At 34.2% G+C, this 144179-nt stretch overlaps 3 protein-coding genes and 1 long non-coding RNA gene across 8 annotated transcripts; 3 read left to right on the top strand and 1 right to left on the bottom strand.

The window, feature by feature from the left end:
- The first annotated feature begins 37991 nt into the window (after nucleotides 1-37991).
- On the top strand, nucleotides 37992-41691 carry LOC128212252 (uncharacterized). 2 transcript variants are annotated; one of them, XR_008257412.1, is made up of 4 exons: nucleotides 37992-38087; nucleotides 39430-39508; nucleotides 39831-39865; nucleotides 40232-41691. It is a non-coding gene; the product is annotated as an uncharacterized LOC128212252 (long non-coding RNA). The 2 variants fall into 2 exon arrangements; XR_008257411.1 differs by lacking the exon at nucleotides 37992-38087 and adding an exon at nucleotides 38399-38463.
- Nucleotides 41692-87119: 45428 nt separating this feature from the next.
- LOC128212541 (uncharacterized protein DDB_G0280205-like) lies at nucleotides 87120-104702 on the bottom strand. Of its 4 annotated transcripts, none has more exons than XM_052918029.1 (13): nucleotides 104552-104702; nucleotides 100798-101546; nucleotides 100019-100308; nucleotides 99353-99473; nucleotides 98950-99079; nucleotides 97535-97564; nucleotides 96969-97060; nucleotides 96276-96399; nucleotides 95065-95187; nucleotides 94345-94475; nucleotides 93232-93308; nucleotides 91088-91215; nucleotides 87120-90565 (listed from the first exon to the last, which is right to left on the bottom strand). In XM_052918029.1, exons 2-13 carry the CDS (start codon nucleotides 101530-101532, stop codon nucleotides 90426-90428), a joined length of 2121 nt encoding a protein of 706 aa, XP_052773989.1. In that variant the 5' UTR covers nucleotides 101533-101546; nucleotides 104552-104702; the 3' UTR covers nucleotides 87120-90425. The 4 variants fall into 4 exon arrangements, with proteins under 4 accessions (XP_052773989.1, XP_052773990.1, XP_052773991.1 ...); XM_052918030.1 differs by having other exon boundaries at nucleotides 104568-104701; XM_052918031.1 differs by having other exon boundaries at nucleotides 104656-104701.
- Nucleotides 104703-109033: 4331 nt separating this feature from the next.
- On the top strand, nucleotides 109034-120388 carry LOC128210744 (PC-esterase domain-containing protein 1A-like). The gene is made up of 9 exons (XM_052915097.1): nucleotides 109034-109171; nucleotides 109655-109734; nucleotides 110390-110505; nucleotides 111689-111805; nucleotides 114671-114884; nucleotides 115488-115560; nucleotides 115986-116104; nucleotides 119114-119632; nucleotides 120233-120388. Exons 1-9 carry the CDS (start codon nucleotides 109096-109098, stop codon nucleotides 120386-120388), a joined length of 1470 nt encoding a protein of 489 aa, XP_052771057.1. The 5' UTR covers nucleotides 109034-109095.
- Nucleotides 120389-132361: 11973 nt separating this feature from the next.
- Nucleotides 132362-142467, top strand: LOC128212501 (uncharacterized). Its single transcript, XM_052917985.1, has 4 exons — nucleotides 132362-132500; nucleotides 136792-137634; nucleotides 137770-138855; nucleotides 139786-142467. Exons 1-4 carry the CDS (start codon nucleotides 132491-132493, stop codon nucleotides 139956-139958), a joined length of 2112 nt encoding a protein of 703 aa, XP_052773945.1. The 5' UTR covers nucleotides 132362-132490; the 3' UTR covers nucleotides 139959-142467.
- The last annotated feature ends 1712 nt before the right edge of the window (nucleotides 142468-144179 follow it).

Raw genomic sequence — 144179 nt, 5'->3', positions numbered from 1 at the left:
TGGGCTTCTAACTTTTGTTATTTTGATCATGTATAACATTTTTTAAGCGTTTGTTATTCGAAATGAAGATATGCGTGCCCAAGAGATGTCATAGATTTCATCCCATCTTGAAAATGAATAATGGTCGCTCGCTTAATTATTTGTGTAATTTTGTTCCTTAGACAGTAGGTTAAGCATCACTTAGAAAGTCGTCCAATATTTTTAATGTTCGAATCCGTACATCATTGTACATATATATATATATATATATATATATATATATATATATATATATATATATATATATATATTCATTCGTACCTTCTATAATATCAGATAAACTGAAAATTAATTAACTTTTCTGCTATGGAAAACTTTAACAAATACAGCCGCAAATGAAATGTATTGTCAGTAAATGACATTTTAAATTTCAAAACTGCTAGAAAACCAGGGGACTGAGCGAACAACATATTTGTTTAACAATGCAATAATATAAACAATCAAACTTATCCCACCATTCATTTAAAAAGCGTTCAAAAACTATGTTTCAATTAATATTTTGTGATTGTTGATTGTTTGTGTTATGGTAGGGTTTTTCTCCAAAAGTGAATACTAAATAACTGAATTAACCGTCAATGGGTTCCGCATTCGGAACTCCTCGGCCATTTTATCGAAAACAACCTCGGATGTATGCCGGTACATCTGTTGAAGTAGTTCGTAAAATTTTGAATTATATCATTAGTTAAATGTAATGTTTTAGAGTTGTATTTTTTGATCTAAGTTTAAATTTATTGTCATTGAATTGTATTATAGCAAACATAATGAAGAATCCCAAGAGTTAAGTCACAAAGTTTAACTGCTAAATAAAATTACTACGCGATCTACTTGCAGCGGACTTAAACGTACCACTTTTTGAGTGTGTAAACCATCCAAATACATCCAATGTTGTTTTCGATAAAATGGCCGAGGAGTTCCGAATGTGGGTTCCGATGATCAGTCAGTTGTGCGAACTTACCTAGACTTATAAATGTTAGGGCCAGTGTGAGATTGAGCCCTCGTAAACTGGCCTAACCCTTAGATTTACTAAGAATCCCTTCTAAGTTTTCACTATCTCTGTCAAGGCAGTTACCCCCGATATGTACTATAAAGATACTTAAATTTGCTTGTAATGTGTCTTTTTTTCTGATGACGTTTTATTGTCTCCTATAGTGCTTGTGAAACACATTTATGAAACAGCCCAGTAGGGCATTAAAATCAAGAACTCTTGAGTACCAACGAACACCAAAATTCTTCTACATTTTATTTTTCATACATACGTCAATATCTATTCTGTAACATTTGAACAAAAATCATAATACAGATACACACATTTTACGATACACACACGTGACTTTAAAAGTAAAAATGTATTTAGGAAAAACTGATGTTTTCAAATCCTGTGAGGTCTTTTCCCCTTACAATAGCATTATCTTCCTGAATGTGTGCACTACACAACACAAAGAAATCGGGGTTTTAGAGAATTAAATCCAGGAAGTCTGTAATTAATATATGCTTGATAGTTAGCATCAATTAAACCATATGATATTCTGGGTAGAAGGACCTTTATAATTTTAATGCATTTGTCTTGATACTTGACCGACAAGCTTGTTTACATTTAGATTTTGTAATTTTTCTGATAATCACCTTTGAACATTTTCCCTAATATTGTGCATTTTTTTTGGGTTTTATAGTATTGGTCTGATTCTACACAATATTTCAAAAAAACTACAGAAACAAGCTCAGTAGCCAAAAGTTTAAACATAAACCCCGTTTAATGGCACTGGGTAAACGCCAAACACATAGAACACAATAACAAAAAATCACAAACAAGACACATGGAACAACAGCATAAAACTTCACAAACAGCACAAGTGTAATATATGTCTGAGAAGTTTAACAGGAACAAACAGTCTAAATGATTCTCAAATACCTGCTTCATTTAATAAGTAGTTAGCCGGACGAAACTATGACTATAGCGCCATCAAACAAATCCGTAAGTAAAGTTCTTGATTAACAATCATAATCTGCATTTAACAGTTTTGCGTAAACGACTCCTTAAGCCTACCACTCACATTCTCCAAAAGGCTCTAAGCTCACCCCCCCCCCCCCCACCAGGAACTCCGTTAGAAAGATCGCAACAGTTTTTATACCCAAGTTGCCATTATTTTTACTTCTTTGGAGAATGTACATTACTTCCATGCTAATTATTTATGATTAACACAGGTTCAGTAGCCATGTTAGTGCTAACAGTATTAAAAACCCCGTTTAAAATACATATATACATGTATATCTCTAACACCAATAATTTTAAGGAGAGGTTCATATGTGCATACAATACTAATTACAATCATTTACACTTCATACCGTCACGTATATTGTTTTATGGCTCGGATTTTAACATTTAAGACTTGGATTACTTATGTAGATGAGAATGCTTAGAACGGGTTGTGAAAGTTGGAATAATTTGGATAATTAAAGTTTGTAATAAATGATTCCTGCATTTTTGCTTATCTATTTAATGTCCGTTGTATTATGAACGTATACAGACATGTGAACGTGTATAGATATCGTGTCCATGACATGAATTTATGACAAGTCTAGTATACATAAAACAAACATATAATATATTGTACACAGGTACTATAATTAATATGATATGACGTAAAGATGCACTCTTACTCCCCAAAAAGATTTACCACATTTAATACTATTGATTTAATATTCCAAAAAAGGATGAATAAATGTCGAAAACAATGGTTCGTATGAATGATACTTAGTTTAATTTGAAAAAGAATGAGCATAAAACACGGAATTTCCACCTCATGAGACTATAGTAGAACACAGTAAATATTTTATCATTTAGCAATCATTTATTTTTTTGCACTTTCTGCTATTAAATACACGGTTACAATCTTATCATCAGTAATTAATATTTTCCATAAATGTATTATTTAGTAAGAAGTTGAAGATTTATCAGTCAAAATTGATGTTTGTTATACTATTGCAAATGTATAAAATATGATGGCAAAGACATAATAACGTAACATGCATATTATACTTACACACACACAGAACAAAGCATACTGCAAATATAATATGGTATCCATCAACTTATTTCAGGAACCAATTTCTCGAAACTTCTGAAGTCCCTTATTACAGGATTAAGCTCACTATTTCTATTTTTCAATAATTTGTGTAATATTTTCTTCTTAAATAGTTTTTATACTTAAGATGTCTTCATGAAAATTATAAAAGTCCATATTTCATTTATCAAAATTCAATTTCAGTATGTATTTTGGCTAATTGAAATAAGCTACTTAAGCCTGTTATTCTTAAGAGGTATCCAGAAATTGGGACCAGTTCTAATTTATAAATAACAAGGTTGTTTAAAAAGCAGATAATATATTGTTGTTTTTTCTCTCTCTTTTGTAAAGTGACCTTATTTTATGATAACATAGTAAATAAATATTCAGATTTATATACTTTTCGATTACAAAGTTAACATGTACAATAATGCCAAGCAGTCATATTTTATCTTACATTAATCAAAAGTAAAAAAAAATAGGCTAAAGTAAATATCAGTAAAATGTAGGGCGTATCAGTAAATGGTGTATTTGACAAGTCGGCTTCGTAAATCAATTTTTGTATTCAAAGGAACGTTTTCCTTAATACTGGCTGGCTTTGAAAAGTTTTTCTTTTATAACATCTTGTTGAGGAGTACAAAAACGCGTGTTTACTGATACATTTTGCCTTTGTGTGAAAACCCGGCCTGGGTGGATATGATTTTTGTTTATGATCAGCGAACCGGACAAATAGGTTTGTTGCGGGTAATCCGGCTTCCCCCACAGCACAAGAACACACTCTCGCGTAACATAAAGCTAACGAAAAAGATTAATATAATGTTGCAATAAATTCTTTCACAATCGTTGTAAATAAATAAGTTTAAACTAAGTGAAAACTGAAGTAGAAAATCACATCGGCGTTAATCCGCCTACTTGATCTTATCTCCCACTTATCCCAGTGCGTTGTCGAAAAGTACATAGAGAAATATATTAAATGTTGTGTGTTTAATTCAACAAAAATAATTTTGATTTTTGAATGAGAAGCAAAATAACATATTTTTCTGCTAGATTTTATTCCAAGCAAACGTATCGGGCTTTACGGAAATCGCCGAAATGTTTGGATTGAACTAGCATAACTACAACTACATGTGCCTTATATTTTAAATGCCCACCTGTAACAGAGCGATTAATAAGCAAATTGAGTTTTGAATGTCAGGGTATTTGTTCTTAAATATCAATATTTATATGAAAAACTACAGAAACAAGCTCAGTAGCCAACGGTTTAAACAAAAACACCGTTTAATGGCACAGGGCAAAGACATAGAACACAAAAAAATCACAAACAAAAAGCTGATTACGTACAGAATATATTAGAAAATTATCAGCTTTGTCAAACGTAAACAAATAGACAAATGTGCAAGTCAATATGAGAGAAAAGGTAGTGCGTATCCACATAGGTTACAATTTAAAATCATTTATGTTTTTTTCGTTCAAAAAAGCGATATGCACATGCTATATTTCTGTCCAGACAGAAAGAAAACGCAATTATTTTGAAATTAACAGTACATTGCTGTTATTGTGTTAACTTAACTATTTCTTATCAGCCGCATAAACAAACATTTCAAACTGTAGTCCCGTTTAACCGGACTGCATCTATTTCGATATATTCTTGTGCCGAATTCAGAGCTGTAAAGACATGGATCCGAAGCCGGTTGGAAACACATGGAGCTGTCTGAAAAAGAAATATTATTTAACAATATCACACGATTCTTAATCTTTATCAAACAAACTCTAACAATATCGCAGATGTACACATATGTAAGAGTTCATATTGGCGATTGACATAAAAAAATAAAGCTCGCACAGCGATACCGCAGACCGAGAAAGCTCGCACCATTTTTATGTAGATCGCCAAAATGAACTCTTACTTATGAACTTATTTGGTGTTCGCTACGTTGACCCACTAGCTCCGCCCTTTGTGTAGTGACGTGGTATTATGGCTCGAAAATTACCCCCATCCCCCAAGCGCGTTAGTTTTATTAAATGAGTGTCGCACAATGGTAAAATTGGCTCAACTTTGTGAATATGTTATAAAAGCAAGTAAAAATGATTGGCGTTTGTAAAAAAATGGAAAAGCACCGACACAAAAACGATAATAAAACTTTTCGTTTAAAATTCAACAAATTGTTGATATTAAGATTATTAGAATTACCTAGATATGTTTGCATAGTACAGAACTTTACTGGGATTACCTCGTTAACTTTTTAATTAATAATGATCAATTAAAGATTGCACATTGTCTTACTAAATTTGTTTGATTGGTTTTATATTATAAAGAGCTTTTAAAGGAAGAAACGTAAATGAGTACATGCACAGATGTCAATACGATTTGACAGCTGAATACACATCTATTTTCACATTCGGGTTCTGCATTCAGAAAACTGCACCCTTCACTGTCCATTAAAGTTACTTCGCGCATGCGCAGAGGGCAGTGTGATCTATGAAAAATAGACGACTTTACCAAATCATGTAGATCGACAAAATACTCTCTACGAAAATAAGTGTTTGTTTTTAACCGTCACATCTGTTCTCCATGATATGGAGCCGCAGTAAATAGCGTAAATCTTCGATTGGCATTTGCCCACAAATATGTGCGAATACCAAATATTGTTATTGCCTACTTATGGAATTAGAGCGATTGGTACCTTTCGCTTTCCAGCGCATGTACCGCTCTAAACTTAAGCTGTTGAAAAGCTGAAAGTGTGTGAAAGCCGCCGATAAAAAATAACTGGTTGTATTTATACGAAGTATCGCTCCAAACCTTAACTGTTGAAAAGCTGGAAATGTGTGAAAGCCGCAGATATAAAAATATGACTGGTTGTACTCATAAGTAAATATGTTATCTTGAGGTAGGCAAAGCGATTGAAGTGTGTAAACATTCCCATTTTTTATCTGACTGGTTTCATTTGCATATATCCAATCAACCTATGCATTACACCAGTGCTGGTAAAATATTGCAGTGTGTGAACAACTGGGTGTAATTATTCGCATATACATAAACAAAGAGCTGGCATAATGTGAAAGTTGCTGTTTTCGAACAACATGTTCATATGCTTGTATGTCATACCAAGGCTGATCGAAAATTGAAGTCGTCGTGTGTGTAATCAGTGGACTGTTAGATTTTTTGCTGTATGAGTACGCATGCATACCAAACCAAGCTGGATGTTTATAAAAGCTGTCGGTTCATGATTCATACGTATATTCAATACCAATATTGGTGAGAAGATCTGTGCCATTTCTATTGGAGTAGCTACGCCGCTAACGTAAAGCGAGTTATACGTCCCATCTTGAAAGCATTCAATTCCGGTTACTACTCCTCCTGCCCATGTTTCGTAGATTTCAACCGAAGCCACTGTGACAGTGCTCGCAAAGCCTACCTTAAATTTAAAATGATACTCTTATTTAAAATCAATACATATACATGTTATAAACATACATTTTGACTAATAAACCTTTAACTTCTTACTTAATAATGCATTTATAGAAAATATTAATTACTGATAACAAGATTGTACCCGTGTACTTTATAGCTGAAAACTCAAAAATATTAGATGATTGGTGAATGCTAAAATATTTATTGTGATCAACTATCGTCTCATAGGGTAGAAATACCGTGTTTTATAGACATTTCTTTCAAACTTATCACGGTAACCATTGTTTCGACATTTATTCACCCTTTTTGGTATATTAAAACAATTGTATTGATTGTGGTAAATCTTATATTGGAGTAATAGTGCATCTTTAAATTAGACGTAAATAGACAAATGCTCATGAAGGAATGGATACAATTATGTAATGCAGCTGTGCCCATAAACATTGCAGTTTTTAAATATTAATGACTCCTTCAATGGTATCTATTGGTACAGAATACTAAAATGTCTATATATAAAAATAGTACATGCACTGTAAGTGTTTTATCATAGGCCGAAGAAACGACACGCATCACATAAATATAAAACTAGAATATACATGTTGCTATATGTGGACAGACCGAATAATTTGAACAATTGTCATCGATGGAGGGTCTTAAAGTATTAAAATCTATTTTAATTCGAAATGGCGCAACTAAGTCAATGTGAGATATATTTGATCATCCAGAACCTGTAGGAGTTGAAATACGCATGCATCTTAGTATCGTATAGGTTATGTGAAGAGGTGGTCTTCTAACTTCTATTTTAGTCATGGTTTGTCATGTGTGCTAGCTTTTGTTAATGATAATGAATATATGCATGACCAATATATCTATATGTGGAAATTTACGTCTTAAATGACATGATATTAATTATGTTGTATCGTTTGTATGATATGCATTTTCAATGAATTGACTTACTACTACTTTTGTGTACTTCTTAGATAACATAATCATTTTTTTTTTATATTTTAGAATAAGTACGAGAACGCGGAGTTTGCTCAGTGATGAAATTGCTCTGTATAAAAAAGACATAGTTTTAGTCCAAGGATCAATGCCCATATGGATGAGGTCAAATAAACATTACCTCAATAAACTCATAGCTGCCGGAATTAGCTGGACTCCAAGCATCATCGTTGGACTCGTATGTCGGATATACATCTGGTTCTCCCACTGTATTTCCTGCGGACCAGCAATGGAACAAATCATACAGAGGACTAGAGGTCAGGCCCCAATATCACGAAAATACTTAAGTCAAATCTCAAACTCAGTCTTAACTCATTTCACCATATAAAAGCATAATATTCTTCAAAATCTTGCATGTTTTATACTTTTAGAATGCATATTTTTGTATAGAATGTGTTGATAAAAATATTTTGTCGATATTTCAAAGAAAACTAATTCTAGAGCAAAAATATACTTGAGTATTTTATAAAGAATACATAACTGTACTCAAAAACCTTTTTGGCTGTAGAATATATTCACCTTGGAATTCGACCAAAGGCTTTTTTTAGCATATTCTATGATAGAATGCGCTTATAAAACTGTGAAAAATGTGTTTTTAATAAAAGTTGATGCTATGTGGTAAAATGTGTTGAGACTTAGTTTGAGATTTGACTTAAGTATTTTTGTGATATTGGGGCCAGGGCGTGCTAAACCACAAAATCAATGTTTTATATTAGAAACTAAATGGAACTAAATGAAAAAAAAAACAACGTAAAAAACAGCAACATTACAATACACATGGTAGGAAAAACGAGAGACTCTCTATGATGAGAAAACTATGCCAAATCAAATATCCCAAAACTATTACTGAATCATGAACATCAAACTTACAATGTAGAGGTCCATTCCGAGGAAAAAGCAACTACACTTTCAACCCATTGTGAAATAAACCGTCCTGAAAATAAAGAACATCTTTTTAAAAGATAAAATAATAATTATTGTTTTAATGAAAGAAATACAAATGCGTCAAATGGTATGAAGGCAACCCTTATTGTTCTTCAAAGTTCTAAACGTAAATGGATTGAATTATGCTTATTTAATGCGCTACTCCTTAGAACACCGGCGCGATGCAGTCCCGGACGCTACTTCCCCATTTCTTTCATTAGACCAGTCTTGGTGTATACCGATGCTGGAACAATTATATATATTTAAAAACAAATTAACTGGATAAAATATCAGGCGAAGCTTATCGGCACTGGTGGTTGTTTCGTCTGGTCTCTCTGCTTAAGCTTCAAATTGAAATTGGATGTTTAAAAAATAGACGAGAAAAACCACAAACATCACCCCTTCTTCAACATAAAATGGTTTCTCGCTTGAATACTTATCTAATTTGGTTCCTAAGAAAGAATGGCAAGCATCAACAAGATCACTAGAAAACTCTTCCGACATGTCCAATGTTCGAATTCGTACTCTATTGAATATATATATATATTCCTTACTACCTTCTATAATATCGGAACGGAAATCTCTTCCAAGTAAAGCCAAAAAAATGCTCTGTTATTGGTTTAAAATCCTAATTTGGTGGTTCATCATGAAATAAATTTGACTATTCAAGCTTTCATGGTGATCACCCACATGAGGAAATTGACACATACATTATTGATTGCATAAGAAATGAATCAACTATGGAAGTGATGATGCCTTCATGTGCATTACGCCTGTGTAACTTGGTTGGTTGATCGGACCATCGACTTTGATCTGGACATAATGGCCACACCAACTGTAACCAAGTTTAATGAGAATTGAATAATAAATACAAAACTGATTGTCTATATACATGTATATACATTTAGGGTGACGCCGCGCCAACACCAACACCCTCAATTTAAACAACGACGGTGTCGTTAAATCTATTTTAATATATGAGAACCAGTTTTACTTTAAAATGAAAACTCAACTTACCCTGAAGATTAACTACACGGTATGACGGATCAGACACCGAAATGATATCATAACTCATGTCTGTACTAATAAAACATGTCCTGGTCGGTTTGTGATATCCAATCATGTTGCAGGTACCTAACATGCATTTGCGAACACATTCAATGATGGACAAGCCCTGTAGTGTATCTGATACGCTAGAAACATTTGCTCCCTTTTCTATTGTCAAAATTCTTTCTTCCAAAGTCAATGAAGACACGTCAGAAGGTCTTACGAATACTAGACATAGTGCGAACAACCTTGTCATCATGATGATGTATAACTTGTAGACTACAGTAAATATCGCGAAACATTCCTCTTAAGTAGCCTCTTTCACCATTCTACATTCATGGGACGTTCATAATTTAAGCGAAATATTACTGAACTAATGTATTGCTAAATCCTAAAGGCCAACGTTTAGTGCACAGGTTAGGTGCGCCATAAGCTTGTTTAGATTTCCAAGGGCATGGCTGGAAGGTTCACATTTCCCATTCACTATTTAAGGGAAAAACGTCGATGATTTGGTTGGCAGAAATGGTTACAAGATACAAGAATCTTTATTTAAAGTCGGGTATGTGTTAACAAGAAACATTAGCTCAATGGGCTATTTCCGACATGAATAAGAGACATACATAGCATATCAAATAAAAATAACAATGAGTTTGTGACCTGGAAATAAAAGTATATATGTTAAATTGAACACATATTGGAGCATGCATACAAATACAATTAGGAACATTGGATTAAGCATCGAGAACAGTGATAACACCAACAAATTTTCCCGGCTGTACGGCCAGTCCACACGCGCACGATTCCACTAGTTGGTATATATCACTGTAAAATGGTTAGTTGTTTCAAAAATATAACTTAAAGGGTAATCATATACATTGAAGTAGCAAAATTGTAAGTAGCAAAATATACAAGGGAATAACAGCTTTGTACATCGATGTGTAGTTAGTATTTTTTTATAATTAATCTAACATGATAGGAAAAATCCTTTGAAAGTATTGCTTAGAGGAGGTATGATATGTATCATGTTATTTTGATATTACACCTATCACTGTAAATTGGTTGTCATTTGCTTTATTGTTGTAATCTATACATCCCTACGGGCACAATACACACCAAAACCTTAGATATCTGAAACAAATTACCAAGATCTACGAGACACTGAATAATTTTCATATTAGAAATATAACTTCAAAATTGTCATTTAATATTATACTTACGTTATATCCGATCTCTTTCGGAATATAACGAACGATATTATAAAGAAAAACAACAAAAAAAGCAATGTTAACCGAACTATAAATACTATGTTATACGAAACGCTACACGGTACATTTCATGAGTTTATTGTTTTTAGGTTCACTTGCCGCGCCATCCCAATGACGTTATCTTATGAAACATGGGCGCATGGTTTTAGTTATCTTTCCTGTTTGAAGTCTACATGATGACACTGTTTTGCGATCGTGACAAAAAAAGTCAAACAGGATATTTGTTATCGTTTGGAATTGGAAATTCATGGAATATGCAACGACGCTCGATACGCTTAAAATACGAACAATAACTTATATATAAAGAGAGCTGGAAGATAATATGTATCACTCTTGAGCCCGATTAGTACATTTGTTATTCATAGAGGCCTATAAAACGTGATACAGCCGGGGATCTAACCAAAGGCCACTTGGGTGAATAACGGGCACATATATAACTAGACAACTCTTTCTGAAACAGTTGGTGATGAGTTGCAGCTTAGACCAATAACAAAATCATTCATCGATTGAATCAGTCTTATCAGTGATCAAACCTTAAAACGACAACATGTTCAGACTGACTTATGATCTATTGCTTTGTTTCTTGTCCCTTTAAACTAACTCACAGGTGACAGTAAATGATTTGATATATGTGTTATGTTGAATGCTCCCTGTACCAGATATACTCCACGATACATCGATTTGTCTTATATCAATTACAAATCCAAAGTTTGTGAATATATTTGACATCCAAAAATATTGCAATATCAATTGGTAAAAATATAATGTTTCCGTATGTAAAGTGTTTGAATAATAAGTTGTTTCCGACATCGAAACCGATTAGAAAGTTAAACTTAACAAAACTTAAACCTTTATTTTGTTTGACAAACAAAGCACCCTTTGTTGAATGGATTTGTTTTGTCTAAAAATATATATTTATATACATATATGGCGATGATACAAAACACATAGAATTACAAGTAGATGTCATAGTAGAAGTGGAAAGAGAGAAGAGAACACACCCACTTCCGTTTAAGTGTAAAGTAAATATAGTTGAATCACTTTGGCGTGATGTAAATATTGACATCAGATAGCGCCGCATTTGTATACACCAAATATGGAATACTTAGGAGCGAACTAGCCCAAACAAAAAGTATGCTTTAGTACGTATTGCGTTTGTTATGGATAAAAACAGAATAGGTGTTAAATGTGTTACATGATAGCTCTTTCTACGTTCTTATATTTATATGTATTCCTCCATAACATAACAAAATGTATAGAGTTTTTTCGTTAAGAAGGTTTGAGTATGTTATAAAGAATTATAAGTTATTGTCTTCATAACATATAGCTGAAGACACTTCCGACATAGACGCTGTGAATAGTAATAACTAAAGTGGTATAAATATATTTTGTATCGGAGGAACAATTTTCGTTTACATAATGATATCCTAAATCTTATCTTTACCGACAAATCATGTCTTTGTAAGGTTATGATGTCCAACCATGTTGCAAGTACCTAACATATTTTGCGCCAACACATTCAATAAAAGCCACATCCCTAAGTAGAAACATTCGCTCCCTTTCTACGGTGAACGTATTCCATTCAATTATCAATGAAGACGCTTCATGAATTCTCATGAAGCCAAAAAAACAACAATTGTTTGTTTAGGGTAACCTTCCCAAAATTTCTAGGTAGGGTAGGTAGGGATTTTTTTTTCAAAATCTGTCGTAAGTTCAGAGTGTTTTCTTGCACATGGCAGTCTTTCCTACATTACTGTCATTGCCTGACTTTGTTTTATCATATAAACAATAATTCTGATTAAAATCAGCATTTATCCGCCCTTCGCAACTATCTATTCTCTAACGAATATTTATTTTGCTCAGAAACGGAAAAAAATAGTTAGGGTCGGCGCATTTTTATAGGTAGGGTCGAGTTACCCGAAACGGACATATTTTATTTTTAGGCCTGACGAGCAAAATGATACGAACAGCCCTGTCGGCATTATTAAGTATGAATAGTAGATAACATTAAATATCGGGAAACATGCACTCAAATAGCCCTTTGTATAATGTAACATTCATATGGTGTTCTAAATACAAGAGAAATGATATTGAACAAAAGAAAATATTGAATTTTAAAGAAAAAAGCAAATGTTTCGTGCTTGGGTAAGTTTGATTATATTTTCATGGGTAAGGATACAAGGGGAACAATTCCATATTATTTATTTAAATCAGAAAAAATAGTCGGTAAGTAAGTACGACTGTCATTTTTATTTATATTTTATGGGTTTCGATCCAAACAACTGTGATAACAAAAAAAAAACACCCGCATATACAAGGCTATCTCGTAAAGTTAGAAAAGATTGAATGTTAATATAATGGTAACAATTATTATTTTAGGAGACTTTAACACTAACTCTGACCCCTTCAGATAGATGTATAAACACAGGATTAGCATCAAGGGGAAAACAATTTTTAAATATAGTAAACAGATATAATACTAAATCTTTAAATACTATGTCAAGGTTCGAAATTTTGGCATGTACCTTTTAAGATGAGAAACACTTATTGACCATATTTTTATATAAAAAAATGTCATTTGATTGCTTTACATATTGTGAACAACAAATGTTTCTACCGATGAGCCAATAATCTGTAAACAATGCATTCCAAGTAACGAGTGCTTACTTCCTACCAAATTAGGAGGCGTTATCAACTGGCACACGCAAACTAAACAAAATAGATAATTATAGAAAACAGTGAGATCCTGCGTCTTGTGCTAGAACTACCCGTTGTTTCAACATCATATATTGACAATCTCTATTCGGGTATCGCTGTGATAGTGAATCTAGCCATTGACTTGTTTATCCTTAGAGTAAAATTTAAACCGCATATAAAACCATATCGGAATGGAATCTAAAAACACAAAATGATGGAAGTTGCGCGGGCAGCTTGGCTTACCGATGAACAGCCCCGTGACGTCGTTTCCTGAAGCTACAAACTTAACAAACAGTTAAAAGCAATATTTTGTCGAGCTCGTCGTCATAAGGTTTTCGCATTAATAGAAAAATAAAAGAACGGTTTCGTTAGTGCCGCTGACCTTGATACCAATTAATTCTGGAAATAAGTTAAGAAACACAAACCAAAAACGGACTTTACACCTGGCTTTGAAATAAATTTTGATGGCAATAAAGTTTCAGACCCCGATCTTATTAACCATGGATAGAAAACATATTTCTGAGTTATACTCAGTGAACGCAGGATAAGGAACTGATTGATTAAACAGATAATACACGTAAAGGGTGCATACAGTTTCCAAGAATATTTATCGATATGATACATCAGCGTTAAATCAAGTAAAAAAAAAAGCTTGTGGATATGACATTTTGCTTTATGGAAACTACTTCCAGGGTGGGAATCTCTTAATTAAATGCATAACGAAATTGTGTAATCACATGTTTTAAGTTCTGTTCAAGGGAGGCAACAAAAAAGATCTGACCCGTTAAGTTACAGAGCTATCTCCCTTTGTTTCGAAAAACCTTTCGAAAAGGTCTTATTAAACCTTCTTGAAAAAGACGGTTCTATACAGTTAAATTCCTCTCACGGCGGCTTTCAAACGAACGTGATTTGTAAAATGACGTCATTTATTTTACGTGTCGGCATTTAACACGTCAAAGAAAATAACTCGAAGCTATATGCATTTTTTCTTGGCTCCCTTGCTTTCTTCTGAAGTTGTACGGAACCGGGGTTGATATTTCTCTATAATAAAGGGATCTAACGTAGTTTGTGTTTTTAGAAACTGAACTGATGAAAATGTTAAGAACAGACCTAAATGGCAGTTTGCGAAAGTATAGTGGTGTTTTCGGAAAAGTTCTGATCTGGTAAGTAAGTTTTTATTACCTTTATCGCAATATAAATACGCCTACCCGGAGGTCAGACGTGTAAGCATCAGAATAAGCCTGCATTAATCGAAGTGTAATTAAGACACGAGCTTATCTCATTATTAGGCAGTCGGCACTGTTTGCATATACCTTCATTGGTTTAAATTCGTCCACGGCAAAGAATGAGCATGCCTCTTTGACACCGTTAAAAGTACGACCTTTAACTCTGATACATTAAGTGATGTATAGAAAAGGTGAATTATCTCTCTTTGACATCTTTTGATAATGCTCGTACTGTCATTGTTTCCAATTCCTTTGCAAAAAGGTAGAAGCAATCCTCTATTTCTCTTAAACTTGGACTTGTTCTAACGTCATGGTCTTCTTTATATAGTTCACATCTTTCACCCCTTTGTCAAAATTTGGGTACTTGCATTTGCTCTGTTAAAGCTGCACAGATATACCGTTTTTACAACTTTATTTTTTTTTTGTCTTGGAAAGAGCAAATATTTGCGTAAATATCTGCAAACCAATGATAAAAGATGGCTGACAAAAGATCAGGTCGTACATTTTCATATTTCCGGTCGAAAATAAATGTTTTATGGCTTTAACCGTTACTAACGGTTTTAGAAAAATGCATAAAACATCAATTTGATAGACGGTTAGAATATAAAAATCTGCGATCTTATTTTTGTCAGCAGTCTTATATAACTGGTTTTCATGGATTTGCGAAAAAATGGCTTATTCAAAAACAAAAAATAAATAAAAAAAAGTTGTAAAATCATCAAATCTGTGAGAGTGCAGTTTTAAAGGCAACGCATCCCACATACTTGAATATCGTAAGTTTCAAAATACAAACCCTTGGAGACAGAAGCCATTATGTTCCATTAACGGTTCGGGAAATTCGAGTATTTTCCATCCGTCGATGTACAGATTCAAACTCAGAAAGAAGAGCAACAGTACGACAGTTGCATCTGCAACGTGATGAGATAATACAGTGTCGCCATTGTATTCATCTGTGCAAAAACACGCAATGAAAATACATTTGAATAATCTAATGTAATAATACAGGGAAACTACAGGGACGAACGCAATAGTCATTTTTTACTATGATCCTGTTTCAAGGCAAAATGATGAATGCACAACGGCACTTTACGACACAAAATACGACACATAACAACGTAACTACATTTTCTAAGATCCACCTTTAAGCTGCAACTCTCACAGATTGAACGTTTTGTCGACTTTTTTATTTTTTTGTCTTGAAACGAGCCAATTTTTAACGAAAATGCAGGGAAACCAGTATTACAAGACTGCTGACAAAAATTGATCGCAGATTTTTATTTTTAATTTCAAAATTTGAAATACTCATTCACGTTTCATATGCCATTTATGTATAAGTTTAAAACGGAACGTATGCTTATCCATAGTCGTTCTGATAAGTTACCTATGGCGGCACTATGGATTCAATAAATGAAAAAATATTTTGAACCCTTTATATATAAAGCCCTGCCATTTTAACTAATAAGTTATTTATCGATATTCGTATAAGGGTACATGAATTATGTTGCAGACAGGCCGTTGGTAGACGACTTTAGCTAGAAGGGTCTATTCGATATATAAACGTTCGTAAATAGTGTCAAATTAACGCAATCAATAAGTGTTCGTACATTTGTTTCAAAGTGTTTGTATGTTGACGTGAAAATGGTACCATAGTTACTCGCTTTTAGAACGTACAGTGCCGTGTGCAAACAATAATTTGACCCGATCTTACAGTTGAATGGTAAGAATACTTATTCTTACAGCCACTGAATCCAGTAGTCATTAATTCATATATTTGTGGACAGTCTGTATTGTTTTAGGATGTTGTGCGTGTCTAGGTTATGCAGTATCATTGTGCCTCTAAACAGAATGTCTACTACTTGGCTGGTTCTGTATTTTCAGTTATGTACCTTCGGATAACATTTAAAATTACATTTCCTACAGTTCGATTCTTAAAAGATGGTGTGTTTAGAGTAATTCTATATGGGCCATGTAAAACACCTTTAAATTGATGACCACGATGTGTCCAGGGAAACGCCTAGCCAGGGATTCAAGGGTTCAAGGGGATAAAGGCCTCCGGTAGCTCCTGGGGCTTACCTTTTATTACATATTCCAAATTCGTTGTTTACACTTATTTGGCCTTTGTTGCTCCTCATGTCGCCGTTGTTTTATAATCATGCCTTTATTTCTGCACACATGCGATTTTTTGTTGATATGTAAATTACTTTAGAGAACGTAGTATATTCGTAAATTGCGTAAGTAAATCTTTTTAATGAGAAATGAGTGCGGAATCGTTATACCGTTTTCGTGTTTTAGTATTATTTTACTCGTGTTTGCCATACGAAATGGACGTAATAAAAAAAACTGTGTAGCAAGAACCTAACGTGCATTTGTCAACATATTCAATGATTTACACTCTCGTGAAACATTTGAAACAGTTGAAATATTTGTTCCCGTTTCTTCGTTTGAATCTTCCCATTTAGTTGTCTATCCGACGCTATCCAAATTATAAAAAATCAGCAAAGACAGCACGAACAACACTGTCTGCATGTAACTATGACTTCAAACTGCGGTAATAATAACCGATACTTTATACTCAGTTCATATTATATCATCCAACGGGATGTTAAAATTTCAGTGAATTAATAATCTTTATTTTTATATTCAACTGAACGGTTTCGAATTTCCTATTTCGATGAGAATAATGAGACGCAAACTTCCTGGACTAACCTAGGTGTCAAAATCGTCTAACGGTATGAGCATATTTGAAGGCACAAACATGTGAGCGTCATAAACACTGAACGAGTCACACAATATCACAAATATAATACATCTCTCGTTGAGCATATCTTCATTAGAAATATCGTCATCAATGAATGTTGGAAATAGGCCTTGGAATATGTTGGTTACCGCATTGGAATAGACTACCGGTTAATCAGATCTCAACATCTCATTTGGTCCCAATACGACAACAGTTAATATTCTAGAATATAGACACCACACCAATCCCAACCTTTCTTTTGTTTCAACACCTCAACAGTCAATAATGTAGACTAAAGACACAACATTCATCTCAACCACTCATTTATCTCTACTAGGCAAAGAAGCAAACAAGATTGCAACAAAGTGGGTTTATTGATTAATATTTGGGCTACCGCATGGACACGGCTAACCTCCAACAGATATGAATTAGTGACTTGATCTAAGGAAAAGGTTTTTGATTTTATTAAAAGAAAGATATTGTATATTAAAAGAGAAACATATTATATTGTTCAGGGTAATATTCGAAGCAAGCGTCTCGGTCTGAAATGAAATTGCAGAACAATATATGGGATTACAATTACCCTTGCAGTATGGCTTTAATTATTTAAAATGAAAAAGAAATGTATAAAGGCTTTTACATTTAATTAAAAATATTAATTACCACATGTCGTGCTACAGACGTCAAAAAGTTAAAGTTTAAATAGGACATATTCTTGGCTAATCTGCAAGTGCAACGTGTCATAGTAAATACAGATCTCCAACCCATTACTAACTCTGTATAGATTGAACATACCAAGTACCCGAATACTATCGTTTGCTCCATAGTCAAATATAATATGCTTTAAATTTCCCATAGTGTTAGTTTTTGCTTTGCCCGTTTTATGACAATTTGATAAATGCTGTGGCAAATGTGAGGTTGAGTGAACGTAAACCGCTGCATTGCCGCAAGTGAGTTCATGCAAATTTTCATTGACGGTGACATGGCGGTCATCCTAATATTAACCAGCCATATTTTGGTATGTGTGTGTAATGTGATTTGTTTTTTTGTGACGTTGAATATCTCTAAGTCAGTGTTTTTGGCACTGATCAATGAGCCTTTAAACAGAGGACATGTTTCTTCTTTGAAATACATAGACTGAATGCCAACTTCTCGACAGTTTTCTGATTATTTCGGAAATGTACCTTATAAGTGATATCCACATTTTTATTTTGTTGTTGTTTGTTGTTGTTTTTCGCAGGGATGGGGTTTGCAAATTTAGATATACTGCCGGATGATAAACATGTTTTACTGAATTTTTCACTTGAAACACACATTTCGCATAAAAAATGATAAATCCTTATTTGTTCTGTTATACATCGTGCTTGGATATACACATATTTCAAACTTTGTTACAGGGAAATAGAGAAAATAAAACGTTGTTCAATTTTCAGCAAATTGTTGTGAATTTCGGAAATGACGTCATTGAATTTGTGTCCCTGACCTGTGCGCGCTTACGTTTTATTTGTAATTGAGAGCGGGCTAGATTTTTAAAACAGTGAGAAAAAAGAAAATGTTACTTCAATGTATAAAACAAGGAAATGTTATTTTTTATCGCTATAAACTACCGGAAAGAATATAATAAACACAATACAATTTTCTTTGTAAAAGGGAAATAAAGCACAATCAATTTTAATTTTTTAACAAGTTGTTGTAATTGTGATAGCTCAATTCTATTCTTCGACTGTAGAAAAACGTTCAAACTAACGTCCCTGTAAGTCGAACTGCGTCTATTTCGATCCAGTATCCGTTCGTATTCAACACTGTATAGACATGGATCTGTAACCGGTTGGAAACACACGGATCTGTCTGAAATTGTCATTATGGAACTATATAGCAACACATTTATTCTATTAAAATGTAGAATGATTGTTAATGTACCGTTGTATTTGTTGTTATTCCTACTAACTGAATTAGATGAATGATACTGGTCAAATTCATACGCATATACCGCTCCAAACTTAATCTGACAAAAACATAGAGATGGGTGAAAGCCACCAAATATTACGTGTTACTGGTTGTATTCATACACTTATGAGGTATACTGCCACTGGTAAAGAAATAATAATGTAATATGAACTCGCTGAGTGCATGATTGTGATAACTACTGGCTGAAGTTTTCGCACATACTCATATCTTATGTTGGTAAAGAGTGAAACCTGCTGAATGCGTGATATGTATATATGTATCATACCAAGGCTAACGGCAGATTATACTTGTAGTGTGTGAACGTTAATGATATATATTGTAACTAGTTGCACTACTTGTTGTTTTCATATGCATAAATGCCATACCAAGACTGATTGAGGATCAGTGAAGTGAGTGAAAGAAGTTGATAGTAGGTGTTACGTGTTATATTAATACGCAAACCAAAGCCGGCATTGAATAAATCTATCGACTAAGATTCATATGCATAAACCGAACCAAAATTGGTTAGAAGATACTGGCCGATCCTATAGTAGTAGGTACGCCATTGTTTATGGAGTGATAGGACCCATCTTGAAAGCAGTCAATGCATGTCACTCCTCCTGCCTCCCACGTTTTGTAAATGTCAACCGATGTGACACTAACAGTTGTCGAAAAGAGTACCTGAAAAATGAAATTTGCCAATTAGATGTAAATCGACCATTGCCTGTGAATGAAAGGGAACAGTTATGTTATGCAGATGTTCCCACAAACATTGCGATACTCAAATACTCATAAAGACTTTATGTCAATTATTATGTATGATATACATTGAATATTAATTGTTTTTTCATAACTTGTCAACACTATTGTGTAGTTTTCAGATAATTGTATATTGGACGAAATAATAACAGACTATTAAAGTGTCATCCCTCACCACCTAGAATCCGGAATACCCCTTAACGTTTGCCTGGATGCTTAATATCCCATAACTTTGACCTTAAATCCGTAGTACCATTTGGCATACATATTTAATGAAACTTCCCGAAATTGCTTTAAAATGGTACCATATTGTCGATTTGTTTGTAAATAAAAGTCACTATATTGCTATCATATATGTTTGCAATTTTGCAAATGTGCTCTATTAGTATAATACGGCATACTCAACCACGGCATTCACAATACCTGGCAATGTGGCGACAACCTCATTTTGTATAAAACGCTATACTCGTGACTTTGTTAATATCATTGGCGTTCACATTGCATGAGCCTGTACGCATAGATTACAAAATTGTCATATGTCCGGGATATTGGCTTCATGGTATCTTCACAGTACACATATCTGGATGATCTTGTTTGTAACAAGCATTTAATATAAAAAATAACATGAAGTTGCATGTCTCAAACTTGATAGTTTTCGATCAGCTAAAGCATTATACAAATTATATTAAGGGGAGCTAAATGCGTTTGTGACAGCGATTGGCAATTATTATCAGTGTGCTATATACGCTAGCGTGGGGTTTGATCACGTGATCGCGCTTCGCCATTGCTGAAATCCTACACGGAGGAAAACGATAATTTGTGTTTCGTCAGCATTAATATATTTCCGTGCATAGCATCGCACAACCGTTTTTCGTTGAGCGTAATGGTATTCCGCTCATACCATTTTCTTCCACAGAGACTTGAATGTATGATGCAGATCCCAACAGCTGCCACTGGCCTCAGCTGGGTAAAATCAGTCTTGATCCTGAAAATGAAAAAAAAGATTACATTTTATTGGCTGTTTATCACGTCATGGGACACAATCAAACTATTAATCATGATTTGTCGACGATATTTGAACATTTTATAAAATTGACAAGAGAAGAAACTCTCCCAAACACACTTAGTCATGAAACGGTAAACGTCCAGTTCAAACATGAATTGTTTACTAGCATCCTTAAATTTAATTTTGATAAATGATTTTTTTTGTGATTATCATAAGGGATATTCCTATTTAAAGGCTAAATATCTTAAAGAAGTAAAGCTAACAAAAACAACAGAAAACATAAAATGGTGAGCTTGGCTTAATCCTGTTATAAGGGATTTAATAAGTTTCGAGAGATTGGGGTCTGGTAAACAAGATCGCAAACGTTAATTTTTCCCAACAGTTGCAATAACGACAATACAAACAAGAAAACAACAAAGCTGGTATGTTTATTTATATCGAAGTTACCGCTTTGGTACAGTAAGTGAAAACTTAAATAAGTATATAAGTATTAAAAAACCGTATTCAGTTAATATTGGGGATCTCGGAAAGGTCAGTAAAAATATAATTTGATAAACATTAAGGAAACGCATTGTCACTGTTAGTGAAGCATAACTAATGAAATATCTTGGGGCGATACCAGTTTTCGAGATATTACCAGCCACTTACATAATGTGTTTAAGTAAAAAAATCAAAGAAAACAGTGTTTTCTTTTTACCCAAACAAATTATATTTTTAGCGTTACCATAGTATTTCTAGTTCTCGATTTACAATTTTATTTCAGTCATCATTATGTAGATCAAATGGGCTTAACATGCATATTCTTACAGTCCAAAGACAATGCGGGGCCAAAATACGTATGGTTTGGACAATAATGATAAGTCATTCGACTGTGTGTACTTTCCTTGCCTTGTTAAAGTGCACGGAACTGTTGCATTTTTGGCAAGTTAGACTATATGGGAAATGTGGGATATCTATTTCCATGAAAGATCATACCAGTATCAATAGTGGTGAAGGAAAATATGAACCACAGCCTAGCACAAATGCCTTTGACTTGCTCAATTTTTGTCTCTGCCGGAGAAGTACACCACATAGAAAATCTTCAAAGAAGTACATTACTTTAGCATGATTTATTGATAATGTGCTAGAAATGAAAACATCGGCCACAAGGGCTGCCTTTCAAAACAGGATTAAATATAAAAGCTGGTGTATTGTACAGATGTTTTGATCGACCGAGCCATGTTCGTGCCTTTGTGTATCGTGCTTATAAGATTGCCATTGTAACATATTACAAAGTGTTACTGATACCACATCCCAGTGGCGTATATACTTTTAAGGTGTTTGTACATAGATTGCATAACCTGTTTAGTACGGATATGCGGTGTGGTATGACTGCTAATCGAAAAGGTTTGAGTCAGGGAGTGGGCCCGATCATCTCATTGTGTTACGATCCTGTTGGAAGCATGTTGCTTTGAGTTATAAATAAAATAGTTAACTGCAGCGTGCGTTTGTTGTGGGTTATGCTATAGTGATACTTTAATGAAAACATGTTTGTATTATTAAGTATTAATGTAATCTTAAAACCAGATTCAACAATATTGGATGGCTTTAAATTGTTTTTAAATGTTTAAATGCAATTTTATTAATGGACTGAGTATATCCAATTGCTGTCAGAAAATTGTATGACGGGTTTCTTTTAGAGTATAGCATTTTATAATGTATATGTGTACTTGTAATCTGTTATTCATTGCATTTGTTGTAGGTTTCAAACGCAGCATAATCATAAAGTAATAAAGATATTATTTTCTCCCACCTCATTTCCAATAATTTTAATCACTCTGAAAATTCTTATGTTGTCCACGGGCGTAGATAAAATGCTCGTATGGAACTCTTTTTTAATGGTCATCACATTGTTATTACCTCCCTTGTTGAAGACTATCGTTAGTAGCATCGTGGCAACCTTGTCTAGTGGCAATATTACCAACGCTTATTAAATATCGCTCGCTTCAAATGTCACCACAAAACAGTTTTCACGCACCTTTTAAGAAATAATGTTTCACTCTCCTTAGAACTATTTAAAGACCGGTTTGACTATTAACATAATCGGATTCCCTGCGCTCATATCCATGACAAGAACGAATTATCGCATATCCATACGCAATTATTTTCACTAAGAACAAGAGAGTTACAGCAAAAAAATCATTTTACTTAATTTCGTTTAACTGAGGTGGGAGAAAAAGCATCTACCATAGCCACTCGTGTAAGAAAGGTTCATCTAGACCCTCGCGCAGGGTGTTTGGCGGAAACTCGGTAAACCTCGTTTCCGCAAAAAACCTTACGCTCGGGTCTGGATGAACCTATCTTACACTCTCGGCCATGGAAGATACTCATAATGTATACTCGGTGTTGTTATGTTCTATTGCGTGTCCCTCATCGAGTGTATACAAGACCTTTATTTCCTGCTTCTAAACAACAATCTCATATTAACAGTGTAATAAATCACTTAAAAATAAGTACTAGTTGATTTTGTTTGCAAAGAAGTTTTTTTTTCATTTTTATCTAACTTTTCTACCTGAAAATAATACGACTAATTTAGAATCAATGCGCTTGTTTTTGAAAACTTGCTAATAATATGGCGGGAACAAATGTGAGGCTCTCTTTGATAAGAAATTGCAAGATCAAATATCCCTAAATATAAAAGAATTACCTGCATGAAATGGTCTGTAGCCACGCTATATTCTTCGTCGTATTGTGTTCGTAGAAATTGTTTTGCAGAGCTACACAATACAAAAGTGTTAGAGAATAAATAAAAACTTCTCGGCTGTTTAAGTTTTAAGTGTTTAAACTAATACATCAGGTTCCGATAAAGCTACTTTCTCATTAACAAGAAATATTTAAGCACAGCATGTCGTCTGTCCTATCAATAAGTATATGAAAAGAAAACAGAGCACAGTAAATATGACAATTCCTACAATGCTAGGCTGACCCAATTATTAAATAAATATTTAAATAGTTTTGCCAAACCTCGGCCTAAAACACGAAACAAACTTATTTTCTTAATTCTTTCTTGATATCACAGAATATTGATTATTGCATTATCGACAGTTTATCCGATTTCATAAAAAGTAACAAATTACATAATATGTTATATTCCTCAAACAATGTACGCGTATATTCGTAACCTGTAACATGATTGTATACACACATAGAGGATCTCAAATCAGTGTTTATTTTGTATAAAATTTATTAAATGAGTTCATTTTAAAACGATAAAAACGAGGCTTTGCCGAGTTATTATCATTTTTAGATGACGTTTTTAATAATTTTGATTTTGACAAAATAATTACGTATTTAAAATTCTATTTATAACATAAGTTAATTACGGTCGAAATCTAGGTCAAAGTTTCTTCAATACACATTCTCGTGTCCTAGAGCGAAGAATTTATATTGAGTGTTATAAGGATGCATCATCCGCAGGAAAGAAAATAGTACGACATAAACACATTGTATTTACAATAAAAACATAATTTATGTCTCAAATATCAACCGATTTTCAAAGGTTTCACTTAAAAACAAAAAAAGAAGATATATATTTCAATCCATTTAAATCAAGCAAATTAATAATTAGAGCAATGTCATAACTGCGTGACGTCATTAATATCACGCGAGTGTGTAGATGTCATTTGGCGGTTTAAGTTTGAAAAGACCGTTAGTCAGCGTCACAGTCGATTTCAGTAGTGTTAATTCGCTTTGTAGCTGTTGGATTACATCATGGATTTTTGTCATTTTGATGGATACGCGCAATGAGTTTTACCTCCGTAAATTGGAGCACCAAAAATGTTGTAAAATCCAACAGAAAAAGTGAGATTTCATGTGGAATCAGTGACTATGTGAACTTGAGTGCATAGACTATGCATCGTACAGGTATTTTCACTGGAGTACAGGATGTTGGATATTTCCTTGTGTTGATTTGGATTTATGTGGCTATTGTTGTTTAAAGATGCAATGTTCTTGTGTCCTGATATTTGCATTTATAATCTGGTTCGCAGGAACATTGTTATCATTCAAGAATTTATTCCTGGACAAAGTATGTTCTAGCGCTGTGATCAGGGGGTCGTTTGTTTGGATTAAACCCAGCCTTCTTCACCATTCGTTCCATCGTGGAGCTGAGTTTGTTGACATAGACATGATTTCTTTCGAAACATTGTTTCTGATGTTTGTTTACGTTTTTTGACAGCGTGTATGCATACATTTTTCTGTGATGCGGTTACCTAATTTGCATAGTTATTACACTAGTTATAAATGAAAAATAATGCATGGGGTTATATCACTAATTATTACTTCGGACATGTGGTTTGCGATATTGGATTGCATTGGGGCGGCGATGTCATCCGATCGAGCCGGTGCTGACAACGACAAGGTTTGTCTGGTAATTTTTGTACATTGTTTTGTTTGTCTGACAAAATGTCTGACCTTTCTTCCTACATTTCCAGTGATGCAATTGCGATTGGGGAAATTACCGAACATGTAGGATAAAAAAGTAGTCCCGGTCCAGTGTGTGATACGGAAACAGAAAGCTGCAGTGTGAAATACGGGATTTTTTGTCCGATCATTTGTATTTTTCAGTTACAAAATGTAGTATTTTGACAGAATATGTATAGGTATATAAACAGACATATTTGCGTATTATGTGGCAGTTGTCTGGTGGCGTTCAATATATCTCTCTTAGTGCATGTGTTCAGAGCGGGATCGGATAAAAAAAACGAGAACACTTAAGCATCAACGAACACCAATTTGTTCTACATTTTATTTTACATACATACGTCAACATTTATTCTGCAATATTGTTACACAAATAATAATACAAATACTCATATTTAACAATAAGCCCAAGATACATTGAAAGTAGAAATGTGTAAAGAGTACAAACTGCTATCTTTTACTCAATCAAGTATTTACTTCTTAACCTCTTTAGTAAAATACACAGCTTGATTGGGTTTGCAGAGAACAAAATGCAGAAATCCTGCGATGAAATTGTTTTATTGTTAACCAGATTGTACTCTGCTTTCAGATGTTTTAAACAGCTTAAAATTGCTTGAATCCCGTAGAAGTATGCTTAAATGGTGATGGACCAGACTCTTAAAATACTTTGTTTAAATGATAAATTTCTTCTACATTTACTTTCGACAAAGTTTCACTTTTAGTTTGCAATACAAATAAAACTTTAACTAAAGCGTCAACATGATGTTTCCATAAGTGCGGTTCTTTATTAACAATCATAATCTTCATTGAACTGTTTTGCTTAAAAGACTCATAAATCTCAAAACTCATATACCCAAAAGCCCTAAAACTCCTAAACTCCAATAAGTCCCCTCAAGAACTCCAAAAACAACTCACAAAGAACTATCCGCTAAAAGTAATGCATACATGCATCATGTTAGTGCTAACAATATCAAGCATCCCCTTTTAAAATATATATCTCAAGTCAGTGTATACAACACGAATCTCAAAGACAGAAACAAGTGTGCCCTAGAACATAATATCAACCATGTTCATTTAATACCGACATGTATACTGTTTAATTTTTCGGATAATACATTTTCAGAGCGATTCAAAAGGTCTACTTGTGTATATGAGAAAACGGTTAAAACGGATTGTAAAGATGATTTGTAATATTTGTTTAAGTTTATTTTTAAAGAATATAGCAGTTTTGAGAAAAAAATATCTTATTCGGGTTAGGGCCTTAAAGCAGGATGATTGCTTATAGTCTTGTTCCTTTAGTTTCTATTATTTAATAATGAAAGAAAACGTTTATTGGCAAATCGGAATAATGAATTTGGCCATTTACAATGCAAACGTGTATTTACATGATTTCCACGGCAGGTACTCATGATATACATACTATACGTACACAAATATATATTCTAGAGAACACAGCAAACAGCTAATGTAGTGTAGTTATACATAAATATGTTTTCAATTCTAATTGATGAAAAAAGTTGTTTCTGAAAATAGACAGTATTAGATGGCAACATAAAAAAAAATACTATTCCGATTCACATAAATTTCGACGGTCCATTACCATTGCTAACGCATATAATCATGATGGCTAGAGCACGAATTTATAATAAGCATACATACGCAAACACATATGTTAGATAAACCACCTTTACTCTTAATAAATAATGTATCAATAAATATTGTTAAAATTTTAATTGATTAAAAATATGTTGCTTCAGAAGCAGGTAAATGATTTTCGAAATTGTACTTATTCTATGGCATCATAAGAAAAGGTGATAACCAGATCAACATACATTTCGGATGACTATCAACATTACAAACGAAGTTAAACATGATGAGCAATACCTGACTCATTATATGCACATTATACACATACAAACATACATTCCAGAGAGCACAGCAAGCAGCTAATATATAAATATTTAAATACGCGTACACCTCTAGTTGATTAAAAACATATAATCAAAAATTTAAATTTTATTATTATTATTTTTTTATGAAGAAGCTGAAAATATGTTTTACCTTAAATGAACCAACTTTTATTTATCGTGTTAACATATCAACTTAATATAATTGATGTGAACTTGTTTATTTGAGCACAAATTGACCTTATTTTATATTTTGACGAATGGAATTGTATATGTTTGTGTGTGTGTGTGTGTCTATCTTGTCTAGGTGTACTTAAATTTTAAACATCTCATTGAATGGCATTTGGTATATATACAACTAAGACCAATCGAAGTAATTATTAGAGAAAGATCAAAATGCAAACTAAATGGAAAACCAGCGGTTAAAATAAACCATACATATATGGATATAGACCGCGGCGTTATAGCCGCTTACCAAATCTTAAACTTTAAGTAAAATAAAGTAAATAGAGAAATATATTAAATGGTGTCTGTATAATTCAACGAATGCGACATTGTTTATTTAACGAGCACCCAAACAACATTAATATTTCAGCTAACCTTGATTCTATGCAAAGGTCTCGGACTTGACTGAAGAGGCTGAAAAGATTAGATTGAATAAGTATTACTACTAGTGCCTTAGAACGATAAGTATATTTCAATTGTTTTAAAATGAAAAAAAAAAAATGTATAAAGGTTGTATAAAGGTTTTGTACTTTTTCTAATATATATTTATACATGCCGAGCTACATATGTCAAAGTAGTCAAGATATTTCCTTGGATAGTCTGCATGTGCAGCGTGTGAATGGATGTCTCTGCTCTTTTACAATTCCTGGTTCAGTTCAATTTGAATAGAGTAAGTACAAGAACGTTTTATTTCGTACCGTAACATTTTGCTATAGCTATTTACTATTAAACTATTCACTTTTAAACTATTCACTTAAACTATTCATTAATGAATACTTACTTGGTATGCAACATAAAACTTCCTGTGGTAAACGAGCACGAGTCGAATAGAATAATCGGGATGGACATGTCTACAGTATAATGTTTCAAATTGTTGCCTATTTTTTTCTTTGAATATTGCTTGATAAAAGCACTATACTTTGCTGCGGTTAATTTATTTTTTTACGACTGTCTTACTACACTTTAAGGCCGATTACGCCGATTTGACCAATCAGATCAATGAAAGTGATTTTCCACAACCAATAACTGTAACACATTTGTTTTTTATTGTACATGCTTTGCAACGCACAGGACTTTATTGACCATTTCTGAAACATATTTTTTATAAATATTTGTTGTTGTTGTTGTTGGTGGTGGTGGTGGTGGTGGTTGGTGTGGTGGTGTTGTTGAAATTGTTGTGACTTTATTACTTGTTTTACAATTAAATAATCTTTAAACAAGTACAAATAACAACGTTTAAACTAAAGTTCCGTTCAGTCGAATTGCATCTATTATCATCCAGTCTCCATTCGAATTCATAGCTGAAAAGATATTGATCCGTACCTGGTTGGAAATACACGGAGCTGTCTGAAACAGGTTATAAAAGAACAATATAACAACGTTTTTTACAAAAACTCTAGCAAATTGCTCATCTACACTAAAGTATTGCATAATAACAGAATCACCGGACCAGAAAAATAAGGTCGCCGATATAAAACTGTAAATACAGGGGTCGTAAGTTCAATTTCCCGCCGCACCACTAAAAATAATAAAACTTCTTCCAGGAGGAGCGTTAAATTTGGGGTCCCGGGTTACAGTGCTATACACTGAAGCACGTTAAAGAACCAGGATAGCTCTAAACAAGGTTACATTCTGTCTGAGCATTATGCTCCCAAAACCTAATTTGACAAACACTCTTATCGGTGCACTCGCCGAATGGGCCTGGCCCGAGTGCGAGCATAAATAAATTCAAAGCCACCATTTAGTACGCATACGGCGTGTTCTTGTCCAAACACACTTGACTTTTAATCCTGGGAATGCAGGTTCGATTTCCCGCCGTATCACTAAAACAGTACTAATCGTCTTCCAGGAGGGACTTAAATTGGGGTTTCCGTTTTAAATTGCTGCACGTAAAAGAACCAGGGTAGCTCTAATCAGGGTAACATCATAAATGGGCACTATGCCGCCACATGGGCTGGTACACATTTGAAGTGTGTGAACAGTTTTGCGGACCGGTTTCAAACGCATATACCAAACAAACGCATGAATAATACCAATGTTAGTGAACGTATTTTAGCGTGTGAACGTCTGGCTAAAGTATTCGCAAATAATTATACTAAGAGCTGGTAAAAGGTAAAAGTAGATGATAGTAAGTGTTACTGGTTGTATTAGAATGCATGGGTAATCAAACCAAAGCTGGCATTTATGAAAAAAACTATCGACTATGGATTCGTGGGGATATATCGTACCAAGATTGGTGAGAAGATCCTGGCCACTCCTAGAATAGTAGGAACGCCATTGTATATAGAGTGATAGGACCCATCTTGAAAACATTCAATACTTGTTACTCCTCCTCCTACAAACGGTTCGTAAATCTCAACCGCAGTCACTTTTACTGTTGTTAAAAAGACTACCTGAAAAATGCAATAAGATGTAACTCAAAAATTGCCCATAAAGGAATGGGAACAATTATGAAAGTTTGCCTTCGTCATTGCGATGATCAAATGGAATGGATTCCTTTAATGGTACCAATATGTACAGAATGTTTTATAATGTTTTTTTTATCAATGGTATAACAGGTCAAACTGGTAAATGTGAGTTTTATCAGAACTGCAACATTATGTCGGAAATATTTAATCACAAGTAACCTGCGATCCTTCTCAAGGGCATTTCGTTTGTATAGATTATGTTGAAGTCATTTTTTTGTAAATTTAAAAGGCCGAAAAGATAAAGTCGATAGGTATAATAGGTTTTGCTTATTTGTTTAAAACAAAGTATTCATAATGTGGACGATGAATACCACTTTCTAGATCTTTGTTTATTGTATGATAATGTGTAATAAAAAATCATATTTATAATTAAGCTTTTCTTAAACTAAGTAGATGCATGGCCGATAGTTGCCTCTATTAAAAGAACGCAACAAAGAATACTATTGGTTGGTGCAATTTTTTTTAATTATACTGCATTATTATTTCTATCAAACTTGACCTTAATGATCAAAATAAAAAGGCATATTCTTTGGGAAGAAATAAAGAGCATTAGCGATATTTGGCGCTTTTAACTGGGGAATATGTGGACACGTAGTTATTAGTGGAGAACGTCAATTACCAAGGTTTATATTAGAATATGCATTAAAGTTGAAGAAAATGCATCATCTTATACTGCGCCCATTTAATATTACACATCGTCGTCAACCACGGGTCTTTCTCCATACAACAAATATATAGCGTAGTGTGTATCGGGGGTATCCGACGATGATATAAGTGGACGTTTTCGATGTGTTAAATGTAAAAAAGGGGTCAGTAAAGAAAGGGGTCTTCTTCAAAGGACATTACTATTTTCCTCAATTGAATTTCCGCATGGTTTCGTTTTATTAGTGTAACTAAATAAACATTACCTCAATAAACTCATTGCTGTTTATACCAAGTGGAGACCAAGCTTTCCCATCAAGCTGGTATGCCGGATATACATCTGCTATCCCCACAATCTGATCTGCTGAATACCTAATCCAAAAAATAAGTGTAATGGCCGTTGAACCTTATATTGCATTTGTCCACAGTTTCAATGTGATGGCGTAATCTTATCAATACCATATAATACAAACATCTTAAATACACTCAGGTCATACATACTTGACACGGGAGAAAAAAATAAGATTAGTGAGCAGTGTCAATAAGAGCTTAATATTACTAATAAGAAGAAGGCTGACTTTGTTTCAAGTGGCGGAAATAAACTGGCTGTATATTTTTTATATTCGTATATATATGAAATATGTCTCTTATCATGAAAAATAGGGAGATTGTTCTTTTAAATATATTTACAGAATAAAAGGGATATACAACGGAGTACCAGATTACACACAATGTGACTTGTACAAATATAACGTATAAATGAGTTACAAACGGTATGAGGGAACTCAATATAATTGCTTAAATTAAACAAAATGAAAGAAATTTACACTGTTTGACTGACGTAACATAGTAAATGTTTCACAAATAAAGCTACTTTTGTCATTAGTTTAACATTTGCGCAAGTAAACTGTTCCTTGTGTTCAATCGTTTTTGGCCTATTGACACAATAGGTTGGAAGCTATTTTCTTCTTACATTTGAAAAGGATGGTAGTGGTGTTCATCAACAAGTTCTGACCTACAAGTATGGCAGTATCTTTCTGCATAGACAACATTATTGTACCTTCCTATTTCTATCTGGAATTTGTGGTTCGCCATACGGAATTTACTTAAATAGAGTTTTAAATTAGGTGAAATATTTAAGAAGTATTTTTAAATTCGAGAGTTTCCTTGAACAGTGAGTAGTTCTTGATTTTAAACGAGTTATTCATTACAGAGCGCCAATGCTGTTTGCACTGGTCGGACTTGTTTATCACATTTGTGTAAATTATGGTTTATATTTGTAGACCCATATATTGGAAAACCCAGTATTATTTAAATTTGATTTAATGTGACCCGTTCATTTAAAAGATCTTGAATTATCATATTGCTTAGACCTATAACAAATATGTGATAATTTAGTTTGTTTACCTCGAAGAATGGATATTCAGAATATTATCATCTTACATTTTATGATAACTTCTTATGAATATCGTCCAGTTTCACCATACAGCGAATAAGCAGGTGTGCTCATTGAGTTATTGTTAATTTTCTGAGAAAACTAATGTGATCTTGTTCAATATTTTTTAGATTTTCATAGCCTCATACTTCAGCCGAGTATATTTTTATTGGCAAGATTGTATGGTCAAATAATTGAAATTGTAAGTTTGTCGGTAAATCTAGATAGTAGATACGTTCATATAGTAAGTGAATTTCTTTCTGGCCTCTTCAACTAGATGCTTTTTTTGCGTTAAGAAAACTTCCAGAGCTTGAAAAGAATAATCTTAAATAAATACATTTAGTATTTCAATTATAGTTTCTCCTATTTTGAAAGAATAGCGCGTCGGCCTATTTATACAAAAAAACAACTATCTTTGATTTATCGATATTGACCTTTAAATAAAATGTACTGCAATCGCCAGCGTAAAGTAGGGCGAGTACTTTTAGATAAGGGACCAAGTTTTGTTCGTTGCGTACACCTATTTCGACTTCTGTATTGTACAGATTGAGAAGGAAGAATGCCAAATCATTTAGAAAAAATCGAACATTACCGAAGACAAATTTTCCCCTTGCTGTACCCCCTTTTTACTCTCAAAGAATATTAATAGTATGTTATTCTCACCAGAAACACAGGATTTAATAACGCTATTCAAGTTGTATACCATACGTATATACGCCTGATATGCAATACTGGAGTAGTTTTTCCACAAATAAACTCTGTCAATATTGACAAGCTCAGAGGAAATATCGATAGAACAGCAGTATTTTTTTTTCTAGCCCGTAGTAGATATATAAGGTTATACAAAACAAAATGACTAGTCGTTTAGTATTTTGCTCTAAAACCAGCTTAATTTTCTTCAAGTATAGTATTTTCTTCCAAATATTTATTTCATCTTTTATTTAACAATAATAAGAATACTTTTCCAAGAGGATGACTTAGTTTTTCACATAAATATTAGAATTGTTATTGGTCTACAATTTTTACAATCTTGCGGACTTCCTTTAATTTCATTCATTGTCCGAATAATACAGTATTATCCGTAGTTGGCAATAACTTTAATTGTTAATAAGATTTATAAAATTTGACTCATTTAACGATTAAATAATTAAATATATCGATTTATGTTCTTCTTTTTAATTTTGAAATATTAAAACAAACACGTTTCTGAGAACTTTTTTATTTTGAAAGTGTTAAGCTTTACATGTATACATTGGTAAATCAAAGTTCACGAACATCGTTATGAACTGAACTGCAGAATTGTTATTACTGTCTTTGTTCAATTTGAACGTTTATTTTACGTGGAGCAGTCTAACAAAGCCTTATTTATATTGTATATAAAATATTTATAAGTGATATTGTGGCGACTATTGAAAGAAAATCCGATGACTATTCGTACTAGAAACACTATTTTATTTATTTATCTTTTTCGGACACATTGAATACGATTTCTCTTTTGAAATGCGGATGCGTAACACAGATGTGGAATATGGATGCGGGATGCATGCATATAGAACACCCGCCAAACACCATTCAGATACAAATTCATATTACGTCTTTAGTAACGCAGTAAAAATGCCAGTGTATTCAGTATTTTACTTTGTAAGCCACTTATTGTCATATCTTAACATCTGAAGGTTACCGATTTTAAAGAAAAATATCACTTACTCGCGGGGCTTTCCATATTGAACATATTTTAAATTTAATTAAGCTTTATTTATCAGTTTGAAAAATGTTAAAACAACTTTGAATAAATTTTTGTACAAGTTATCAAAATAAATCTTATTGATTAAATTACACTCTAAACAAACAAGTTTTATTCTTGATAATCATAACTCATAAAAATAATATCTGAATTAATTCATACACTTGCATGTTCTTTTCTATATTATCTATTTTTATCAACACCTCATTGGGCGAATTATTTAATATCTATGAATGTAACAAAAACAGTTCAAATTTAACAAAATTTATCATTATTTGTCAATATCCGAATTTCTACTTAATCAGGAAGAAGGTTTGGTTCCTTAGAAGGCACAGTGCTTGTGGATGTATTCATAAGCCTGTGCATTGTCACTATCAGGTGCATGTCAAAACCAGCAAAGTCCCAGATAAAACAGAATCCATGTTAAGCTTCAATAATAAAGTAGGGTAGATATTAGAAAGTTTTGACAGAGTGTCATTGGAGCTTTGTCACAGCACACACACTACTATATAAAGATTAGTCCCCACTCCAATTAAAGTGAAATGATCAAGTAACTTTTTCACTAATGTGTTCCACATATATGCATAAAATCAAACTTCGTTTTTCACAAAATAGCACTACAGTTTTTGACCGACACTCCAAAAAATACATATTTCGAAGAGAGCAAATGATTGAAAAAAAAAGTTTTTAAAAGTCACTTTCAAAATGGCGTCTTCATAAAAAAAAATACAATAGAAGTTTCATCCAAATCTCATCATGTGTCAAACGCTTATTAATTGAAATATTAATCTGCCTTTAAACCGAAACTTAAGAACCTAGTATTGGGTCGAAAGGAATTAACACTCAAAGACGCTGTTCTAAGAATATGTTTTGGGTTTATTTTGGCTGTAGACCGATACAACACATCCTGATTTCAAGTGAAATGAATGAGATGAACAGAATATAACTCATTTTTTCATTGGTCACTGTTAAACGAAACGAGGAATGGTTTGCATTATGAAGATTGTAAAGTGAAACCTGAAATCGTATTGGCCACCGTAAAGAAAGTCGAAAAAATAAAGGAGTATCGAATACGATATTTTTAGTTCTGTGGCTGTTTACAAATTAAAGAACAAATTATAGAACGATTTTCCAAGAATAGTCACCCTACAATGTATTAGACATAGTTTAGTCAAAGCGAAATTTTCCATTCCATATTTCATTGTGGTGAAATGAAGTTTACATAAGTGATGTCAACTACTACTGAGGAATTTAGTAAAGTAAAACTTTAAAATACATTTTTAGATTCAGTTTATGGTCTAGTGTTGTTTTTAGGCGGGCTTTCAAAGTACAAAACAACCATAAAGAGAACAATATCCGTGGATGAATACAACTGAGTCAATTTTGCGACGGTAAATACAGTTTATTACCGTTAAAAAATTAAATGTAGTAATCCAATTAAAGTGCATAAAAAACATTAAGTGCATTAGAATACAGGAGGTACCGCTAAACATGATTATGCATGTACTTCAAACTTACGTTGGAGAGGAATATTCCGAGGAAAAGGCAAAAACACTGTCGACCCATTGTGAAACACAAAGTCCTGAAAAAAATACCATTCATCTTCAAAAAAGGAGATTCTAATTAATGAAAGATACATATATGTATTAAATGGACTTTAGCCATGTCTCTAAAATGTAAAAAAGGCATAGTGATTGCGTTTCATTGGCTATACATCTTAAGTTCAAACTTGAATATTGCATGTAATAGCCGTGATCATATCTATTCAGCTTGATCGGTTTATAAACTGTGAAGTTATAGCTGTAGAAAACTTATGATTTAGACCTGAAGAGCTATCTGGTGTTACTAAGACAATCTGTCTGACTAATGAAACTGACATTTTCTGTAAGACCATAAACACTGCCATAAAGTGGGTGCTACTTGAAAAAAGAAAGACGTAAGTGAGTGTGTACATAAAAATATTGGCATCAATACCGCCGGTGAACATGTCACCACAAGAAATACCTAGGTTGTAATTTAAACGACTCTGATATATGTGGAATAATCATAGTATACAAAGAAATATCTTAATCTTACCCAAAAGGTTGACAACACGGTATGAAGGATCCGACACCGAAATGACATCATAACTCATATCTGTACTGATAAAACATGTCTTTGTCGGTTTGTGATATCCAACCATGTTGCAAGTACCTATCATGCATTCTCCAACTTATTTAATGATGGAAATGCCCCGTAGAGTATTTGATACAGTAGAAACATTTGCTCCAGTTACTTCACTGAAACTCTTCCCTTCAATTGTCAATGCAGACGCTTCAGGAATTCTTAAACTCAGTAAAACCAAACCAAACAACCCTGTCTGCATTTTGGTGTGACTACAGTAATTCTCACTGATACTTTTTCAGTAACTCCTAATAGATAACAAAACGAATGGCATTCAATGGGATGTTCAAAATTTAATTGAAATTATGATAATTGAAGTCGTTATTTTGTTGAGATACATCGTACGCAAATTACATGGACATACATTCCGCTGTCAAAATATATTAACCTGTTTACAGGCACAAAGGTGAAAGCCCAACAGACACTAAGCGAAACATACAATGGCACAAAACGGCGAATACAAAAGGCATTTATATTGAAATGTCGCCCTCCGATACTGCTTTTGTGACCGCATTGGTATGAATAGTGTATCAGGCCCCGATTTTTCGAAACTTCTTAAGGTTAACAGGCTATAGTAGCTTATTTCATGAAGTCAAAATTTATACTTAAATTTGATTTTGATAAATGAATTTTTTTTATTTTGGTGATTACCATAAGGGTTATTCCTATTTAAAGGCTAAAAATCTTAAAGAAGTAAATATAACACAATTTATAGAAAACATAAGATAGTGAGCTTGGCTTAATCCTGTTATAAGGGATTTAAGAGGTTTCGAGAAATTGGGGCCTGGTCAAAAAGATCGCAACCATTAATTTGTACAAACAGTTGATTATATGCAATACCTACAACACAAACGAAAACAACAAAGCTGATATGCTGATTTATATTGAAGTTACCGCTTTGGTACAGTAAGTGAAAACTAATATAAGAAGTCACATAAGTATTAAAAACCGTCTTCAGTTAATATTGGGGTTACCGGAATGGTCAGTGAAAAATATAATTTGATAAACATTAAGGAAACCGCATTGTCACCGCATTGTCACTGTTAGTGAAACATAAATAATGAAATCACTTGAGGGCGATACCAGTTTTCGAGAAATTACCCACCTACTTGTCCAAAAGTGTATTTGACTGGGTCAAAAGTGAAACTATTTTTTCATAATGTGTTTAATTCAATAAATCAAAAGAGACATTGAACAAATTATATTTTTCTTGTAAATTCTGATTCGAAGTAAACGTCTCCGGCATTACTAAAATGTCCGAATTACAATTACAAAAATAACACTGACTACTACCTCGTCATATTTTAAGCGACCCTTACTCGCCCAAAACCGTACGAATAGAATATTTCAATTTTAATTATTTAAAGTTATAACAAAAATATTGTATGGGGTATACATAAAATTATTAATATCAATTAACGCACGCAGAGCAACACAATACAAAGTTCTCATATTTCCGCCTGTTAAGTTTTAAGTGTTTATATAAACAAAACATTTTCCGATATAGCAACTGCATTTAAATTAACAAAAATTCTTAATCAATAAACCGCCTTCGAATCACCTAATCGCAGCATGTCGTATCTCCAATTAATAATTGTGTAAATAAAATACAGAACATAGCAAATATGAGACTTTGAACCATGCTAGGCTTCGCTGTTAAAATATTAAATTTGCTACAAATTAATGCAGTTTTGCAGAACTTTGGTCTATACCACAAGACAAACATGCCTTTAATATGAGCTTTCATCATTTGATCAATTGCCATAAAATGTAACAAATAACAAAATATTTTATAGCCGAAAATTTATGTGCATGTATATACGTTTTGACTGACAGTTTATACTTCCGATTTCGGATATTTGAAAGATTGTTTTGATTGTCAATGACTTTACAAGGATATATTGACGTCTCCTGCATCGGTGAGTATAACTTTTATGAATTATTGTGTAGTTTTTCTGCTTTTATTTTGACAAAAACTAAAACAGGGGATAAAACATGCTGATTTACAGGTCCAAATCGAAAGAGAACAACAATGCATCATCGGTTTTCTGAAAATTCATTCATTTATCTACACAGTGATACTATCCATTTCATTCAGTAATCTGTCGCATTTTTCCGCAAGGGCTATTTATAAACACATCGTTTCTGAGAGTGGCCAAAAACAAGAACAATTTGATGACTCATAAGGCATGCAACCTTAAAAGCCGAGAGTATCCGAATTAACCAGGAAGTAATTTTTGTTTACTTGAAATGCCAACCTCTGTAAATAGTAATTTATTTTGAGTAAACATTGAGGTAGGCTTATGCATATCATTATTTTATTATATTTAAAATGCTATTTATTAGGGGTTGCCAATTCTTTTGCATGAAAATTGGTCAAATGATTTATAATTTAAATAAATAAATTATAAGACTTTTACAATTATTTTTATTTTGGATATTGTGATCGGTTTTAATGAAATCAACAGACCGGGTTCTTTAGGGGTCTGGTCACTTTCGGTTTTAAAACAAGTTAATAAACTAATAGATAATTGGCGGTTATTTTTTATTAAAGCCATTCTAAATTATTAATTAAAAATCTGTCAAACTGAAGTTTGTTATTGTTTATGCGCATGTTTCTGCCAATGGCATTGCCCGACAAATTCATATTTGATAACTTAAAGCCAGGAGCTCGACAACCAAAAATCAATTAATCAAATTACAATGCCAAGTTTCCATTAAGTGTCTTATTGGTTAATAAGAAAAATGCAGGCTGGCTTATATATAGGCATTTCACAATTGAAACTAAGAAAGTAAGCATCTTCTAAACAGTTAATTGGATGCTTACCAATTTTAATTGTTTATAGATCATACATTATCACTAAGTAACTTATACTCAAATAATGATGGGAAAGTTTCAAATTTAACATATCAATGTTTTAAGGTGTAAATTCCAGGAAACATTTTTATGTTCTGTATAGTTACTTGGATTATAAAATCACTCTCTGCAAAATTTGTTTTTTAAAACATTATTAGTCTTCAAATTTATTGGAATTCCTGTTATGTAAGGATTTCAATTGCTGTCATTAATTTTCAACTCAATGTTTTGATTATTCATTTGAAATTATTTTAAACTTCACACTTCATAAATGGCTGTTCTTACTTTTTGACTAAATATTGTGAGTATTTTTACACATTAGTAAGTCTGCCAATTCATGGATGGTCAGTTTTGTCATAGATTGTTTTTTCCCCCTTTTTTATTTAATCATTATTTTCTTTCAGTGATATATAAAGCCATAGAATACATTCATGCCACTCAAATTCAGCCACTCAGAATGATGGGAAGGATTGCAGAACTGAGGTAACTTAGAACTATGATGCATATTTACCAGAGAATATCTCATAAACATGCCATTTGCTTAATTTTCTTTGGAATTATACCTTATTGTAAGTTATTGAGAACTCTTTATAAACTGTGACATTTTGTATGATGACACATTTTATTATTTGTAAAATAAATGCTTTTGACATTTTTCTGGGCTGTAAAGTTGAATTGATTCTTATATTGATTCTATTAAATACCAAACTGTGTATAGACATCAAACCTCATTACATATATATACATAGTTGTCCCTCTCTGAATAATACATAATTATCTTTAATATGTTTCTTTTTACTTTCAGTTTCACCTGACTGATGCAGATTCAGTAATCTAATTGTATGTACTTTTTGTCAAATTGCTCTATTAAAAATATAATGTTGACCTTTTTGAGGAATAATTTGGAAAGGAAAAATAAATTATTATAAGGAAAAAGTAATTTGCTATGTACAAAAAGTGGACAAAAATGTTGAACAGTATGAAGTTTTAAATTAGAAAATCCTTACTTCTCTATGTATGTATGTCAACTTAATTAAGATAATAGCTGGTAATATAATGTATTCCCTTAATTAATTGATTTGTGATAAAACCTTTTTACACTATGTATATATCTGTATATGTATATTGCCATATAAACTATATGCATGTAGTTTCTTTTGTGTACATGTGTATTGAAATCAACACATTCCTTTGTTATATTTTCAGCCCCATGATGGTTTCTGAGAAAAAATCAGCTTGGTGTAATTTGAACGTATTTTTTCCAGTATTTGACAGTGGTTCTGTCATGCAACAGTCATACCATGAAGTATCTCACAGATTCTCTCTCAATTCCTGCAATATCCAAGATTACAGTGTAGTGCAAAGAGGATTAATTTTCTTGCAATAAGAAGTATCTGCACTTCCATATACCCTGGTACAGTTCCTGCATTTTTGAGTGATTATAGAGTGAAAATGTTTCCATATAAAATGTTGTCTTTTTATGTGTAAAACTTCACATGTTATGAATGGTTACAAATAGATGCATGGCCATTTTGATTCCAAATCTATGCACATTTTGATACCAATAATTAACCACAAAAGTATTTTAAATTTGGTTTGAAACAGAAATATTGTCCTTTTGTTTGTTTCTAAACAGTATTAAAGTGGTATTATTCATGTTTATAGTCAAAAAAGTCAGTTCTTTTAAAGATGTACTCTTCCTCTCACATAAGATTTACCACAATTAATACTATTGTTTTATTATTCCAAAAGGGATGAATAAATGTCGAAAACAATGGTTCTAATAAAGGAAACCTATTTTAACTTGAAGAAAATGTGCATAAAACACAGTATTTCTACCATTTGAGATCATAGTAGATCACAGTAAATCTTTAAGCATTCACCAATCATTTAAATTTTTTGCATTGTCAGCTATTAAATACACCGTTACAATTTTGTTATCAGTACTAAATATTTTCCATAAATGAATTGTTAAGTAAGTTGTTAACAGTCAAAGTATATGTCTGTTATACATGTGTATGCATTGATATTGAATAAGTGTGCTACTTTAAACAGTTGCCATGGTAACTAGAGTCTAGTTTTCTAAGGAAACTGTGATTGTTGTCTAAAAACCTTAGTATTTTCAATGTGATACTTTTTTAGCATGTCCGCTTCAGTCAATGAAAACTTTCTGTTTTTATTTATTCATTTGGTCATACTTTGTATACAATTATATTTATAATTTAACCTTAAAAATTGCTGACAATCTCATACTTATATTAAAATATTCAGAACTGCTAGATGGTTTTAAGTTCACCTTTTTTACAATTGTCAGGCAAATCAATGCAAGATATACATAATTCTTCTTTTTAACAAAAAGCGATGTTTCTTAGTATTTTTTGTATTTTTATTTGAATGGTTACCATGGCAACTAATTTTTTGTTTGCCTTTAATCTTCCTATTTATAATACTATTAATTGTAACAATGCAACAGTCAAGCAGTGAATGGAAGAATGTAAATGTTCTTTGACTTTTACCTTATTGCTAGCTCATTCTTCAAAATATACGGCATTTTTAAAATTTCTTAAAAATAGACGTTTTTTCATCATTTTTTTAACGTGAAATAATTTGCTTAAAACATTGTTTAAGCTCTGATATTTAGGAATGTGTATTAAATTTATAGAAAATTAAAATAATGTGTTGTTTTACATTATTTATTTCATTTAAACTTAGAAGTTTTGAATTTGACCTATTTTGGCAGAAAAATTGGTGAAAATGTAAAATTAAAAGGGCCATAATTCTGTCAAAAATTGATGGATTTTAAAAAAATGTGCATATTTGAGTTTGTCATGATGTAACCTTTAAAATGATATATCACTTTACTATACCGCATGAAATTTACCCTTTCCCTGATAGATAAGTGACCATATAAGCTACCACTAGTGCATGCCCTTATCTGTAAAATGCTTATCAGTACCTAATAGGGAGCTGGCCCCTTTCAGTACCCTATCTCCATAGAGGTATTGGAAAATTCAGTAAGAAATTGATACCTGCTCTGCTAAGATCATAATTAGAAGTAGAAGGAATCATTTTATCATTTTGATGTGAGTGTATGATTTTTAGAGCATAAAATTATCTTTGTTATGATATAAATTTTATTTCTGTCAGATGTATAGTTCCATAATATCATTTGTTCAAACATATTTTTTAGCCAATTTCTATCACAAATCTGCACTTACAGGCATGTTTGGCTGTATATAACTGCATATTTGATGAATAATTCAGACTAATAAGACTGTAAATATTGCTTTTAAAACATTTTAAAAAACAACTGAGCTGTATTATTTTTGGGGTTTCTTACATAATTGACCATGGGTGAAAAAGAAGGAACAAGACTTTAAAACTATAAAAACGTTTACTACAAGTAAATTCACTGCAGATGCATATTGTCATATCACATATAAGTTTATTATTATCCGTGTATTCACAACAAAATACTAACTTTGATAAACAGACGTAAGGGGACATTTTTATTACCGGATTCACATTCCATTTTTGGAAACAGAAGTGACAAATGACATGTGTTTATTCAAGCCAGACTCTTGTTTACTACATCGTAAATCAGCCATTATGACACATTTCTAAACCATGACAGGTGACGTCATTAGCGCGTGATCAATAGGATATATTTATATGATATTAATTATTGGTAGTTTTAAATAGCTAGTGACGTGTATGGGTATTTTCCATTAAAAAAACGAGACAAGCATGCGTCAAGCATGCGCTGTGAACTTTTAAGGCGTGTTTGACCTCTGTCTCTTTTAGTCGCGATTTTCCGAAAATCTTGAATAGTAACATCATCTTTTTTCATTATTTATATGATCAATTACTGTACGTGCTAACATAAATGCATCAGATTATATCAGAATAACAAACAATTAACGGCTTTATCAAGAATAGAAGTTGCCAGCGTATTTTTTTCATTTAGGTCGCTTCTGAAACCCAAAGACACTACCTGTGTCATTATGACCTCGCCACGTGATATATGGTTTCCGCGAATTTTATTGGTCGTTATAGATACGAACAATCCCTTGTACATTATGTTGGTCAAAAATGGGTCAACCATGCGGAAAAGGCACGAGACTGAAAGAAAACATCGATGTTTTAGTGCTGTTGTATGGATTTTACTCATGTCGCGAATGGATTAATTTATTCAACAACTTTACATAATGACAAGGTTATTTTATTGCATAATTCACTTTATTCTGTATCATTAGTGATATAAGTAACATTTAATAGGCGTTTTTGATCGTTGATGATGTTTATTTTGACAATTAAAAATGAGAGTCGTAGAATCGCGTATCTATCGGGTTATCGATAGAGCGTAGAATAGCGTATGTATGAGGCTATCGATAGAGGAGTAGAAAAGCGTATCTATCAGGCTATCGATAGAGGAGTAGAATGGCGTATGTATCAGGGAAAGGGTTAATTTTTTACGTTGTTATTGCTAACTCGTACATTGTTCACAAAGCAACTGTTTACACAAATGCGAGTATCTAAATTCTGTATCTAGAGCCAAGTCAAAATCCTTCGCTAATTCCACTTGTCAGTGTTATAAGAACTCGTTGCGGGTTTATCTCTCACTTTTTATTTTCTTTTTAACGACATTTTTTTATCTGTTAATGACTGTCGGAACATTTGCTTTGGTCTTCATGTACTTTCATGATACAATATCTACTTTGGTCGTAGTGTCTCTCATGCTGGAATATTTGCTTTGTTCTTGGTGTCTTTTCATGCTACAACATTTACGTTGGTCTTAGTTTCTTTCATGCAGGAATATTTGCTTTGTTTTTAGGGTCCTTTCATGCTGAGACATTTGCTTTGGTCGTAGTGTCCTTTCAAGCTGAAACATTTGCTTTGGTCTTGGTGTCCTGTCAAGCTGGAACATTTGCTTTGTTCTTGGTGTCCTCTCATGCTGCGACATTTGCTTTGTTCGTAGTGTCCTCTCATGCTGAAACTTTTGCTTTGGTCTTAGTGTCTTCTCATGCTGAAACATTTGCTTTGGTCTTGGTGTCCTTTCATGCTGAAACATTTGCTTTGGTCTTGGTGTTCTATCATGCAGGAATATTTGCTTTGGTCTCGGTGTTTTCTCATGCTGAAACATTTGCTTTGGTCTTGGTGTCCTTTCATGCTGAAACATTTGCTTTGGTCTTGGTGTCCTTTCATGCTGAAACATTTGCTTTGGTCTTGGTGTCCTTTCATGCTGAAACATTTGCTTTGGTCTTGGTGTTCTATCATGCAGGAATATTTGCTTTGGTCTTAGTGTTTTCTCATGCTGAAACATTTGCTTTGGTCTTGGTGTCCTTTCATGCTGAAACATTTGCTTTGGTCTTGGTGTCCTATCATGCTGGAACATTTGCTTTGTTCTTTGTGTCCTCTCATGTTGCGACATTTGCTTTGTTCGTAGTGTCCTTTCAAGCTGAAACATTTGCTTTGGTCTTGGTGTCCTTTCATGCTGAAACATTTGCTTTGGTCTTGGTGTTCTATCATGCTGAAACATTTGCTTTGGTCTTGGTGTCCTATCATGCTGGAACATTTGCTTTGGTCTTGGTGTCCTCTCATGTTGCGGCATTTGCTTTGTTCGTAGTGTCCTTTCAAGCTGAAACATTTGCTTTGGTCTTGGTGTCCTTTCATGCTGAAACATTTGCTTTGGTCTTGGTGTCCTATCATGCTGGAACATTTGCTTTGTTCTTGGTGTCCTCTCATGTTGCGACATTTGCTTTGTTCGTAGTGTCCTTTCAAGCTGAAACATTTGCTTTGGTCTTGGTGTCCTTTCATGCTGAAACATTTGCTTTGGTCTTGGTGTTCTATCATGCTGAAACATTTGCTTTGGTCTTGGTGTCCTATCATGCTGGAACATTTGCTTTGTTCTTGGTGTCCTTTTATGCTGAAACATTTGCTTTGGTCTTGGTGTTCTATCATGCAGGAATATTTGCTTTGGTCTTAGTGTTTTCTCATGCTGAAACATTTGCTTTGGTCTTGGTGTCCTCTCATGCTATATCTCTTTACATTTTATACATACATTCAAATACATCAAAAAGACATCATATGCAGTTATTTTCAAATACAGTATACTTTATATTTATAGGTATATATACCACTGTTTTACTGGAGTTTCAACTTTAACAAGTTTCTAAAATGTATGGCATATATATAAATATAAATGACAGTAACTTAAAAAGTTTATAGAAGATAGCCAGATATATTTTGCTTAAGTTGAAAGCAGAACATAACAAATACATATTTTAGCATTAACATAGCATCATTTAAAACCATTTTCACCCTATAGCTTTATGATTTTTGGAACTTCCGTTTGATAAGCATTCACTGCTTAGTACACGATAACAACTAGTTTTGACCATAAAAGCGAATTGCTTTAGGTAATAACAAACAACATTTTGCACAATCTGAGCAATATGAGCATTTTCCCACATATTTATTTAGAAATAAATACGGTATGCAATCGACAACATATCTCCCTAGAACCGAATGTAGTACACACTTTTCCGGTTAGACTGCGCTTTGTTAAAATGAATATACGAATACAACAGTTACACATATTTTCCTTTTTGAATCGATCCACTTTTGCCTTAGGCGATAAACACATGTGACGTTACAAACCACGTGGTATATCCATACTGATAGCAGCATGTCCACATATTATTTGACCAGACTCGTAAAATATTAAGTTTAAACTAAACTTTTCTTTTACTTTCTTTTTTTAACCAAGTTTGACTTGAGTTTGTAATAAATGTAAAACAATGACTTAAGCGTTACCATAGTATTACTAGTTCTCGATTAACAATTTTATTTTAGTCATCATTATGTAGATCAAATGTCCAAATACAATGCGGGGCCAAAGTACGTATGCTTTGGACAATAATGATTAGTCATTCGGCTGTTTGTGCTTTCCTTGCCTTGTTAAAGTACGCAAAGCTATTGCATTTTTGGGAATTTATTATGAGGCTTTATGGGAAATGTGGTATATCTATGCCCATGAAAGATCATACCAGTATTTATAGTGGTGAAGGAAAATGTGAACCACAGCCAAGCACAAATGCCTTTGACTTGCTTAATTTTTGTCTCTGCCGGAGAGGTTCACAAAGTAGAAACTCTTCAAAGAAGTACATTACTTCCGCATGGCTCGATTATTGATAATTTGCTAGAAATGAAAACATTGGCCACAAGGGCTGCCTTTCAAAACAGGATTTAAAATGAAAGCTGGTGTATTGTACAGATGCACAACCGAACCATGCTCGTGCCTTTGTGTATCGTGCTTATAAGATGAACTTCATTGCCATTGTAACGTATTTCATAGTGTTACTGATACCACGTCCCAGGGGCGTATCGACTTATGAGATGTATGTACATAGATTGCATAACCTGTCTAGTACGCCTATGTGGTGTGGTATATATAGGTCGGTATGACTGCTAGTCGAAAGGGTTTGAGTCAGGGAGAAGGCCCGAGCATCTCATTGTGTTACGATCCTGCTGGAAGCATGTTGCTTTGAGGTGTAAATAAACAAGTTAACTGCTGCGGACGTTTGTTGTGGGTTATGCTATAGTCATACTTCAATGAAAACATGTTTGTATTATTAAGTGTTAATGTACTCTTGAAACCTGATTCAACAATATTGGATGGCTTTGAATCGTTTTTAAATGTTTAAATGCATTTTTATCGATGAACTGAGTATATCCAATTGCTGTCAGGAAGTTGTATGACGGGTTTCTTCTAGAGATAGTTAAGCCTACAGCTTAGCATTTTATAATGTATATGTGTATTTAAAATCTGTTACTCATTGCATTCGTTGTAGGTTCAAACGCAGTATTTTTATCTAGTAATAAAGATAATCTTATGTATATTCGGTGTTGTTATGTTATATTGCGTGTCTCTCGTAGTGTGTATACAGGACATTTATTTTCTGCTTCTAAACAACACTCTCATATTAACAGTGTAATAAATCACTTAAAAATAGGTACCAGTTGAATTTGTTTGCAAAGTAGTTTTCTTTTCATTTTATCTAACTTTTTTACCTGGAAGTAATACGACTGATTTAGAAAGAAGGCGCTTGTTTTTGAAAACTTTCTAATAAATATTGCGGGAACAAATGTGAGACTCTCTTTGATAAGAAATTGCAAGATCAAATATCCCTAAATATAAAAGAAATACCTCTGCATGAAATGGTCTGTAACCACGCTATATTCTTCGACGTATTGTGTTCGTAGAAGTTTGTTTTGCAGAGCTACACAATGCAAAAGTGTTAGAGAGTAAATACAAAGTTCTCGGCTGTTTAAGTTTTAAGTGTTTAAACTAATATATCAGGTTCCAATAAAGCAACTGCATTCACTTAAACAAGAAATATTTAAGCACAGCATGTCGTCTAATCAATCAATAAGTGTAATTTTCTTATTTCTTTCTTTATAGATTTCAAGATTCAAGATTCAAGATTCAAGATTCAAGATTTATTTACAGAATATCCAGAAGGCCATAGCCCATGTGGACAAATATATATACAATATAATGTTTTCAGGTGATTCCATGCATACAAATAACAAAACTAGAAAACAACAAAAAACACAAAAAAAACAACAACATAAATATCAAATACGCAAATACACCAACTTCATAAGTCCAGTAAATCAAAATATGTTATAATGCAATCTATTAATTAAATTAACGTGTCAATAACGTTATATGTTTATTCACAGATAAGTTGAAATAAATACATGTACATATATACAATATTTGTTCTATAATGAGAGTTGTGTTTGCAAAATATCTGCAACTCCCTATATCAGACAACCTATACAAAACGAAACTATAGGAAGCCTAAGGGAAATCACTTAAACTTTAAAATTCACTTTTGTAATAGTCATATCTGAATCAGGTAAGATTAGATAATGACTGTAAATGTAACAAAATTTAGAGAATCATTGTACATGGACACTGTGTGCAAATATTCAGTCTAGTAACAGTACAGACAGAGAGTGTGTGTCGAAGTGAAAAGTTATATTTAATAAATACTTATACGGATTTAAGCAATCATGCGTACTTATTTTGTTTCAGGTAGAGATACTTCACCAGAAGTATTTGCATACTTCATTTATGCAACTATCACTATCGAATTTGTTTTACTAAATAATAAAAGCTGAACACTCACTTATGTAACAGTACTTCTATGTAAAAGTATATCATACATGTTTGTTTAACTAGTAAATATTTATAACTAACTACACAATACAAAACGTTACATGATAAACGGATAGATCACAATACACGTGCAATAATTAGGACGCATACATGTCAACTGATCTAACTAAAAATGCATTGTAAACATATATACTAAGATTTCTTAATATGTCTTCTTTATCAGATGTAATTAATTGGATAAACTTTTGCATGTTTGGTCTACGTTTTTATATCACAAAGTATTAATTTTTGCATTATCGACATTTTATCCAATTTCATAAAAAGTAACAAATTACAGAATATGTATTCCTCAAATAATGTACATGTATATTTGTTACCTTTAACAACATTGTATACACAAAATAAAGGATCTCCAATGGGTGTTTATTTTGTATCAAATTTATTAAACGAGTTCATTTCAAAACGATAAAAACGAGGCTTTGCCGAGTTTTTATCGCCTTTAAATGACGAGTTTAGTTTGATACAAAATAATCATCCATATGAGATTCTATGTATAACATAACTTAATTACGGTCGAAACCTAAGTCAGAGTTTCTTCAATACTTATTCTCGTGTCCTAGAGCAAAAAATTTTCATTGAGTGTTATTAGGATGCATCATCCGCAGGAAAGAAAATAGTACGACATATAAACATTGTACTTACAATAAAAACATAATTTATGTCTCAATTATCAACCGATTTTCAAAGATTTCACTTAAAAACAAAAAAGAGGACATATTTCAATCCATTTTAATCAAGCAAATTAATAATTAGAGCAATGTCATAACTGCATGACGTCATTAATAATCACCCGAGTGTGTAGATGTCGTTTGGCGGTTTAAGTTTGAAAAGACCGTTACTCAGCGTCACAGTCGCTTTTAGTAGTTTGAATTCGCTTTGTAGCTGATGGATTACATCATGGATTTTTGTCATTTTGATGGATACGCGCAATGAACTTTACCTCCGTAAACGGGAGCAACAAAAATGTTCTAAATCCAACAGAAGAAGTGAGATTTCATGTGAAATCAGTGACTTTGTGAATTTGAGTGCATAGACTGAGCATTGTACAGGTATTTTCACTGGAGTACAGGATGTTGGATATTTCCTTGTGTTGATTTGGATTTATGTGGCTATTGTTGTTTAAAGATGCAATGTTCTTGCATTTAAAATCTGGTTCAAAGGAACATTGTTATCATTCATAATTTAATTCCTGGACGAGGTATTTTCTGGCGCTGTGATCAGAGGGTCGTTTGTTTGGATTAAACCCAGCTTTCTTCACCATTCGTTTTATCGTGAAGCTGAGTTTGTTGACATAGACATGATTTCTTTTGAAACATTGTTTCTGATGTTTGTTCGCGTTTTTTGACAGCGCGTATGCATACATTTTTCTGTGATGCGGTTACCTAATTTGCATAGTTATTACACCAGTTATATATGAAATATATTGCATGGGGTTATATCTCTCCTGCGCCGTAAGTAATGTTATAAATGTGAGTGTTAAACACAATGTTGTCTTTGTTTGTCTGGAGCCATATCGAAAGTCCCTCGCTAATTCTAAGTGCCATTTTGTGAGAGTCGTTTTGCCGTTACATAATTCCAGGAATCTCTGTATCACTTTTTGATTCAGTTTAAACTTATATCTTTTGTCTGTCGATGACTGCTGTAAAATGGTCGTAGTGTCGTTTCATTTTAATTACGGTGTGAAGAAGATCTGTATCTTAAGTTTTCTTTTTGTTTCGAAATTATTGCCCCTTATATTGCTGATTATTATTTTGGGAGGCGAAATGCTTCAAAAGAAACATCCACAGTGTATTTAGTTGAAAGTAGGTTTGTTCTCAATACTTTCATAGCATGTCGCTGATCAACACACATGCCTTGTAACATGGGACATTTTTTCGTGTTCCTGGTATGTTCTGCAAGGACAGCGTGTCGATGTAAATTAAGGGCTCTTAACCATCATGAGTTCTGACTCTTTACAGTTTACACATACATATTAAGTGCATTAATGTTATAGAATGTTCTGAAGTATTTAATATAGTATGCATTAATTTGTTGATAGCTATATACCACTGCTTATTGATGTTTAATCTTAAACAAATATTTAAGAAGCTGGCGAAACGAATGACAAAATGGCATACAGCCGCAAATGAAATGTCTTGTCAGTGAACGGTACGGTAAACTTTAAAGTCCTAAAAAACAAGGGAATGAGCGGACAAGCTCTTTTTGAAATTATTAAGAGTAAAAAGATCCCACGCATTACCATTTATTTTAAAAAAGGTGCTAGATAATTATTTAAAAAATATCATTCCCTCGCCGTGAGTATTGACCGTTTGATATGTGGTAGGGTACTTCTTGTCAAATGAATAAATTAAACTTTAAAGGTGCTGTACTCCGTATGATGAAATAGCGAGAAAAAAAGAAGATTCTCGAAAACTGACATAAACTTGGTATCGATGTGTACAATGCATTGAAACTTACTAACTAAAGTACCACATAGTTTACAATAAATCTATTTTTAGCAGTTTTTTTGTTTTTTCCATTAAAAAGATTACTAGGTATGTCTACCTAGTATAATACATTCCTTATGCGTGATTGGCTAGTCGATGTTATCACGTGATATTATCAATATATATGCAAAAAGCTACAGAAAGTCAGGTATATAGCTAAAATATTCTAACCGTTTAGGGTAAGCCTTCGTAGCACAGTGGATACACGACTGGACTGCAATTTTGGCGACACCGGTTCGAACACGATTTTTTTTTACATTTTGGTATTCTTTAACAATTATGGTATCAAAGAGTAAAACATTTATAAAATAATTGTCCTGAAATTCGTTAAAGAAAAAAACTTTTGTTGGTGCCAATCTGATGTACAGTCCCTTTAATGTACAGTCAATTGGTACAGAATTTCAGTATTTTTGTGAACAATCTACATGTTACGGAAGTGCGAGAATGAACGCACGTTAACAGGTTTAACCCTTGTGAAGCTGAATTATATTTCACTGACCCTGTCAAGGCGGTTACCCCAACATCAACTGATAAATAGGGAAATTTATGTTGATAGTAATGTTGCTGTTGAGTTGCCGAGCATTTTGAAGGATTTGTCCCGAGAAAGAGTTTGTTGATGTTACTTCGGATATGTGGTTTGCAATATTAGATTGCATTGGAGCGGCGATGTCATCCGATCGAGCCAACGACAAGGTTTGTCTGGCAATTTTTTGTACTTTGTTTTGTTTGTCTGACAGAATGTCTGACCTTTCTTTTTGCATTTCCCAGTGAAATTGCGATTAGGGGAAATTACCGAACATGTAGGATCAAAAAAGTAGTCCCGGTCCAGTGTGTAATACGGAAACAGAGAGCTGCAGTGTAAAATACGGGATTTTTGTCCGATCATTTGTATTTTTCAGTTACAAAATGTAGTATTTTTGACAGAATATTTATAGGTATATAATAAAGACATTTTGCGTCTCATGTGGCAGTTGTCTGATGGCGTTCAATATATCTCCTTTAGTGCATGTGTTCAGAGTGGTATCGGATAAAAAAAAACGAGAACACTTAAGCACCAACGAACACCAATTTGTTTCTACATTTTATTTTACATACATACGTCAACATTTATTCTGCAATATTGTATCACAAATAATAATACAAATAGTGAAAGACTTACATTTAACAATAAACTCAAGAGACATTGAAAGCAGAAATATGTAAAGAATAAAAATGATCTCTTTAACTCAGTCAGAAGTATTTACTTCTGAACTTCTTTACTGAAATGCACAGATTGATTGGGTTTGTAGAGAATAAAGTGCAGAAATCCTGTAATGAAATTGTTCTATAATAAATCAGATTGTACTCTGCTTTCAAATTGTTTTTAACGGCTTATTTTTTTAAATCCTGTTGAAGTATGCTTCAATTTTGATGGACCCGACTCTTAAAATACTTTGTTTAAATGATGAATTTCTTCTACTATTACTTTCGACAAAGTTTCACTTTTAGTTTGCAATACAAATAAAACTTTGACTAAAGCGTCAACATAATGTTGAGTGCGGTTCTTTATTAACAATCATAATCTTTATTGTACTGTTTTGCTTAAAAGACCCATATATCTCAAAACTCATATACCCAAAAGCCCTAAAACTCCTAAACTCCAATAAATCCCTCAAGAACTCCAAAACAACTCCCAAAGAACTATCCGCTAAAAATAATGCATACATATATCATGTTAGTGCTAAAAATATCAAACATCCCCTTTTAAAATATATATCTCAAGACAATGTATCATCACGAATCTCAAAGACAGAAACAAGTGTGCCTTAGAACATATTGCCAACCATGTTCATTTAATACCGACATGTATACTGTTTAATGATTCGGATAATACATTTCCAGACCGTTTCAAAAAAGGCTAATTGTGTATATGAGAAAACGGTTTAAACGGGTTGTAAAGATGATTTGTAATATTGTTTTAGTTTATAATTAATGATTTTAGCAGTTTTTAGAAATACAACTTAATCGGGTTTGGGCTTTTAAGCAGAGTGATTGCTTATAGTCTTGTCCATGTAGTTTTTATTATTTAATAATGAAAAAACGTTTACTGGCAAATCGAAATAATGCCTTTGGCCATTTACATTGCAAACGAGTATTAACATGATTTCCACGACATGAACTCATGATATACATATTACACGTACACAAACATATATTCTAGAGAACACAGCAAACAGCTAATATAATGTAGTGTAAATAAATATGCTTTAAATTATAATTGATGAAAAAAGTTGTTTTTGAAAAAATACATTATTCGGTGGCAGCATTACAAAAATGACTATTCAGATTCACATAAATTTTGATTGGCCAATAACAATGACAAAACATATAATCATGATGGCCAAGCCAAGAATTTATATTATGCATATTATACACACACAAACATGTATTCTATAGCAACACAGCAAACAGGTAATATGATAACGTATAAATAAATAGGCTTAAAAATGCTTTAAAATGTAATATATCAAATATAATGTTACTTAAAAAGCAAGTAAATGGTTTTGTTTTCTTTTTTTTGTAAATTGCCCTTATTCGATGGCAACATAACAAAACAAGTGCTATTTAGATTAACATAAAAATGTTGTTTCAGGAGACGCTAAAGGATGATTGTTTTCCGTTTTGGTAATTGAACTTATTCTATAGCCACATGATAAAAATAATAATCAGATTACGTTTCGATTGGCCATCAGTATTAGAAACAAAATTAAACATGATGACCAAGACATAATTCATAATACGCATATTATACATACACAAACACTCATTCCAGAGAACACAGCTAACGGCTAATATACGAATAGTAAAATAGACTAAAATTCTTATTCATCAATACAAGTTCTGTTTAAGAGGAAGCTAAAAATATCATTTAGCGTGTTAACATTACGACTTAGTATAATTGATGTTAAATTATTTATGTTAGCAAAGATTGACCGACATAATTAGATATTCTATATTTTTGGCGATATATACATATAGCCCCCATGTAAAAAAAAAGCGTTTTGGTCAAACATTTCCTCACTTGGTTGTAATTCATGAATGCTCGTAGAGCCAATGATTTTGAAATTTTGGGATAGCTTTATAAATAAGATTTCTTTTAGATTCTCATAACTGGCTTTATTAAGACAATAAAAGATATGTGGCATATTATAAAATTAATTATACCAATTTCATCTATAATAAATCTTAAGGTATCATTAAATATTTATACTAATATATATAGAAATACATTTAATTTACAATATTCATTTATTTCGAACAATTTTAAAATTGCATAATTTGTAAACTCAATAGTTGAACTAAATTAATTATAATGTGTTGTTTCTTTTATGTAAAGCAGTGTTGAGTGATATCACACGCAAAAAATGTATATTGAAGCAGAGAAGTTTTTTGTAGCACTTATTGTGTTGTGTGCATATACTTATTGAATTACCCCTGACATAAATAAAATTATACATATAACATCGAGTGCCATTCAAAGGGATGTTCAAAATTTATGTAAACCTAAGCCAATCGAAGTTATTATCAGATAATTATCAAACTGCAAACTACATGGACAAACAGCGGTCAAAGTATACCATACTTATACGCACATAGACGTGATCACTGCGGCGTTATACCCCCTATCCAGATCTTAACATTTTACTTATCCCAATGCGTTGTTGACTTGGTCGGAAGTAAATAGAGAAATATATTAAATGGTGTCTGTTTAATTCAAGGACTTCGACATTGTTTATTGAACGAGCACCAAGACAACATATATATTTCTGTTAAATTTGATTCGAAGCAAACGTCTCAGGCTTTACTGAAACGACCAAAAAGTTTAGATTGAATTATTATTACTACTTCTGTCTTATATTTTAAATGCCCAACAGTACTACTAGAACATTCATTCAGTATATTCCATTTGTTTTAAAATGACAAATCAAATGTATAAAGGTTTTGAATTTAATTACCATTATCTTCTAACGCATGCCGAGCTACACATGTCAAACTCAAGATATTTCCTTGGATAGTGCAGCGTGTGAATGGATGACTCTGCACCTTAACAATTCCTAATTCTATACAGTTTGAACATACCAAGTTCATGAATGTTTTATTTTATATAGTAACATTTCACTAAATTTACACACTATTAAACCATTCACTATTTAACTATTAACTTAAAATATCCATTGATAAATTCTTACATGATATGCAACATCTTACTTCCTGTGATAAACGAGCACGATTTCAGTAGAAAAGTCGGGGTCGACATACCTACAGTGTTATGTTGATTTCAAAGTGTTGCCTATTGTTTTCTTTGAATAATCTTAAATAACAGCACTATGCTTGGCTGCGGTTAATTGTGTTTCTACGAATGTCTTGCTACTCTTTAAGGCCGATCTGACCAATCAGAACAATGAAAGTGATTTTCCACAACCAATAAAAGTACCACATTTGTTTTATTGTACATGCTTTGCAACGCACATAACGATATTGACCATCTCTGAGACAGCATTTTTATATATGTTTGTTATTGTTGTTGTTGTTGTTGTTTTTGGTGGTGGTGGTGGTGGTGGATGTGGTGGTGGTTTTGCTGAGATTGTGGTAACTTCATTATTTCTAATACAATTAAATCATCTTTAAACAAGTAGAAAATAACGTTTAAACTAAAGTCCCGTTCAGTCGAATTGCATCTATTATCATCCAGTTTCCGTTCGAATTCTGGGCTGTAAAGATATTGATCCGTAACTGGTTTGATACACACGGAGCTGTCTGAAATAGGTTATACACATGTAGTTGAATAATATAGCAACGTTTTTAATATATTTATCAAAATTCGAGCAAATTACTCATGTACACATGCATAATAACAGACTCACTGGGCCATAAAAAATAAGTCGCCGATATAAAATGTTAACGGCTAAACATATATCTATATATACGGGGCAGATCCTTGGTCTTGTGATAACACACTTGGCTGTCAATCCAGGGGTCGTAGGTTCAATTTTCCGCCGCACCACTAAATATAATTAAACGTTTTCGGGGGGAGGCGTTAAATGGGGGGCCCGGGTGACAGTGCTATACACTGATGCACGTTAAAGAAGCAGCTCTAACTAGGTTACATTCTGTCTGAGTATTATGCTCAAAAAACCTAATTTGACTAACAATCTTATCAGAGCACTCGCCGTATGGGCCTGACCGAGCATAAATAAACTCAAATCCACCACTTCGTATGCATATGGCGTGGTCTTGTCCATACACACTTGACTGTCAATCCAGGGATCGCAGGTTCGATTTCCCGCCGCATCACTAAAGCAGTACTAATCGTCTACAGGGAGGGACGTAAATTGGAGTTCCCGTTTGACATTGCTGCACGTAAAAGAAACAGGGTAGCTCTTACCAGGGTAACATCCTGTCTGTGTACTATGCCGCCACATGGGCTGGTACAAAATTGTAGTGTGTGAACAGTTTTGTTGACCGGTTTCAAACGCATATACCAAAAAACGCATGAATAATACCAATATTAAAGGTAAAAGTACACGATAGCTAGTGTTACTGTTTGTATTAGTATGCATGTGTATTCAAACCAAAGCTGGCATTTACAAAAGAACTTTCGACTATGTATTCATGCGCATATATCGTACCAAGATTGGTGAGAAGATCCTGGCCACTCCTAGAATAGTAGGTACGCCATTGTATATAGAGTGATATGACCCATCTTGAAAGCATTCAATACTTGTAACTCCTCCTCCTACAAACGGTTCGTAAATTTCAACCGAAGTCACTTTTACTGTTGTCGAAAACACTACCTGAAAAATGCAATTGGATGTAAATCAAAACTTGCCCATGAAGAAACGGGAACAATTATGTAATGCAAATTTGCCCTAATCATTGCGATGATTAAATGACATGGATTCCTTAAATGGTACCAATTTGTACCTAATGTTCTAAAGTGTTCGCTTTTATCAATGGTAAAACAGACAAATGTGAGTTCTATCAGAACTACCCGAATTTGTGAGAGGTATTTGATCAACAGTAGCGTGTGGCCTGCAGAAGAGTTAATTCACATGCGTCTTTCGATTGCATGCATATATTATTTTGTTGTTCTAGTCATTGTATGATAATGTGAAACACCATATTTATAATTAAGCTTTTCTTAAACTAAGTAGATGCATGGCCGATAGTTGCCTCTATTAAAAGGACGCAATAATGATAAATGATGATGATGATGATGATGATGATGAGTTAATGATCAAAACAAAAAAGGCATATGCATTGTGAAGAAATAAAAAGTATTAATGATATTTGAGCGCTTTTTTCACTGGGGAATTTGTGATCACGTAGTTATTAAGTGAAAACGCCATTAATCAAGGCTTCTATTCAAATATACATTAAAGTTGGAGAAAATGCATCATGTTATAGTGTGAACATTTAATATTACACATCGTTGGCAAACGCAGTACTTTCTTCCGTTATACTCCACACATACATATATAGCGTAGTGTGTATCGCGGGTATCCGACGATAAGATTACAGGACGTTTTCGATTGTGTTAAATGTAAAGAAAGGGAACAGTAAAGAAAGGAGTCTTCTTCAAAGGAAATTACTATTTTTCACAATTGAATGCCCCTATAGTTTCGTTTTATTAGTGTTATTAAATAAACATTACCTCAATAAATTCATTGCTGTTACTACCAAGTGAAGACCAAGACTTTCCATCAAGCCTGTATGCCGGATATACATCTGCTATCCCCACTATCTGTCTTGCTGGGTACCTAATAAAAAAATAGTATAATGACCGGTGAACCTTATATTGGATTTGTCCACAGTTACGCGTAAATCTTATCAATAAAATACAATACAATACAAACATCTTAAATACACTCAGGTCATACATACATGACACGGGAGGACAAATAAGATTAGTCATCAGTTTCAATAGGATCTTAATAATACAAATACAAAGAAGGATGACGGAAATAAAACGGTTGTGTATTTTCAATATTCGCACATGTATGAAATATATGTCTCTTATCATGACAAAGAGGGAATTATTTATTTTAAATATATTTACAGAATAAAAGGGATATACAACCGAGTACCAGATCGCACACAATGTGCCTTGTACAAATATAACGTATAAATGAGTTACAAACGGTATGAGGGAACTCAATATAATTTTGTTTGCATTAATTAAACAAAATGAGAGGAATTTACAGTGGTTGACTGACGTAACGTAGTAAATGTTTCACGAATAAGGCTACTTTTGTCATTAGATTAACATTTGCGCAAGTTAACCGTTCCTTGTATTCAATTGTATTTGACCCAAATATGGAAGTTCTTACATTTGAAAAGGATGGTAGTGGTTTTCGTCAACAAGTTCTGACCTACAAGTATGACAGTAGCTTTCTGCGTAGACAACATTATTGTACCTTCCTATTTCTTTCGGGAATTTGTGGTTCGCCATACGGAGTTTGCTTTCAAATTAGGTGAAAGATTTAAGAAGTATTTTTCTAAATCGCGAGTTTACTTGAACAGTGAGTAATTCTTGACTTAAAAAGAGTTATTCATTACAGAGTGCCAATCCTGTTTGCACTGGTCGGTTATGACTTGTTTAACACATTGTTGTTAATTTCTGTTTATAATATTAGATTCTTATAACCATTTATTGGAAATCCCCGTATTATTTAAAATTGATTTAATGTGATCCGTTCATTTAAAAGATCTGGAATTATTTCATACACCTATAACAAATTTGTGATAATTTAGTTTGTTGACCTCGATGAATGGATATTCAGAATGTTATGGTCAAATAATTGTAATTGAAAGTTTGTCGGTAAATCTAGATTGTAGATACGTTTATACAGTAAGTGCATTTCTTTCTGGCCTCTTCAACTAGATGTTTTTTTGCGTTAAAAAACCTTCCAGGGCTTGAAAAGAATAGTCTTAAATAAATATATTTAGTATTTCCATTATATTTTCTCCTTTTTTGAAAATATATCGCGTCGGCCTATTTATACCAAAAACAACTACCTTTGCTTAATCGATATTGACCTTTAAATCAAACATCGTACTTTTAGATAAGTGACCAAGTTCGTTGCGTACACTTATGTCGACTTCTGTATTGTTCAGATTACCAGAAATCAAGAAATCAAAATTTTAATAAGGTTTATTTATCAGTTTGCAAAATGTGAAAAGTTTACAATCTGTTTTTAGTAAAAGTTATCAAAGTAAATCTTATTGATTCAATTACACTCTAAACAAACAAGTTTTATTCTTGATATAAATCATAACTCATAAAAATGATCTGAATGATTTCATACACGTATATTCTTTTCTATGTTTTCTACTTTTATCAACACCACCTGGTTGTATTCATAAGCCTGTATCATGGATGCATGTCAAAACCAGCAAAGTTCCAGAGAAAATCAGAATCAATGATAAGCTTCAATAACAAAGTATGGTAGATATTGGAATGTTTTCATAAAAATGTCGTTTGAATTGAAACACATAAATTTTGTTTCAGCACACACACTACTATTTAAAGATTACTTTCCATCCGAAGTTCACTAAATGTTTCAATTAAGTAGTTTTTCTCAACCCAGAATAATAATGATCAAATGTAATCATTTTCATTTTCCAATTAAAGTAAAATGATCAAGTAACCATTCCCTATTATGTTTGACATATATGCATAAGATCAAACTCCGTATTTCGAAAAAATAGCACTACAGTTTTTGGCCTACTTTAAAAAAATACATCTATAGAGGAAATAAGTAAAAATTTTTATTTAAATGTCACTTTCAATACGTCTTCATGAAATATTAACAATAAAAGTTCCATAAGTGATAATTTGATATCAGAATTCAGCGGGGAGCGTTAAGTCATTAATTGAATACGATATTGTAACATCCGTCTCATACGTTTAAAGTTAAATGATTATTAACTTTCGATGATATGTGGTGGATTACTGCTTACACCAAGTATTTTACCCGGTGACCCAAGTATATCTGTGGTGAATCACTGCTTACACCAGGCCTAGTGCCTGGTGAGCCAAGGTATATGTAGTTTAATAATGATCAGTGATGAATATTCGAAAACGCAAGTCCGTTTCTCAATTAAACGTTATTTATTCAAGTTAATATCAACTCCACAAAGCTAATTACAATTGCTGACATGTTCAGTGGACAGTTGACGAGTTGATCAATAGTTTAATAAAGTTAAGTTCAATGTAATTATAATGATTATTTATTCTTATATTAGTTTAAATAATATGCGAGGTTCATTTACTTAATAAATGTGCGCGTTGATTTAATTAATTGATTTAATACGTGTCAAAAGAATATACCTCGCATGTTTGTTTTCAAGATGTTGAAAATAGTTCAGAAATGTCAACCGTCCCAAGCTCGAACTTGACACTTCTTATATACCCGCAAGATGCTGCAGCAATGCTGCAAGGCTTTTGATTGGTCTGCAGGGCTGCAGCTCACATTTGCAGGTGAGAAGAAGGTGCCAAGGCTCGAGTACAATAAAACAAGTAAATATGAAAAGTCTTGCAAGACATTCATAATAATAGATACATCAATCGATCGAGAATGACAAATTGCATCCTATTCGAACACTTAATTAAACAATCTAAATATAATAAAACAAATATCTTAATGCTGCAGAAATAATATTATCATTCATCCGCGAAATAGTGTCATAGCAACAATCGAATCAAATAGTGCGCTCGCAGCATTGTAATTGTAATCTGTAACATGAGCACATTTATATAAAACATTAAAATAAAATTATGCTTGAAACAATTTAACTTTACAATTCATACAGGAAAAGTTTACTCCAATGAATAAATATCTAATAAATATTACTGCGCTGTAACCCAACAGTTAAAATGGCGGACATATTTGTGACAGTCGTGTGTACTTCAATTTTATAAACGGGTTATACAGCTTCGATTCAAGGTATACTTATGGAACTTATATCTGAATTGAAATTGTAATTATCAACATATTCATGTACTACAAGACTTCTGGAATAATCATAAAAGAAATGGAAAAACAGCGATAAGACAACAGAGTGTAAGTAAATTCGGATATCCGGACAATTGTTAAAATATAAAGGGGGTACAACATATTACAATATGTTATTAGTGATAAGAAAGTAATCATATAAATGTCTTTTATGCATATTTCTTGAATACTTGTTAATATCTTTGGAAATTTGTTAACCGTCCTTTAACTCCATCCAAATGTCATCATCTGTAAAACGCCTATGAATTGAAATTTCAATCTGCCTAAAAACCGAAAGTTACGAACCTAGTATTGGGTCGAAAGGAATTAACACTCAAAGACGGTGTTCGAGGAATATAATGTGAGTTTATTTTGGCTGAAGACCGACACAACTCACCCTGATTTCCAGAGAAATTAAAGAGATGAACTGAATTAATTCATTTTTTCATAAATGGAACGATGAGTAGTTTTTTATTGTGAAGATCGTATAGCAAAACTAGAAATCTTATTGGCCATTGTAATGAAAGTCGAACAAAATAAAGGAGTATCGAATACGATCCTTTTAGTTCTGTGGTTGTTTACAAATTAAAGAAAATAATCTAGAACGATTTTCCAAGAATGGTCACCCTACGATGTATTAGACATAATATAGTCAAAGCGAAATTTTCCGTTCCATGTTTCATTTTTGTTAAATGAATTATACGACGCGTATATAGGATGTCAACTCAGGAATTTAGTAAGGTTAAACTTTAAAATACATTTTTTTATTGAGTTTATACTCTAGTGTTTTTTTCTAGGCGGGTTTCTAAAGAACAGAGCAACAACAAAGACAACAATGTCCATTGATGAATACAACTGAGTCAATTTTGCGACGGTAAATACAGTTTATTACCGATAAAAATTAAATGAAGTAATCCAATTAAAGTGCATAAAAAACATTAAGTGCATTAGAATACAGGAGGTACCGCTAAACATGATTATGCATGTGCTTCAAACTTACGATGGAGAGGAATATTCCGAGGAAAAGGCAAAAACACTGTCGACCCATTGTGAAATACACCGTCCTGAAAAAATACCATTTATATTTAAAAAAAGGAGATTTTAATTAATGAAAGACACATAAATGTATTAAATGGACTTTAGCCATGTCTTTAAAATGTAAAAAAAGGCATAGTGATTGCGTTTCATTGGCAATTCATTTAAAGTTCAAACTTGACTATTGCATGTGTTAGCCGTGATCATATTCATTCAGCTTGATCGGATTATAAACTGTGAAGTTATAGCTGCAGAAAGCTAATGATTTAGACATGAAGGGCTTTCTGGTGTCATAAAGACAATCTATCTGACTAATTAAATTGACATTTTCTGTAAGACCGTTAACACTGCGACCAAGTGAGTGTCTACATAAAAAAGTCGGCATCAATACCGCCGGTGAAACATGTCACCACAAGTAATACCTAGGCTGTAATTTAAACTACTATGATCTATGTGGAATAATCATAGTATACAGATAAATATCGTAATCTTACCCAAAAGATTGACAACACGGTATGAAGAATCTGACACCGAAATGACATCATAACTCATATCCGTACTAATAAAACATGTCTTTGTCGGTTTGTGATATCCAACCATATTGCAGGTACCTAACATGCATTCTCCAACACATTTAATGATGGAAACGCCCCGTAGAGTATTTGATACAGTAGAAACATTTGCTCCAGTTTCTACGCTCAAACTCTTCCCTTCAATTGTCAACGTAGACGCTTCGATGGTTCTAACGACAAGCATTAACAAAGCAAACAACCCTGTCGTCATGATGGTGAATGTCCGCAGACTGAAGAAAATATCGACAAACATGAATCTAAGTAATTTTCTTCACCAAGTAACATACATGGGGCGTTCAAAATATAAGCGAAATAATACTGAACTAATGCTTTACTTCAAACAAAAGGATTTTGCTTGGCTATTAGCTTGGTGCACAACTCCCATTTCCCTTTTTCGGTCAGAAAACGTCGACGATTTGGAAAGTAAATACGACTTATTTATGGGTTATGGGAAACTGCGAGAACAAAATAAACACTAAAATTAAATTTTTCTCAACTGATTTGTACTGAACTCTAAAATATATAGCGAGCACTAGGTTTCTTGATTCACTGAATAGTTTTAATTTAAGAATACTAATTAATAATTATGTAAAAAACCTCAGAATCAAGCTAAGTAGCAAAAAGTTTAATCATAAACCCCGTTTAATGGCACTGGGTTAACGCCAAAGAAAAACAAGAAACATGGAAAAACAGCACAAAACTCCACAAACAGCACAGTGCATTCATACTATATAATAACTAGGTATGTCTATCAAGGATTGTTAGGTAGCGCCTTGGAACGGTCAGTAAAATGTAAATTTACTGCTGGTTTAAACCAGTTTATGTGCACAACCTCACTCTTATCCCAACAATCCAGAATAAAGTAAAAACGTTAATGGTAAATCTTATCAAAGTATACATTAACTTGGGGAAACATAAACTTGCCTTTCACCTAAACGGCATCCGATCACTGAGTAGACATATTGAACAAAAAGCAACAAATGACAGGGCTTTTATCAGACGTGTCATTGTGTCATGTGTCGGGATGTTCAGAATACAAGCTCTTTTTGTTGTATATATACTATATTTTTATTTTCAAATAATGGTATTCGTTGGATTTAGACTTCTTTAAACAACTAATCAAGTAAAACATACAAAACGATTACTGAAGTACTACGCTGTGACACGAGAAACCAGAGATAAAAGAGTCATTATAGAAAATACGCTCTAGAAACATGGGTCACCTCGTCCCTTTCCGCCGTTAAAGGGTTTCAGATCGCGATGTCGTGCTTCATTTGTTGAGTATCTCAACAACAAAACAGAGAATTAGTGTAAAGTATATGACAATTTTTATATCAATATAGCTGTTACATATGATTTGAATGTGGAAATCGATGCGCACTAAAAGAAGAAGTCTTATCTAATGATTTCGAACACTTTCAATGTATTCAATGCCATATATGCACGATAGTTTCGTATGTAAATCATTAAACAATTTTATCAGAATTGGTTCCGCATAAGACAATGTTTTAATTTGCTTTTCTACAAAACGCTAAAAAGTACAAGTCTCGGCGAAAGGGCGAATTACACAAACTTAATGAAAAAAGCTACACTGTCTTTAATGTGTTTTTGTGTCTTTTCATATTTATATTCGTGAGCTATCACCTGCCAATTTCAGATTATCTAGTTATCGATATATTTTGATTCGATTCTTATTGCATGTGAACAGAGTTGTTAAATAAGTAAAATCAAGCTTGTTGCGCCTACAGCCTTTCAACGCTTTCAGCGCTTTCATTCAGAAAATCAGAAAGGCCGAGTTAAGTTATGATTGGTTTATACTAATTGATTTTACCAAGATTGTGTATTCAGGCATAAGTTGATATGAAACAATCCTGAGTCTGTTTTATAGGTAGAAAGTCGAACAGATGCTCAATTGGAATGGCCAAAAGTACGAGCCACACATGTGGTTAGAACTAAAGACCTCATGGTGAGAAGCAGACACATTTACCACTGGAAATCTCGCACTCATAGAAATTGCAATGAATTTATAATGAAAGTGCTATAAGATATTTTGAATGCCCCATTTAACAGATTTGCTCTGCGATACACCGATTTGTTTAAATGTTAAATATATTTGACATACATTATGACTTTTCCGTATGCGGTGTTTAAACTGTGCTAAAATATTCAAAACTAAGTCCTGTATTCTATTAAACAAAGCAACCTTCAATGAAAAATACTTGAGTTATTGATTGTGTTTAAGCAGTATTTATTTAACTATAACGATTTCACAAAACAGATACAACTTGAAAAACGGATTGAACACTAGTTAGAACGGAGATGAGAGAGACATTCTAGAGTCGTACTTCCACTGCCGTTGAGATGTTATGTAAACAGTGTGTCAAATAGTCAAAATGATTTTTGTATTTGGCGTACATTTGTTACATAGAATTTAGAAAGCTGTATCAACATGGTTGGAAAACGGCTGCTAATCGTCCTTCTTTCGGTTCGATCTTGGCCTCATCGCCCAGATATTGACGATCATAGACCAACATCCGGAACGACTGATACCGTACCACAGAGACTTTCATAATAATGGCTGGATCGAAACTACTCATTATGGTTCGCAACCATAACAATTAAAAATGTATGGGTATTTCACTTTACATTATGTCTTTAGTAATAACAAGAAGTGCGTCAAAAACATAAAATTGGCCATTTTCACAGTTTGCTCATGTTATCTTGACAAAAATGTTACTATTTGAAAAGCTTTTTAACATTCAAGTTTTGTTGTGCGCTGTTGGTGTTTGATTTTCCTAATGTTAAATTATATATGTTGGGTTTCTTTTACGAAATTGGTATACACGTATGTTAATAAAGATGTACGTTCGTTATAAATTTTGAATTCTTGCGTGTAACTGGTAAAGGATGAACACATTCATTAAAACTATTGGATTTGTAAATAAAATGTCACTTTTGCGGATATAAGGCAAATCTCTACCAATAGAGAAATATAATAGGCCGCTGTATCTTTAACAGACTGTTTAAAATCTTGCCTTTTCTGTATCGTTCAAAGTCCAATAATTCAAAAGAATGGATAGAAAATATATGTGGCCATTGTTTAACTGAGCACATAGCTAGAGGTTGTCCCAGAAATATATTTAGCCAAGCATTCTCGTTGGCAATTACACAAGACTAGCCCTCTTAAACTACAAACTGAACTGACGTTCTAGAAACAACTGAACCATAAATTACATGCAGAAACTGCCTAGAACACATAATGCGTTAATATAATATGCATAATGTTGCTTTTCCCATTTCCAAAATGTTTAAGAAAAGGTATTTCACTCGAAGCGTGTTTTGGACGAATAGCAGTGTCATTGGAAGCACGTTTAACTTAATCAGTGTGTCATAAGAAGAGTGTTTTGGACGAATAGTAGTGTCATTGGAAGCACGTTTAACTTAATCAGAGTGTCATTAAAAGCTTGTTTTAGACGAATGGTAATGTCATTGCATGGAAGCACGTTTAACTTAATCAGAGTGGCATTAGAAGCTTGTTTTGGACAAATAGTAGTGTCATTGGATGCACGTTTAACTTAATCAGAGTGTCATTAGAAGCTTGTTTTGGACGCATAGCAGTGTCATTGCATAGCCATAATCAGAATGTCATAAGAAGCGTGTTTTGGACGAATAAAAGTGTCATTGCATGGAAGCACGTTTAACTTAATCAGAGTGTCATTAGAAGCTTGTTTTGGACGAATAGTATTGTCATTGGAAGCACGTTTAACTTAATCAGAGTGTCATTAGAAGCGTGTTTTGGACGAATAGTAGTGTCATTGCATGGAAGCACGTTTAACTTAATCAGAGTGTCATTAGAAGCTTGTTTTGGACGAATAGTATTGTCATTGGAAGCACGTTTAACTTAATCAGAGTGTCATTAGAAGCGTGTTTTGGACGAATAGTAGTGTCATTGCATGGAAGCACGTTTAACTTAATCAAAGTGTCATTGGAAGCTTTTGTATGGACGAATAGTTGGGTCATTAAAAGCGTTTTTTGGACGAATGGTACTGTTATTGGAAGCACGTTTAACGTAATCAGAGTGTCATTATAAGCGTGTTTTGGACGAATGGTAGTAATCAGAGTGTCATTCGAAGCGTGTTTTGGACGAATAGTAGTGTCATTGGAAGCACGTTTAACTTAATCAGAGTGTCATTAGAAGCGTGTTTTGGACGAATAATAGTGTCATTGCATGGAAGCACGATTAACTTAATCAAAGTGTCATTGGAAGCTTTTGTATGGACGAATAGTTGGGTCATTAAAAGCGTTTTTTGGACGAATAGTACTGTTATTGGAAGCACGTTTTTCTTAATCAGAGTGTCATTACAAGCTTGTTTTGGACAAATAGCAGTGCCATTGGAAGCACGTTAAACGTAATCAGAGTGTCATTAGAAGCGTGTTTTTGACGAATAGAAGTGTTATTGGATGCACGATTAACTTAATCAGAGTGTCATTTGAAGCGTGTTTTGGACGAATAAAAGTTTCATTGCATGGAAGCACGTTTAACTTAATCAGAGTGTCATTAGAAGTTAGTTTTGGACGAATAGTAGTGTCATTGGAAGCACGTTTAACTTAATCAGAGTGTCATTAGAAGCGTGTTTTGGACAAATAGTAGTGTCAATGGAAGCACGTTTAACTTAATCAGAGTGTCATTAGAAGCGTGTTTTGGACGAATAGTAGTGTCATTGCATGGAAGCACGTTTAATTTAATCAAAGTGTCATTGGAAGCTTTTGTATGGACGAATAGTTGGGTCATTAAAAGCGTTTTTGGACGAATAGTACTGTTATTGGAAGCACGTTTAACTTACTCAGAGTGTCATTATAAGCGTGTTTTGGACGAATGGTAGTATCATTGGAAGCACGTTTAACGTAATCAGAGTGTCATTGGATGCTTGTTTGGACGAATGGTAGTGTCATTGGAAGCGTGTTTTGGATGTATAGTATTATCATAAGAAGCTTGTTTTGGACGAATAGTAGTGTCATTAGAAGCACGTTTAACTTAATCAGAGTGTCATTAGAAGCTTGTCTGGACGAATAGCAGTGTCACTGCATGGAAGCACGTTTAACGTAATCAGAGTGTCATTAGAAGCGTGTTTTGGACGAATAGTAGTGTCATTGGAAGCACGTTTAACTTAATCAGAGTGTCATTAAAAGCGTGTTTTTGACGAATAGAAGTGTCATTGGAATCTCGTTTTACTTAATCAGAGTGTCATTACAAGCTTGTTTTGGACAAATAGCAGTGCCATTGGAAGCACGTTTAACTAAATCAGAGTGTCATTAGAAGCGTGTTTTTGACAAATATAAGTGTCATTGGATGCACGTTTAACTTAATCAGGGTGTCATTAGAAGCTTGTATTGGGACGAATAGTAGTGTCTTTGGAAGCACGTTTAACTTAATCAAAGTGTCATTAAAAGCTTTTTGGACGAATAGTCGTGTCATTGGAAGCACGTTTAACGTAATCAGAGTGTCATTAGAAGCTGATTTTGGACGAAAAGTAGTGCCATTGAAAGCACGATTAACTTAATCAAAGTGTCATTTGAAGCGTGTTTTGGACGAATAGAAGTGTCATTGGATGCACGTTTAACTTACTTAGAGTGTCATTAGAAGCTTGTTTTGGACGAATAGCAGTGTCATTGCATGGAAGCACGTTTAACGTAATCAGATTGTCATTTGAAGCGTGTTTTGGACGAATGTTAGTGTCATTGGAAGCACGTTTAACTTAATCAGAGTGTCATTAGAAGCGTGTTTTGAACAAATAGTTGTGTCAATAGAAGCACGTTTAACTTAATCAGAGTGTCATTAGAAGCGTGTTTTGGACGAATAGTAGTGTCATTGCATGGAAGCACGTTTAACTTAATCAGAGTGTCATTAGAAGCTTTTGTATGGACGAATAGTTGGGTCATTAAAAGCGTTTTTTGGACGAATAGTACTGTTATTGGAAGCACGTTTTACTTAACCAGAGTGTCATTATAAGCGTGTTTAGGACGAATGGTAGTATCATTGGAAGCACGTTTAACTTAATCAGAGTGTCATTGGATGCTTGTTTGGACGAATGGTAGTGACATTGGAAGCGTGTTTTGGATGAATAGTATTATCATTAGAAGCTTGTTTTGGACGAATAGCAATGTCATTAGAAGCACGTTTAGCTTAATCAGAGTGTCATTTTAAGCTTGTTTTGGAAGAATAGCAGTGTCATTGCATGGAAGCACGTTTAACGTAATCAGAGTGTCATTAGAAGCGTGTTTTGGACGAATAGTAGTGTCATTGGAAGCACGTTTAACTTAATCAGGGTGTCATTAAAAGCGTGTTTTTGACGAATAGAAGTGTCATTGGAAGCACGTTTTACTTAATCAGAGTGCCATTACAAGCTTGTTTTGGACAAATAGCAGTGCCATTGGAAGCACGTTTAACTTAATCAGAGTGTCATTAGAAGCTTGTTTTTGGACAAATAGTAGTGTCATTGGAAGCACGTGTAACTTAATCAAAGTGTCATTAAAAGCTTTTTGGACGAATAGTAGTGTCATTGGAAGCACGTGTAACTTAATCAAAGTTTCATTAAAAGCTTTTTGGACAAATAGCAGTGCCATTGGAAGCACGTTTAACCTAACTTTAACTTAATCAGAGTGTCATTAGAAGCGTGTTTTGGACGAAGCATAGTATGCAGTATGCAGACTTTTAAGTATCAGTGACACGAATTTGAAATATAATATATAAAAACTAATGCAATATTACGCAGGATTTGAATGTGAATATAACACTTTTTGTCGAATATTCATTTTAAGTAATATAAACAGTTTTATCCAAAATATCATAGGGTTTTAGTTTACGTATATATACATATTGTACTTTTTTAATTGATAGACAAGGTGCATTGTTTGTCGGGTTTATAATTCTCAAACAGGATTTCTATGTCGATTGTGTAAAACGGTTCATTTGATATGTAAGTGGATAAGGTGTTATGAAACAAGTTTGTATTTATCTAACCTTTAATATACTGATTATGGCCCGATTGGAGCCCTATAATATCGAAATGAAGACCCATAACAACATCTAAGACTAGGTATTATAATGGCTACCAGGACAAAGTGCAGTGTAAAAAACTGTGCGTAATAAAAGAGTTGAGTTTGCCTTCATGGTTTGTTGTCCCGGCATTCTTAGTAACATATTTCCCTTTCAATGTAGGTTTTTACACGTACACTGTGTAGTTATTCCCTGTGTGTGGTCCTTTAATAGAATATATGTTACGTAGTAAAGAATACCGCAAAAGTCGATGCTATGGAAAGTTGACAATGCCCTCTTTTTTTCCGGTTTGAATCAAACCAATTTATCATCACGTCTATCTCATTTCAATGATCGACGATTACCAGGCACATGCTATGGCAATAATGCTGGACATGGTTTCTCAGTGACCATCTGGGTTTATCTCAGAGAATATAAGACAATTATGAATATGATAGCAGTGACTATCAGACAATAATGAATGTGATAAAATTAATTTATTTACATAACTCTACGACAATAATATTTTTAATGGATATTCATGTATGGACAATAAATGTTTTTACATGAAATATATTTATAATACATAACCGATTTACTTCATTGAATAATGATAACAATTGTCACGAAGTGACATTCGGTTCGAGTCCTTTAAATGAGTATACAATTAACATGAAACAGTTTGACTAACTAGATTTAATTAAGAATACAATTATATAATGGTTCATAATATAATGACAATGTTATACAAAGAGTGTGTAAGTCCCGATATTATCTTGCCATTCACAACTCCAAATGTTCTCAACTGCGCTCCACTTTGTTTCAACTCGCCTCCTTCTTCTCTCCTATTTCGTCTCCGACTGCTTTTTTCAGGCACGTTCCCACTTCGTTTACTAATTCTCGCCGCCTTATACTCTCAGAATTCGTCCCCGACACGTTCCCAATTCATCTCCAACTATCGCCGCATTCGTACCCAAACTGGGATCAATTAAATATTCATGCATCATATATCAATGGTAAAATTGTAAATAAAATGTTACAGTACTTATTAAGACTAATGGTAATGACACAGTGCTCAAAATGTAAAATATGAGAATAAATTGTTACTTATATAATACAACTAAGAATCAAAATAAGGAATAAAGAGATTGTTGTCATTAAAGAAATAATTGCCCAAGTTATTAAATAATATTCCTCTTACAAGGCCCCTTGGGCAATAAACACACTGGCTCCTTCAGCCTCAGTTACATTCGCCAATTTGGCACACTTGCTCCTAGAGCATCGAGTCAAGACTGAAATATTAATTTACCGAACAATGCTAGCACCGTCTTTAGAAACATGATATCCACCAGGACCGGCGCTGGTATTTGCCAGGAAGATAAAGGTTGATGTGTTAATGCTCAGATACTATACAGTTTACAATAAATGTTTAAAATGAGGCAATACAAAAACAAATCTTGACAATAATATACATGTATAAAGAATAACAATATACTCTAGAACTATAATAAGTCTAATCAAATATAGCCATCAACTGATCACTAATATTATGCTAAAAAACACAAACTATGTCATTGTATGGCCGTTATATAGACCACAAATGGAAGTGAATGGACAACGAAATGGAAACAGTAACAAACCTACACTGTTGTAATTTATCTTGTTTTACAAAAATGCAGTTTTTCATGTGTTGCTTTTAAATGTGACACAAATACCATTTCATCATTAGTGATTCGTTTGTTGTACATTCTATTTAATTATGTGCTGAATAGTTTAAAATTGTTCTTTATGAATATTTTTAAAATTTAAAAAGTGGTGTTGCTGTTTCATCTTTTGTTTTCTCTACGAAATATGTATACAGAGTATATATATGCTTGGTGTGAAGTTGCTACATGTAATAACACACATATGATTCCGAAAACTGACCAAATTCATTGCTCCCCTGCAAGTCATGCTGTGCGTAATGGCAATTAGATTTCAATGTTAAACTGTTTGCAGGTACATACTGATAAAAGGTGTCTGGAGAACAAAGTTGGCCCCATAACGCATAACATCAGCATCAATAGTTTAGTCAGTAGAGCGGAGAAATTAAATTACATTACAACATACGAATCTCGACAGCGTATGTGCGAATCACACCGTCGCTTTTGTTTGTCAATTATACTTTTTAAAATAAATCATTAAAACGACATTGTCAGTCAATACTTGTATTATTTAAAAATGTGGAACGTTAGTACTGCCTAGTCTGTCAGGTGTACATTACTTATTTTGGTGCCTACACTGAAAAAAACAACAATTATCCTCCATATAATAGTGTACAACCGATATTTGTGATTGCCCTTTCTTGTAACTATGCGTCCAACAATCTCTGATAAACCTACTCTTTACTAATACTGATTTAATTGTATTGGTAATTGATGCGCAATCAAGACTTCAACAGGTATCCATAGCCTGTGCGCAAAATATTGTTACAATTTTAAAACGTGTATTTCATTCTGCTGACAAGACCATATCAATAAACGTAATATTGTCTAAACATTTAAAAACGAAACGTAGAAACAAGCCCAAGGATTAAAAACACCGACAAAGTGCAGTGTGAGTGTACCACGTGATAAATTACGTCATAAAAGCTACGTGGGAAGGCAAGATTTTACTTCGAATGAATGCTTTAAACAAAGATAACTTTACTATTTCTTCACCATTTTACATAAAACATAGCGCAGTCTACGCCGCTAACGTAGCCTCGCCTTCAATCTTTACGGGGGTTTGATTGAGAATTCATTTCTTAAAACACGTCTACTTACCGTTTCACAACACAGCCACCTGACGGAGCAATGTCAAAACATTATTTTGGAGAAAGGTTTGTCAAGTGTTTTCTGAAACTAATCACCTTATCAAACTCCAGTAATGATCGAAGGGGGGACTCTTTAAGCGGCAAAGACTGCCCTTTGTTTCATTTAAAGTGGTGACGAAAAATAACAGTTATCTTTGTTTTAACGACAAGTCTTTATTTGAAGCAAAATCCGACATTGCCTTTATGACGTTATTTGTCACGTGATATACACACACTGATGTGGGCATCGCGTGACCAAACGTGAAGTCTTCATTCCAACATTCAAAGAGACAAGAATGTTTATAAATGAAAAAAATCGTCACTATCAATCGTGTAACGGAACAAATTGCAAAACAATCTAAATTGTCAATGCAGAGCACTTTAAGTGCTAAAACTAGATATACCTGAAAGCATTTACTACTATAAGAGTAAAGCAAATAACATATTCTATTAAATTCTGCGCTCTATTTCATTAACTGAAATACAACAAGGCAAAATGTCACTTAACATTTCTTTTAAGGTGTCAGTCAAAGTATAACAGTTTACCGCAATGGGTCAAAGGTATTCGATCTCACCAACGGTGATGACTACCAGTACGACACAGCTAGCTAACCCTTGCCATCAGGAAGATCTTGATGAGTGGATGCTCTCTCGAACGCCAAGTGCCAAAAGTATATTTCCAAAAAGTGTAATTTTTGAATTTAAAAAGCGAAATCGAGTATAATTCCATAAAACATTCAGCTCAAGAAAGAAATTTTAGGGCAAATGTTCCATTAAAAATCCAGCAAATAAAAGTCATTTCAGAAACTGTAATTTTTGAATTTAAAAAGCGAAATCGAGTATAATTCCATAAAACATTCAGCTCAAGAAAGAAATTTTAAGGCAAATGTTCCATTAAAAATCCAGCAAATAAAAGTCATTTCAGAAACTGTAGATCTTAAAAAAAAAACAGAAATAAATATAAATAAATATAACTTCCATTTTTTGTTCAGGTTACTTGATTCTGATCAAAGTATTTGATACTAATGAAAAGTAACTATTGAAAATGCGTTTTTTCTGCTATTTATTACCGACAAGGGATACATTGGCAGCTTTGATATCAACATGGCTTAATGTATTTTCTTAAACCAACTGTTTTCATTTCGATGGTACATTTTACGCAATGAATATTTATGTGAAAAACTACAGAAACAAGCTCATTAGCAAATATTTAAACATAAACCCCGTTAAATGGCACAGGGAAAACGCCAAAGACATAGAACACAAAATCAAAAAATCACAAACAAGAAACATGAAACAACACAAAACTCCACAAATATCACAGTGCATATATACTATATACAAAAAATAGGTATGTTAATCAAGGATTGCTAGGTACCGCCTTGGAACGGTCAGTAAACTGTAAAATCAGTTTACGTGCACAATCTTATCAAAACATTAACTTAAGGAAACTTTATAATAAAACAAATAATAATAAACTAATAGGTAAACCCCAAGTACTTCAATGATTAGGGATATCAACTATATCTGCATACCGAGGAATACAATCAGAATACCAAACGCAAACACCTTTTCAAAGATACGAAGTTAAGTGTTTGAACCTATGCGCACCACACACAGTTTGCCTTAACAAATAAAAGGTTTAAGACTGTGTGATAATAGAGCTTCATAATAAAAAGCATCATTGAAGTTCGCTTTCATTATAAGTTTTGAATAATTTGTCAAATACTCATCATTGTTTCAGCTACAGTCAACACAGATGGAACTATCCACATACATTACGGCCAACTATGCTACAGATGGGAATATGGCCAAAAATGTATGATGCCGATTAATCGGAATTTAAAAATAGATTACGATGAGAACTTTACTGTAAAACATGATGTTGCATATGTTTCCAGTCGTTTTTACTTCTTGCATATTGTGGTACAAAAGGTTCTTGCTTTTCAAGGCCTATTCACTAGGGTGCATTTAAGTAAAGAAAAATTTACATGTATGACCGATCTTTACATGATATACCAACGGTTATATCTGTGGTTATATCAGATTTAAATATATTAAATGGACTATTTTTTGATATCTATACTGCAGTCCCAAAATCTATGTAAACATTTGAGTCTGTTTTTAATGTGGGTTGCACTCATACTAGAGAAGAAACGAATGGGGTTTAATTCCAATTTTAAGTTTCATTAAGCTAGTACATACTGCCTTTTGAGTAAAATATTGGACAAGTTGCTAAAGTTATTTGCTTTTGAGCGTTATAAACCGCCTCCTATGCAAAGGGACGGTAGTAGTGTAAGAATACATAAAAGTAATCCTTTTGAGCTATATTCCTACATGTGAGCTATATAGCTCGTGCCAAGGTTAGCTCTATGCGGGGAAAAGGTATGCTTATTCCGAATACAGTTTATTAATGTCTTAGTGTTAAGTTCGTTATAACCAAGTTCTACGGTATTATGTTAGTGAAGGAACCATAATGGCAATACAAAAATAGTAAATTAACTCGTGCACATTACAAGAACCATAACTATTTGACCCACTTTATCTGTGTATCTCGAGTGTTAGTGTTAGAGTGTTTAAGCAAATCTTTATCCCGATAAGACATCAAGACCGAAATTCATTACTTATATTTACACCCAAAGTACATTCAAGAATTGTTTAAAAATACTTCATTTTATTAAGGAAAACCTTTCAGTAATCCTTTACCCATTCTGTAAATAGAACGACCCGACTGTAACGGAAACATTTTATCGAATTTCCATGTATATTGTTATGCGATGAATTGCGATCCGAACATATCCGAAGATGATAACCACAATTGCCGATAGGCAGTTCATTCAAGGAAGTAATGTTGAGGTGTCAATATTAGAGCCTTTTGGAGGGAAATGATGCAATAGATGAGAACATGATATTGTATGTTGAACAATAATCATAATTACGGGACTTATGGTTGCGTAATTGCCTTTCCTTAATATGAGAAACTGGACTATATGTGATACAGTGCAGAGGATAGGTTTGCGTTTTTACATAGGTACATCTATATATTTGAATTCAAGTCATTAAAAAACATGAACTGCGCTCACGTAACTTTATGTTGTACTATGTTGCACTCATTGCCGACGCAACTCACTAGTTGTTTATGTTTTGTTTTACATGACAGTATAAATACGTGTCGTTAAATAAGAACCGCTCTTTAGTTTCTTTTGATTTTGTAGATATATATTTTAGGTGAATAATTATGTCCCCAGCATTTGTACCAAGACATTCCTTTCTCAACCTCCTCAGTAGCACCTCCTAGATACAATCCGTTTGGATTAGCAGACTGACAGTTTTTGTACCAATACCCTCCAGGGTACGAAACAGCACAGTTGCCAGAGTATTTGTCATTATCGTTATCAAATGTAGTGAACTGCATGTTGTTGTGATAAGCTATGCTGTTGCCACAGTCTCCCACGAATCCGTCTATCTCAAGGCGGTAGTCGGTTAAAGCATCGTTGACAAGAAACTTGCTGTACTGTGCATTGACAGAGGTAGGCGAGACATCGCCAAATGATTCAATGTAGATTTTCACCGATGTGTTGAAGAGTGTAAGCAGGTGTATACTTTCCAGGCCAAGCCAGTACTCGCCTATTATTAGTATAAACGAGGATTATCAAAACATCCGTGCAATTTGAAAATACCAAATAATTATACATCAACATTTATACAACAACTGGTTAAACATCTTTGTTCAATTAACTTAACCTTGTGATTTATACAATGTATGTTGCACAAACACGCACACTCTGAACCCAATATCGAATGACTTAACTTTGCTTGCGGATTAAACTATATATAAAGGTGCGTTTGAGCATTGAAGTGAATAACGACTCTTCGTGTAACATTTCACCCTCTCCACTTCCCGAAACATTATAATGCGTGAACCTTTTAAACAAAGAAATGAAAACGAGAAAGTGGATGTTAAAATACCTGTACATGCTCCGAATCCTGCGACATAGTGATCCCATCCGCGGTTAAAGTCCTCACTACCGTCCTGTCGCCTTAAAATGACCGTCCATCCACCGTCTTCCATGTCACACCACGCGCCCGTGACAGCCTCTTCCGGCGGCCGTATCATGTATACACCGTCAGTAATAAAGCCTTCCTCGTACGGCGATTGGCAATCTAGTCGTTCTGGCGTCACGTGACGTCGAACAAACTTGCTGTCTTCTGAGATCTAAATCGGCAACAAATGTAACAGTACCCTTTCTATATTTCTGTATAGAACCAAGAATATTTCGAAGTAAGCAGTGCAGACGTTTACAGTAATCATAAATGCGTACAGCTATTTGTAATATTTTGTCTAAATTCCATTTGAAACTCCTCGGCTATTTTTTATCGAAAACAACCTCGGATGTATGCCGGTGTATCATTAAAGTAGTTCGTAATTCTTTAATTATATCATTAATTAAATGTAGTGTTTTAGAGTTGTATTTATTGATCTAAGTTTAAATTGATTGCCAGTGAAGTGTATTATTGCAAGCATAAATAAGATTCCAAATACATCAGAGGTTTTTTTTCGATAAAAAGTGGCCGAGAAGCTCCGAATGGTCTTTATCCGTGTCTCTTTGAACAGGCTTTTGGTAAAAATTAAGACTGCTGAAAATGCCGTAATGTTTCATTGATGTTTTATTGCCGAAACAAAACAAGTTAAGGTTTTGACATATTTCCCGTTTTATAAGCATAATGTTTGCATGTAAACCCAGTAAGTAACCCCGTAACTAAGTATAAATGTGGATAAACCGATTTATAAGCTCTCAACCTAACTCTTATCCTTTCACAATGCGAGGAAACAATTCAACCCAGAGGCTCTTCGGAGCGATTGATGAAACAAGTGTAAATAAAAGAAACAAACAATTCAATTAAGTATTTACTACCTGAAGGCCATATTTCCTTTGACCGTAGTAAATTCCAGATGCATTTGACGGGTCCTCTGTAAATGCCATTGATGTTTCATTATAACATGTACAGGCGCTTGTTGACACGGAGTAAGTGAGTGAACTGGCTATGAGACCACAACACCAACTGGATCAACTTAGCAAAGAATGTGTAGTTATTGTATTTGACACATTTGTATTCCCGCCTTGCGCTAGAACAATCGATATACTAAAATTACAGAAATTTTCTTTCATAATCCAATTGCTCATAGATATTGTCTTCATAAAAGTCATGAAAATAGTTAATAATATGAATTTCGACATATCTCTTTATTAGCTGTTTGATATTTTAATACGGACATTTCTTTCTGAAACAGAATAGCGCATTGCAATCGACGAAATGTGCGGTATACATTATTTTAATTTTCAAAACACGACTTAAACATTGATAGATTAACTAAGCAACCATAACTCTTAGGATATTAGTACAAGTGGTTTATCTTTCCATTGGTGGACCATGGATTATATTATATTGTCTTTTTTACAATAGCTTCAAATGACAGGTTAGAATTCCATCTGCATTATGTTCTTCAAACCATAATTCGAAAATAAGTTATTCATCAATAATTATAAATTATTCACATTTTGTATAGAAACATTGATCCGCTCAGTTTCAATGTTTTGCAAAATATCTAGATGTCTTTACGTTTTACTACGGAGCTCCACTTGAATGTCAGTGCAAGAAAAATGAGTTTGTCATATTCAAAATCAATTCAGAAAGGTGCTGTTTATTATGGAAACTGTGAAATATATTTTTGTTAAAACATGTTTGTGCGTCATCCATTGTTCTTTTTGTACTCTAAATGGTTTATTGGACTGCGTACCATACTTTATTTCTATTAATTGTCCATTATTTGAAGAATGGACAGTCCAACATTTTAATATTGTATTGTCATTGTTCAATTATGGATAGTCAGTCCATTCCAGTAGCAATAGTAGTATTGTGTTGTAAAAGCTGCCCTCTCGAAGAATTACCGATTTTACAACTTTTCTAATTTTTTTGTTAAAAAAAATAATGATTTATTAAGCGTTACTAACGGTTTACGAAAAATATATTTAACATCAATTTTTTGAAATTTAAAACAAAAATCTGCGATCTTATTTTTGTCAGCAGTCTTATATGACTGGTTTGCATGCATTTTCGCATTAATTGGCTCGTTCCAAGACAAAAAACTTGCGATAAATTCTATGTAAGTGCAGCCTAAACATACTGTAGTATCAAGACCTGTGTTGACAAACTTGTTTTTCTTGTAAATATTATGAATATTGGGTAAATCTATGCGATATTTTGAAGAAAAATAACCTAATTTACTTTCAAAATATAGCCTGTATTGTATATTTTACATCAACATAATTAAATTTACCCCCAAATCTGTTAAAACATTAAAGATAACATATTTGGGGCATTTACTAAAATATCATTGCACTTTGTTGAAACAAAATTCAGTTAGAAATGTTTTAGAAGATTTGCTTTTGCGTGAAGGGTAATAAAAATTTAATCAGTTCGTCGTCGGAGATTTCGGAAAAGACAAATGTGCCTTATGTCCTATATTTTCATTTTCCTTATCAGCGTCAACAAAACTCCACTTTAAGTATTGTCTGTATCAAATCACAGCATTGAAAGGGCCGAGAGACTGGGGAAATGGTAAAGAAAGTGTCGAGACTGATATTGATTATGCAAAGAATTGAAGCGGTGATTAGTAGATGAGGTTAACATCATGGACGTTAACAGCAATTAAAATAACGTCAATACTGAGCATGACTTATGTACTAGGGCTGTTGAGGTTTGTTATATGCAAGAAGTGTGCCTTTAATGTAAAAAATGTGTGAAAGTGTCTAATATCGTTACGAAAGATGTTGTAAAGACGATTGGTCTTTGAATTCTGCAAATAATAAGTTATATTCACTAATCTGTTAGTTGATGTTGCAAGTATTTACCCGTGAATGATGCATGTTTTGAAAGCAATACTACAGTATTGAAGAAGTTGTTGTAACATGTATTGAATTACAAATAACCATCATACATCAGAACAGAAAAGAACAGAACTTTTATTAGGCATAAACATTATCATGTTCGTAGCCAAATGCATATGGGTGGCGGCGGAGGATTCTCCTTGTGGCGGTTTTTCCACCCAGATATGTATTTCGGGAAATGTTATTATACACATGCTATTGACACTTATGTTTTATTTTACGATATTTCGTAAAAACACTTTTATGGCATTAATAAATGCCCTATTTTCATTCAAAGCTTGTGTTACGTTTTCCCTTCATCCATACGAGTTCGACCCGGCCTGTGACTTAGTACCTTGACGTTGAGCAATACATAAATGAAATTTTATGCAAACATAAAATTATTTATGGAATTGTTCAACCATTAATTTAGTGGTATTTAACCATGTCAGCACCCTGCATAAATTATTGCCTCAGCCAATCACCTTTGAGTTTTATCTCATGTGGCTCTGAACAGCCAATCACGATACGTTGTAGCCATTACTGATATATTTTTAGCGTGGGCGAAAGCCTCGGCATTTTATTTTAGTTTTCATATAATACACCACCACCATCCCCACCACCTTCTGTTTGGATATCTGTCAGTTTACAAGGTCGAGAAATGAGCTTATCTAACTGTTCTTCATGTCACATTTAATTGTGAACACATCGTTTAATCCCATGTTTTTCTTCATATTTTCTTACCATATGTATTGTTAGTTTTTTGTTTCCCTTCACCAGTTTTGTCAGGCACATGCTATTGACACTTATGTTTTATTTTACGATATTTCGTAAAAACACTTTTATGGCATTAATAAATGCCCTATTTTCTTGGCGGTTTTTCCACCCAGATATGTATTTCGGGAAATGTTATTATACACATGCTATTGACACTTATGTTTTATTTTACGATATTTCGTAAAAACACTTTTATGGCATTAATAAATGCCCTATTTTCATTCAAAGCTTGTGTTACGTTTTCCCTTCATCCATACGAGTTCGACCCGGCCTGTGACTTAGTACCTTGACGTTGAGCAATACATATATATATATATATACGAAGTAGTTGGCCTTCCATGTTGTCTTGTCTTCCTTGACCATCTTGGTGAATCAGGGATTATATACATACATACATCAACCACTGAGACTCGTACAAACTTGCAAATATGCTATTTATGGAAATGCACTCCACCATTTCCATAGCGCAAATTGATAGTGAATATCACATACATGCATCTCACAATTACCTCATCAATGTTTTAGGTCATTAAATAACTCTCGACAACCACTTTACTCTTCCCCGAGTCTTTTGGCACTTCCAATGCTCTGAATAATGGATAACAGTCGGGAAAATGTAGACAGCATGGAGTCGGCACTGACGACATCCATTGCGGAACATGTTAATGCAACATTACATTTACAGACGATTGATCGCTTATTTACACCTTAATGCACTGAAATAATGCTTATGAAGTGCCTCTTCATATTTAAGATTAAGAGCTATATTCCGTTACACTCACAAACCAAGTGAATGTGTGCACCTTTCTGCGACACACTCCAAAAATGTGACAGTGTTTTCAACACAAAATTTTACTCATTCAGTTGCGAATTTTAACAACATAAAATGATGGATACCATATGTTCATTAAATGGACCTTTTTATTACTCACGACACCCACTTTACCATCCCTCCAGTCTTCCACCACTCTCAGTGCTTTGATCTAAGGAGAACAGTCAGGTAACCCCGTGTGACAAAACACTTTTTAATAGTCCCCAATACACAAATACACCAAAAACAAGGTCGGGTCGGGTCAATCGGGTCAATTGTCCCAGTTAAACTGTCATTCTTCCAGGTTTATGACTGAACCTGGACTCATATGGCATTTTAAGCATCAAATGGTGCGGTTCAACACATCTTTGCATTCATTTTAAGTTCTCGAAGTCACCACATTTTGACTTTGTGTGTGCCCAAAGAAATGCAAACGAGTCGATTTAAAAACACTGGCAAAATGTATTGTGATAACCAGGAAAAGGCAACTAAGACATGAAGCTGAAACGCGCTCATGGTTTGAACGTTAAACAGGGGAGCAGGTTCCTTCATCATTGCAAAATTGCTAAAAGCAACCGTATTTTCTTGTCAATATTTGTAACAGACTTTACGTTCGGAAACAATTAATCACTTCGATTCTCTCTCAACATAAATGTGAACTAAAGTGTACCTTGAGATGATAATTGTATTCAACCTTTCATGAAAGCAACCACCAAATAATATGGCAGCTGCCAACTGTCTTGAAGACTAAACCGCCTTCCAATGTCATGAAATTTGAGTCCAAGGCTAAGCCTACAGTGAATCATTGCATTTTTTAAATTGTTACAGGGCACAATTGTTTTCGCCTTTTTCAGAATTTTTTCATGTAAGCTTGTATACAAGTTGCTCAAGCCAGCACTGGGTGCTAGGTAAGAAAGGGAAATAGGTGATGTTCCATTCATACTGTGTATGTGTTGTTACTACTTTCAATACTCATATAGTTTCTGAATAACTTTGCTATTATCTTTTTATAAGAGTCAAACTTATGTATCTTTTTTTTACTTATTTCTGAAAATTGACTTGACAATATTTCAACGTTTGACAAACGAAATGCTTATTAAGATCAAGTTTCTTTTTGGTATTCCGGAACGGACATCAAGGTTGCATTTATACCTATTTGCAATAAAGCAATTACATGATATGCTATTCTTGGATTTTGTGACAATTTTATGACAAAAAACTTGTAAAAGAATAAAGATAAAGGACCGATTTTTCGATAATTTTAAGATAAGGAATACTTCTAATCTGCAATCCTATTATCTGATGTATAATCATAAACAGTAGCAATAACATCCTTATAAGTAAATGTCCGTTTAAAGGTGTTTTTTTTGGGTCAAATTTCGAACCAAAGGCAAAGCACGATGCTAGGTTTTTACATTGTCGGTTACCCCGGTACTTGGTTTCGTTAAGCATTTAATTTCGCACACGTTTAATGAATGTGTATCTCGGGAGCCGACGATGGGATAAGAAATGGGTTTCTGCGAGACCCGACGATCGGTGGTAAAATAGCTCTCCGCGGGTGCCGACCATGGGTGGTTAACTTTCATACCACGAGTACTGCAGATTTGAAGTTAAATATGTTACTGCGGGATCGGGCGATGGCTGGTAAAATAAGGCAGGAGCGGGAGCCAACGATGCGTGGTAAAGAAAATTACCGCGGGCGCCAACAATAGTTTGTAAAATAGGTTACCACGGTAGCCGACGTTGGGTGGTTAAAAAGGATACCTCGGGAGCAGACGATTGGCGGTAAAATAAATTGACGCGGGTGCCGACGAGGATAATAAAAACGCTTACAACGGAAGCCGACGATGGTTGTTAAAATTGATTACCGTGATTCCGACGAGTCTTGGTAAAACAGGTTACCACCGGCACCGACGACGGGAATGCAATAAGTCAATTTACTGCGTGTATCCACGATGTGCATTCGACAGCATCACTTTCAAAATGTAGTTTTTATTGTGCATTGTGAAACATCAATAGTTTATACATATAACTCATGAAAAACCTAACGATTAGTAAACTTCTGTTACTGCCAATTATATACATGTAACAATGCTCATTTAATCATGATTGTAATTGTGATTAAATGGTATGACTATTTACTTTGTTGATAGACTTTAACAAGGTTTTGTTCTGTTATATAATCATAACAAAATGCCACTATATATATAGTTTTTGTGTCCATGGCATTCTAGAAGTCCCTCGACACGTGTAATTGTATTGTTTAATTTTGCACTACACATTGTGACTATTTATGAGTATTGATTTTAATGGTTCCGCTCACGTATACACCTGCTAGGTCTGTCAATGACATATATTATCTCAGTTGGCTCTCATTTTGGTCGCAAAGTAGCCTGATCACCAATGAACGCTAGTAGCATTTCTGAGCATTCGTTTTGATTGAGTGCCATGAATAAAGTTATTGATTTTGGGTCTTATGGCTAGGTTTTTATCTATATAGCTTCTGTCTCCACAGTTCGACAGTATTGTTTTGATCCCTACGCGTTCCGCCTTTTACTACAACGTATTTCTTTGGCCTTAAGTAAAACATTCCCCTCTTCCTAACACCTTTTATTCCGCTGGCGTATCTCTTAAGTCTTAAATCAATAAAACTGCGACGTTAAGTTATATCTCTTAAAAGCACAAGCATTCGAGCCATTATTCTTTCGTTTAGGTGGAATGAATTTCTTTTGTGTGGCTCTCGAGTCGACAATTATATGTTTTGGACGAACCGGAGATTTAGCAGCATCACGTTTTCGACGAACCGATTTTTCCTCCGCATCACGTTTGGGACAAATATTTTTTATCCGTATAAAACTTTGGACGTAGCGCAGTTACATCAGCATTACGTTTTGGACGAACTGTGTTTCCTCCGAAACACGTTTTGGACGAAGCAGAGTTTTATCCGCATCACGTTTTGGACGAAGTGCAGTTTTATCAGTATCCCGTTTTGGACGAAGTGCAGTTTTATCGGCATCACGTTTTGGACGAAGTGCACTTTTATCGGTATCCCGTTTTGAACGAAGTGCAGTTTTATCGGCATCCCGTTTTGGACGAAGCGCAGTTTTATCAGTATCCCGTTTTTGACGAAGCGCAAATTTATCAGCATCCCGTTTTGGACGAAGCGCAGTTTTATCGGCATCCCGTTTTGGACGAAGTGCAGTTTTATCGGCATCCCGTTTTGGACGAAGTGCAGTTTTATTGGTATCCCGTTTTGGACGAAGCGCAAATTTATCAGCATCCGGTTTTGGACGAAGCGCAGTTTTATCGGCATCACGTTTTGGACGAAGCGCAGTTTTATCAGTATCACGTTTTGGACGAAGTTCAATTTTATCACCATCACGCTTTGGACGAAGCGCAGTTTTATCAGTATCCCGTTTTGGACGAAGTGCAGTTTTATCAGTATCACGTTTTGGACGAAGTGCAGTTTTATCAGTATCACGTTTTGGACGGAGTGCTTTATCGGTATGCCGTTTTGGACGAAGCGCAGATTTATCAGTATCCCGTTTTGGACGAAGTGCAGTTTTATCAGTATCACGTTTTGGACGAAGTGCAGTTTTATCAGTATCACGTTTTGGACGAAGCGCAGTTTTATCAGCATCCCGTTTTGGACAAAGTGCAGTTTTATCAGTATCACGTTTTGGACGGAGTGCTTTATCGGTATCCCGTTTTGGACGAAGCCCAGATTTATCAGTATCCCGTTTTGGACGAAGCGCAGAATTATCAGTATCCCGTTTTGGACAAAGTGCAGTTTTATCAGTAACACGTTTTGGACGGAGTGCTTTATCGGTATCCCGTTTTGGACGAAGCGCAGATTTATCAGTATCCCGTTTTGGACGAAGCGCAGTTTTATCGGCATCACGCTTTGGACGAAGCGCAGTTTTATCAGCATCCCGTTTTGACCGAAGGGCAGTTTTATTAGCATCCCGTTTTGGACGAAGCGCAGTTTTATCAGCATTCCGTTTTGGACGAAGCGCAGTTTTATCGGCATCCCGTTTTGGACGAAGTGCAGTTTTATCGGTATCCCGTTTTGACCGAAGCGCAGTTTTATTAGCATCCCGTTTTGGGCGAAGTGCAATTTTATCACCATCACGCTTTGGACGAGGCGCAGTTTTATCAGTGTCCCGTTTTGGTCGAAGTGCAGTTTTATCAGTATCCCGTTTTGGACGAAGTGCAGTTTTGTCGGTATCCCGTTTTGGACGAAGTGCAGTTTTATCAGCATCCCGTTTTGGACGAAGCGCAGTTTTATCAGCATCACGCTTTGGACGAAGCGCAGTTTTAACAGTATCCCGTTTTGGACGAAGCGCAGTTTTATCAGGACGAAGCGCATTTTTATCAGCATCACTATTTAGACGAAGCGGAATTTCATTAGCATCACGTTTTGGACGTAGCAAAGTTTCATCAGCATCCCGTTTTCGACGGTGCGTAATTTCATGAGCTTCACGTTTTGGGAGTAGCGCAGTTTCATCAGCTTTACGCTTTGGACGAAGCGCAATTTCACCAGCTTCACGTTTTGGACGCAGCGTAGTTTTACCAGTTTTACGTTTTGGTGGTAGCACAGTTTCATCAGCAAAACGTTTTGACCGAAGCGCAGTTTCATTTCTAAAACGTTTAGGACGAAGCACAAGTTCATTAGCTTCACGTTTTGGACGTAGCGCAGTATCATTAGTTTCACGTTTTGGGTGTAGCGCAGTTTCATAAGCTTCACGTTTTGGACGTAGCGCAGTATCATTAGCTTCACGTTTTGGACGTAGCGCAGTATCATTAGCTTCACGTTTTGGACGTAGCGCAGTATCATTAGCTTCACGTTTTGGACGTAGCGCAGTATCATTAGTTTCACGTTTTGGACGTAGCGCAGTTTCATTAGCTTCACGTTTTGGACGTAGCGCAGTATCATTAGCTTCACGTTTTGGACGTAGCGCAGTATCATTAGCTTCACGTTTTGGACGTAGCGCAGTATCATTAGCTTCACGTTTTGGACGTAGCGCAGTATCATTAGCTTCACGTTTTGGACGTAGCGCAGTTTCATAAGCTTCACGTTTTGGACGTAGCGCAGTATCATTAGCTTCACGTTTTGGACGTAGCGCAGTATCATTAGCTTCACGTTTTGGACGTAGCGCATTATCAATAGCTTCACGTTTTGAGCGTAGCGCAGTTTCAGAGGCTAAAAGTTTTGGACGTAAAGCATTTTCAATAGCTTCATGTTTTAGACGTACCGCAGTTTCAGCTTCATGTTTTGGTCGTAGCGCTGTTCGATCACGTTTTTGGCGAAGTTGTGTTTCATCAGCTACAAGTTTTAGACGTAGCAGCGTGTCAGTCACACGTCTTGCTCGTGCCGTAGGGTTCACACCGACAGTCAGTCCCAGTGATTGCTTGTACACTGAAAAAAAAACCGTTGTATAAAACAGGAAGATATTATCTCAGACGAAAACGATTTTTTTTCGTTTTATCGGATTAAAGATCATATAAGTGAAAAGAATGGTCATAATAAATAATAACTAATTCTATGAAATAGAACTAAAAAAAGGCCAACAAATATAAATAAACACATAAATAAATAAAGAGAACGAGTAAACGATACATACCTGGGTTGGATTTAACAGGTAATGTCAAATCAATCAAAAGAAATGCCAATACGTGCAATCCAGTTAACATGGTGTTATTTTATAAAGTATAATCAGTATATCCAAGTTTTGCTTAGGCGTTTGTGAACTAAAATTTCCCTTAAGCTGTTTTTGTACAATACAGCTGCTTTGTCAAAAATAAATGACCATTTTGTTTTTAAGTAAAGGTCTTGTATATTTATATTATACAGTTTTGCGATATTGTATTAATGGTTGATTTTATCAATTGAAAGGTTTTGACAAGGCTAATAGGTTGACTCATGACTGAATCATACCTTAATGGAGTCGTAGAAAAATATTTTGATAAAGATCTGTAATAACAAAAATAAGTTAAGCGCAGTACTAATGCTATTAATTGTGTTATACAAATGAATTAAGTGTAGCTGAATAACAAAGTGGCAAATAATGAAATAAAAAATGTATTCCTACGTCATTAGACTACGTGTTATTGACTGTCTGTAACATCTACTTAAATTATTTAAGCACCTGAAAATATTTTTACAGACCTTAAGCTAACAAACAAACTGTAGTTTGGTAAGCAAACAACATGCAACCATAGCGTGTTGTCTTTTCGGTTAGATCGTGTTTTTTAGCCTTATGATGTGTGGGTGTCAAAATTCAAGCATTTATATAAGCGTATGTGACTTGTAAAAACAACAACAATATATCAAATAGTGTTTATAGCTTATTACAACATTGTTGAAGATACACGAAGATAGACAAACAGACAAACAGCCAGACAGAACTTTATTGCCGTAAACATGTAAAAAAAAACATGCATTCAACTGTTGATAAACCATAATTTGAATAAGAAAATATAATATAGACAAAACATATTAATGATACATGGCATTTGAACAGATTAATGTCTAATACATTCAATTTTATTATGCACATATACTTCATTATAAACAGGTATAAAGTCTGTATATGTAGGCAAAATATAATTATATGAAGCTAAAACATTATTTCAAAGATAAAAAGTCATGAAAAGTAAACCCTCATTATAAAGCTAAGACTTCATTATATAAAGTCAGATCATCATTATGTTAAGTTGGAACATCATTGAATAAAGTCAAAAAATCATTATGTAAAGTCATCAATATTTTTTCGTCTTTGTATTTACAACCTTTTTCGACCTTCGACCATTCAACCTTACCGTTGCAAGATTTCCAACATGTTTCTGTCGCGTATCCCATGTGATATTTCGAAATAGATTTCGGGCATGTTGCAAATCTTGCAACGGCAACTATTGTATGGACAGAACTGATGACCTTGGTCGTATCATCGACACGGTTCACCTTTTGAAGGACAGTTTAAAAACATTGAAACTTAACAAACTTGCCTATAAATGTTATTTAAATACACAAATCATATACAAATGAATAACCAATGTTTGAATGTGAACACATTATATATATTTAAAGTTATAGAAAGTACGTGCATTTCAAAGTGATTGTGGAAAGATACACAAATATTTGATTTTGAATAGCTTAAATAAGCATTAAAGTAAAAAATGCACCGTCATGTACCGTGATCCTATACGAAATTCATAAATTACTTTATCTATTTTTTTTTGCTATCTTCGCAGAGTTCGAGTTAAAGCATCACTAATTGTCATCCAAAGTGCATGCAGTTTTTTTTTATTTAGGAGTATACATTAATTGTAAGAATAATCAAGAGCTGTCACAGAGACAGCGCGCTTGATTTTTCTGCCGCTTTTAAGGTTAAGTATGCAAAGTTTGGGTGAAGCATGCATGGATCAATATAAAATGAAATAACATACAAAACCTTAACAATAATTTCTATGTCAAATAATAAAGGGGAAAACTTTGCATTAAATGCAAGAAAAAGTTAACATGTTTGGTTGTATAAAGTTTCAATGGAATACATCAAGTAGTTATTGACTTAAATCTGCTTACATGCAAAACCTTAAACAAAGTGTGACCCTGAGGCCAATGCCAGGGTGAGTAGTCTAGATCTCCTTATTCTTTGAATGGTCGAGCCAAGTCATTTGTGTCACTTTTTTTTACTTTATTCAACAATGGACTCATATTATTTATAAGCACAATTGAAATTCTGACAAACATCTAAAAAATATAACTACGACACTTCAACACTTTCTATCTCAATAAATACAATACAAAAGTACCAAGTTGTAACACAATCTTGGAAAGGCTGAGATCACAGAAACATTAGAGAGAGATTATAGAAGTTTACATAACACAACAATACAAAAGTAGAAAAAAAAAATATTAAATAGACACTCTCTCATGGATCAAATTAAGGTTTATATTTCATTTTGAACAAACACCACTTAATATTCGTTCCAAATATTCGTTAATTCAATTTTTCTGTGAAGTTTTCAGATATTTATGAACAAAAGCTCTTATTGAGCTCCTAATGAAGATTCGTCACTGCAAGAAGCGATTGCTTACATGCCACATGAAATTAAATACAATCAGACTTATTCTGTTCAATATGAAGAACTTCGGTATCAAATATTCGCGGTCCCATTGCCATTACTAGCCAGAATATTGGGGCCGCTGTCGCGGTCCCTGCAGCCCCAGCTCCTACGTGCCTGAAAAGTCCCTTTAATTTAAACAACAAACTGGTTGACCACACTAAGGCATTCATATGTAACAGGTGTTAAGTAACACTATAAGCTCAATTAATGATTATATCAATCTCTTTTGTCCACACTTGTCAGGCAAAGTTAAGAAAATCAAAAGGCCCTGTGCAACCAGTAGTTTGTTTCTTTATCCTGAAAATAAACGTATATACTGACCATAAGCTTTGTTCTAATGAATTGTTTGGCTAGGTTGTTTTTTGCAAGATAAAGCTTTTTTTGAATTTGCAATGCATCTAAAAGAAAATTTAATTACACTTATCGTATATCAAACTGAACTCATTGGCCCAATGATATTAAGTTTCATAAATGGGCCTCCTAGATCATGGCTAAGTTAATAAAAAACACTCTAAAATCATTTTATTTTTAAATTTGGATATGGAACTAAAGACAATTGAATCAGGTTATTTCAAACATACAGAACTACCAAAGATCATTAAAGAAGGACAGCATATATAGCGATAAAGTCTTAACAAAATAATATCATTACTTAGGAGGTTCACATACTATAACCCTACAATTAACCACACAGAAACTGATTAAACATATCACAGACAACATTACACATAAAACACAATACAACTACACAAGTACTAGTATGGTGTTTTTCAAAGTCTCAAGTTACTTCTCCTTTAAGCCTGAGCAGTGGCTTATGTATGAAGGAAAACATTGAACTCTATGTAAGTGTGACCTAAACTCTAAGTCACCTTGCCAAAGAACACAAGCATTGGTACATCACTTGCTCCTGTGTGCTCAATGATAATCAGCTCAATATATCTTAAAAAAGAACTAGTTTTTGAGTAACAGTCAAGGTTTGATTTTTTGCACAACAACAGCGACAACTAAAATGACACCAAAGCTATGACATTACCTTAAAGCTGCACTCTCACAAGTTGTAAGTTTTGACACTTTTTAAAATAGTTGTCTCAGAATCGGCTGATTTGGACATGAATGCCTTCAATTCAGTCAAATTAAATAATTCACAATAGATTAAATCTCAAATGTTTGGTAAAACTGCAGCAAAGTTCATTTTCTTCAAGTGTTAGTAATGCCATAAATAATCAATTTTCAAACTTAAATATGATAAATTGCGATCTGATCTTTGTCAACAGTCTTTTATTACCATTTTCCAGACATTTACCCCAAAATTGGCCCATTCAAAGACAAAAAATAAAAATGTGGTCAAAACGATTCAAACTGGCAGCTTTAACTTTTTTCTTTGAATAACAGACTTGCTAAAAATCAATCTAGTGTTAATAAACCATGAGTTGATCAACATGATTTCGTACAATTTATGGCTCATCAAAATATTACATCCAAGTAGCTTTTGAGTATTGTTCATTCAGTCATCACAGACATTTGTAAAGTTATCTCCCCCGGCGTCTGACTGTACTTGAGGCACAACCACCGTCTTTCTGTTGAGATACTCATCAAGATGGCGGAGAATATCTCTCGGGTTCTTTTTTGCTCGTATCTCCAACTCTGTTAAAAGACATGACATTGTCATAGAAACAATAGCTATTACCTCTGTCCATTAATGTTTTATATAATAATACATGTAAACTATGATTGGCAATAAATTGAGGATTCCTTTCACACAGTTACCCGCTGTACTTTGCCCTCCGATGTCATTATATAAGTTTGATAAAAGTAAGGTTTTAAGCAATATTGTTTAATAGACTGTTCCCCCGGCCACTTTAATAACAATATGCACACAGAATGACTACATTTTAATTAAATTTTTTAGAAAATATTTATGTTGCGGTAATAAAAGAAGAGTTAAAGTGATTCAAGTTTTTTTTTACTTTTACAAATGAAGTATTGCTGATGTTAAATATTATGAATAAAAAGTAGATCGTTTAGCCCTGTATAAATGTTTTGACTTCCAAAAAGATCAAACTAATTGTAGTCATCAATCTTGGAAATCATATGACAAACACCTTTACACAAATAACTCTCTAAAGAAATGGTATCTTTCTGTTTATTTCAAATTCCAATACAAACCTTTAATAACATATCCTGAGTCTGAGATTGTCTTGCCCTGTGTCTTCCAAACCTGGTACATTTGGAAGTAGAGAGCTGCGTAGAACTCGTTGACCACGGACATAACATCACCTCGACGATTACACTCCCTGAAAAATAGTACCAACAATGAAGGTAAGGTTGTTCTCAAGTTCTTTTTGAAAGTAAAGCACTGGTTAGAACTTGTTCAGCACCGACATGTTTAGAACTCGTTCAGCACCGACATGTTTAGAACTCATTCAGCATCAACATGTTTAGAACTCGTTCAGCACCGACATGTTTAGAACTCATTCAGCACCGACATGTTTAGAACTCATTCAGCACCAACATGTTTAGAACTCATTCAGCACCGACATGTTTAGAACTCGTTCAGCACTGACATGTTTAGAACTCGTTCAGCACCGACATGTTTAGAACTCATTCAGCACCAACATGTTTAGAACTCATTCAGCACCGACATGTTTAGAACTCATTCAGCACCAACATGTTTAGAACTCGTTCAGCACCGACATGTTTAGAACTCATTCAGCACCGACATGTTTAGAACTGGTTCAGCACTGACATGTTTAGAACTCATTCAGCACCAACATGTTTAGAACTCATTCAGCACCGACATGTTTAGAACTCGTTCAGCACTGACATGTTTAGAACTCGTTCAGCACCGACATGTTTAGAACTCGATCAGCATCGACATGTTTAGAACTTGTTCAGCATCGACATAACATCACCTCTAAGATTACACTCCTTGAAATAGTAGCAAATAGTAGCAACAAATAGAGTAAGATTTTGTTTATTTTGTTCTCTCTTTAGAAGTAAAGAGGAGTGTAGAACTCCTTCACCAATGACATGACATCCCCTAGATTATATCGCTCCCTGAAAATGGTCCCAACAACCAAACAAGCATAAGATTTTGTTATCATGTACAATTTGAAAGTAAAGCGCTAGGTAGAACTTGTTCACCACAAACAATACAACGCCTGGTCAATTACACTGCCAGAAATAGTAGCAACAATAAAGGTTAGGTTTATTCTCATGTTCTATCTGAAAGCGAAGTGCTGGTTAAATCTTGTTCACCACAAACATAACAACACCTCGATTACGCATCGATTACACTCCCTGAAAAAAAATTCCAACGATAAGCATAAGAATTTGTTTATTTTGTTCACATGTTCTATTTGGAAGTAGAGCTGCTCAGAACTTGTTCACCACAGACATGACAGCCCTGTATCCAGTTTCCTATCATAGGCATTATACCAGATATTGATGTCAGATTTTAGATGGTATGCTAACCTCGACATTTTACCAGAAAGTGACTTCAGAAATTGGACGGTATCCTTAAACATTAGAATTATACCCGGTAATACCGGAAATTTGATGTTTGATTTTGGACAGTGAGATCCTAATATAGGCTTTAATATTTAATTGGAAAAGTCGGTTTTATATCAGGAATAGATGTCTGTTAGAAGGCAGCTTTTGGTCCATATCCTAACGTCAGCTTCACATATAAGGAAAATATGACAGTTAGAAGGCAGCTTTTAGTCCATATCCTAACGTCAGCTTCACATATAAGGAAAAGATGACAGTTAGAAGGCAGCTTTTAGTCCATATCCTAACGTCAGCTTCACATATAAGGAAAAGATGACAGTTAGAAGGCAGCTTTTAGTCAGTATTCTAACATTGGCCTTCATAGTCAGTTAGACATCAGATTTTTGGTCGCCAACATCACCACAGGAATCCAACTTCTATACTACATGCATGATATGCAGTGCTCTAGCTAGGCCTAAATAGCAGGGTGGGGCATCCTACCCCCCTTTTCTAGCACACTCAGCTGCCTTTTTACTACACCTTCCTGATCCCTTTTGTTTAACAAAGTAAATTTCAGAAATATGTATAAAACAACAAATATACATAATTTTAACACTAAAGTATAGATAACAGCTAAGGAAATCATAACAAACTATTAGTATTGAAAGTAGTTTCAACACATACACAATATGAATTGACCCTTGCAAGTGCCCCATTTAGGCTCATTAAATGCGCATCAAAAGTGCCCTTTCTGACCTAGCACCCTGCCCTTTTTAAATTCTGGCTGGATATGACACAGGATCACTAACTATGTTACTCACTTGTTAAGGAGATCTTCTCGGAGTGTTTGAAGTGTGATCCTAGATAGGTTAATGCCCATCACACAGAATGGGAAATTCTGAAAGCATAAAAATGGCAGATAATGAAGATTTCACTAGTCTAGTCCATGATTATGTTGATCCCTGTTATCAAGGGGTTGAGAGTGGTCTAGTGGTATAAATGTCCGCCTCTCACCCAAGAGGTTGTAGGTTTGATCCCCATCAGGGATACTTTCTCATGGTCTCTCAAAAAGGACACAGTGCTGGTTTCTGCCCAGGATACTGACTCAAGAGTGATTCTATAAGCTCATAGCTTTCGTCACAATCGAGCTAAAATAAATTTGTATATACTATCCCTGTCATCAAATATGGTGAAGTGTAACGGTTACCACCTAACTAAAATTAAATTACTGTACATAAAGCAACATAACTGCTTGAAGTGAAGAGAAAGCCAGTATTTATATCATTGGCCAGGGACATCTCTTTAGGTAAACTCCACACAGCAGTTATCTACCTCTGCTGTTCAGTAATCAAAGTCATCACACATACCATCTGATGTTGATCAAATCATGTGTCTTGATTTAAAATATCTTGAAAAATGTTCTAATTTCAAATATATTTTAACTTTGAGACATGAACCATTCATATATATTAAGGATAAAATGAAAATAATATGACAATGAGATCAAATAACTAAACCAAATGGTGGCAGACATCTTTTATGTACGTCAAAAAAGAAACTTTGCAAATAGTGTAGGGAACTGCTTTTTTTTAAATGGATGGTGGGGGGGGGGGTCTTTCGGAATGTTAAGCTGATTCCATGGATCCATTTTTACCCGCCCCATGGAAAATGTTATAGAAATTCAAGAATAATGATTTGGAAATACATTGTAAAAAAATCTGTATATGTCACTGGTCAGGGACATTTTCTTTGGGTTTTTGGGTTATGTGAATACATTTCACCAAAAGTTTATCAGAGTTTTTACCCTGCTCATGGAAACAAAAAGGTTGAAACTCAAGGAAATGAGAATGTATGATTATATCACTGGCCATGCAGGGACATCTTCATAGTTTCCTTCATAACTTACATAAGATTCATTACAACCCTACATATACCTGTGTTGGATGAATGGAGAGTCTGTATATATCACTGGCCAGAGACATCTTCTTAGGGTCCTTGAGAATATAGAGCAGGTTCATGAGACCCAGAAGTCCTGCACCTCGAAGGTCTGTAGAAGGGTCCATCCCTGGAGGAAGGTGAGAATAAGATGTTAAAGAAAAAGCTTACGATCATTCCACTATAATCAAAGTGACATGAAACAAAAGTGGTCTAGTTGTTCAGGTGTCTGCCTCCCACCCAAGAGCCACTCAAAATGGTTTCTACCCAGGAATTGACTCAAGAGGGATTCTATAAGCTATACGCATTTGTCACAATTAAGCTACAGAAATTAGTATACTCTAAACTCAAGGTGAAAACTGCCAAATGTTGAACTTGGTAACTGTTTCATTTTCAATTTGCACAATTATGTCATGATAACTTAATGCAATAGATGCCTGACTTACAATTCATAAGCTGGTGGTATCTCCCTTTAAAATAGCAACATTCAAGGGAGACCACCACTCTTCACAAAATGTTCCAAGTTGAGTGGTCTTTCATGAACTTAAGCATCAAATATGTTAGAAAACATACCAGTAAATATATTAAACATTACGGTAGTCCAATTTTGGTAATACACATGTATTTAGCATGTTAATTTTGATGATGATATATTTTGTAATTCGAGTCTGAAAATCACTGCCTTGCATGTTTCCTTAGCAATATAAGAAGTGCCTTACCTTGAAATCCAATCTCCTCCCAGTGACTGCCCATTCTAGGGCAGTCAAACTTGGACCCAGTCAGGCTCTTGTATATTGTCTGTAAAGTCCGCATATGGATGGTGTTATCATTGCTAAGTTGACCTGAAAGAGCAAGACAGTCTCCATTGTAAAATAAGATTAATATGGAATATTATGTAAGCCAGTTGAGTGGGTTTATATCCTTTTGAGTTGCTTGGTAGAGTCAATATCGCATGAGACCGCCTGTATACTCCCTTTTATCCTCTTTATTATTAAACTCATTTCATCATCACCATCTCCATCCCCTTTATCATAACAATCATTTTTAAATTATTATCAACATCATGTTGCCCTGGTAATTTTCATCACCAATAAATTATTGTATTTGTCATCATTATGATCATCATTACTCATCACCATTATCATCAAAAGTTTATCCAGCCCCTCAAGCAACCCCTACCTCTAAGACTGTCATTTTGATACTTATGTTCATGCTCCTAATAATGATAATGATCTAGACACTTTTCCATCAAATTATAAGTAAAAAATGGGAAACGACCCAAGGAAAGATTACATTATGGTAGGTAAGAGTGCACATTTTTCAAATATGCACAACACTTGTGAATGATAAATATCTGTTTTGAAATATCAATATTTATACGCATTGTTGCAGGACTTTTTTGCAGATTCTATAATGCTTAAAACCACACCTTGCCGTTCAAATTATCAGGATCAAAATAATCATAATTACTGTCAAAGATTTTAATGCTTTACAATGACAAAAACTATTAACAATTTTTTGCCCAGCACATTACTTCAAGTAACTTTTGCAAGCCTTGGTAAAATAAATCATATACAGTGCATACATAAAGCCAATGGCTTAACATCCAAAGCTGTAGTGAAGGGTTTTAGCCAGGTTATATAAAGTGCAGGGTGCTGCAGAAAAGGGACAGGGTGCTATTGCGCCTAATTGAAGTAGATAATATCTTCTTTACTGCCAATTATGTCACGTTTGTATGAATTTACCCATATTTTCAGTTTTAATCAAATAAAAGAAACTTTTAAGCATTTAATTCAATGTATGCAGGAGGGTGCACATACTGGTCACAAGGAGAGCAGAAGGATGCTACCAAAAAAAGGACAGGGTGCAGCATCCTTCCATAACTTTTTATCTAAAACACCAATAGTTAAACATCCCAATCTGTACATACTAGCAGCAATACAGAAGACCCTTTCTCTTTCAGACAGGAGATCTCGGTGAAGTTTTGGAGGCCCAAACAACAAATTAACGAACGCAGATAAGCCCCGCCTCTCTACATTGCACTTGATACCGCCCTGAAATAACAATACAAACTTAAATTAGATCATTTTAAAAAAAATCTGCAAAGCAAAGCAACAAAATAGAATCAACATATCTAATGACATTTTAGAGGCCCTAAATCACATTCTCAACTTTTTACAGCCCTGAAATTTTCAGACTAAATTGAGACTAATTAAGGAATACAGTAGTCAACATAATAACACAAATGATATGAAAAAAGCCTTTCTCTTTGGGAAAATTAATAACACCAAGGGTATGAAAATCAATTTTTTGGGGAAAACAAACCAACAGTTGACATAACTAGAGCACAACAACTAGCTGACGCCATCAATCTTCTGTGTTTCTGTCAGAAGGGGGCATAACTCAATTTTCATTACACCCAGAATTATGGACTTTGCTAGCATGTGTGTATTGTCTCTGGCAATATGTGTATAAAGTTTCATTAAAAAATATTGAAAAAAAAATTGAGTAATGGGGAAGGTTGAAGTTTTTGGAATCTGACAACAATGACACCAAGGCTGTCACAATACAATACAGATGTCAACTTCTTTTTGTCAAAATTCAGACAAGCCAGAAATGTTACCTTGACATTGGAGAAGTCTTGTGTTTTCATGGCTTCAATGAACTCGTAAGTGGACATGGGTTTAACTGTTTCTACTATGGTGGGCTCCACACCTGGGGAAAATAAAGTGTTTAATACAAAAAAAATATAACATGCAAAAACCTTTTACCACCAAAATTTATGTCTTCTATCAAGTATTTTTCTTTTTATCAATGTTGGATTGAAATGACCTTCCAAAAATACCCCCATGCAAGTTTTGCATCAGTCGATCACCAAATGTTGCATAAACAGACAAAATACCCCCACCAAGTGTTGCATAAACAGACAAAATACCCCCACAAAATGTTGCATTAACAGTCAAAATACCACCACCAAATGTTGCATAAATGACAAAATACCCCCACCAAATGTTGCATAAATAAACAAAATACCCCTGACCAATGTTTGCATCAGCAGACAAAATACCCCATTTAATTTATGAATAAGCAGTCAAAATTCTCCAACAAATTTTTGAATAAGCAGCAAAATTTTGATTGTGTCCATATTCAATACAATGCCTCAATCAGGAAAATAAGGAAGTGTTATACCTCTAGCCTCAGTGCTTGTGCCCTTGAAACCTGTGAACATGAAACAAATAGAGATCAACCACATAAACAAGGCAGTGAATAGTGTACACATTAACTGTAACAGTCGAAGGCGATGAAACCATTCAATTCCCATTCACCAGTGTAATGTGATTTTAATATGGCAAAATACTTTTCTCATGGTGGTAAACTATGAGAGCAGAATATTTTGTTTCTTTATAATAACAAACAAAGCAAACATTACTCTGAGTAGTATATCCAGTTGTGTTATAACTAAGGACTTATATTTAACAGTCAGTGAAATATTATACAATAGTATTGACTAAGGACTCTGAAAAGAAAAGAACAACCATTGTCAGAAAATTATGTTTCTTTGGAAACTGTGAAGTGCTATAAAAACAATGTGTATTGCTATGAAAACAATGTGTGTTACTATGAAATAAATGTGTTTTCTATGAAAGAAAGGTGTGTTGCTATGAAAACAATGTGTTTTTTTATGAAAACAAGGTGTGTTGCTATGAAAACAAGGTGTGTTGCTATGTTTTGCTATGAAAACAAGGTGTGTTGCTATGTTTTGCTATGAAAACAAGGTGTGTTGCTATGAAAACAAGGTGTGTTGCTATGTTTTGCTATGAAAACAAGGTGTGTTGCTATGAAAACAAGGTGTGTTGCTATGTTTTGCTATGAAAACAAGGTGTGTTGCTATGAAAACAAGGTGTGTATGAAAACAAGGTGTGTTGCTATGAAAACAATGTGTGTTGCTATGAAAACACGGTGTGTTGCTATGTTTTGCTATGAAAACAAGGTGTGTTGCTATGTTTTGCTATGAAAACAAGGTGTGTTGCTATGTTTTGCTATGAAAACAAGGTGTGTTGCTATGTTTTGCTATGAAAACAAGGTGTGTTGCTATGTTTTGCTATGAAAACAAGGTGTGTTGCTATGAAAACAAGGTGTGTTGCTATGAAAACAAGGTGTGTTGCTATGTGTTGCTATGAAAACAAGGTGTGTTGCTATAAAAACAAGGTGTGTTGCTATGAAAACAAGGTGTTTTGCTATCTTTTGCTATGAAAACAAGGTGTGTTGCTATGTTTTGCTATGAAAACAAGGTGTGTTGCTATGAAAACAAGGTGTGTTGCTACGAAAACAATGTGTGTTGCTATGAAAACAACATGTGTTGCTATGAAAACAATGTACACAAGTGTTGCTATGAAATCAATGTGTGTTGCTACGAAAGCAACATGTATCGCTATGAAAACAATGTGTGTTGCTATAAAAAACAACATGTGTTGCTATGAAACAATGTGTGTTGCTATGAAAACAATGTGTGTTGCTATGAAAACAATGTGTGTTGCGATGAAAACAACAAGTATTGCTGAGAACAATGTTTGTTGCTTTGGGAATGAAACCCTCCATCTTACCAGCCTGTATAGTAGTAACTTTGTCCCACTCATCCTGTGCAGCTTCAAGGCCACTGTGGCTAGGCGCAAATGTTGCAGTGACAACAGTAGGTTGATTAACAGGCTGTGTCTGAGGTATAGAAACCACATCCTGAAAATTACCAACATAACAAGAAGGCCTTTCTTTTGAATTTCAGAGTATGTCTTTAACTTTAATCTTACTTCAACATCTATAGCATTGGGAAAATTTCCATTATTTTTAGACAAAGATAACATAAACATGAAACTAACAGTGTAATTTAAAAATATGTTTTTGCCAAAAACCAATAATTATGTGAATTTTCATCCTAAACCATCATCCAAAACCATCTAACTGCAGTAGATGAATTTAACTAAGCTCTAAAATAATTGTAAGAACACTAACCACATTCTGTACTTGAGTTGTCGGCTTTATAATAGCCACAGGTTTCTGGCCCACAGCAGCTTTCCCTGCACCAGGGGAGGTAATTACACTGGAGGCAGATGTAAATGGAAGAGTTGTCTCCCTTAATAGAAATAAATAAATGTTTTCAACTCCATCTTAAACATTAAAAGGCCATGTCAATGTACACAGCTTTTTTTTCGTAGAGAAACAAATACAGTAACTGGGCATTGACTCTTATAAGAAACAATTGAGATTTAACATTTTAAAGCTGCAATCTCAAAGATGAACCGTTTTGACAATTGTTTTATCTCTTGTTAGAATGAGCCAAATTTTGCATTCATGTCTAAAATCCAGATATATAAGACTGCTGACAAAGAATCAGATCGCAGTTTTTCATACTTACATTCGGAAATTGATTTATTATGCCAAAAAAACTCATTTTTCTTAAAGCATTAGTAACGCTTTTAGTCACAAAACTTAAACTTTCACATGATAAGACTGGTTCATTCCAAGACAAAAAAAATTGTCTAAATGGTTAATCTGAGAGAGTTCAGCTTTAATGTAAATGCAAATACTGTCGCAATGTGTCAAAACCTCTGATGTTATACTTTTTATGTAAATCAATCCATCATTCATAGTAATTTTCAGCATTCACATATAAAGTACCTTGAATCCACCCTGCTACTGTTCACCACCCCAACAGATGGCTGAATCCCTACTGACCCACTTGGGACAGTGGCTGGTTTGCTTGATTGACCACCCTGTGCCTGGAGTTCTGGGGCTGGATATATAGGTGCTGGAGGTTTTGGAGCTGAAGTTTGAGAGACTGGGACTGGATGGGTTGGCCCCTGCTTTTGTTGGGCGGCTGGAGGGAGATCAAAGTCAAACTCATCATCAGAATTCTCCTCCTGTTTCTCTGTCATCATAATACCACTAAGACTCACGTCTGTGGCTATCTGAATGTAATGTACAATCATTTGTTTCATAATGTGTACGAGTAAGAAAAATATAGAATACAAGCTCTGTTGTTTATTCAAAGTCATAATACATTTATGGAATGTGTCATGTTGCAAAAAGAACAATGTGGGTAAGGTTACTATGCCCAATAAATACTCTTCTCTAGTTGAGATAACGTAGGAAAATATCAAACAAGGTAAACATGACCTTATTTAACGTATTTAACGTATCAATGGAAAAAAAATACACATTCAACAAGCATTCCGCCTTGGTCAATGGGTTTCGACTGTACATGTACATCTCATGACTATATCTTGCCAGGCAGATATAACATTATAAACAAAATATGCAAACATGTAGTGTTTCATGGAAACATGACTTATGGTGTAAATTCTGAAAAGCTGAACAATGAAGCCCCTTGATATAAAAAAATGACACAAATGGTATCATTAATGTAAAAAATATGGAAGAGAATGAAAGAGTTTTACCGTATTATCACCATGGGCAATCTCCTTCCCTGTTTCAATCACTGCTTTTATTTCTGTGTCCAGCTGTTTCAGATCAGAGAACTCCTTAGACTGAGTGCTGTAGGCTTCATTTGACTCTTCGCCAGTTTTTTTTGTAGATTTTTGTTTCTCACTAAGAGATGGGACTCCAGATGATATCATTGGTCTTAATGGTTCTTTGACTTTCCCAGATCTGCTATCAACTTTGTTCTTGTCATTACCATCAGTGACATTGGTATTCTTATTAGTCTCATCTTTCTTGTCCATAACCTTTTCATTTTGTGTTTTCAAAGGATCTTTATTAGCTGCAGAATTATTCGAATCAGCTGCCTCTATAATTGAGCTTCCTGAATGAACATTTTCATCATCAAACCTTTCCTTTCCATGAGTTTCTTCACTATTGTCTGCATTTTTATTCTGACCATTGGAATCATCATCAGCACTTATTGCATTAACATCACCAACATCATTGACACCTTCAAAAACATTGAAACATGTATCTGCCTTGCTATTGTCATCAAATATCTGTTCTTCTTGAGGTGCACTATCTGGCTCAGAAACAATTATAGATGGAGCTTCAATGCTGGCTTGAAACAGGTTTGTCAGATCTGGTGGTTTGCCTCTTGGGGTTTCAATGTCCAATAAAATCTGATCATGGTCAGCTTCATCATCCTCACCGAACACTAGATCTATTGGAGCATCAGTACTGTCAGCCATGTTGAAATTTTTAACTAAAATATAAACATAAATTCAATCTTCAGGGTTGTTTGTTGTTGTTTTTCAACATTTATGGAAGGATCAGACTTTTCTGTTTGAATAAAAATAATTTGGACTAAATTTATGAATTCCCATTTTCATAGATATTAACAAAAATGCAGACTTAAATTACCCTTTAGAAATAGACAGAGATAAAGCAATGTTATAAATAGGGATGGTTTCTTAAAGAAAACCAGATAAATAAGTCTGCCAAAAAAGTTTTTGGTTGAATTTTATGCTGATTTTTTTTTCATTAAACATTACATTGAGATTTTATCATTTCACATTGACTAAAAATGACATTATAAACTATTTGATTTGGCTCCACATAATTTCAGTCTGAAATATTTTTTAGTCAGCAAAAATAACACTAATCTCTCCAATTAAACATTTTTGCATGAAAGGTGTGATATTTATTTCTGGCGTTTATGAGGTGAAATATGAGGCTGGGTTTACACAACAACGTTTGGACCAACATTTACTGACATTGATGAAGTTGTAAAGATTTTGCCTTTGCTAGATTCCAATGGCAAAGTGGACTTACATGATGGCGGTGGTAAACTAAGCCGACCACTTGTAAAATGGAGATCAACAGTAGTCATTCTAAAATGCCATCCAGGCTTTTTCTGTTTACTGATGTTTAGCCCAGGGGTTCCATTAAGAATTTGAAACTGGAAGTATGAACTTCCTTTCTATCAATTTTGGAAGTTTTTCACTGAAATTTCGAAGTTGAAGTCTCCCGAAAACAGTATTTTTTCCCACTTTTTTCAACCAGTATGTTAAAAATAAAATAATATGCAATTATAACCTGCCATATTCACAGCCTTATATTAAAATACTTCAATTTACTGAAACACTGATTGAAATTGTGACCATAAAAGTAATATTGACACAGGTTTTGATATTTTGAACTTCCAAGCTTTCAACTTTGGAAGTTTTCTTCAAAATTATGGAAGTTTTTTGTACTTCCAAGGAATCAACTTTGGAAGTTTTAACCCATTTCTAGGGAGTAATATACTTCCAAACTTCCTTTAACGGAAGCCCTGGTTTAGCCTGGACGGCATTAAAGAATGACAAAGGCCAATGGGTACCCGACAAAGGGCAAGCTATGGTAAACTTCCCACAGCTAATCCATAACTTAGGTGACATGACTTTGGACAGCAATTCCTAACTACATGTAAGCCTTAGACACATGCAAACTTCCAAAGACGTTCAATGGATAAGTTCACCATTGCCAACATCTCCATGGATGTTTGCCAACAAAGTCCAACTTATTCAAATTATGTACAACTTAATCAAGGAACGTTTACAATTTTTAATTTTCATTGTAGAACCTCGCTTTCAGTGGCAGGTTTTGCTGATCTTGGTTTTTTAAATTTCGAACAAAGTTGTAGACAACTTAGGCTAAATCATGTACACAAAATATTTTATGACAAATGTCCAAGTTATATGATGGATAATTTTACCACATGTACCAGAGTTCACTCATATGGCAGTAGATCCAACTTAAAATTTTATGTCCCACATAATGGTGGTTTTACAGCAGCTTCTTTTTATTATAATGGTATACGGGATTGGAACATGCTTCCAAATAACATCAAAGACACAGAATAAAAGTATGTCTTTCAGAAATTAGTCAAAACTAACCTCTTAGTCTTAAAGGAGATGGAGAAGTTTGAAAAGTCTGTCTTTTTGTATTCATAATTTTTATGTATTAGATAAATATAAGTGCGCTTTCTAAGAATACGCACAATTTTTATATAGTTGCTTTGGTAATTTTTAAATATTCCTTAACTAGTTGTATAAGTGTGTGGTATATTATATAATTATGTGATACTGATAGTAGTTTATTTGTGATTAATGTCATATTTTAATTTAATTCATCTGATATAATATTATATAATACTGTTCACTAAATCATTTAATGCCAACTTTAATACCTTAGACATGGACCCCGTAGGAAATAAGCTTTTGTACTTGTGCAAATCTTTACTGGTTATCCTGTGCAATGTCATTTATTATGTTAAACTTTATTTGGTAATAAATTAGATAGCTTTATCATTAACACCAGAAGTAATACTTGTTTACTTTTAGTAGATCTAGTATTATGTATTTCATGTTAAAATTTCTGTGATATAACTTATTAGGACTCTAAATATAATGCAAATACAATATGTGATATATCTTATATTGATGTAAAATATACCGTTATTGACATAATGCATGAATAAAATTACTACTACTACAAACGGAAAACAACTAAAACGGGATACTGTAGTCTGTACAGTACACCGACGTTTAGTCTAAAATAATACACGTGTTATACGGGATTCTTCCAATCCCTAACGTCTAAACGGGAATGTGCAAAAAACGGGGGTGTTTTAAAAATATTGAAATTGTTTTAAGTGAAGTATTTTATGGTTGAAATTGATCATAAAGAGTTTTATTCATATTTTACCATGTAAGTGAAATGTTATTTTGCACTAAACAAGCATATAATGCATTAAAACAAGTTGTTTACCTTTCCAATAAAACGAAAATTGACTGACACAGACAACAATAATGCGAAGGGGAACAACTTGATACAATCGTAATAACTCGGCCTCCTCCGACAAAGCTTCGAGATAGACCTCGTTATACAATCGTAACAACTCAGCCATGGCCGAAATGTTCCGAGCGATTTAAAACTGTGCCCTAAAGCCTTGCAGGTGCCCTACCTGTATATATCGTTATGTTTTGACAGAATGAAATGAAGAAAAGCCGTCAAACTCACTATTATAAGTTGGATATTTAATTTTTGTGAACGGAACTAATATAAAATAACATTATCTGGTAATATTTCTTGTTTTTATGATATTTTATAGACGTCATATGCTTTAACCGGGATCCCATTCGGAACAACTACCCACTTTTGATACTAAACAATTTGTACGTGAAGGATTTGCCATATCAAAAATCTAAAAAAAATCCGTCAACGTACAATTATTTGGACTAACCGACGTTTATTTCCAAACGTCAACAAAGTTTTGGCATGTTAAAACTGCATGTGACATGATTCATTTACAGGCATAAACAGTTCAATACAATGCAACAGCCATTGATCTTCTTGAAGACTACCATACGATATGCACTTGACAGCTGTAGTGTAAACAATCAATATTTTGTTACACTTGATTGAAAACAATGTAAAGAGTCAAAACGGTTCAATCTAAAAACGGTCTGAACTGGAAGGGATCTGGTTGTTTCGTTACCTTTCCATTTCATAACCGCTCAATCTTGGTAATTTCGCAACCATTGTCACGGACCTATAATTTTTTTAATTTGTAACCGTTGAGAAATTATTTGGTAACCATCAATGAACACGGTGTTAAATTTATGTCAGCACACTTACGATATCACCTCCTTAAGTGTATTGTTCGATACTGAATGCATATGGCACAGCAATGAAGACACCAGTTGGGAGACATTCCACAAATTCCCGCTAATAACAAGCTAATAAGTAGCATTACTCGATTGAGCGCCATGTTATGTTTCATGTTTTAATGTCACATTCCATTTAATGCGCATCCTTTCAAACCGAATTCCGACAAAAACAGCCTAAAATTTACATTTATTTTTTTATTAATTTCCGGCAAAAACATTATTCACAATAAAACATATCAGCACATTTGAAACACAAATAAGCATATTCAAACACATGTACATGATAAAATATAGGATAAACATGATTCAACAGTGTCAGTAGAATCGAATGCACTAACGAGTGCACTAACAAACTGCGCTTATCGGACAACCAAATGCACATGTTTATATATCTACATGTATGATACAAATCGGGTTACAAACCATGGATAACTCTAAACTGTGCGCGTTAATACAGTGAAAATTCATTCCCCCCACCCCCACCTGGGGTCATCGGAGCTGGAATTCGCCCTAGTCCACCTAAATTGCCGTCAATGAGTCTTTTGACGATTTCTTTACTATGGCAGACTCGTGACGTCCACCATCCCAGCAAAAAGTAGCGAACGGTCCCTGCGCAGAGATTCCTCGTGGCCACAATTTTGAAATTATCTTTGTTATAAATTTAAATTTCTACGAAAATACTATTGTCTACTATTAAACACATAGTTATTCATCTCATTATGCCAAATAACATGTTCAGATATCATAAAACACTTACATGTGTCGTTTGTTTATCAAGTATCCCGATATCTGTAAATCTGGGGAAAATCTGACAGGTTGTGTATAGTTTAGAACGGTATTTGTGACCCAGAATATATTTATGTGAAAATAACGACTCTAATGACAAATTCAATCCAGTTTAGATCACTGTCGCGTATGTATTGAACAATTTTGTCATTATTATTTAACATCGATGCATAACATTACTATATATTATTTCGCCCGGTGTTAAATGGTAGAGAGTTGTAGCGTTACAGGGATACATAAGAAATGTCAAAATAATAAAAAAGTATCCCTGGTCGCTCATTATTGTAGCTAGAATTCGCCCCCAAATTTACTGTCCCTTTTCTTTCGTTACAAAATATTTACAATAATCTAATCCCCGTGCCGTTTTGATTTGATCATTAATCGATTATAATATGTCAAATCTTGCGGGAAAATCGGATCTGAAAATATAGTACTGTTGGTAGGCTAGGACTTTAAAAGAATACAAGAATAAACTTATATTAGCAAAAACGTTTTCATCAACTCAATTAATAACGTTTTATTTATATCTGTATTTTGTTGTCACTATAATCATATTTTTGCATTGTAAACAAACCCTGTTTCTTAAAAGGAGCAAGTACGTAACTCATTTCCGAATCCTTCTCCAGGACCCCTTCTCCATCGCATAAAAAGTTGATAAAAAGTGTTGGCTGTCATAAATTGCTGACGTACTTTAGACGAATTTCTTAAATATGATTAGGCCTTTTCGTGGTGGCCGTTGTCATTAGACGTAAATAACTTTGGGGTCAAAGGTCAATCACTTGTTAATGACGTAAACTAAAGCTGCACTCTCACAGATCGAACATTTTGAACGTTTGGAAACCAGTAGTATAAGACTGCTGACAAAAATTAGATCGCATATATTTATATTTAAGTTCAAAACTTGATGTTTTATGCATTTTTCTTAAACCCTAAGTAACGGTTTTAAGCTGCAATCTCACAGATTAACCGCTTTGACAACTTTTTTATTTTTTGTGTTAGAATGAGCGATCTGCTTTTTTTGTCAGCAGTGTTATATCACTTGTTTGCAGATCTTAATGCAAAAAATTGGCTCATTCAAAGACATAAAAATAAAAATGTTGTCAAAACGGTAAATCTGTGAGAGTGCAGCTTTAACCCATAAAACATTATGGTCAAGGCTAAACATCATTAATATAAGAAGCCTGGACGGCATTTTAGAATGACTACCGGTCATATATGTACAGTTCTTAAGCTAAGGAATCATATAATCAATTACTCATCTTGACCAGTAGATGAGCCCTTTTGATTTTGAGGTCAGGTGCAATAAGAAAAAAAAATATGGTTACCCCCTAAATATTTCAATGAAGTTTGTTCCTAAAGTCCTCAAACTTGATAGGGATTATTGATCATGACTAGTATAGATGGAGTCTTAAGAACCAAAGTCAGGTAGAATAGAAACAAATTAAATAAGATTAATCTTCCAGACAATATTTCAATTACATTTTTTCCTACAGTCCTTAAACTTGATAGGGGTTATCTGGAGAACTGAGGTCAAGGCATTAACAACAGTTTAAGAAAAATGCATAAAACATCAATTTTTTTAACTTAAATTTAAGAATTTGCTTTCTAATTTTTTGTCAGCAGTCCAATATGACTGGTTTACATGCATTTTCGCATAAATTGGCTCGTTCCAAGACAAAAAATAAAAAAAAGTTGTCTAAACGTTCAATCTATGAGAGTGCAGCTTTAATTTAAAAAAAATGGCTGTAGTTTAAAGTTTATTTTCCAGATCTTTTAATCCTATGGTCCTCAAAAGGGTTATTGATCATGAGCAGTAGATGAACCCTGTTGATTTTGATGTCAATAAGTCAAGGACAAAATGATAGTGACCTTGACTTGATATGAACATCATTTTTTGCTCAATGTGCATGTATCCTTGGATCATTTATTCCTCAAACTGTAGAACTTTGCATGAATAGTGTGTCTGGAAAGGAGCACAAATGAGTTACCACTTGAACTCTATTTGGTGCTTTAGTCCCAGAGTTATATAACAGCTCTTAATATCATAATTGTTTATTAATATTTAAAATATTTTTTTTCAATTAATTTGAATTAAGCAATATATGAAAAGCTTAGGCAACTGTCTGCAATGCCACTTGTGCAAATCATAGACAGTTATTATTATAGATTGTTGTGGTCTAGTGGGTAAATTATAGTCTTTGAGATGTTATATATAAGTTACAGACACCTGCTACACTTGTTCTTAATTACTACTGGGCATACTGCATGTATCTACTATAGTTAATTGAATGGTAACATGGTATTCAAGTATCCTAACCTTGATCAAAGCATATAACATAAAGGTTTTAATTAGATTCCTATGGGATGTACCTTCAGGTCTGCAGGTAAAGACAATAGTTAGTTACCCTAGGGGCTGGTATGAATGAGTTTGATTAGTGAGTTTTCTACTGTTGGCTATTTTGTATGAGTGGAAAGAAATTGTATGCTGTTGTTGTAAATGTTCAGACAAGCTGCTCATCTTAGGCAATGGAGATTAAAGGTTAAGAAGTTGAACATTATGGCAAAGGAGTAAAACGTTTAAGTTGATATTACATGTATATTAATATATTACTTCTCACAAGATAATCAATATACATTGTTTACAGTTACACTGGAACGATAACAAGATAGAGAAGAGTGGATTATGTGTTAGATTAGTTATAAAGGTTAAGAATATGACAAATTATGGCTGCATAGAGACCCCGTGCCACTTTGCTGACTTATATTACCTGATCAAGCTTGCTTTAGTTTAAACTTTCATTAATTTTACAATGATTGTAAAACAAGCCATTACAACTTATATTTATCACTCTCGTTGGCACGATGTTGCGCAAGAGTGTGGTCTTGTGTTGTGGGGAGAAATGGAGTACCCGAAGAAAACCCACTTGTCTGGCTTGGTGACCGCTAACCAAACTCACATGTGCCCAGCCGGTAATCGAACCGGGGTCACCTTGGTGAGAAGCGAGTGCGCTAACCACTGCGCTAACCGGACAGCCCATTAAAATGGATCAGCTTGCTTTGACCTGTGTTTACTTCAGCTGTTACCTTTGCAAATTACAATATGATATTATAAAGGTGATGTTAAATATAAAGATGATGATAAATTGTTTGATCCCTGCTTTGTTTTGAATACATTGGTAGAGGTTTGCTTACATTGCAGTCATCAACTGCTTGGTTCTTTGACTATACATGTTTCAGCGGAGGGGTATTAATTCTTGAATTTCCCTGTTATTTCAGGAATGCGGAATAGAGAACAGTTAACAAGCATTCAGCACCATGTCAGAGATATTCCTGCAGGAAGATATAACCACTCTGCTGGATAATCGCTTTATTGTCATCATTGGTGATTCAAGTATGTGCCTATGTGTCATAAACTTAAAATGGGCATATTTGTTAACGTTAACAATGTTGTTCATGTCATCATTTTCAACTTTCAAATTGTTACTTCTCTGAAAGTTTAATGGACACACTTGTGACGTGCTGTATTTCTAACAAAATTTGAGACAGCTATTTCAGCTTTACTTAATGTTTATTTTTATATTCATTAACGTACACTATAAATATGATTATGTGTTGCACACATATAATTATAATTATTATGTATGTACAACACATAATCATATTTAAAGTGTATGTTAATGATAATGTCATTTATCACATCAACTTTAACAAAGTTCTTAACAATTGGTGTTATTTTGACTATTCTCTATTATCTTACTTTTGATATTTATTTGAACATTTGACATTCTGCACCAGAGCTTTAACATGTATTCTATAGATTATAATCACGTCATGAATGCATCAAATATATATTTTTACTCAAAATTGCTTTTAGTCCAGAGGGCTGTGTACAAGGATCTGGTGCTCTTGCTTCAACGAAACAAGTATCTGAGCGATGGCCAACTACGAAGCAAGGTATTCCGAGATCATAGGGATGAATAATTATATGATTGTTTTAAGCTTGTCTGTTTTTCAAAGAAAAAATGCAGGGTATTTTGAATTGTTTTAGCCTTGGTGGCGTCGGCATGCAAACTCTTTAAGCTTGACCATAGCTCATAACTTTTAAAATATCAAAATGAACGTGTAAACATGTTGCCAGAGACAATACACAGGCTTTACTAATTATTTTCAATTGTAAAAAGACAACAGACGAAGGCTTGCCTAATTTCTGCAAGATTTCTGACAGTTTGTCATTATGAAACGTCATACATATCAAGTATTGGGTATATAATGGTCTGGTATTAAGAAACTGATTTGCAAATCTTTGCAGGAATTATATGTTTAAATCAACTGGTGTGTTTTTTTAAAATTAAATTTGGTCGCATTTCAGATGCCAAAGCATACTTTTTTAACAAGTATAAAGAAAATTCACAATATGTCTTTTTATATGTTTTATTTATAATAAATTACTTTGGCTCAAAATCAGACCTCAAATCTTTGAGAATTGTTCATGGAACAAACCAAAATTATGTCAAAATTCTTAACTTTGCATTTATCCAATCCAAAAGTCTTTGTCCTCTTTCCCAGAATTGTGGAAAAAAACTTGTTTAATTATCTTCCAACCCCACAGGGAGAGATTACCTTCTCCGGTGACAAGCTGATTGAAGGTGGTCAGTATGGCAAGATGACCAATGGTGTTGGGTATAGAGAGGTCCGCCAGTACCAGACGGATTTCCACCTTATCAGGTAATACATGTACTTGTATCAGCTTATCTGTTCTCTTTTTCAAGAAAATGAATCAAAGTATACCAAGGTAAGTTGTCATAGACTTGATGTCATGTGTGTAGTCATAAACTAAACAACTTTAGTCATGTATGTAGTCATAAACAAAACAACTTTAGTCATGTGTGTAGTCATAAACAAAACGACTTTAGTGCTCCTGCTGCATAAGTTTGTCTGTAAGAAAAAGGTAAAGATTTGGTAATGGTTGGGCTTAAACACACTGTCATTGATAGATCAGCTGTCTCTCAGCTGTTAGGGGAAGTTTGCCTGAAAAAGGAAATTTCTAAAAAACACAAAAAAATCTTATTATAAAATAAAAAAAGTGTGAGGTAATTGTTGTCATACAGACAATCACATAAAAAATTAGTAATAACTTGATTCTAGTAACAGCACATTGAAAGCCAAAAATACTTTTATCTTGGCTTACACCTTATGTCTGATTTTGATACAAAAGGACCCTTAATATCAAGATATCAGGAATTTTGACACCAAATTGGAATTTTTTTCACACATTTGGATTGAATTTTGGTCACAAAATCATTTGAAAGATAGCCCTGGAAAGACATGCACTACGTTGAAGAGAAGTGAATTTAAGTTTATCATTTTGCAAATTGTGCAAAAGGGCAGAAGGACTCCACACATACTTTGACCAGCCCTATTGCGTTCATATCCCCGATAATAACATCAACCCGGCAATTCATTCCTTATATTTACACCAATAGTTTATTCAAGAATTGTTAATTTTTTTTATTCATTTCATTTAAGAAAACCTTTCAGTATTCCTTTCTTACCCATTCTGTAAATAGAACAACCCGACTGCAACCGGAAACATTTGATCAACGACTTGAAATCACTTTTAAACATAAAATTGATACATTTATGGCAACAATACATTTAAAATATAATAAATTAACATTTTCTAAAATGTTGATTTATATTTTACGGGATCTGCTGGCACAATACAAACAATAACAAGATCAATAGATTTCATGTTTATCGTTATGCAATGAATTGCAGTCCAAACATATCCGAAGATGTTGCGTTCATCGATTGATAAACGCAATTGTCGAAAGGCAGTTTATTTTAGGAATGGAAGTTGAGGTGTAAATATTATTTACTGAAACTGCTCTCTGATCATATGTTACAGGTTCTACTTTGTGACGAGATGCTACAATTCCTATGTGGAATCTATACTGTCAGACCTTTCCAAGGATCCGCTGCCTGATGTGATCCTCATGAATTCCTGTCTTTGGGACATCAGCAGGTAACGTATTATGACTAGAATAATCTAAGTAAATAATCCCTTTGAACATTGTATATTGTATCTTAAAGGGAAACAGCGCTGAGATATCGATCTAATGAATACAGTAACGTTTTAACAAACAATGTTTTAAAAGCACATGGTCTATTTGCTGGCTTGTGGACATTGTGTCACATTTTGTGAGGCTCAAGTGAGGCCCCAAAAACATTCTTTTATTGATAAACTTATTTGTCCATTGATAAATAATATAGATCTGAAGAAATTAACTCACAGGTCCTCAAACGTGAGTCAATGAATGAAAAAATGCTGCTAATCCATGCTGATGTCTTGATATCTTGTATCAACATGAAGATAGTCTTTAAGATTCTTGTTTAGAATGAAGGAATGTAACGTACAATTTTAAAGCCTCCTCACACATAGGCGAATCCATTAAACGCAGTCTAGCGAATTGGGTAAATTTTTCATTTCTGGCGAATTTTGACATCGGCCGAATATATACATGTAGGAAAACATTAATTAATATTGACTTAAATGCGTGGTACTTTTATTTGAGTTGATAATAGTCCAATGGAATCTGATTATAATCACAGTTATTAATTATAATTAAATCTATAACGAACAAGGCATTATTAGCAGAGTTGGCGGAAATAACCGAAGATCGCCGTTAATCACCGAACGGAGATTCGGCGGAATTTTTCGATATTTGCCGAGCGTGCGCTAAGGATTGTGGGTAAATTATTATTTCTTATCGTTTCACCGATATGGGGCAGTTGCCAATCCATGCTTTATAGGTCCGTGTCTCTATTAGTCTGAAAGTCATCATTTATGATCATAGGCAGCAGATTTTGTATCCAATTTTAGAGGAAGGTAAGCCCATTAAATTGTCTCTGAAACATATTTTTCTGTGAAGTTTCTATTTTGCAAGTGAGTGATTTTATTATGCAATATGGTTGTGTCTCATAAAAATATAGATGAAGTGCTGGAAAAAGGGGTAAACAAGGTGAATTGGCATGTGTGTCATGCCCGTAATGCTACATGGCGATGATGAAAATCCCCTGGTATGTGACCAAAATCCCCTTAAATTCTGGACATAATCCCCTCAGGAGCCTTTCAAAATTATGGCAGTTTTTTTTTTTTCGTACTTGCGTCTTAAAATACTTTGAAATTTTGCTGAATTAGATCTGCTAAAAAATCCCCCTGAATACTACCAAAATCCCCCTGAATTTTCAGACTTTTGAACAAATCCCCCTGAATGGTCTCCAGAAAATATGGCATGTATGGGCCAGTAAGATTATGTATGCTGTAGAAACCCTTATAATTATAATATAAGGAACCAGAGCTGGCAGGCTTTCTGATGGCTATGTGTTTGCCATCAATGGCAGCAACAGAACTTGGAAAGTTCCACTTCTTGAGGAACCCATCAGCCAGTGGTTTCCATTTTTCAGGTGTGGAGGGGGCTGTCATAACCTCATCAACATATTCCTCACATATAGCATGCCAGACTTCTCTAACTACTTCAGAGAGGGTATTCTCAGCGACCCTCCAGGAGTACTGCATGTCAGAGTACTTGGTACCAGAAACCAGGTGGCGTAGAGTGGCAGCTAACTTGATGCCAAGGGCTCCCTGTACCAGGTGTGCTGTTTCGAGAGGCGGTGGCGGACCTTCTCAAATATTTCATCATACATTTCAGTTGGCATGCAGAGAAATTTCTTGAAAGTTCCAGGATCTTTTCTTCTGAGCTCAACCATGAGCTGATCGTAGATGCCAAATTGGCGCCGTCTCTCGGGATGCAGCCATGGTCTACTCCAGATGTGACGTGCCCAGGCTCCTCTTTTCCCCCTAAATCAGCCTCTGATGAACTGGTGGATGTTAAGTTGTTGCTGGAAGACATCTTTGTGGGCCATAGCAGCCACATACTGCAGTGTCAGTCGTTGTAGATCTTTTTACAAAGGAATAACAAATAATCTTGATATTTAGCCTCCTCTGTTTATATATGAAATTCAAGAATACACAAAACTGTTGAGATACTCAAAACTATGCAAGAAATGTGGATGCGTATTGGTTCGCGTTGATTCGTATGTCGTAGTTACCCATCGTAATGATTCGTATGCAAGCGTCTGCCATTCGTTTTCTGAACGTCATCCAATTGTCACAATTAACTTCAATTTGTAATGAAATTTGGGATTCAGTTAGCTACAATACGTGATTATTCGCTACATTTGTACACAATCGCAAATTATCGCAAAGATTCATCATGGGATCGTCCTCGTTCGCTTGATATGCAAATAAGCTGATGACGCCCTGACAACGAGCAAACTTTAACGACAGTTGACGAACGCTATGCGAAGACATTCCGAAAGGTTTACGTATTGAAACGAATTTTAACGAATGATAGACGAAACTTTTATTCGCCACAAGTTTTTCAACATGTTCAAAATTTTCCGACGAACAAGACTTATCGCAACCGAAGCCGAAGCTCACAAACGCATATATACGAATGCCATCAACGATGTACAACGTACATATACTAATGGGAATGAAATTAACTCAACTCCTATTCACCAGTACACGCATGTTGACGTCGGTGGGGGGGGGGGGTTCGCTTATGTGTGAGGAGGCCTTTAAGAAATAAAGATCATGTAGAATCTTAGAGGAATGAAATTGCTAGAGGTAACATAAAAAGTTTGGAATAATGTGATTTTACAAACAAAATTCAGAGGGGGTGACACAAGTCTGCTAAAGACCCCTGCTTTATTTAAGGCAGGAAAACGTGTAACATGAGTTCAGTATTGAAAGATGAAGGAAGTTGATATTGGTTTACTTTGATTCAAATAGAACTCCTATAAAAATCATTGTACCTTTATTCAGATATGGAAACCGCTCAGTAGACCACTACAAGGACAATCTAGCCACCCTGTTCCGACGTATGAAGGAGGCTCTACCTGAGACATGCCTGGTAATCTGGAACATGACGTTACCAATATCTAAGCAGGCGCGGGGCGGATTCCTGATACCCCAGGTGGAGTACATGAACAGCAGTCTCCGCCTTGATATACTGGAGGCAAACTTCTTTGTACATAAGGTAGGTGTTTTTATGCATAATAATGATAATGATAATAATAATAATGATATAATGACGATGATAATAATAATAATAATAATAATAATAATAATAATAATAAAAATAATAATAGCACCTCGGAGGGTAAGAGAGTGTAAATACTGAGGAAAGCTGATAGCATCAAATTACATTTCATGTTAGCGATGCAGAAAATCTGCCGAGTAAAACGAAAACCTAAATTATTTTGAATTTATTCTATGTAATTATAACCTAAAATTGGTCTTGTCTGATTAATTACTTAAGAACTTTTAGAAGCCTTTTTCCAACCATTAACAAATTCGATCAGAATGTTTGGCAGAATATCGTGATCCAGTTTGATAACCAGCCATGTCACCTCAGTCACTCCAGAGTTATAACCCTTTAATTGGCAAAAGCTGTCTTTACAGTGTCAGCTCTCTGAACTTGGCTTAATGTACAACCACTTAGGTGTCCTAAAATAAGGACAGGCATATTTTGTGACAGTTCGAGATCTTTTAATTGCTATGATTAAGTTTATTCTGAAAAAAATAGTATTCTTTTATTCTTTGTCATCTAGTTATCACAACATGTAAATTTACTTTTAAGCTGGCCCTGTCTTATGGCTTCAACACTCTGGACCTTCACTATTACCTGAGACACCAGCTCCAAAGAAGGGCAGGTAAGGTCAACCGGCTTGACTTATTTTGGGTAGGGAAGGAGGGTTAACTCTGGGGCTAATTTGGGGTAGAGGTGGAGGGTAAACTTTTGGGCTTATTTGTGGTAGGGGTGGAGGATTAACTTCGGGGCTTATTTGAAGGAGGAGGTGTTTACTGGCTTTACTAAGTCTTGATATTGCAGGTATTCTTTATCTTTGTGATTAGTTTTTCAGGCTTTCAAACAAACATCATGCAAATGCTTAACCTTTGGCCAAAGCTCGAAAGAAGTAAGCCATAGCATTGTTCTTCAGTTTACATATTACCAGTGGCAATATTCATGTCACAATATTTAGCAAGGCTGTATGTGTATTTATCTCTGCAATGGGGGATAATATACAGAATATTTGACAAACTGCTATACTGTTGATTCATTAAATATTTTCCACAGGTGATGGCGTGCACTGGGACATGACAGCACACAGGCGCATGACAAACCTGATACTGAGCCATGTAGCGCAAGCATGGGGGCGGAAGCCGCCAGAAAATGCCAGCCGGGTTCTCACCATGGTAAGGACAAGGGAGGTATTTTGCAGACGGTATTCTTAAAACATATCCTTCACAAAGTGTGGTCACGTCGATCAGTCCTTCCATTGGTTGTCTGGTTTTTAACTGGTCCATATCTTTCTCTTCATGATTGGATTGTAAAATTATTATGCAGAAGTGACCATCATAGCATGAGAATGTGTTGTCCAGAATACCTGTGTCCCTACCCTAAATGTCAAGGTCACTGTTTGCGGTCAGTCCTGTTTTTGTCTGGTCCATATCCTCCTCATTCATAGTCAGATTTTTTTTTTGCGTAAGTGACCACCATAGCATGAGGATGTGTCATTCAAAATACCTTTGTGCCTACCTTCAAGGTCACTGTATGAGGTCCATCACAATCCAATCTTTCTCATTCATGGTCGTTTTCTAAAATTATTTGTCAGAAGTGACCACCATAGCATGAGGATTTGTCTCCACAAGCTTCATGTCCCTATCTTAGAGGTCAAGGTCACAACAACCTAAGGAACTTCGTATGTTTGGTTAAATAAGCCTTACTAATAATAGTATTTGTCGGGGCCATATTTTTGACAAGCAAGGTCAAGTTTTAAAAATATTTGGCAGAAATTACCACCATTGTATGAAAACGTGACGAGCGCAACACACTTGTCCATACAATTGAGGTCAAGGTTACAGCAAAGTACTGAACTGAAGTATGTAATGCTACATAAGCCTTACTGATAATGTTTATTTTCCCAGTTTATATCTTTGTCATTTATGGTTGGATGTGGAAATGATATGGCAGAAGATACATTTCATTTCATTAAAGATCGCTATATGTGCTATATATGGTAAGGGTTGTTCCAGGAAATATGCTCTTGGGAGAAGAACTGAATTCCAAAAAAGGGGGACCATTGAGACAATTATAATTCTGTTTTCATCCCCCCCACCATCACAATTTAAATAGGGCTGATACCCAACTATGCCACAAATAGATTTGGGTTAGTACCTCCCACCTCCAAAAGTAGAATTAGGGCGGGCAACCCCACCACCACCACTGCAATTTAATAGAATTATGTAAAAGTTATACGTTATTAAACCTGGTTATTTACCAGCAAAAACAAGTTTCAGGGTATATAAGAATTAGAGACTTCATACACATTCTGTTAAAAAAATTATCAAACTAAAATGATGTTCAATAGATGTTGTAATTTTAAAACTTTCTTTCAGAACTTTAATCTTTTTTAGCCAATCCAACCATTTTAAACACTTTTAATATACTTCGGACAGCCACTGCCATCTCCATTTGTTTTTGCAGGCTGGGGGGTAGAAACTTAACTTTTATTTTCTGTTTAAAATTTTGCCCCAGTTTGCAGTATGTCATAAAGATTGGGTAAAACCGCCAATCTTCATGATCTTCATAATAAAGACACATATAATAAGTTATTGTTACTGAAATGAAAGCTATTTTTGCCTATGTATCAGTATGCTTTAGCTTTATTAATAACAACTATTGTCTGTAACGAGTCTTATCTATATTTAGAAATAAATTGGGAACCCATGAAAATCTCAAGATGATATGAACGGAAAAAACCCCAACAAAACCCATCGAGACATTTTAAACTTCAAAACACCCCCTCCAAGACGATTTAAACTCCTTTAACACTGCCCACCAGGGATCATTTTAATTCATATCCAATCTTCCTCATCACCAGTCTCTTTATTATTGACAATTCTGTGGCATGTTAACCTTCCGTGAAGCACGTTCTACTACTTAATTTCTTTAATTGTTCTTTGAAGGCAGTATTTCTGACACTTGGACACTAGTATTGTAAAGATAACCACTTAGGCCTAAAAAAACAAAGGTTTGGTTAGGGTTACATCCTTTTCAAAAATAGTAGGTTGGCTTTTTAATTTATTTTTAGTTTTTGTTTATTAGGCTTTATATATTATAAGAATGTTTTTTTCATCATTGGAGAATGGTGTTAAAGTAATCTTCTGTATAAAACATTCAAGGTTTTAAACTTCATATTGAAAAACACTTAAAAACTATTATTTTTTTTATATTTTTCAAACTGACTATAAAAATGGTAGAGTTGGCGCCTATTTCATAGGTTGAGTCGGGTAACCCGAACCAAATGTATTTTTTTAGGCCTTATTGGTATATTTAAACTCTGAAGTATAATCATTTTAGGAAACGACTTATGTTAGGAAACGACTGAAGATGTTATAAGAACACCGGCCCGGCATATACAATCCAATACAAGTATAAAAAAGTTGGAAAGAGGGAACATTCCTTAAAGTCATGCCTTAATCGATGAATCATTCAGGCACATCAGTTTTATGTTTGATAATGTTTATGTCAGATCTTAGGCTTAAAAAAAGGTTACCTGACCAACATTAGTAACTAATATTTATTTATGTTTAATGTGAGGCTTTAAAAGGGACCAAATGGATTTGCCATTATATATATAATAACCCAAATTGGAACGGTAATTTGACCTGAAAAGAGAAGAATTAGTATAATTTGAAGGTACTTTTTGCCTTGCAGAAATAAACACACTTTCTACCAACCCATATTTTTTCAGTCCGTAACCAGAAAAAAATCAATATTTTGTTTAGGCCAGGGTTTGGGTTCCCTTTTTCAAATATTAAAGTAATACCGTACTGTTCAAAACAAAGGTTGCAGGAATGATGTGACAAGGTTAAAGTAATACTGTGCTTTTAAAAACCTAATACATAAGATAGTACCCCAAGTATAATACAGTATAACTGTGCTGTTCAATACAAAGGCTGCAGAAATGATGAGACAATGTCATATGAAATGCTCTAACAGCTAGAAGATTTTTTAGGTTTATGTTTTTGGGGCAATACCAGTTTCTGTAACATTCTCTTTATTAAGTAAGTGTTTTTTGTTCTCAAATAAACAAAAGGACTTCATATTAATTTTGGGTTAATGATAAATGCTTATTTTCATCATCAATGTGAATTCAATTCAATAAACTGAAAGTTTTAATCTTTTTATTGTCTTTCTAGCAAAGGGCAGGAAATGCCAACAAGAGACCCATCCGTGCTGGTGAAGATTTCACGTTTAACTGCAACGCAAACATGAACAACAACAACAACAACAGATCAAAGTACAGCATCAACAACAACCTGTTGCCTCCAAGTTGCAATCAGAACGTTCAGGGTCCAATCACCAACCAAATCAACATCAACATCGCCAACAACTATGTAAAGAATAACGCTCGCCATGACAGGGACCAAATTAAATCCCAGCATAAGTATCTACTTGAAAAGCCTATTCCACAATTGGACCCCTTGCAGTTCAGGAACTTAAACAACCAACCGGTGGCACAGACACATGCTCCTGCAAGGACCAATTATAACGCCTACGGAAGAAACAATAATGCTGCCGCTGTTCCTGGGATGGTTCACAATGACCACTTCCTCCCACCAGGCCAGTTTTCTAAAAATGATGTGAACCTCTATGGAAAAAGCCAAGCAGCAAACATCAATCGCTATGGTGGTCCAATCAGAAATGTGAATTTCACAGTAAGTGAAAGATTCAGGTAGGGTTTTAACGAGGGTTATGGGAAGGTGCTGCCCCCTGTCCTTTTTTGATCGCACCCTTTTGCCTTCACAGTCACAAGCATTGGCTCCCTTTGGCTTCATAGAATTAAAGCTTAAGACTTAATCGCAAATATTTTATTAGAACCTTTAAGATTATAAATACATACAAACTATACATATTTGGTCTATTAAATCTAAAATTATTTGAATTTAACACAATTCCGGACATTTTTGTTGAAAATTTATTATGTTCAAATTCTTCACAGCCAGACACAGTGTACCCTTTTCTTCCTCAGCACCCTGTCCCTCTTCTGCAGCACCCTGTCCTTTTTAATACCTGGCTAAAACCCTACTCTTGTTGTTGAGATGTAAGCCTCACATGTTGGAAGGCGTGTAATAGAGTCCCACAAGGGGCACATTCTCTTGAGCCCTCAAAAAGAAAACAGTACTGGTTTCTATGCAGAAGACAAATGCGAAAGATGCTTATCAGCAAAAGCTGTCTTTCCAATTAAGCTAAAATAAATTAGTATAAACATGAACTTTAACCAACACTTAATCATGTTATGTTACTTTCTTTTATAGGGGACGAATGTTGGCGAGATGTTTACGGGTCAGCAGTTTGACTGGACGCCATATGAGAACCAGCAGTTACAGGGTCAGTGGGGGTCATACCAGGATAACGTACAAAGTGGGGACCACACCCGTACTGTGCCTTATGCCAGGAGTGGGCACAGATAGAAATATGAGATTTACTATGAAAACATCACCTCAGGAATGTTAAATTATGCTAGAAGGTGTGAGGAGAGTAAGGGGGGATTGATTGACAGAAATATTTTGGGTTCATACAAGGGGATTATGCTGGGAGGAGACCATGTGCGCATTTTCTGTATTTCAGGAGGTGGCATAGATAGCAGACAGTAATGGAAGACTTTATGCCAGATTTTATATATGTAAGCTATTTGTGGATGGTTGTGGATAGATTGAGAAATACGGTAGCTTTGACATCTAACAGTTAGGGGTAGTCTGAGAAAGTAAGATGTAAGATGGAGAGAACGTTTTGGCAGGCAGGGATCATCACAGCAGCTTCTGAGGAGAGATGTGGGAAAACATGCAAGAAGATGATTCTCGAGAGTTTTTATACATGAAAGGCTACAAGAAAATCTCAAGATTTTACCTTCCAAGAGATTTTTTGAAGGGTAGAAGGGCATTGTCGTAACATATCCTTGAAGGGGTTGAATGTGACCTAGCAGAGATTTGTGTTATATGGAAATTGTCCATGCAGATTTTGTTATACATTAAGCCGGCATTGTTAACAGTATCATTTGGCGGTTGTGTGAAAAAGGATAAAACAATTGTGGTCTTGTTTAAATTGATTTTGGTTATTACTGTAAAAAAAAAAGAAAATATTTGATAACTGTGTACGGTGGATTTTTTAAAGGCTAGGCAAGTCTTTTATTGGTTGGCAATTACTAACTATGATGATTGCTCATTATTTTGTTTTGTGGCAACCAAATTAAACAAATACAGTATATGATAAGCTCAACCAAAAGCATTGATCTTGACCAGATTCATTTCAGTATTGAATGTATATAGATTTATGTAACTTTGACCTCTAATTATAATTTCCTTTATGTGATGTGAATATTGAAAGTTTACTTGTTTGGTTGCAAGATGCTTGATGTTTCTTTTTTATTATTAGTGCTGATGAGTTTTTTCATTCTATTTTCTTTATTTGTTGCATTTCTAAATTGTTTGTCTTTCAATTATAAGTCATTTGACTAGTCATGTTTTACCCAAATGTGCATGTTGTTAGTTTATTAATGCTTAAAATGTTCACTCTGCGGCCACAACAAACTGATGTTTCAGTTCATATCAAATTTAAGGCTCCTATTCTTCAGAAAATCAAAAGTTATTTTCATATATTATGTGACTGCATCTATTTTTCAAACAAAATCACTTCAATGATGTACAGTTTATGTATTCTTGTATATTAAGTAATCAAACTAGTCATGGCTCAATAACTCATGGCTCAATAACTCATGACTTGACTTATGATTCAATAACTCATGGCTCAATAACTCATGGCTCAATAACTCATTACTTAAGAACTCATGACCTAACTCATAATTCAATAACTCATGATCCAATTACTCATGATTCAATAACTCATGGCTCAATAACTCATAATTTAACTCATCATTCAATAACTCATGACTCGATAACCCATGACTTAACTCATGATTCAATAACTCATGATTCAATTGCTCATACTTCAATATCTCATGACTCAATATCTTATGACTCAATAACTCATGACTCAATAACTAATGATTCAATAAGTAATGCTTCAATAACTCATGACTCACTAACTCATGATTCAATAACTCATGACTCAGTCACTCATGATTCAATAACTCATGACTCAATAACTCATCACTCAAAAACTCATGACTCAATTACTCATGATTTAATTTGTGATTCAATAACTAGTAACTTGGTTGAAAACATGTATGCAAAAGATACAATGAGATTTGAGTAGCGTATATAAACTCGATCTTAAAATTAGTGCTCCTTAGGTTGTAGATATTTAAGTTTGTCCATATATCGGCAAGAATTTGTGGTGTGCAGTATTACCTAATGTTTACATCTCTCGTATTTTTCAAAAGTTGTAATCTCCAATTTCAATGCTCATAAACTTGTTCATAATGATATAAATATGACATTTGTCATAAGTCCGGTGCATTTTTTTTTATATTAATCATTTTGTTGTTTTTATTTACTGAAGGTGCTCAAGGTATGATGCTGGTGATTTTTGTATGTGTATATAATGATGTTTATATTGTTTGTATTTGTTGTTGTTTTTTTACATTTTTCTAATGATCTCTGCAAAATGTATGATATTCAAATCATTATTTTACAACATACGAGTACATGTACAATAGACAGTAAAATATGAGGGTTGTCTTAGCAATGGGCATACAAGAAATAGTGTGAGGGCAAGGATTTCAGTTAGGGTATTAGCTAGAGGGTGCTGCTTTTTTTGGAAGCACCCTTCTGCCCTCACGGAGACCAGAACGTGCACCCTTCTGCCTTCAAAGAATTAATGCTTAAGATAATCAAATAATTCTCTTGTTTTGATTGAAACTTGAAATATGATTATGACTTCAAACAAACTTAACATATTTAGTAGTTGAAACCTAATATTACTTCAGATAAGCACAATTTCTAACATTCTATGAAAATCAAAATCATTTATGCTTTAAGTAGTCATTGCCCAGTACAATGTGCTATTTTCTCCCTCAGCACCCTGTCACATTCCTATAGCTCCCTGTCTTTTTTAAAACCTGGCTAAAACCCTATTAGTTCAATATTGTATCAGTGTTACATTTCAACTGACCGTCTTGAACTTATTTAGTTGAACATGACCTTTTGATAAACAAACAAAGTATTATTTTTCTGTATAAAAGTATTTATTCAAAAAAGTCATACAAAATCGTTGATAAGATCAGGCCTGTACATGCAGTACATAGGTTTTGAAATAAATCATTAATGTCTCATTATATATATGTTCGTTATGTATTTGTCAGTCGTCTGAAAGTTATGTGCTAAATTTGATATCAATACCTTGCCCCAATATCACGAAAATACTTAAGTCAAATCTCAAACTCAGTCTGAACTCATTTCACCATATAAAATCATAATATTCTTCAAAATCTTGCATGTTTTACACTTTTTGAAAACGTATTTTCTCATAGAATGTGTTGATAAAAAGATTTTGTCAATATTTCAAAGAAAACTAATTCTAGAGCAAAAAATATACTTGAGTATTATATAAAGAATACAGAAATGTACTCAAATATATATTTGGCTGTAGAATATATTTACCTGGGAATTCGACCAAAGGCTTTCATCAGCATATTCTATGATAGAATGCGCTTATAAAACTGTAAAAAACATATATGATTTTTAATATATTTTAATGCTATGTGATAAAATGTGTTGAGACTGAGTTTGAGATTTGACTTAGGTATTTTCGTGATATTGGGGCCTGGTTTTAGAAAACTATTACTATTATAACTAGCGTCGTGTGTCTTATTATACCTTATTATACCTGGCATTGTTCCAACTAATGTTGTTTCACTTTTGTGTTTTGTTGTTTTTTAATGTTATAATGGAAAATTAAAACTCTAGTCTGGGTTTAACTCACATGGAAAAGTAGGTCTGGTCCCAATATTTTGTAATATAGATTATACTTACTTCTTTTAGCTCAATTGTTACGAAAGCTGCCAGCTTATAAAATCATGCTTGTCTCAGTCTGTTTCTTGGGCAGAAACCAGTACTGGGACAGTATTCATTAAACATCTTAATTGATTTCTTTTCTTAAGAATAATTCCTATATGTTCTTCATAGTTACTCAATTTTTAAGTACAAGTGCTTTTTTACCAAAATAAAGTGTATATTACGGTACATAAAACTAATGAGAGTTAAGTATTTTATTTAAGATTAAGTTATTACACCTGGCCCCAATTTCTCGAAACTTCTTAAGTCCCTTATAACAGGATTAAGCTAAGCTCACTATTTTTGTTGTCAATAATTTGCATTATTTTTACTTCTTTAAGAGTTTTTATATTTAAGATAGGAGTTACCTTCATGATAATCACAATTAACCGTTTATCATTTATAAAAAATCAATTTCAGTATGTCTTTTGACTTATTGAAATAAGCTACTTAAGCCTGTTAAGCTTAAGAAGTTTCGAGAAATTGGGGCCATATGACCAGCAAGATACTTAACTTAAAAAAATGACTCAAGTTAGGTAATGACTTAAGGTGTTCCAGAATACAGGGTGTGGTGTCCATTTTGAGAGGCTATGTAAAGATTTTGGGGTGGGGATCGAACCGACAACCTTACGGGTTTGAGGTGGACACCTATTACACTAGACCACTCTTGCCCTCACTGAACAAAAATATCTTAAGCGTAACAGATTTAAGTTATAATATTTAGCCCAAAAACTAAGAAAACTTGAACTTTATTTTACAAACCAAAACATATTTGATCCTCTTTAAAATAATTTCTTTTAAAGAGAGAAAAATTATATATATATTTCTCCTCTTTAAAGATGGTCATGATAAACTAATTTATACCAAAACAAACATATTGAGCCTAGCTTGATCCTGTAAGAGACTTGATGGTTTGAGTAATTAGCGCATTATATTGATCTAATATATTTAAGTGACTTAAGATTGTTGGAGAAATTGGGGCCAGTGTTTCACTGATAACCATACATACATATACATGTATAACACTTATATCATAATTTTATAATAAATGTGCTGTGATATTGCAATTCTGCTTATTTATGCAGATATACTGATAAGCCCCAAGACAACTGTGTTGGGTTGTACCTCGGTGTAAATAAATGTTCTTTTTAGTTGTTTTTGTTTGTTTAATAAACAAGGTCAATATTTCGAAGTATTGTTATTTCTTTAGTGGTTGAAACAGAATGGATTGACATTGTTGTTGCCACCGTTAGCTTTAGATGGACTAAAATTGTCTGCTTTTCTGAGTTATTTTGGTTTTGATGAAAAAATACAAAAAATGAATCCATTCACACCTGAAATCTGAAACTTACTGATTGCATTATTAACTTAATACTGATGTCATGGTAAAATTCATACTGATGGCATGGTCTACTTAATACCGATGGCATATTCAACTTCATACCAATGGCATGGTCATCTTCATACTAATGGCATAGTCAATTTCTTCTTGATGGCATGGTCAACTTAATACCAATGGCATGGTCATCTTCATACCGATGGCATGGTCAACTTCATACTGATGGAATGGTCCACTTTATAGCGATGATAAGGTCCACTTCATAGTGATGGCATGGTCAACTTCATACTGATGGCATTGTCAACTGTATATCAATGGCATGGTAAACTAAATACCGATGGCCTGGTCAACTTCATACCGATGGCATGGTCAAATTCATACTGATGGCATCGTCCACTTCATACTGATGGCATGGTCAACTTTATATCAATGGCATGGTCAACTTCATACCAATGGCATGGTCAACTTCATACCGGTGTCATGTTCAACTCCATACCAATGGCATGGTCAACTTCATACCAACGGCATGGTCAACTTCATACCGGTGTCATGTTCAACTCCATAGCGATGATAAGGTCCACTTCATAGTGATGGCATGGTCAACTTCATACTGATGGCATTGTCAACTTTATATCAATGGCATGGTAAACTAAATACCGATGGCCTGGTCAACTTCATACCGATGGCATGGTCATATTCATACTGATGGTATCGTCCACTTCATACTGATGGCATGGTCAACTTTATATCAATGGCATGGTCAACTTCATACCAATGGCATGGTCAACTTCATACCGGTGTAATGGTCAACTTCATACCGGTGTCATGTTCAACTTCATACCGGTGTAATGGTCAACTTCATACCAGTGTCATGTTCAACTTCATACCGGTGTCATGTTCAACTTCATACCGGTGTAATGGTCAACTTCATACCAGTGTAATGGTCAACTTCATACCAGTGTCATGGTCAACTTCATACCGGTGTCATGTTCAACTCCATACCGGTGTAATGGTCAACTTCATACCAGTGTAATGGTCAACTTAATACCAGTGTCATGGTCAACTTCATACCGGTGTCATGTTCAACTCCATACCGGTGTAATGGTCAACTTCATACCAGTGTAATGGTCAACTTAATACCAGTGTCATGGTCAACTTCAAACCGATGGCATGGTCAACCTCATACTGATGGCATGGTCAACTAAATATCAATAGCATGCATAACTTCATACCAATAGCATGGTCAACTTCACTGAAAGCATGGTCAACTTTATTTCAATGGCATGGAAAACTGAATATCGATGGCCTGGTCAACTTTATACTGATGGCATGGTCAACCTTATACCAATAGCAATGTAACTTAACACTGTTGTTAACTTATTACCGATGGCATGGTCATCTTAATAATATGGACATGGCTAAAATTATACCGATGGCATGTCTAAAACAGCAAATGCTATAAATTATAAAGTACATATTCAGGCTCCATGACCATCTTAAATCACGGCGGGGAATCCACGTAACCAAATGGTAGGTTTCAGTGAAAGATGGCGTCACCAAAACGCTCGACTCGAGCCGAAAATCAAGACAATACATATTATTATAAAAGTTTCTTTATTTTTTAACATAGCCTATCATATGCCCACCCACCTAGTGTGTAATAGCATATCCATGTTTTCCTTGAAACTTTAACCGTTCTTGAGAACACTTCTGCAATGATTCCAAAATTTACGAAATCCGACTGGTAGGTTACAGTTCCATTTATCATTTTGGCTCGGATTTAGCAGAAAATGAGGTTGTAATTTGGGAAAATCGCAAAAACACTTAAGTTTTGTTTAAACATAACAGACATATGCATTTGGCAACGAATATTTCAATGATTTGAAAAAATATGAGGACGAAAAGAAAATGATAGGTTGCAGCTCCGATTTTTGAAGAGATAGGTTGCAGTTCCATATAAAGGTTGTCGTCTGGACTGCAAATTATGTAATGTGATTGTATCACTGATATTGTATGGAGGAATTGAAATGTGACAAACTGTTTTTTTTTATGAATTAAAGATATATATATATATATAGGATTATTGAATAATATCACGTTTAATATATAAATAAATGTTAAACATCCTGATATTATATACACGTCGTGTATATAATATCAGGATGTTTAACATTTTTATTTATTTACTGCCGATATATTATTATGTGAAGTATTATGGATACAACTTTTCTACCACCTCAGATAAGTACATCCAATTATTTAACCATGCTAGATATTCTTATCTTGCCCACGGGCAAAGATAAAATGCCCGTATGGAACTCCTTTTTAATGGTCACCACATTGTAATTACCTCCCTTGTTGAAGACTGTCGTCTGTAGCATCATGGAAACCTTGTCTTGTGGCAATATTTAGAATGCTAGTTAATTATTTCTCGCTTCGAATGTCACCATAAAACAGTTTTCACGCACCATTCAAGAAATAATGGTTCACTCTCCTTAGGACTATTTAAAGACCGATTTTACTATTGATTTAATCGGAATCACTGCGCGCATATCCATGACAACCACGAATTATCTCATATCCATACGCAATTATTTTCACTATGCACAAGAGAGTTCCAGCAAAAAACTCATTTTTACTTAATTATTTTTAACTGAGGTGGGAGAAAAAGCATCTACCATAGCCACTCGCGTATGAAAGGGTAAACCTCGTTTCCGCAAAACACCCTACGCTCGGGTCGGAATGAACCTTTCTTACACTCTCGGCCATGGAAGAAACTTATAACCTTTATCCTGATCAAGTGTTAAAGATTTCTTTAGTTGAAGTTACCTTTAGGTTAACACAAGGTTTAATAAATAAAAAATACCAATCACTTGTTTGGTATTTGTTTCATTTTAACTAAGGTGGTCTCAATTGGTCCGAAGTTGTTCAACACGGCGCATTAATCGAAAGCTAACTCTTCAATATCTTACATCATATTTTTTCTAGTACTGATATTAAGTCAGGTAATGCATGTTCATGACACGGAAGGATTATAACAGCGACGAATGTAGTTTTATAATTAAACAATGGAGGAATAAGCTAGGTTTAAACCACATCATCCTGCGATTAAACAATATTTTTACATATAAAATGCATGTTGACATTGAAAACCAGTCGAGTTTAATTCGTTGATATTGTTCAAACGCAAGCAACAAAGTTAAACGTTATACTTAACTAAAATGACAAACATTGCCTTTCATGAGTTCTGCTTACATGAACTGGTGACCAAATATGTATTACATGTAATATGTAAGGAGCGATTTAAAAGTTCAAACGTAAATGGGTAATAAATATATATAGCTTTATTTTCCCCATTTTCTGGAGATGTATATGGTAATACATACATAAGCATGAATATTTACAAACACAATACAAATTTGATAGTACATAGTAATGAAAGAAAGTCACAGTAACATAAATTGCGACAAGTTTGTTTTATACGCATTAAGTTGGTCTCGTTTATAAATTATAATTTAGCCGCTGCATACAAGTCTGATCTTACAAACGATTAAGAACAATGATAATGCATCGGCTAAAATCAATAGACTATTTCCTATTAATTTAAGCAATATTTCTTCGAAAGCGAAATAGAAATAGCTGTTTAAGGATTAGCTCATTTTGTCGAGTGGCATTGTCATTGGTGAAGTGCACGCATCTAAATGCGTCTTAGTTTAACACATCATTGTATAATTTAGCACAGTTGATAAGGAAGTCCGGGTATAATTGTACATCGAGTACCTTTATCAAATGTTCGTCGATTTTGCCAAGTGTGTATAAAATGCAGGACTGTCTCGATATCGTACTAAGGGTCTGGGGGACGCTGGCAACAAAGACATGCTAGCAGCTTCATGAGGGAGAGGCTCTCGGGACGAGCTCTCGCGACGGACCACACACTTGATAGGCACAGATGCGGATGGATCTGTTTAAACAGATCAAAGTCAGAGCTTATGTCCATTCTCGCTTTCCATGCATTCACTTCGTGGTTGTAGACAGCTGTTTTGCAGACACGTTTCCAGATGTACTTGTTTAGGAATGACACTTTGACTAGGTTCAATATATAATATTATAACACACACACACATATATATATTAAAGCTAAAATATCAAATGTAAGAACGGCATCAGCATAACATGAACTTTTTACTATGATATTTACAGTGAAAATGGATATATTTGTCGTGTTTTTTTGTTATGAGAATGGCACATGAGTCTTTTCCGATGATCTTTGTTGGAATCTGTTTCGACAAATTTCATCTAGCCTTTTCCCAACGTACACCTAAAGTTTCCCTTTGTATTGCATTTCTGTCTGTGGGTGCTGTCGCTTTCTTTCTGCGTGAGGCCAGTCTTGACCTCACCTTGTGATCAAACGAATACTCACTGAACACTTCTTTTGTTTTGTTGTATCGATGCCATTTTTTTTTGGTTGGCTGTTTAGATATCCTGCATTCATTTCGTTTAGGTTGATGAAGGGAAAGACTCTCTTATTCGTGTCATTGGTCTAAAAGATAAAAATGCATTCCATATGATATATCGAAAATTGCAAAACATCGATTGACACGTAATACAATAAAAGTATACTGGTGTGCAGATTTTATCACAGATAATGGTTTAACAATTCAACTCTAAACGTGTAATACATCAATTTGACACAGAAAACAAATCATTAATGATGGTAACCTTATAAATTTGTAAGTAGAAAAATCAAAAGTAAACAAACAGCAGTCTCGATGTGATTTTCAATGATTTTATAATTTTAGATGATGTAATAACTATGTATAAAGAACAATGGTATAGAAAAATTTCAGTTGAGTTTTATGGGAACCTATATGTTTGGCTTGAACACTAAAACTAAGTCAAAGAATCTGCAGTCCAGACGGCAACCTAAATATGGAACTGCAACCTATCTCTTCAAAAATCGGAGCTGCAACCTATCATTTTCTTTTCGTCCTCATATCTTTTAAAATCATTAAAATATTCGTTCCTAAATGCATGTGCCTGTTATGTTTAAACAAAACTTAAGTGTTTTATGCGATTTTCCCAAATTATAACCTCATTTTCCGCTAAATCCGAGCCAAAATGAATTGTAACCTACCAGTCGGATTTCGTACATTTTGGAAACATTGCCGAAGTGTTCTCGAGAACTAACGGTTACAGTTTCAAGGAAAACATTGATATGCTAATACAAACTAAGTAGGTGGGCATATGATAGGCTATGTTAAAAATTAAAGAAACTATTATAATTATATGTATTACCTTGATTTTCGGCTCGAGTCGAGCGTTTTGGTGACGCCATCTTGCACTGAAACCTACCATTTGGTCACGTGGATTCCCCGCCGTGTAAATAGCAAATACCATGAATCATGCGCATGGAATTACTGAGTACTCGACATTCAGTCTCCATGATCATCTGTATGTAGGAGCGACATATGCCAGAACTTTAATGATTAATTGACCCACATGTAGGCCATGACTTTGACAAATGATCGTTCGCTGACCTTTGTAACCTGCTTTAATGTTCGATCAAATGTACCTAAGACATTTGTCCTGTCTGGTTAACGATCCCGAAGTATTGTCATATACAGCTAGCAGTTTTTGCAATCCTTGTATTTGAGTCTTGTAGCTATAATTTTATGTTAAATATCCATCAAACACAACGCTTGTTTCAGGTAAATGTAAGTTTTCTGTGGAAACGTCATTGAAGGATGACCTGCATCGTCAGTCAATGGTTGGTTGATAATAAGTTGACACTTCATTTAGGCAAAACTGAGTCAATTTTATTTGGTTCTAAACATAAAATAAGGTCAAACTCAACACTTACATGTAATGGTACAACTATTGAACCAACTTCTGCTGTTAAATATATTTGCGCAACTATTGATCAGACCCTATGTTTTGATTCTATGGCTCGTTCCATATTAAAAAAAGGTCAATGTAAGGTTAAAATATCTATATCAAAGGAAAGGTTACCTCAATGACATTTTGATTATGCCTGTTCTATGTGGTATCATGGTCTGACCAAATTACTTAAATTACACAAATTAATGAGGTTTGTTTTGGATCTAGATGCAAGGTCTCACATTGGCCCAGAACACTTTAAATTATTCAACTGGTTACCTGTCAACAAATGTGTAGACCAGATTATTTTGGGTCATGTCTTTAGAATAAAAAATGGCATAGCCCCGGACTACATGGGAGACAATTATTTCTCCCAAGATACTGCACACACACACATATGACAAGGCTATGTCAGAAAAGTGCTTATGCTGTTCCAGAGGTCAATGGTTTTGGGTTAAAGTCCTCCTTTTCTGGCATTTCCTTATAGAATAAATTAATTGCCATCTAGTATAGCACAGACTATGTAATTACCTGTTTTTAAATTGCTAGTAAAGAATCTTTTTTAGATAATTTGGCATAATTAGTTATGCTAAGAAAAAGCTTTTTATTATTCAAATATATTTAGTAAAGGAACTATTTTAACTTAACCTCGAATTTTATAAGTACTTTAACATACTGTCACATTCATATTATAATGTGATAATTATATAAAACTTTCTCAACTTATTATGTAAAGTGACTGTGATACAACTACGGCAACCTGGGGGGGGGGGGGGGTTACAATTAATTGACTGGTGCATTATCAGCTGACGGTCTCGCGGTTATTTATCTCTTAGTTCATGTAAGAATTCTCCTACGTATTTACTGCAAAATTAAGTTAGTTCTTGACAATTAAAGTGAAAAATAACAGTGCAATCAAATTGCCGCTCGTCGCAACAACGTTCCACCTTATTGCTATGGCACTCTGCTCCCATGGCTCAACCACAGGTGACAGTAAGGTTGACAGGCCCAACCCTATTGCCCCCCCCCCCCCTAGAAAAAAAGTAAAAATAAAATAAAATTCCAGACCAAAAATGATTGAAACATGGTCATTAACCACAAAAACCGAAATAACTACCAAATATCCACACAAAAAAACACTATTAGAGTATGTTATTACTCATAAGTAAATGATATTGGGATTTTTTAAACATAGCTTCTCAAGTGGAACATCTCATATCTAGTTCACCCTGTGCATTAGACCCTATCTACAAGCGGCGTAGGAGGAAGTTTAAACGCAGGATTTTTATCGATGAGTTGATTATTTTGTGTGACATTTTTTACTTTTGGATCGGATCTGTAAGAATATGGCTGAAGGTAATGTACAATTAAGTTTATTCATATATTAATTTCGACATTACCAAATGTTTTTACTTTTCTTTTTATAACCATGCTACTTTTTGTTCAAATGATTGTCCTTGGATCTCCAAGGACTTATATAAACGATACAAATACACATATTGGGAATTTTTAAGAAAAATGCATAAAACATCAATTTTTGAACCGTAATACAAAAACCTGCGATCTAATTTTAAGTCAGCAGTCTTATATTATTACTTTCCACACATTTTCGTATAAATTGGCTAGTACCAAGACAAAAACAAGTTGTCAAAACATTTATTCTGTGAGAGTGAAGCTTTAAACTAGATATTTAAACACACCGCAAACATTTTATAATATAATTTTATACACTAAACATTTTTTCCTACTGACTATAAAAACGGTAGGGTCGGTGCCTTTTTCGTAGCTAGGGTTGGGTTACCGGAACCAGATTTGATGCCCTCCCAAATATGTGTGGTAATGTTTAGTCCCGAATGGTGCATTGTAGTGTAATTTATGCATAATGTGTCTACCTTCTTGTCACCCCCTGCCACACCATCCTTCCCCAATTATATTCTATGAATATCTTGCAGGTTAGAAAGAACTCTATTCTATTCACGTATTTGATATCATATGATATGAAGTGACTTGTGACTTAGTCATATACTAAATCATCTATATTTACACAATTTATTCACACCTGAATATAAGGTAAACTTAATTAGAACATGGGAAATCCCGTAGTGTTTTACCAAAGTACGTAATAACTTTTTTTCCTGATATTTAGAAAAAAAGGAATAAATGACTATATTAGCCTTACTTACATCAATATACATCTATTTTAACACTCAATACCCAAGCCAAGTATCGACCGACAGTTAGGAAAACCACAATTAATTTGAAAACCTTGTAAAGATTTCAGTACTTCAAATAACTGAATTGATCTAATAGGAAGTTTATTTTGATCAAAAACTGGAAAACCAAGTGGTTACGTGTTTAACATTCCTGTAGCGATAATGAAATGCGTGTGCTATTACGACAAGCATAGTTGACTACATTTTCGACTGCCGGGTGTTACTATTAAAAGAACTCGCTCATGTTTTTTTGTGAAATACACTTTATTGTATGACGAACTATAGAATGGCAAATAATTTGGAGTGTTTCAACTCAGATACCAATAGCTGGAACACTTCAACAAATGTTGATTTTTGCTTAAATAGCGTCTATGAAGACCACAGCTTTCATGAGCGTTAAAAACGCTAATGCACCAGTCAATTGTTACCACGGCCCCCAGGTCCGGGGGTATACCGGGGATAGAGATATGGGCCGTGTTTTTACCTTTCAGGTGTGCTCGCATTGCCGGGTGAATGCGGTGGTTTTGTCTTCACGCAAAATATAGCGGGGAATGGGCTTTACCTAAGGTCCTTGGGGTGCGGGAGCAATTGGCGGGGATTTTAACATCTGTTTGTTCCCGCAGGGCGGGGATTTTACCCGAGGTTGGCTGGACCGAAAGTCAAAGTCCCCGCTATTCCCCGGACCTGGGGGCGTGGTTACAATTGACTGGTGCATAATGCTCTCTAAATTTAACTTTTTATGTTGGATAATTGTTAATTGACATTATCACGTGATGTTATCAATGAAAGTCCCGGTGGCCTTGTGGTTAAGGCGTCAGTTTTCTTGTTTTTCTTGACTTTACCGACGTGGGTGCGCACCCCACCAAAATACTTTTTAACTGTTTAACTTTGCAATTTCGATATCATAGAGTAAAAAAATATGTTCAAAGAAGTGTTTTCAGATGCATAACCGAGAAAACTGTTATATGGTCCAAAAACATGATGAGCGAGTACCTTTAACGTAACGATATGACTGACTACACGGCAGTCACTCCCCTAATCTGAATATTTGTTTTAAAGCTTAAACCTTTGCTAACACTTTAGCTTTCTCAGCGACAGGCTATGACATACATAATGTAAATCAAACATAAAACCAAGATTTAATTCGATATCATAAACAGGTTAATGTATTTTTATAGTACATCATAACATTCAAATAATGTTCCTATTTTATATAAGTTGCACGTAATCTTAATTAGCTGGAGTATCGTTTCGCCGTTTGCAACAAATTAGTACTAATACTGTAATATACTGTTAAATAAACATGCTGTAATACAATTGGCTAAATATGATAACCGATAAATAAATACACAGTAATAGCATGTTAATGAAAGGTCTTTATCATAAAATTGATAAACATATCTGTCTTACCAGCCTATCTGCAATTACATTTACTTGAACATGTAATAAAAACGTATCGCAATATATCTTGTTACATGTTTAGAATTCCGAAATATATCGCGATACATTTTAACTCGGCTAATCGAATAATAAGGAGAGCTACATCCTACTCACCCTGGCGTTAGCTACAGCGTTGGTGTCGGCGTCACACCTTGGTTAAGGTTTTGCATGTAAGCACCTTCAAGTCATTATCTCAGCACAAAAAAATCAAGTATTTCATCGAAACTTATATGTGTTCCTACCTATCCAACCTTTTTAAATAATGACGTTAGATAGCACTGTTTTGAATATAGTGCAAAATATATTGCTACTTTATACACCACTACTTAACCATTCAACCTACTTAAATAACCAAGTTACATACCTCTTTTGTTGTATATAATGTCAATTATGGCCCTTTATTTTTCGACTTAGAAATACTGGTTAAGGTTTTACACATAACCACATTTCAGTCTATATTACCATGCATTGCCTTGAACCTTTTCCCAACTATCCAACCTACTTCATTAATCAAGTTAGATCACTCAAGGATACATATAATGCAGAATTTTGCTCTTTATTATTAGACTTCAACAATCTAGTTAAGCTTTGTCTGTAAGCATACAAACTAAACCATCCAACCTACTTGTATGACCAAGTAAGATAACTGTCTTTTGCATAACATGCAAGTTATAGCCCTTTATAGTCCGACTCGGAAAATCTGGTTAAGGGTTTGCATATACCCACATTAAGGTCATCATGTCAGCAAACACATCATGTATTTCTTTGAAACATTAGACATGTGTTCCTAACTATTTAACATACTTAATAAATTACACACTAACTGCACACACTAATTGGATGAGAACAGTCACGTGTTGTTTGTTGAACCCCCTTAAATGTATCTATAGTATGTTTGTCATTATTTTACATAAGAATTTGTTAACAATACCAACTAATTTATGGCACCCTGTGATACTTTGCATCCATGGTATTTCTTGTAAATATTACTGTTTTCAGTGAGCCGCAATTTCGGTTCTATCATTAAAAAATATGACAAAAGTATAGGATTTAATGTTAGAATGCCTGGCAGAATGAATAAATTGAACATTAAGAGATCACTATTCATTAATAAATTAATTGATAAAACGAGCAGTTGACAATCAATATCCGAAGTAAAGTAATAGAGATTGCATACTAACAAGTCTTCTGTATTTCACTTGAATGTAAAAAATAACGTGCCAATTTCGCGTAAAATATCAACAAAGACTACATGAGCTGTTTGGGCCTTCAGACATATATTTGCTATTATAATGTTTTAAGGTATTTGACTTAAATGAAAGTTCAAGTTATTCTAATTTCATGATGTAACCACTTAAATTTCGTAAAATGCGTGTTTACAAGCTAGACCAGGTCTTGCGCAATTTGAATACTAAATTCACGTCATCCACATGACGTCGTTACGAAAGAACATTATTCAAATGACGTGAAAAATAACGTAGCAATATTACAACTAGGCTATAATTTAAATTATTTTCTTAACACAGTATCTTTTAGTAACATAAATTTAGAAAATAAATAAGGATTTATTTTTATTTTTAATACATTGTGCCCATTTAAACACAGAAAAGAATGCACTCAAAATAAGTCGGGGCGAAATTTATGTTTGCTATGGAATCATGAGTAAACCAATGGTCATAAATCGCCAAGAAAATGATGCACCAAAGACAACCCTTAAAAAAGGAAAAAGTTTGGAAGAAATGGAAGAAATTGATATACATAGAACCCCCCCCCCCCCAGTATTTTTGGCATTTCTTATTGATGATTTTTTTCATTTGTAATAGCTATGTCCGAAGGCCCATTTTCTCATGATGCGGCTCATATAAGCGTTAATACGAACTATCCCAAGAACATTAAGCGCACGTTATTTGTTCATGTCAAAATTAAAATATGTTAATTACTATTATGTAATAAGTTGTAAGGGTCAATGGTTAATATAATATTATTTGTTATAGGTGGAACCGAGACATTCTGTGAAGAAGATGTTTCTATCACAGACATGAACTTTTTTAACTTTCTTTACAACACTCACAAATGCAAATTCAAATGGAACTATGATAAATCATCAAGAACATTGACGGGTGATCCAAAGATCGACGAAGTATCCGAAACAAAAAAGGTGTTCAGTGAGTTCGAATATAGACACTCTTCTCGAGCAGTGAGGCACGAGGGCAAGGTTCCTTCAGCAAGTCTCAACGAAATCAAACAGCAGTACCCAGAGGTTCTATTACTTCGAAAGAAAGAATCGAAAGACGACAGTCACGATGAGTTCCAAATCTATAGCGCAAATTACTCGCACGTTGTAGCATTTGAAAAACGTCTGAAAGTTATTGGTACAGGTGCAAAAGGACGAAAACGAAATCCTATGGCTGAAAGACAGGACTCTGTAACTGAGGAATCTGACCAAAAAGAAACACGATTCTTCCCGATCTCAAAGAGTAGTAGAGAGCTACACGTTGTTTGTAATGATATCCTTGAAATTAACTCTGATTGCATCGTGAACCCATGTGTCAAGAGACAATCAAGTAGTATCGAAGGCAGAGGAGAATTGTTTCGATATCTTAAATCCAAAGGCGGACAGAAATACGAAGATCATTTAATGGACGCCAAGATCGATTCCAGGACACAATGCGCAATTACAGACGGCGGCGATATAAAAGCAAAGATTATACATCCAACAAGACCTGTTCACAATGACAAAGATAGAGACGAAAACATTTTCATGAGCATTTTAGGTGCATTACAAATTGCAGAACAGGAGAAGATGAACGCAATCGCTTTTCCATTTGCATATTCAGGTAATGACGAGATTTCCTTTTATATGTTATTAATAGTTTTTGCAAGAGATACTGTTAATTGTTCTTAATATAAAGTATATCATTTTATGATTTGATATACCCAAACTGGTATCGACATTTATGATCTGTTTACAGGTACAGCAGGTGTCGACCTAAAGATTTGTGCATTTCAGTATGCAAGAGCAGTTACTGAATTCTGCCGTATATCACAGAATCCTCTGGCCTTGGTTGACATCTATTTTGTTGAGAAGAACCTGGAAAAAGTAACCCGTCTCGTGGATTACTTGAAAGAGCTTTTTCCGCAGCGAATGACAGAAATGATGATTATTCCGAAACCATATGATGATGTTGAGGTAAAGCCAACTCGAGTGAGTTATTACAACATTCCAAGGAGGGAAGAAACCTGTGACGATGATGGCTACTCTACTGCATATGAAACAAATAAACGGGCGGCCGATCATTCACAGACAGTGGCTACTATTCCAATTCTCAAAGAGCTCGACACGAAACCTGATAATGATTGTGTAGCAGGCAAGACACACAGGGAAGTTGCGACTGAAGGTGGTAACCAGAAGGAGGAATACACATACATTGGTGATGTTGATGTTAAAGATGCTGATTATGAAGATAGCGCTGTAAGCAATGTAGTTGACTACGACGTTTGCACACCTGAAGAAACAGATACCTTACCGGAGCCACAAAAAGACGACGATACTGACTTGTATGAGGATTACACACCAAAGGACAATACAGACCCCATTTACGAAACTGTTGCAGGTGAAGCGATGCCGACCCGTGATGAAATTAATGAAAATATTAAGACCATAAAACACAGGCATTCATTAGATTGTAAAAACAATACAACTATAAAGGTACTAGAAGACGATATACGTATTGCAGCTTCCCACATTATTGTGTGTCCGGAGTATAAAGGGAAACCAGAAGGCGGTGTATTCGGTCTGTCAGTGAAATTTTCTTACTGGAAAGCTGCCAAATTAACATTGTTAAAAAAGGTCAATGCCGAAGGACGTGTGGCCCGGTCAAAGTGTCAAAAGTTCAAAGAGTACCAACCTGTAAAATTCCTGTACCATGTAAATACACCAATTTGGAGGGATATTTCAGACAATACACAGCTACAAAAAAGCATCAAAAGCATATTCTTAAAGTTGAACCGATTCCAAGACAAGGAAAGGTCTATCGCAATACCGCTTCTGGGAGTTGGTATGTAAAGTTGTTCTATTTACTTGTTGTTTTCTTGGTTTCCATCCAGCCAATGCATATGTTTTGTATGTTTATATATGTAAACACTGAGAAGGAGATATCTAATATTCTATTTATCTTGATTCTTTGTTTATTTAGACACGATAAATTACCTTTAAATTAACAAATATCTTTTCTAAAAGGGGGACAACTGTTTTCCCTGTTGACATCGGCACATTAGTTACCCATGTCTTAATGTGCCCCAAAAATAGGTCGTAAAGCTGTTTCTATTTCATTCAACAATTTAAAGTCGAAGTAATTGCATTTGAATACCTCAATATCAATTCAAAACATAAACACCATTAAAATTGCATACACGTGGATCAGTCTTAACTTATTAACTAATCGTGTCACAATTATTCCGCAAGTCGCACACTTCACAGGCCATGGTTCAAGATAACGTGCGTTAACAAACAATCGCCACGTTCAATGGATTTAAATCATGTTGATATTAAAGGATAATGTGCTGGATGTTCAGAACTGAACTGTGTAAGTGAGATTTTGTCATTCACCACAGAAATGGAATTGACAATCCAATCGCCGTATGCGACTTTGCATGTGTAATTATCATGCAGAGTCAAGGAACTTTCTGGGCGAGTGATTAATGAGGTCGGTTGTTGGCGGAATATTGAAAGATACTGAAGCATTATTTGTGTTTTTTCTCTGACATTTCAGAATAGTAAAAAATCCGTTTTTACGGTGACAAGATAAAATAGCCGCCATAACCGGTACTCAAATCTGGATCTCTTGACTGCCATTATCTTTAGACTGTGTATTGGTTTAAGCAATGGATCGGCAATCCAGCATATACATATTAGGATATAAAGGAATGAGACATTTTATTATGCCTTAAATTGGATACCGCAAATTATTTTACGTTTTAATTCACAGTTGACGTAGAAGAACAACCCCTTGTTCGTGACTGTTGTCGTGTGTTTGTGGAAAGCGTGATAAAGTGCTGCAGGGAAAGGAACAGCCCTTTGCCGCTCGATGTTTACCTGGTCAACAGCTGCCCTACGCTCACCTCCTGGATCACAGAAGACCTTGCAACATTTGGTGCATGAACACTTAAGTCAGAAGCTGAATGCGAAATGTTTCAAATGTTTCAAATTTATGTCACTCTTTTACTCCTCGAAATGTTGTGTAAAATAGTTTAGTGGTATACTTTCTACACCTGAGCCTTGCCTCGAGCAACTTTGATAAACTTAATATGGTTGTGAATAATACAAATGCAAAGTTGTTTATCTGTCCCGTCATTACTACAATATTCTTTATCCTCCATATCTTCCATATAATAATCTTTATTTTTAAAAATGAATTGACGATGCAAATGCCTATTCATATACCTTACGTGTTTATTATCTTTGCCAGATGAAGTTTAAAACATGATTGTAAATCAATTTCCCACAAGATAAGACTGGCAATTGCGGATAAAAATGTTGAACATGGAATGAGAGAATGTGTTTATATTGTCATGGTGACGCATTTCGGCGCAATCCGTTGTTCTGAATTTTATTTCTAAAAATGTATTTGCTTATCACACACACAAGACAACCATTAACATGTTGGAAAATAACATTAAACATATTATAGATCTATCTGGATTATTCAATTAAAATTGTTCATGAGTTTTCTATGTAGACATTGACCTCTCATGATGCCGGTGTCGACATAATTTACAACGGAAACTGTATATTTGTTATTAGTTCATAATTGTTGGCATGGAATTGAAATAAAAGACAGACACATTGAAACTTTTAGTGCTACAAAAGTTGTACAAAATAAAGTTCATCCTTTTAAAAGTTAAACGTTGCCAAAAACAGTATTAACGAATGTTTCCATTTCCAATCAATTCTCAAAAGTTATGATCTACGTTTCTTTTAATTTAATTCAGAAAAATGTATTGTAGTAAAATCATTATCATTTTATGACAAACATACACACAAGACAATAGTAAAGGAAAACTTATCATTTAATCATCATGCGTACTAAATGTCTGTTAGTCTCACAGCTGAACCACATTTTCTAACTCTAGAATAATCATATTTTTGTAACCAGTTGATTGCTAGTGTGAGTGGTTCCCAGGTGTAAATGTTCAGTTATGGATGATTTCTTCAGTGTGATGGAGTTTGATTCACCATTAATATTGTCATGGAAGTTAAAACGTTTTAGTTACAAATTAGTGTGTGCACGGTTAGTGCTCAATTCATTAAATCCTTTGACGCCTTTTTCTTCTTTATGTTACTTTTCATTTGCTTCTCGTTAGAGACAGTTCGCAATTTTGTAATTGTGTTTTTTATGTACATGTGTATTTTGTATATGTATATTTTTTCTATATAATATTCTTAAATACTCTTTCGTTGTTATAGGTTTTTCATATACAATAAAATATCGAACCCGAAAAGGCTTCAAGAGTTATTGCCCACATGGTTACATTTTTATATAATGAAAAGCACATTTTTATTTCATTACATTGCGCATTGACGCTACGTATGACAGACGATTCAACCGACTGATGGTCTCACGGTCATTTCTCTCATATCTCATACCACATGTGTATGTATGTCTCTGTTTGCATATATAATGGCCATATAAAGAACATTTACTCACACAATTTGGTTAAAACATTAAGGAATTAAAATAGTTACCAACATAGAAAATATTATGAATTTAATATCTTTCTTTAAACAATACACACACTTTTTAAATACTGCACTCAGTGGTAGCTGGTAGCTATTACTACAGGAGGATTACAAGGACTAAGCCAACACTGGTCTCACGGGTTAAACCGTTCGTTAAAGCTCTGTGTCAAAAACTTTAGTTGGTCATCTCATCTGCAACGCTGCACAGTTTTCCAAGGCTGTATGCCCCAACTGAAAGCTAGTATAACCCATTCGAGTTCTCATATTGTGCTTCTGCCATGTTTAGGACTCTACTTTCTTGCAAACTGAGCAAGAAATTTGTGCTCCTGGCGATATTTAGGTTTATATTGCTGGTATTTTCTGCACCCTAGAGCTAAACTTTTGCATTCTTTTACATGTTAGAACTGTTGAAATCGATATGTTATGTGGAGCCTAACTCTTAATATTAGCATAATTAGTTTTTTTTGCCAAAATCAGAGCCCTTCATCTATGAATACGTTCGTTCTGTTCGATTTAGGCCAATTCGAGCTTTAGGATTACATAAACAAGTTCTCTAATGTACAGTTGTATTTTATGTTTGTGTTTCTTCGGTGTAAATACGTGTTATAAGTCAGGTCAAAACTCGATTAGACTTTTACACATGCTGTTGTCATCAAGCATACATGTATCTCCATGAGAGAGACAGCCGAATGCATTGCGATAGATGATTCGCTCCAAAGATCTATTGATAATTACATACCATTCCATACCAATACCATTCCATTGTGCCTTATTACATATTTTCACTGATGTTGTTTAGTAAAGTTTCTTTTTTTCTTGTGTTTGACATGTTTGTTCACTGTTTTATTTGATGTTAATTAATATGTGTTTCATTGTTTTGTTATGTCACATGCATATTATATGCCTTGATGAATAAAAACTTGAACTTGAACTTGCTCCCTGTGGTTCTTGCTAGTCTGTTTTCAGAGGTGTTTGTTAAGCACTGCTATTTTAGCTGATAATGTTTGGTTTAACCAGTATTTAATTTTTAGAATATATGATAACTTCTCAATATAAATATAATTGCAAGTAGACAGGTCATCGAAAATTTACAAAGATAGTAAATATTAGTAAAAACAGGGGTCCAACGTAAATTAATTTTACGGAATTTTTATTGAAGGACATGTTCAATGCGATACAAAATGGCGGATAATTTCAGTATTTTTGTGTGTTCGAAGGATATTTTGACCTTGTTAGTAACTTTATATCCCTTTTATAAATTGCAATATAAATACGACTACCAGGAGTCCAGACGTGTAAGGTTTTTAAACCTATGTTTAAATATGTTATTGAATGTATAAGCTGAACGATTGTTTGTTTACAAAGTTAAATAAAAAAATTGCGTGGCTTGAAACTGGGCTATTATTTATAAATAAATCAACATTACCCCTGTTGCTATTTTAACAGCTACAGCATTAAAAACTAACAGTATGCCTGTTGCATTCAGGTGAGCTGTAGATTTTGACCACACATGTATAGTAACAGCTGAATCCCATAGATGTAGCTGTACTTTGAAATATAACAATAGCTTTAATTACTCCTATAGATCTATAAATTACATAGATGAAGCTTTATCTAATACGTAACTGTTATGTTGTAAAGTTTTAGGCACTTGGTACGCCACACTAGTCTTTCGTGATCAAATGGTCGGACCAATTCGGCGAACACATTGTTTAACAATGAGGTTTGTTGAGTTAGTTTACCTTCACCAACAGTGTTGTTTAGCACAGCAATCATTTCAGATCCATTCGACAAAAATATGGAATTAGATTGGATATGTTGAGCATGTTAAGCACAGCCATCATTTCAGATCCATTCGACGAAAATGGAGTTAGATTGGATATGTTGGGCTTGTTTAACATCGCAATCAGTTCAGACCCATTCGACGAGAATATGGAGGTGTAAGGGATATGTTGAGCATGTTTACCACCGTCATCAGTTCAACCCCATTCGACGAGAATATGCAGGTATATGAGATATGTGGAGCATGTTTACCACCGCCATCAGTTCCGATCCATTCGACGATAGTATGGAGTTAGTTGGGATATGTTTAGCATGTTTACCATCGCCATCAGTTCAGACCAATTCGACGAGAATATGGAGTTAGCTAGTGTGAGTTGAGCTTGTTTAACATCGCCATCAGTTCAGACCCATTCGACGAGAATATGTAGTTATATGGGATATGTTGAGCTTGTATTCCAAGCCATCGGTTCAAATCCAATTTGAGGCAATTAGAGTCAGGTACTGCCGGATCACCTTCGAATTTATTTTGAACGGTTCGACTTTTCATCAACAGTGTAAACACGGATTTCAAATCTAACTAAAATCTATCTTAAAGAGTTTTCAATTAGATATTTGTTGTACAGTCAAACCCCGTTGGCTCGAACTCGAGGGACCGGCGAAAATAACTCGAGCCATGGAAAATTCGAGCCAAGCGGGAATGCTTACGTTCTGTATAAAGAAATCGGTCCTTAACATTGAGTTCGAGTCAACGAGGAATTCGAGCCAAGCGAGTTCGAGCCAACGGGGATCGATTGTACACATGTTTTCCTTTCAATAGTAAGGTTAACAGGATTTGTAGACAACATTGTTGGATGTTTGTTT

This window comes from Mya arenaria, chromosome 12 (assembly GCF_026914265.1).
Source record: "Mya arenaria isolate MELC-2E11 chromosome 12, ASM2691426v1".
NCBI classification, from domain to species: Eukaryota; Metazoa; Mollusca; class Bivalvia; order Myida; family Myidae; genus Mya; species Mya arenaria.
Note: the sequence above shows the minus strand (reverse complement) of the source record. Positions and strands in the feature narration are given on the sequence as shown.

What these genes read in the sequence shown, in the direction of transcription:
- LOC128212541 (XM_052918029.1), bottom strand. Translation starts at nt 101,532, where the DNA reads ATGGCTGACAGTACTGATGCTCCAATAGATCTAGTGTTCGGTGAGGAT. An exon ending in AGTTACTACTATACAGGCTG is followed by an intron (nt 97,565 to 98,949) that starts GTAAGATGGAGG and finishes TCATGTTCACAG; the next exon opens with GTTTCAAGGGCACAAGCACT. An exon ending in GGTCTTCTGTATTGCTGCTA is followed by an intron (nt 95,188 to 96,275) that starts GTATGTACAGAT and finishes TTGCTCTTTCAG; the next exon opens with GTCAACTTAGCAATGATAAC.
- LOC128210744 (XM_052915097.1), top strand. Translation starts at nt 109,096, where the DNA reads ATGTCAGAGATATTCCTGCAGGAAGATATAACCACTCTGCTGGATAAT. An exon ending in TGTCATCATTGGTGATTCAA is followed by an intron (nt 109,172 to 109,654) that starts GTATGTGCCTAT and finishes AATTGCTTTTAG; the next exon opens with TCCAGAGGGCTGTGTACAAG. An exon ending in ATGGCCAACTACGAAGCAAG is followed by an intron (nt 109,735 to 110,389) that starts GTATTCCGAGAT and finishes CCAACCCCACAG; the next exon opens with GGAGAGATTACCTTCTCCGG.
- LOC128212501 (XM_052917985.1), top strand. An exon ending in TTTTCCATTTGCATATTCAG is followed by an intron (nt 137,635 to 137,769) that starts GTAATGACGAGA and finishes ATCTGTTTACAG; the next exon opens with GTACAGCAGGTGTCGACCTA. An exon ending in AATACCGCTTCTGGGAGTTG is followed by an intron (nt 138,856 to 139,785) that starts GTATGTAAAGTT and finishes TTTAATTCACAG; the next exon opens with TTGACGTAGAAGAACAACCC.